General features: G+C 45.0%; 1 protein-coding gene and 1 non-coding gene across 6 annotated transcripts; one reads left to right on the top strand and one right to left on the bottom strand.

Annotated features, from left to right (window-relative positions):
• Positions 1 to 34302: 34302 nt before the first annotated feature.
• Positions 34303 to 104368, top strand: Adarb1 (adenosine deaminase RNA specific B1). Of its 5 annotated transcripts, none has more exons than XM_059281499.1 (10): positions 34303 to 34471; positions 60910 to 60984; positions 64331 to 65265; positions 69834 to 69948; positions 73623 to 73791; positions 74625 to 74803; positions 75733 to 75901; positions 88096 to 88277; positions 99236 to 99414; positions 100275 to 100571. In XM_059281499.1, exons 2-10 carry the CDS (start codon positions 60957 to 60959, stop codon positions 100452 to 100454), a joined length of 2136 nt encoding a protein of 711 aa, XP_059137482.1. In that variant the 5' UTR covers positions 34303 to 34471; positions 60910 to 60956; the 3' UTR covers positions 100455 to 100571. The 5 variants fall into 5 exon arrangements, with proteins under 5 accessions (XP_059137482.1, XP_059137483.1, XP_059137485.1 ...); XM_059281500.1 differs by having other exon boundaries at positions 74625 to 74773; XM_059281502.1 differs by having other exon boundaries at positions 99236 to 99370; positions 100275 to 100424.
• LOC131893990 (small nucleolar RNA U13) lies at positions 76669 to 76774 on the bottom strand. The gene has a single exon (XR_009374785.1). It is a non-coding gene; the product is annotated as a small nucleolar RNA U13 (small nucleolar RNA).
• Positions 104369 to 118323: the final 13955 nt, after the last annotated feature.

A 118323-nucleotide genomic window follows, 5' to 3' on the forward strand; every position in this document is an offset into this window, starting at 1 on the left:
GTTTACCTTTAACTTATAAAAGCTGTTTGGCCTACCCAGATGCCAAAGGTAGCTCCTGAAGGTCATGTGGGAACAGGTTGGAATGGGACCTTCAGGCTCATGTTGAGTATTGGAGCACACATGATCGACCTGCTGACTGATGTAGTGTGGAGCTGATCCAGCTGTCCTTGAGCCAGGTGGTTGGTCAATTTTCGTCCCCAAGTCAAGTCCCCAAAACTCTTTGGTTCTTGAGAGAACTCTACAGCAGTGGCTACAAGGGTGACCTAGGAGGATGCCAGACTGCCCATACTTCTCTGCCAAGACACAGAAGTTCCAATAGCAACCCATTGTTTTGTGACTTCATAAGTTTAAAGAGTGAAAGATAAAAGGTAAGGGCATGTCTTGAGTCCGAGGGTAGAGTTGCAGTCATCTAACTTTCTAAACAGTGCTCTAGCTCACCAGGAAGCTGCCTTTTCTCTTCTCTCTTGGTGTTGGTCCTAGGATCTGGAGACTTCAACCTCTCTAGTGAGATCCTCTTTTCTGATCATTTCTGTAGGTTTTTGTATTGTCAGCTGCTTACCTGCTATCCCTAAGATGGCATGTCTAGGCTATCAGCCCCAGCACAGCAAGCAGTTGAGAGAGCTAGGTACAGGGAGGAAGCTACTGCAAGTATGGAGCCCAATGCTGGGCAGTGATTTCGCAGCCAATCAGGGGCCACTAGGGGTCAGGATGAGGGTAGGCATGGTGGCCTTAGGCTCAGAGCAGGTCTTCTCTAGCAGTATCAGTAGAGTCAGCAGCAGTAATGCCAAGTCAGGCTCAGCCACCATGGTCACATGCTCCACACTGCTCTATGGTGCTGGTATGTGCCGGTGCTGCTTGGAGATTCTAGTCAAGGAATTGGGAGTCTGCTCTGGGTCCTGTCCAGTGAGGACTTGCAGTTGTGCTGTTTATGGTCGGCCTAGACAGGGCATGCAGGGTCTATGTGATGGGAGAGAGCCTAGCCCTACCCCACCCACTTGCCCACTGGACCTCCTAAGCTGTCTTGCCTGTCTACATATTGGCTCCCTTGCTGCTCTATGGCTTGTAACTGCCTATTTATGGTCCCTGCCCAGTCCTCTCTTTTATAGCTCCATGATCTTCAAAGGAATGCTCAGAGGATGCCCAGGACCTAGTCTTTGCAGACTAGGGTGCATTGTTGAAATCTTGCCCTTGGAGCATGTGAAGAACTTTTGTATTAAAGCCTTAACATGATGCAGACTTCCGTAGTATCCCCGTGTTGCAGCTAAAACACTTTCCTAATGCTTTTGAAATGGTATGTTACTTATCCTGTTTGGCGTTTGGAGAATACCTGTTTCCTGCCATCAGCCATCCTTTTGCTTTTGGAAATTTGGTGCATATTTCCATTTTCTCTTCCAGCAGAGCATGTGACTTTCCAGGCATCATTCTGTATCAGAACCACAGTCATTCTTCACATTGAGTACCAGGGATGCAGGCAGGCTTTTTTTTTCCCCCCTCACTGTTCACTGGGAATAGATGCAAGTACAGTGGTGAGCATGTTTTGGCAGATGTGGGCTTATGCTACAGTGAGCTATTTGGACTTTTTTTTTAAATTGCCAATAAGAATTTTAAGTATCATCTTCCTTATTTTGATTAATATCTACTTGTTATCAGTACAGAATTTAAGAATTGAAAAAATTACTGGAAATATTTACTCATGGTTTAAACTTCCTTTTCCCCCCACTCTGTGCAGCCAGCTCTGCTTATAGGCTTATGTGGTCACATCCAGTTGAAAAGCCATTTTCTCAGCATATTTGAGGGCTGTTATCAGAAGAGGTAATGTACCTAAACATGCTCCATACAAAGTACAAATAAGATGTAAGGAACACGAGCTTCCTGGAGAAATTACAGGGTCCAGGAATAGACAGGAGATGCTCAAGGTGAGCCTTTGGCACCTGTTGGAGGCAGAAAGTAAAGAAGCACTCAGATACAGCAACCTCACAGTGATGGGAAGATTGGGGCAACCTGGGAGCACCTGGAGGAGATGCCAGTGACCACTGCTGGAGCAGTTTCAGCAACAAAAGTGGTATTGGGTGATAGTCCACAGTATAAAGTAGACATCCATGAGTCTACGTGAACACAAATCAGTGGTTGGTAAATAAATGAAGAGAAGAGCTCCCTTTCTAGGAGAACCCACAGACTCTGCTGTGATCGTGTCCTGAAAAGGGAAGGGGTACACAGAGGCTCATGGCTGCCTGAGCATGGTGGGGTAGGGCTACTTTCTTCCTAAGGGCACAGGGTTGAAGGGGCAATGAAGGTCTACACAGAGAGAACCTTGGAAAATATACATCCACCTAGTGGTCCACAGTGATGGGTTGGGTTGGCAGTATGTAGTTGGATGATGTCATAAAATAGCCCTTGGTTTGTATGGTCTTCCTTCTGACAACCCAGGCCCTTTTCACCCCCAAGAAAACATAGGGCACATTCTAGTTAAGGGTCAAAAACCAAAAAAATACGTGATTCCTTAGTCTGAGAAACTCACAGTCAGGAGGAGCCTGAAGAGACAGGAGGATAAATGTCAGGTCTTTGGATGGGAGGAGGACCTGAAGGAATGTCTGAGGAAATCTGACTAACTTATGGTTTTCAGCTAATATTAATTAATGTTGATTAATTAGTTGTAAGAATATAATATTATTAGATACATGATAGAAGAATCTGGGTGTGAGCTGTGTGGATACTTCATGTTTTGCTCAATTTAAAATGGTTCTAAATATGAAATATTTCACACAAAATGTGTTTAAGAAAACACTAATAATTATTTAAATGTTGCTCTTGTGTCTGTACTTTTTGCCTCAAATGAAGAGCATCTCATCCTGATTTCTATATTGTTGATTTTTCTTTGTAGGCTTGTTACCCTAAACAGTGTATCTTTAGATCTTGAATACTGAATGGTAGTGGTAAGCACACTCTCAAGGAGCACATGAATACATGCAATGAACTAGAAAATACGACTTATTACATGAAGCCCCAGAGGCTTTGCTTGCAAGGTCCTCCTGGGAGTGATGTGTTTACTGGCTTGTACAGTTTTATGCATTTTCCAAAAGTGAGAACAGTTCCTTCATTTGGAACCATTACTGTTGTCTTCCATGTGAGCTCCCCTTCTCTTTTCTTTTTGAGCTGCTGGCTTTGGATGGCTTTGGACAACCCTCAATAATATTGGATGGTATTGAGTGGCCTTGGTATTTTTATTGGTCTTGGGTACCTTTGGATGTGTAGATTATGAGTCTTATATCATGAGTAGCTTTGGAAAGTCTTGGATATCTATATATATGGCCTTGGGCAGTCTTGGCTATCTTTGGATGGCCTTGGGTGACCTTGGGTATCTTGGATGGTATTGGGCAGTCATAGGTATCCTTAGATAGCATTGGGAAGTCATAGGTATCTTTGGGTGGCCTTGGATGGCCTTGAGTAGCCTTGGAAAGCTCTGAATATCTATGGCTGTCTTTGAGAGGTTGTTGAAGTTTGAATATGAAATATCCCCTGCAGACTTATGTTTTGAACCCTTGGTCCACTGCTAGTGGTGTTATTTTGGGAAATTCTGGAGACTTTGAGAAGTGAGGCCTAAATGGTAGAAGTTGGGTCACTGATGGTGGGCCTTTGTAGGTTATAGTTAGCCCCTGTCCTGGTCTGCTATGTTGTGAACAGCCTCTGCTGCGTGTTTTCACCACAAAGAACTGAGCAGCTTTGCCATGTCTTCCTGAACTCTTCTGAAACTGTGAACCAAACCAAATCTTTCTTTCCTTGTTTATGCCAGGTGCTTTATAGAGCATTGGTACCATTTCTGTCATTGTCAGTGATAACATGGGATGTCATTTCTGTCACTAAACCTGACCATATGGGCCTTAGGTCTTTGGAACTGGTTTATAGAAATCCTAAACAGGAGTAGGACCATCAGAGGAGACGGTTGCCCAAGTACAGTTAACTGACTTCCCATCCTAGGATAGACTTTGACTCCAGGAAAAACACAGGAAATCAGGTCATGAGTAGAGATAGACCTTTCATAGCTTGGAGATCAGTAGTGAGGAATGGGCCTGGGAGAACCAAGAAAACCCACAAGGAGAGGATTCTCAGAGATTTTAGAGCTGCTGCCATTAGTATTGATAGTGACCTTTAGCAAAGTTGATGGGTCTGTTATGGCAGAATGGGACAAAGTGTCCTAGTTTCATTTTCTGTTATTGTGATAAAAATACAGATAAAACTAGTGTAGGAGAGCTCACAGTTCTAGGTTATAGTCCATCAGAACAGGGAAATCAAAGTGGCAGGAACCTAAAGCTGTTGGTCACATCAAAGTCAAAAGCAGAAAGAGAATGAATGCAAGTATGCTTAGTACCCAGCTCACTTTCTCCTCTCTTACACAGCCTAGAACCCCAACCCAGGGAATGGGGTTGCCCACTTTTGATGTGCCTTCCCTCATCAATTAACATAATCATACATAATCAAGACAGTCCCCTCCAGACATGCTCACAGGCCAGCATGATCTAACTTCCTTGAGACTCTTCCAAGGTGACCCTAGATTGTGTTGACATTTAAACTAACCATCACACAAGATATTGCAGGGGCAGTGTGAAGGACTCTAAGCAGGGACGTTTCAGGAGTGGCAAGGGGAACTTCGGGGAATGGGAACTTTGTCTAGCATCTCATGGATAGACACCAGGGCTAAAGATGCTTCCTGTTGTCCTGTTGAGCTTACCTCTAGTCTGTCCAGGGGCCTCACACAAGGTGCTGTCTCCACATGCTCCTGCAGGTCTTTGGGGATGACTTCTGTCTGCCAGGGGATCTAAGCTTCAGTGATATGAATAGAAAGTCTATTTTTCCCAAATGAAGTCCTAACATTCTGAGTGCAACGTTGTAGATTGAGTTGAGGAAGCTTCTTGTAGCAGGGCTAGAAGTGAGTGAAGCTTGCTGGATATTTGGTTTTCCTTCCTAAGTGGCCTTCCTGTTAGTCTTCGATGCATCATTGATCCTTTGCATTTTAATGTTTGGCTGTTTGGCTTATGTCTTAAAAGGACTTGAGTTTCATTTTAGCCTTTTGAGAATGATAAGAGAAATGAAAGACCTGCTTTCTGTTTTCCTCAACTGCTCCTGATTGGCCCCATCTCTTCTGCTCAGTTATGGAGGTTCTCCGATCACAATTAATTAATTGCATTTAAATGAGGCAACCCATAAGAGCTAGTCCCAAGGAAATATTGAGTTATTTTGATCACTGGAAAGATAAAAGCATTCTAAAATTGTATCTTTATGCTCTCTATTAAATTTGTTTCATACAAGTATAGACTGTGTCCTTCCTCACCCACTGGGGATGTGTTCTGAGATCCCATGGGTGCCTGAAACTGTGAATACTACTGAACCTTGTAGGTGCTATGTTTCTCCTAACCATAAACACCTGTGATAACATTTAACTAATAAATCAGGCCCAGTACAAAATTAACAGCATTACACTGAACAGTTATATTATACCATCGAAGCTACCATGCTGTCTCTTAGGACATCTTATTTTACAGCACCTTCTCTCATAGTGGTGGTGTGAGATGAGACAGAGCCTACTTGATGCAAAGAGGTGAGGTGAGTGATATGGCAAGTGATAGAATGTTGGGCTAGTCGGTGTCACTTGAACTGTGGCACTGTAACAGTCTGTCTGATAACCAAGATGGCTACTGAGTGGTTAACAGGAAGGTGGCATCTCTATATATACTAGACATGGGGATGATTCACCTCCTAGGTGGGGTAAAGTCACACAACGTGAGGTTTGTGTTACTCAGAAATGCTCACAATTAACTGGACTTTCTGAATATGGTGGTACTGTGGTTGACATTAGGTAATGAAACCATGCAAAATCGAACTGCAAATAAGGAAGGAGTGAGTGAGGTATTGAGTATATTTCTCTTTGTATGTACCTCTTATCAAGAGCTGGCTTTCTTTATGAAAATGGATTGGAGCTTGTGGGCAGACAGTGGACTGGAAATGTGATTCACTTATCTGCAGAAGTGCCAGGAAACCTTTGAGTTTGAGCTTACTGTGTGCATTTCTTTTTACAGTATGCCCATGCCTAAGAATTTTGGCTGAAATCAGCTCTTTGCTCTTTCCGTCTATTTTGATAGTGATACTGTTGTCTTGTTCTCTGATGTGACTGTAGAGGCCTATCAGCAATCTGGTGGAGAAATTCTTCTGTGAAGTGTCATTTCATGGGTCAGGACTGTTTGTTTCTCGCTTGTCGGAGTTATCAATAGAATTTAAACCTTTCAAAGCTGTTTTCTTTTCCATAGCAGTATTAATTCCTCTCTTTCTCTTTATTGCAATTGTATCCTGGAACAGGCTTATTAAATTCCATGGGGGGGTTTATAGGTTCCTTTCTCTGCTTGCCTGTGTTGCCTGCTGAGTTTAAAGCCTTTTTATGATCCCTAACAAAGCTCTCTGTGTTCCATGTCAGTTGAGGTTGTATTCAACACTGCACCCTACACTAGTGTGTGAGTGTGAGTGCGGTCTGCCACTGACTCTGGTTCTAAGTGCTCATCAGGGATTATTAAAGCAGGTGGGAGGAAGTACACAGACCCAGTGCTGCCATACTTGCACAGATAATGTGCTACTTACAAACCCAAAGGCACTGGGAGTTGTAGGCCTATGCATGCTTGCTTCCCTCTCTAACTGTCCTAATGATGAATGACTTAGAGACTAATCAACAAATTATTAAAAGCAATTTCCCAGCCACTCTGAACAAGTTTAGCCTACTTTACAACCACAAAGCTTTTGTGCTATGTATGACAGACATCAGTCTGTCTGGAGGCATACACAGCTGAAAGGAATTGTGTATTAATGGAGATGATACATAGGGCTAATAGTACGATAGGCCTGTGAGCATCAGAATGCTGAAGTAATGATGGGGGGAAGTGTGTTTTCTTTCTTTATTTTAAATTCTAATGAAGATATCTAGAAGTCCAAGTATCTGTCTTTTTCAGGACTCACAAACACCAGCAATTTAACATGTATCATATGGTAGCGTGTTTGTTTGTTTGTTTTGTTTTTGTGTTTTGAGACAGAGTTTCTCTATTGATGTAGCCCTGGCCATCCTCGAAGTCCTATAGACCAGGCTGGCCTTGAACTCAGAGATCCTCCTGCCTGAGTGCTGGGATTAAAGGTGCGCAGCACCACCACCCAGCTCAGATGGAAGCTTGGGGTTTGTTTGTTTTCTGTGAAGCAGCTGTCGCTAGAGGTGCTTGAATATGCTTGAGAAGCAGAAAGGTAAAGAAGGATTATGAGACAGAAGGTAAGATAGGCTGTGGGTGGGTAATTTGTTTCTTCTTTTGACTTATTCTTCACCACCCCCACTTCCCCAAAAGTAGAGAAGTGGGCAGCACCAAAGAACCTGAGCCAGGAAGGAACAACACCAAGCACATGGACACATTCATTAGTCATGACAAAGAGGTCCTGATGTACCAACCGGCCAGGCAAGATGGGTCAAGGTCAAGAGAAAACAAAGACGTAAATGATGAAGAGAGGAAGGCAGTGTGTCTTTGTTGGCAGACTACCCAGAAACCCTACAGCAGACCTTTCCGCTGGAACCCTGCCCTTCCCCCTGCCCAGCCTGGCTGGTGGCTGCTGTATCAGATGGCTCTAGGGAACCACGATAAAAATAACTCAGCTGATAAAAGGATTTCCCAAGACAAGAGTACAAAATTAATATTCAAACACCAATAATATTTTCATGCCAAAATGAGCCAGCTGTGAGATGTTGTGTAAGAGATAACTGCATCAACAAAGCGAGTAATAAAAGCGAAGCTCGTAGAACAAAAACTGTTTCAAATCTAAGGTGCGAGGGACGATGCAGAAGCCACCCTGTTCCTGGTTAAAGTGTCTCAGCGTCATCAAAATGTCAGTTCTAAGTCCATATTGACTAATTAATTTTTTTGTTTTAAAAATAATTACTTTTGCCAGGTGCTGGTGGCGTATACTTTTAATCCCACTCTGGAGGCAGAGGCAGGAGAATCTCTGAGTTTGGGGCCTGCCTGCTCTGTAGAGTGAGTTCCAGGACAGCCAGAGCTACACAGAGAAACTCTGTGTCAAAAAACAAAACAAAGTAATAATAATAATAATAATAATAACAATAATAATAATAATAATAAATCACTTTTTTATATCAAGAACTTGAAAATAAAAAACATCACACAGAAACTAACCAGACCCAAAGTATGACCATCTTAGTGAAAGTGCTTGTTTTTTTTTGTGATAAGGTCTCACACTGTGTAACCAAGGATGACCTTGAACTCCTGATCTTCTGCCTCCAAAGTGCTGGGATTATAGGCGTTCACCACCATTCTGTAATGCGTGGCCTTCAGTCATGCTAGGGAAGCACTTTTCCAACTGAGTTACCTCCCTAGGCTCTAAGTCAGTTTCTGACTTAATGTAGCACCAGTACAAATATGAAAAGAACAAGAGTCAGTTTATTTTTTTTTTCAGCAGAATGGAGAGGTGGTTCATGCAGTTGATTCCTAAATTGAGTAGAAAGCTAAACAGACACGAATACCTAAAAACCTCAGAGAAAAGGAGCTCAGAATAGATGACAGCCCTACCAGTGTCACCACACACCACATTGCCAAAAATCACTTCAACATTAGGTAGCATATCCAACAGTGGTTCTCTAGAATAGATGGCCTAGTGGTACCATAGCCATCCTATATTGTGTTAGTAAACCCTTAGTGAATGTACCATGGTAAAAACTCTAATGACACATTTATCAAGCCGTATCTCTGTCAAGAGAAGCCTGCCTAAAGTGTGATGTTGGTGCATTCATGGACAGGTGAATTAAACAAGTTCGTTGTAAGCCCAAATGCAGGTGGAAATCTAATAGATAATAAAGGAATACCTCAACTTGCTGGGCCAAGGGTGGCCATTTTAATTAATGCTCTTGATGCAACCACCCACCATAGATTTATTTCTTATACTGCATACCAGCAGAAGCTCAGAATGGTTCAGAGAGTGAAGTATTAAAAAAAAAAGTATTTATAAAAGTTACATGAAAATGTTGGCAAATGGGAAAGAAAGCCTTTTCAAAAGTATAACTCAATTTAGGTTTAACAAAATGAAAGATGGATGAATTTGAGTACATTAAGGATGTTGCATCAGAAACTTTTGTCATGTTTTTTAAATTGAATGGCAGAAGATCAGAATCCTATAGGAAAATAGACAAAAGACATGTAAACATGCTGTTAAGGATCTGTCTTCATTGCCAACTGGGCTGGATATGGAATCACCTAAGAGTTACACCTTTGGGAGCGTCTGGTAATGTATTCCTAGAGAAGTTTAACTGAGAAGACCCACGCTGAATGTGTTTAGCACCATCCCATGGGCTGGGATGTCATATTAAGATGGGAAAAAGAAAGACAACTAAGAACCAGTATGAATCTTTGTGTATTTTCTGACTACAGACAGTGTGACCAGCCACCTCACATTCCTGCTGCCACAGCTAGAGCTATTCTTGCCTTTATGCCTTCTTTGCCTTCACGAATTATGAGCCAAAATAAATGCTTTCTTCCTTAAGTTGCTTATATCAGAACAAAGAGAAAAGTAACTAATACACACATGTGAAAAGGACTCAGGAACTTCACTAGAACACCATCCCTCACATATCTGGGTGACAAGTGTTCTGAAGCATGTATTTTGCTAATTCACCAATGAGGGCATCATCAAATGATGTAGATACTTTACTGAAGTGATTTGTGAATAAAGAGGAGGGGGCAGGTTCTTTTCTGGTTAGAAGAAAGTGTGGATGGTCATGAAGTTTACTTTGGAGTTTTCTGTAAGTATACTTTGAAATGGTCTCTGTAACCAGAGCAATAGTAACTGTCCCTGAATGACTTAGCATGTGGGTACCAATTGTGTGAGTAGTGGACATTTGGGAACCAAATTCTCACCTAGCAGCAGCACATACAAGCTGCCAGATGCTTCCATACCTTCCTTGCTTACTGTTCACTCTACCCTGGATGACTCTGAGTGGTTTCTCCTTTGCCCCGACTCCTATGCCTCATTCTTAAACTTGGAGTTAAGATTCAAAGTTTCTACTCTGTTACTTTTCTTTAGGGTGCCTCTGTCATTATAGGCTTTGTAATGTTTATGGCTTAGGTGTAGAATCATTTTGAAGGGTACTATTGTATCTGGGAAGGCTGGGTGGTTGTGGTCATCGTCAAGTCACCAGAAGTTTGGAGACCTGTACATGTCCTGTAAAGATGGCAGGGAAGTGGGCATTGCTCAGGTTCTGCTCTTGTTTGAATAAGGAGCAAGAAGGCCAAGTCATTTGCCCAAGCTCCTGCTATAAGAGAGCTGGGGCTAGATCATGTGTCTGAGTGCTGGAGTGCATGCAAGAACCTCTTGTCTGCACTGCTGTGTCTTGGTGTGACTATGTCTATGTACACTGTATTTCCTGATCATTGCTAATTTGTCATGAATTCTTTCATTTATGTGTCATAAACAATTTCCTGCTTTGCAGAGTACTTTTTTCTCTGCCTTATCCCTCTGTTCTTTCCTGTTTCAGCTTTCTACTCCTACTAGTCCCCCTTTTCCTTTTATGGCATGTGTATTCTGTTCCCCTTGCCCCACTCCCTTAAAACCTTTTACTGTCTCATAGTCCCCTTTCTAGTTTTGTGATCTATACTCATACTCGCACCTTCATGTATACGTGAGACTAGGATTTACCTATGAGAGGACACGTGCTGCTTTCTTATGTGTATGAGTGTTTTGTCTGTGCATATGTATGTTCACCACATGTGTCCTTGGTGCCCATGGAGGTCAGAAGAATGTGCCAGATCCTCTGGAACTGGAGTTATGGATGGTTGTGAGCCACTGTGTCGGTCCTGGGAATTGAACCTGGGTCCTCTGCAAGGACAGTAAGTGCTCTTAACATCTGATCCATTGCTTCAGCCCCAACACATGTGGTATTTGTCTTTCTAAGCTTGGGTTACTTAATAATACCAAGTCCATTCATTTTCTGTGGGGCGTTTACCCAACCACCCCTCACAGCTCCCCAGAGTTTTCTTGAGTGCGAGCAGCAGGAAATATTAGATAGAAGGATTTATTGCGGAGAATATCGCGGAGATAAACAGATAGAAAATAAAGGATAGCCTCGAGAGGGCCTGGAACCTATTCCAACGGGCCCCGACTGTCTCTGCCCCAGGGTTTTTATAGAGACGCCAAGGGGTGGAACAAAAGACCTCCTCCCCCAGCACAGCCAAGTGCAGACCATCCCAGACACCTGCACTTAGGCCCATGGTCTAATCATCCTGTATGTGGACCTGCTGGGTAAAGCCATGAGGAACCCAAGAACGGGCTCCCACAATTTTCCTGAAAAATTTATTTTTCTTTACAGCTAAAATTCCATTGTGCCTATATACCATTTAAAAAATTTCTCTGTTAATGGACATCTAGGTTGATTTCATGATTTAGCTGTTGTGAATAGTGTTTCAGTAAACACTAAAGTATAAGTATCTCTTGGATATGTTGATTAGAGGCTTTTGGGTAAATACCCAGAAGTGGTATATCTAGGTCATATTATAATTCTATTTTTAGATTTTTTTCTTTTTTGAGAAATCCCCATACTGATTTCCACATTGGCTATATTAGTTTATACTCTCAAAAGCAGTAGATAAAGATTTCTCTTATCCCACATCCTCAACATTTGTTATTTGTAAAGACTGCCTTTTTTGTTCCTGGATTTTAGCAGTATTGTAATATTGTAATATTCACCTTTCCCCCTTCTTTTTTGAGATAGAGTCTCACTCTGTAGCTCAGGATGACCTGGAACTCACTCGTTCAGGCGCCTAAAACTTACAGTGATCCTCCATTCTCTGCCTTCCAAGTGCTGAGGTTACAGGCATGTGCCACCACACCTGTCTGTAGTACTCATCGTTACGTGTCCCCCAGAAGCTTACGTGTCTCCCAGAAGCTGGTCTGTGGCTCGCACACCTAGTACATTGTGGCTCCTTAGATAGAGACTTATTAGGGTGTGACCTACCCTCCTGGCAAGAAGGCAAATTCAATATTTGAGCTGTTAGTTCATTTTGGTTTTCCCAGGTTTGGGATTAGGACCAGTGATTGACGTGCTTCTTAGTTGATTAAGTTGTAGTTAGCAGAAAAGCCACCGCAAGCTGGGCTTAAGCAACAATTTGCTCCTGAAATTTCCCTTTGTAATTCACCATAGACAGTTCTGTTGATGTGTTCAGCCCACTGTGAGGAGGTTGCCTCCCCGCTTCCCTGTCCTCACAGACATTCCGCAGAAAGCTCGATTTCAGTCAGAAGTCTCTGTGAGCATGTGTCTGCAGCCCATGCCCTCTCAGAAAGCTCGGACTTCCTTTATTAGCCTGACTTTCTGCTTCGTGAGCTGATGTGGAAAGAAGAGCTCAGACTAGCTTGTGTTACGTGTGTTTTCACTTCCAAACTTTGAGAAGAACATGTAAGATTCCTTCCTGTGTGCTGTTGACTTCCTGGTTGTGCAGTCTGAACGAGAAGCTGGCGTCAGCCGAACGGCAGCTCGACTGGCCAGTGGCCCCAGGAAACAAGCCTGAAGTCGTTACTGCTTATCCTGTGATGGAATTCTGATTTCCTTGTTTCCAGCTAGTTTGGAAAGCAGCACACACCAAGGCAAAGGATCGTGGTGTTTTCCAGGCCTCAGGCAGGTTCCAGAGAGGGCTAGGTGCGGTGCCTGTGAGGACCTGCTGGTGGCAACCTTGGCAGGATTTGCTGACTTTCTCTCTTGTTTGTTTACTTATTCCTCCTGGCAGCTGAACCAAATAACTGCTACTGACAGAAAATTTTAATTCTCGGGGATTATATTCTTCATGATGGCAGTTTGAGGAAGAATCCTAACTTCTTTAAGCACACACCAGTCCCCTTGGAGGCTCCAGTATTTAAAAAGCTGTTGGTATTTAGTGTTTTTAGTCACTGTTGCTGTCAAGATTAATTTTGTCCTGACTAGGTCATTGTTGTTGTTATTTCTCCTTATTTAAGAGATTAATAGTAAATCAAATCTCACGGGCTGTGTTGTGACAAGAAAGATTCCCATGCTGCTTCCTTAAATCACTTAGACTGCCTCTCCCAGTCCCTATTCTTATAGGTCCATGAGCATCTGCCTCCTCCCTCTCATGTGCACCCCCACTCTGTGTTTGTCTCTTGAGTATATGTGCTCCATGAGTGTGTGTTCTATGAGCGTGTGCCTCGGTCATCAGAATGCTTAGCTCTGCCTCATATTCCTCCCGAGACAATGACCCTGTGTCTGGGGCTCCATCTGTTCTTGCTTTCCCATCTTTACGTTTCCCATCAGCAGTGATTTGAAACAATTGCTGGCTTACCTCCATTGCTGGGAATTGTCACACACATAGGAAAGTGCACAGGCCTTAGCTTGCAGTTTAGTGAAGTGCTGCAAAGCAAACTTCTCTATTTACTTCCACTCAGGCCAAGTCTTGACCCCCAAAACCTCCAACAGGCTGTTGCTGGCCCTGCCAGGGTTCACCAGACCCTGATCTTGCCCTATAGCTTCACCTATCTGGGTTTTGTTTTGGTGGTTGTGCGCACAGGCGTGTGTGTGTGTGTGTGTGTGTGTGTGTGTGTGTGTGTGTGTGTGTCTGCTTGTACAGAGATAGATATCAGCTGTCTTCCTTAATCACTTCCACCTTTTGTTTTGAGGCAGAGTCTCTCCCTGAACGTGAAGCTTGCCTATTCAGCTAGAGTGGACCCAGGGATCCTTCTGTCTCCTCTCTAATGCTGGGATTGCAGGTAGCATTGTGCCTGGTTCTTTATGCATGTTCTTGGTGATCAGACTTAAGTCCCCATGCTTGCACAGGAAGCATTTCAGCATCTGAGTGAGTCATCTTTATAGTCCAGTCCTTGTCTGTTTTTAACTTTTCTATAAAATTTATTTAGAGGTTTAATTTTCACCAAAAAATTAAACAGAATGTCCAGAGAATCCCTGTCTTAGGTTCTTTTCCTGTTGCTGTGACCAAATACCTGACAAGAACCAACTTAAAGAGGGAAAAGTTTATTTTGGTTTATAGTTTAAGAGGATACAGTCCATCTTGATTGATAGGTATAAATGGAGATGGAGTTTTCTGTCCTGACTGCCTCATCCCAAATAAACACACAGAAGCTTATATTAATTACAAAATGCTCAGCTGAATAGCTCAGGCTTATCACTAACTAGCTCTTACATTTAAATTAACCCATTTCTATTAATCTGTGTATTGCCACGTGGTCTGTAGCTTTACCGGTCCTCTGGCAGCTTGCTTCTTGGGCAGCTGGCTTGCATCTCTCTTGACTCCACCCCTCCTCATCTGAGTCCTCAGTTTGATTGTTCCACCTAACCTTATCCTGCCTGGCTCTTGGTCAGTCAGCTTCTTTATTAAACCAATCAGAGCATAATTTACACAGTGTACAGGAGGATCATTCCACAGCAGATAGGAAGGTCACTGGTTACACTGCATCCTCAAAAGGAAGAAGGGACGTAACAGAGTGGGGTTGGGCTATGAAACCTGCTTCCAGTGACTCACTTCCTCCAGTAAGACTTCACTTCCTAAAAGTACCACAAAATCTTCCAAGCAGCGCTTCCAGCTGTGGACCAAGTGTTCAAACACATTAGCCTATAGAAGACATTTCATATTCAAAATATAACTGTCTCTATGTACCCCTGTACCTAACACGTGGAGTCTCCTTCACTGTCTACGTTCCACCAGAAGGTACTAGATGTCATATTATGATATACATTGTAATGTATCATGTATAACAATCATATGTATCATGTTATTATAGTCTGTATCTCTCTATCTATACACACACCCCCACCACCACCCCCACACACTTCCCAGTTCATTACTCCCTCCCCATTGCAGGCCGTAGAAACTAGTTTCCCTTCCCAGACTCATTTTCCCTAGCCTTTAGAGACCATAGATACATTTTATGATGTATTTTCATCCTCTGCAGGTCATGAGGCAGGGGAATCCTAACCTATTCCCTGAAGTAAAGAAGACTGAATCACTGGAGCAGAGGGCCTTGCTGGATTCTTGCTAGGCTACTAGAAGTCATGGCTAGGAAGGCTCCAGAAAACCTCAAGATAGAGTTGGGAATGTATGAAAGATTCTAGTGGTAGTTTCTGGAGGGGGGGGGGGAACCACTAGAGCATCCCTTATTAACTGCATCTCTTCATGTAGCCCCTAATAAGCCAGTCATGTAATTAAGCCTTCCCTGTGTTCTGTGGGCCTTTCAAGCACACAGTCACAACTGAGGATGAAGTCTTGGGAAATTGGGCAAACCAACTTGGAAGCTGAGTCTGGCATCTAAGGGGCTATCTTAGGAACTGAGCCGGTGATCTGTGGTATCTAGTGGTCTGCCCTGTAGATTGTATTAGAACTGAACTAGTAGGCATGACTGATGTAGTTGATTGCTTGCTGGTGAGAACCTCTCTACATTGTGGTGTCAGAAGCATGCTATCTTAATGGGGGAAACTGAAAGAAAGTTGTTTCCACCTGTTTATTGCAGTGGATGAACTTCACTGATACATCATCACCACCTGCATTTACAGCAGTCCTCTCTTGGTATTAGACACTCTGTAGGCTAGACAGTGCATGATGACATGTATCCATCTTTATTGTGTCATGGGGAATAGTTCCACTGCTCTAAAAGTCTCTGTGTTTTGGTTTCTTCTCCTCAGTATTGAGGGATAAGGTACATCTGTGTTCCTGCTTTTGCAGCAGCTCATTCACATTGCTATGTCAGTCTTTCTGTTTGACTGTAGATAGCCTTTATTCACTCATCCTGTTGAGTATGGATATTAAGTTTCTGGTTTGGGCAAGTAGGCCTCACAAAGTAAGTGACAATGAGATATGTTGCTTAAACATGTTTGATTGTGGAAGAGCCTACAATTAATAATTACCCCAGTATGACACGTGTGACCCAAGAGTCCTAGTCAAGTTAGGTCATGATCCCAAGTTAAGGTCCCAAAGGCCAAGAGTATCCTCAGGGGGACAAAGAATGCATTGTGAGTTGTGGACCATGTGTTGGTTGGTAATGCAACCAGGAGGTCAATGTGTAGCCCCTGTGGCTGTGGGAGGAAGGCCACAGTTAGAGGAGGGTGCCTATATGTTTCATTCTTCTTTGGAATCTACCTTCTTTTCTTGGATGTCTTCTCTGGGGTTATTTGAGGATGAAATATGTTAGTAAATTTTAAAATAATTTGTATTTTATTACAAATATCATTTGTAAAATGATAATTTTTATCTTTATCTGTAACTTTGTCTGCTTTTGAAAAGGTGCTGAAGAAGTGTCTGGGAGCTTCTCTGGGAATAACTAGCAAGTTGCCCAACAGTTGAGCCTAACAGAGGCTCTGGACTGTGTCCATGGGGTCCCCCAATATGTGTCCCCATTTGAGGAGCTCTCATGCTGAGTTAGCCCAGCTTTAGCCTTCTGATCCTTTCCCCAGAAAGTGGAAAGCTCAGTTACAGCTTGGTTACTGCCTACATTTCTTAGATTTCGACTTGGAAGTCCCAGTTGGCTTCTACTGTGTAAGTAATCTCCTGTTATGAATGCCACATAGAAAGCTAACACTCAATTGATTTAAAGTATTCTTAGTACTTGCTAAAGCAATTCCTTCCTAAATCAGGGAACACTATGTGATCAGGCATGTCTGTGGCCTAAAGTCTGGGCAACAGCACATGGGCACTGGAGCAGTGGGACAACAGTCTGTCTCCCAGGCAGATTTCGTGTTTGCAGTAGGCACAAGAGCTGAGGCTTGAGCTCAGCGTGTTGTTGTTATTGTTATTTTTAAAAATCTTATGTGTATGGTCATTTTGTCTGTATGCAAGTCTATGTACCACTTGTGTGCCCAAGGAGCCCAGAAGAGGGCATTAGACCCCTTGGGACTGGAGTTATAGATGGTTTTGAGCTACCATGTAGGTGCTGGGAGCTGAACCTGGAACATCATATTGGGGTCCCCTGGAAGACCAGCTAGAGCTCTTAACTGCTGAGCCATCTCTCCAGCCCTAGTATGATTTTTAAGGCTTGGTTGAACTAAAACAAAAGGTAAAACTGTTCAACTTCAACTAACTGGTAGATCAGGAATATATCTAGGCTTTGTACTTGGCAGCCTGTTTTTGTTAGTTGTGTTGAGTTGCCCTCTCCCCAGGGGTAGCTGGCATTTATTCAGCATTTGCTCTTATTAGGGGTTATACACACCTCCACTCAGGTCATCTACCCACACTGTGTAGCTCTTGTGGTAGGCACCGCGGCTACTCTCTCCCACTGGAGGAAGGCTCCAGAGGCTGTGGGTTAAAATATGGGCCCAAGGCCATCAAGCTGGGGAGCTGGGTTCTTAAACAGGCCAGCTTCCAGTTCTGGGCATGAGGGTCATTCCGTCCTGTGCTGAGACCAATGTGCTAGCTGTTGGGGAGAATGAGTCAGTGTACTTCTATTCAGCTCAACAGAGACAAAAAAAAAAAAAAAAAAGCAGTGTGCTGTTCTGGGGGCACATTTCCCAAGCTCACTTATCTCCTCACAAGCTGGCTTTGTGGGCCCCTTGCCTTATAAAGGAAATCTTAGGATGACCAAACGTCTAATGGAAAGCTGTGTTGTGTGACTTTTCCTGTGGAGACGTGAACAAACGTCTACTCACTGCAGATAAGGCACTGATGACACACCAAAAAAAAAAAAAAAAAAAAACGATTTCAACCAAGTCTAGCCTGGTGAACTAGTGCGTTTATTGAGGTTACTCACAGGAGCATGGGTGAGGGGTTACTTGCAGGATTCTGGATGACTCAAAGGCAACTGTATCACCAAAAAGTCCCCCTGAGACCCACTATTCCTAGAGCTCTGTGGGCAACTTGTAGACAACTCCAATAGAAGTCTTCTTTCCCTGGCAATAGTTTACTCTTTGCATAGCCCTGGGAACAGGGCTTGCCACTCTTACAACTCTCTGAGCTTCCTAAATTTCCTTAGGTTCCCGGTCTAATAAGTCCCTCCTCCATCCAGGCAGTGTTTTGATTAGAAATAGCTACACAACACAGTGTTTGAATTAGTCTGCTCCTTCATCTCAGAGACATACAAACAGGGCATTTAGAGTATTTGATCTCATTTCTTGGTGATCAAAAGTAGGTGACTCCACTTCAGCCCTAGTGAAGATCCAAGAGCCTGTCCTTTATTTGTTTAGGTTCCCCACTGCATGGGGCCAGCAAAGTCCTGAACTTCGGTGCATTCATCTTGGCACTGGATGGTCACAGTAATTGGCAGTATTGTGTTGCCTCTAGTTGATTGGTCCACCAAACTCATCCCCTCCAGACAAGCTGGAGTAAGAAGCCCGGTTAGAACTCACCATCTGCTTATAGATATTGTCCTGTGCCCTGTGTTGTGAGCAAACCGGAGTCAAGCTCCTTACCTCCTTTGATGTACATTTCCGTCCTTTTGCACTTTGGCTTTTGAATTTTATATGTCTGCTGTGTAAATTTTGTAATTTAGATGTCTTTTAAATTTTTATTATATGTACCAATAATTTTTCAGTTGTTTTCAGAAGTTGTTTGTTTTTTTGTTTTCATCTGCAACATGCGGTGCATTCATCTGCTGTAAAATCCAGTAGAGTGGTCCTGCATCTCTGTTCCATACTGTGTGTTGTATATAGTTGTGAGCCTAATAGCCTCTGCCCAGTTAAGTATTAGAGATACCTACTTACCGTTTAAAAGAGGTTTGTTATTTTTTCTTTCCAGGCTAGCAGCTGAAAAGATACTCATTTGTGTATTAACGTATTTCATCTTTACCATCCTCTTTACCTAAGGAACTGTTGAAGAGTGTTACCCTTGAGCACAATGGCTGTCGTCTTCCATTAGGTCAGCTGTGCCTTCCCTGCTTGCAAGAGGCCATCTCCATTGTTGCTGGCTGTGGGTGTTCCTTCAGAGATGGAGGAGGTGGAGAGAGTCATTGGGCCTTCACCAGAGGGTCCTGATACTCCTTGTAGCCACTTGTATGCAGTTGCACATAGCCTCAGGAGCTTAAGAGGTGGTAGAATATTTAGTCTGGGGGAGATCAGCAGGAGACTCCATATCTGTGTTTCTGGGAAACCATCATCCGTGCTGGATGGGGACTTTTCAGTAAGGCAGCTTTGGGATCACCCATGCTCTTTGTAAGCAATAAACTCATTGATTCCCCAGGTTGAAATTTGGTAGCATTGTTCTTCATTGGTCATGGGACCTTAAAAGAAGGAGTAAATATTGTTAACATCTTCCAAGGGGAGGTATTCTTGCAGTAGAGCTAAATACTACATTTTTAATAGGAGGAAGTCAAGTTCTTGTATGAGGTTGGGTCATGCAGGACTAAGAATATAAGTGCTTTGGGGAGATGCCAATTAAAATGCCATCAATAACTGGGGTGTTCTTTGGGAGGTGTGACACTTGCCTAGCAGAAATGGGGCTCTATTTTATCCTCAGCACCTCATGAAAGGGGGCAGTGGGAGAAGATATCATGCATTCCCTACATCTGTCACTGTCCCCAGGAGAAAAGTTGTCAGGGTCAGTGATAGGATCATCTATTTATTTGAGCTTGTCTTATCCTATTGAGGCCTCTTTGGGCTCAGTTGCACTTGGCCCAGGGTCTAAGGATGTGAGACACTGAAGAGTCATCAAAGATCAACCTGAAACAGTGGCTGTAAGTTCATTGTCTCTTAGTGAAAATTAAAGACAACTCTCCTGTGCATATGCAAAACAGGAGCAAGCTTTATTAAGATTTTTAGAAAAGTGAGAAACTGAGGGAAAGTAGTAATTTAAAGAAAAATAAAGGAAACTGAGAGTAGGAGGTACTTCTAAGAGAGGAAAAAAAGGCTTAACTTCTTGTCTGTGGTGTTTGTGGGAATATGGCAGAAACCAGACATAGGATCAGGTAACTACTGTGAGATTATTTCACTCTGGGCTATCATGGACCAAGCCAATGGCAGACCCACATAATTTCTGCATGTCCTCCTTGCCCAACCGGGGAGATGATTATGCCCTGTTCATGTGCTGTCTACCCAGTCAGAGATGATTGAAAACCCCTGTCCACTTCTGACTTGTGTTTTTGTTAGTTACTTGCTCATCTTGACTCCTAGCTGTTAGTCAGTGGGCCAGTGTTAACCACCCTCTTACCCTGAAGTGTCTCAAATGCTGTTAATTACACTAAACTTTCTTAGTTCTCACATTTATGTGAACGAACAGCTTGCAGTTCTTTCATGGCATAAGATTTATTCTGTCACAATTACCAAGCTCTAGCTGCAGTCTTTCTTGATTCATATTTAGCTTTTTATCTAAAGGTGGTTTGGGGTGGTCCTCTAGGTGGAAGCTTCATGTTAGAAGACATCCTTCCTTCCAGTCCAGTCTACTACAGTTAGCTACGTTAGAATCAAGGCTGTAAGTAGGGATAGCAATGCCTTACAGCTGTTCCTTTGCCATCATTGGCTCTAAGCCCACCCTGTGTTTAATCTCTCTAGTCTGGTTATCTTATACCTAGCTGCATGGCCTCTTATTCTTCTTACAGTTTCATGATTTGCTTTTAAACCCTCAATCTTCCTTTTAATTCCAGCCCCTGCTGCCACTGGCAGCTAGCCTGTATAAACAACTTGTAGTTGTCACCATAGGCCCTTTCCCTTTACAGCCCACAGAGAGCTGTCTCCTGCATTACTGTGTCAGGATTGTTCCTGAGATTGACTTTGCCCCAGACCTTTGATCTCTATCTGGCCAGCCTGGGAAGGGCCTGCAACCTGTGCTTAGAGTGCTCTGCCCCGCAGGGTGTCTCCCTTTGCCTCCACTACAGAGTCTTTTAGGGAAAACTTCCTGCATTTCTGGTTTCTTTTAAGATATTTTCCCCATCACATCCATTTGCTCTTTACACCATGATGTATTCTGTAGAAAGTTCCCTCTTCTTCATAGAACTGTTACATTTTACCTTTTTCTTGTACAGTGAAAAATCCTTCTTGAAAAGTTCTGATTTCAAATGTAGTCAGGCATAACAACTTCTTGGTCAGAGGCTGACTATATATGTATGATTGCAGAACCTAAGATTATATGAGAGCTGAAAAATCTCTATTGCCTTGTAGTTGTAGTAATGCTGTAATGTACTTGTTACTCAAGTGTGTGGTGGTATGGGTGTCTGCAGACCTATTCTCCTGCTGTTGCCTGAAAGTACAGCACACACAGTTGGACATCATTGACTGTGGTTTTAGTTTATGTATTTGTTTAACTATATCTTGTTGCTATTTCAGAGTGTATTCTGTCATCCAAACAAAGAAAATTTACTAGAAAGCAGTATGCCATGCTGTGCCCAGAACAGCCTCATTCTACTGCGTCTCTTGATTACATCATTTCTTCTTGTGCTTGATGTAGTCTCATTTTGTTCATCACAGCTCTCGGAGCTACTGCCACATGTACACACCATGCAGCTTCAGTGTGTGGTGAGCTGTGCCATCTAGACTTAGATGGAGATGCAGAGTTTGCACCATGATGATACCACCCAACCATTCATTGCTCACAATATGTCCCATCCTTTAAGGATGAGAGCACATTATTCTGTGCTGTGTTGTACAGAGTGTGATAAGTGTCAGGTCCAAAGGAAACGCTACTCTTCAAATTTTGGCACCCCTTCCCGTCTAACAAAGGATCCAGTTCCCTTATCACTGTCAGAAGGGACAAATGGCTATCTGTGGTACTATTAGTATACATGCTGGGACCCAGGCTCCCTCAGTGTGTTAGGCACCTAGATCTTCTCACCTTTTCCCCTACCATAAACTTCCCTAGCTCGTAGGCTTCCCTCCCCCCAGCTTCTCATTGTCCTTATAACCCTGCTATTTCAGCTACACTCTCTCTTTTGCCCCTCTCTCCTGGTCCTCTTCTCTCTTTGTCGTCTTCTCTTTCTCCCCATCCCCTCTTCTGGTGAGGCCCAGTCTGCTGGCCATGTTCAGTATACTACTTTCTCTCTCTGTTCTGGACTCTTCAAGATGCCTCTGGCTGTTCTCTCCCTCATATCTTCAATAAAAACCTTCCACTTAACCATACCTTGCAGCGGCCATGTACTCAGTTTGCACACTAAGCTATTCAACAAGTCCTCTCTGCTAATGAGTCTCTATTTAGTGATTAAAAACCCAAAGTGATACCAGCAAGTAGTAAAATCCACATCTGTTGTATGACCTTTTGGGGAGAGTCTGTTTTTTTGTTTTTTTGTTTTTTTGTTTTTTTTTTTGTTTTTTTTTTACCCCAAATAAGTCAATGATAGACCAAAGAAACCACTCAAGTCTAGCCTGGTGTGTCAGTTAGCTTACTGGGGTCGCTTACAGGAACATGGATGACTAGAGCATCAAAAAATCCCATGCCAGCATGGGTGATGTCTCATGAAAGCTGCCTCTGAGTTCGGGGCCAGCCTGGTCTACAGAGCAAGTTCCAGGACAGCCAGAGCTACATAGAGAGACTCTGTCTCAAAACAAACAAACAAAAACCAAAAACCCAAACAAAAAGCCAGTGTGATGTAGATCTAGACAGATACCCTGGGACTCCCTGTCTAGCCAGCTTAGCCTAATCAATGAGTTCCAGGTCAATGAGAGACCCTGTCTCAAAAAACCAAGATTGATGGTGTCTGAGGAATAACACCCAAGGTTGACCCCTGACCTCCTCATGCATGTGCCCCCACATACATTCACACACAGAAAATGTCCTGCTTCCGTCCTCATCATGCCCCGGTGGTACACAGTGTAGTTTGTGTTTTTTTCTCTGAAGTTTTCCTTATGGTCACTGTGGTTAGTGTTTCTGTGGTTGGATCCTGTGGGCAGTTGTCAGTCTCCAGCTCTCCATTGTTATGAGTTATGGTTTTAGATTTATATTGACAAAGTCTGAAACACTTGTAGGCTGCTTCTCATCTATATTTAGGCTCTCTACGCCTTTTCTACAGATTTTTTTAATCTAAAAATTTTACTATAAGAGAAGCAACATTTACAGCATTTTTATAACGTAAATATGTTTTGCTTTAGAACCAAATAGAATGAAATGTAATTCTGAAGCACAGAGCTCTTGCCAATCAAAGAAGGTTCACATGGAAACTCTGTCTTGTAGGTTTCCATGCTGCTTCTGGCAGCCTCTGTTGCCATGGCTTCTCTATCTTATGATGTCTGTTCCTTGGGTTCTATTTTTGTTTTGCTGGAGCCCCTCCTTAATCGGCTGCTTTGTGGAATCATGACTGACAGGCTTCTTGAGTTCTTACCCAGTGTTCAAACATGTAATTATTGTGTTCTAACAGTTGATTGATCCTCTGACTGGGTCTGGAATTCAGGGTTTGTATCACTTTCCCTCTGAACTTAGTACTCTCTGTTATTTCCAGCGTCTGATGTGGCAGATGAGAAATTGGATATCAAGCTTGTTCTATTGCAGGGGAATCTCTTCCCATCCCTGAACACTGACGTTTTGATTTCTTCTCACCCCCGTCACCCAACTGACTTCTTTTTTTTTAGACCTTGGTATCAATGGTTAGATCTGCCTTGGGAATCCTTTGACTTTCTACTTTCTGCATCCATCTCATGTCTGACTGATTGAGAAGACTCCTTTCCCTCAGTGGTCTCACACCACAATTTGCTCTGTCAGGTCACCCTGCTTCTGTCTGCTCGAGCTTTTAGGACTTTGGCAAGTTTTCTTATTCCTCATCAAGTTCCTTTTGTAATTGTCAGCCCTACCATGGTTCACTTAATGCCATAAAGGACGCTTTCTGACATTGTGACCATCAGGTGGACTGAATGGGAAGGAAATGGAAACTTCATCAACACTTGAATCAAAAGCCTTTTAGATCACTCCTGGAGAATGCAGGGTTCCATACCTCAGTCCCTTCGACAGGGGTTCATCTTGCTCTCTAGTGGAAACAGCTCAGTGTTGTTGAGGGATTAGGAAGAAACTAGATGAAGCTAATCAGTAGCTTGTATGTAAGACACGGTGTGCCTTTACACGTCATTTTTCATTATATAAGTACTTTTCATAAACTGGAAAATGGATGGGTGGTTTTGTTATACTTGTCTGGATCATCACAAGTAGAATTCCCTGTCATCTTTCTTAGTCAGCACAATTCCCAGCAGATAAGATGTCACAACCTTAGCAAGTTGGAGTAATTATAAACATGTTTTATAGGAAAAAAAGATGGAAGTGGCCTTTCAGATGGAGAAGTTATTGAATAATTATGGTTCAAAGGCACTGTAAAACAACTTGTGCAAACCTAATATGGAAATGATTATACAAAAGCAAGTCTGTGATTATAAAAGCTAGGTAGAGCTGGGTGGTGGTGGTGCATGCCTTTAATCCAAGCACTTGGGAGGCAGAGGCAGGCAGATCTCTGTGAGTTCAAGGCCAGCCTGGTCTACAAAGTGAGTTCCAGGTCAGCCAGCACTGTTATACAGAGAAACCCTGCCTCAGAAAACAAAACAAAAGCTAGTTATAGTAGCGGATGTCTAGGTAAATTAAACCTGGTTTTGATTACACAGGGAGCCTGGGTTTGGGATATGTTCAATGCCCTTGGACTCACTTTGCACTACACTGCATGTCAGTGTGCAGGTCTTGAGCTTTGGTAGTATGGAACTTTGGAGTTCATTTTCTTTCTTTCTCATACAGACTGGAGATGATACTCAGAGTCATGTGAATGCTGGAACTGTCACTGAATGCCCTGTCACTGAGCTGTGTTCCCACTCTTTAAGCCGGGTTAAGTGCACCACTCTGTGACTACAGTTTTCACAGCTTCCAGAAGCTTACCGGTGGACTACCTTTTAACCAAGAATACCTGCTCTTGCTAGAATAGAGTAACAGAACTATCTTGAGTCTTCCAGGGACCCAAGTCAGATGTCTCGCTCCTGCCTCCCCTCAGCTCTGTTATAATGACTTAATGTCTCCTAGGACAGCCCCCAGGTACTCTGCTGTGCCTTTCAGCTTTGTTGCCCTCCCCCAGAGGAGGGATATGAGGAGGCTTGTGTATACTTAGCCTTTGTTTTTATTATTGACAAAAGCATTGTCTTTATTATATCAACTTAGTTATTTATCTTCTGTGCTTTTCTCCTTCCTTCTTCCTCCCTCTTTCTTCCTTCCTTTTGAAAACTGTCAGATTTATTGTATGTTAGAAAGTTATGTCAACACCAATTTGAAGGGCTCCCTTGATGAATACTTGAGTAGAAATATCACGCTAACACACCTCCTTAATTTATTTTTGAATGTTAAAGCTAACTGTGTGTTCCTGGCGGGCATGCATCCAGCTTGCTGTGATGTTCTATCTTTTATGTATTGCTGGATTAAAATTTCTGGTGAGTCTGTGTTTATGTTCATAAGAGACACTGGCTACTGATTTGTGGTATCTGGAGGAGGGTTACACTGGCCTCATGAAGACTGGGACATGGTCCTGTTTACTTGCTGGAAGGGCTTATGTGAAACTTTTTTTTCCCCATTTGTTGGTGTCTCCACACATAGCTTCTTTCTTTTTCAGTCTTCTATACTATGCATTCTCACTAGGATCACATTCCTTCTGCAGTGTCTCCCCTAAGACTTTCTTTGGTGGAAAATTGCCCCAGAGCAGTTTGTCTGAAACACCTTTATTTGTCCTCATTGTGAAAAGATTGTGTTGGCTACATATATTTAGAATCTTGTACACCCCCCAATCCCCGATGCATCTTTATGGCTTTTACTGCTTTGTCTCAGTTCTCTGTTCCTGGTCCAGGTTTGTAGTTACTTGTGTTTTCTCTGCCTTCTAGAATTTGAATTGAGAGTGCTCACCACCACCCCCCCGCCTCCCAGGTATCCTGTGCTGGAGTTTTGGTCCCAAGGAAAGTGCTATGAGAAGGTGATAGCACCTTTAGGAAGTGGGGCCTTACAGCCATGTCTTAGGTCACTGGGGAGGGGATTATAGAAGGCTCATTCTTTCCTTGCCCTCTGTTAGCATCCTTGCGGTGAGGTGAGTGATTTTGCTCTGCCATGTACTCCTGTGATAATGATGCCTCATCAGTGCTTCAGGCCAGTCAGTCAGGAACTAGAGCCTCCAAAACAGAGCCTCAGGTGTTTGTTATCATAACAAAAAAGCTGACTAAGATGGTAGGCACATATTCTGTTAGACCTTAGGCCCCCAGTGTCTTGTGTTTTCTGTATACTTCTACAGTGCATTCTAGATCATACCTCCAGTTCTCCTCTGTTTACTTTTTTCTCTTTAGGGCTGGTGCGTTGTTAAAATCTGTTCATCAAAGTTTTAATTATAGTCATTGTATTTTTTATTTCTGGAAGGTTGGGTTTTTTTTTTCCTCCCTCAAGTCCAATTGGTCATTCTGTTTTCATATTTTCACCTGTTTCTATGAACCATTATTTTATGTCTGCTGAGGCTCTGCCTTGAATGTCTTGTTGTGCTGTTCTTCCTCATACCTATTTTCCTAGTACAGTCTGTTCTCCTTTGACAGTGTCTTGTGTGAATCTTGGTGGCTCCCGGTGATGATGAGTTTTTCCAAAGAAGTTGTGCTTTTTCTTCTGCCAAGTGTCAGTGTACTCCTGAAGTTTGGCACTGTAGGTACAGCGGAATCTTCTTGGGTATCTAGTCACATAGTCTATGGCCTCTGATCTGTGGGGTTAGAGTGATTTTGTATACACGGGACACCCGCTTTGCTTTCATCAGCGATGCTTGTTGAAGGCCCCAGCGTAGCTGAGCCTGGCTTACTTTGACCCTGGACCTGACGTCTTGTCTCTGGTATACTTACTCAATCAGGTTTTGACAGGTGGTGTAGGTAGACACAGCTGCAGTACCCTGTTTGCCCTTCCATATCACGGGGTGTTCTTCACATGAGCACATCCCCTCAACAACCCTGGAGGAGTGCTACTGCTACTCTGTTTTATAGTGGAGGAAATCAAGAATTCTTTGGTGTTTGGCTGGGGTTGGACTCTGGAGCTGGGTTAGTGGGAGGGCAGTTTCAGTGCTTGGTTGGCCTCATGCAAACACAGTCCTCACCTGCCTCCTTCTGTGAGCTTTTCTCTGGCCCTCTTTGCCCTGTCTGGTCTGTGATTAAAGACTTCAGTGCATCCTGAAGGAGCAAGATGCAGATATGAGAATTCCTTTCAGTAGTAATGTAATGAATGATAGGGTTTCCTGGGTGGGCAGCTGACCTCCATGTTTAGATGTTAGATACAGTGTTGCACATGTAAAATGATATTTCTTATATTGATTTACCAAATACTTCAAAAGTATAACATTACTTATATAAAAAGATCACATTCTTAGGATTTTAGTCAAGAGAATCAGTTGGTAGGCTTGAGTCTTGTTAAGAGAAGTTGGTGGAACCTCGGGTGTTGGGAGGTTAAGTTGTGAGTATATAGGTAGGAAGTTGTGTTTTGTGGAGGTGAAGTTGTAGTTTGTGGAGTTGAAGTTGTAGTTTGTGGAGGTGAAGTTGTGGTTTGTGGAGGTAAAGTTGTGTGTGGAGGTGAAGTTGCGGTTTGTGGAGGTGAAGTTGTGGTGTGTGGAGGTGAAGTTGTGGTGTGTGGAGGTGAAGTTGTGGTATGTGGAGGTGAAGTTGTGGTGTGTGGAGGTGAAGTTGTAGTTTGTGGAGGTGAAGTTGCGGTGTGTGGAGGTGAAGTTGCGGTGTGTGGAGGTGAAGTTGCGGTGTGTGGAGGTGAAGTTGCGGTGTGTGGAGGTGAAGTTGCGGTGTGTGGAGGTGAAGTTGCGGTGTGTGGAGGTGAAGTTGTGGTTTGTGGAGGTGAAGTTGTGGTTTGTGGAGGTGAAGTTGTGGTTTGTGGAGGTGAAGTTGTGGTTTGTGGTGTGAAGTTGTGGTTTGTGGAGGTGTAGTTGTGGTATGTGGAGGTGAAGTTGTGGTGTATAGAGGTGAAGTTGTGGTTTGAGGAGATGTGGTGAGGGAGTATGGAGATGAAGCTGGTGTGCAGATGAAGTGATGTTTTGGGTATGTGGAGGTGAAGTTGGTGGGAAGGGAAAGTAAAGTTGGTGGGTGTGTGGAGATGGTTATATGGACGTGAAGTTGTAGGTATGTAGAAGTAAAGCTGGTGGCTGTTCTTATTACAGTCCTTACGTTCAGAGATTAAATTTACTGGACCTTAAATTTATTGCTTGTTTTGCTACCCACCTACCCAAAACTGGTTTATTGGCCCTCCTGGCCACCATCAGGATTTCTGACCACCTTTTTTCCTGCTCTACTTGACTAAAAACAGGTCTCAGATTTTGTTTTATTCTTTCTGTTATAGAAAACTTGTGGAATTTACAATTCTACTTGTTTAATTATTCTTTTTCACTACCCTTCTTGTGTACGTCTATTGAGTTTCTTCATAGAAGTTCTTAGCCATATCTTCCTCCTCTTCCTCATTATCATCAGTGTATGATGGGAGGTGTGTGCATGTGCTGTGGCACACATGTGGAGGTCAGAGGACAACTTTGGAGAGTCCCTTCTCTCCAGCCACCTTTCTGTGGGCTGCAGGGATCAAACTCAGGTTTGCCATCTCTCTGGACTTCATTTGTTCTTTTAAACAATCCATTCCAAGTGGTGGTGTGCACGCCTTTAATCCCAGCGCTTGGGAGGCAGAGCCAGGCGGATCTCTGTGAGTTCAAGGCCAGCCTCGTCTATAGAGTGAGTTCCAGGACAGGCACCAAAACTACACAGAGAAACCCTGTCTCGAAAAACCAAAAAAAAAAAAAAAAAAAAAAAAACCAAAAACCAAAAACAAAAACAAAACCCCAATCCATTCCAAGTTTCCTTGGAGTGAGTTGACAGGTCCATTCAACAAAGTTGTGTCTACTGGTATATCACTCAGTGTTGTCTGGAGAAACAGAGCTAGTGGAGTGTATCCTTGCTTCTGTTTTTAATTTTCTTCATCCTTCTGTGTCATGCAACAGAAAGTGAACAAGCCAAAGAGAGAGATTGATAGGTGTAATTAGGGAGGCTGGGAATCCCCTAGCCTGTCTCTGTGAGCTGAATCCCTGAGAAAGCCGTGGTGTAATTCAGTCTGAGGTAGGAAAACTGAGATTGGGGAGCAGTGTTGTGAATCCTAGCTCTAGGCCCAAAGATGACCTAGTCAACCAGGCAGGGAGGTAGAAGGGGGCAGAGTCCTCTTACCTCTGCTTTGGTTCTGCCTAGACTTCCAGTGAGTCAGGTGATGCTTGGCACATAGAGAACAGTCTACTGACGTCCACATGCCAACATCTGTGAAAACCCTCACAGACACATTCAGATGCAGCGTGTCATCTGGGGGCCTGGGGTCCCTCGTGCTAACATGGTATCAGGAGGGTGTGTGACATCCTGTTGGTGCCGTGGGAATCTGTTACTCGGTGTGTCTGCATGTGCTCCACCCTGACTTCAGTCTCTTCCCTTCCCTGGTTTGCCAGCTGTAACTGGGTGAAAGTACCTTCCCTCTCAAGTTATAAAAATAATTCCCTAAAAGCAAGAAAAAACCTACAGGGAATATGATGTAGCTGATCATCCCTTTTAGTGACAAAGAAAACCTCAGCCCCAGTAGCCCTTCATTAATAATGTAGAAAGTCCTCAAGGCCCACCCAGTAAGATGATATTTATTCCTTCCCAGGGCCCAAACAAACCAAGTCTGCCAGGATGTGAGCACCTGACTGTGACAGAGGCCCTCCTCATGGAGCCTGAGCCCCCGCGCCTTTAGTGTGCTTGGATATATCTGGCCCAGGGGTGGACAGTTCTCCCAAGAGGGTGGACCTGAGGAGAGAGTTGTCAGCCAGCGTCTGTCTCACTCACCACCTCCACTCCATGCCTCAGCGTGAGGCCAGCACCCACGCTGGCTTGCTGGCTTGCTCCTCGCTTCTTGGGCTCTGTCTGTCTCTGTGTGTTATTCTGTTTATCTCTTTCCATGTCTTTCTTTCCTCTGGCTCCAGCTCTGGAAATACAGAGCTCATTCATGGTATTAGGATCATTAGATTCCTCTCGAATTGATCATAAAACAGTCAGATGGGGGAAACCCCATTTGTTTAATGAGCCCTTTTTAATATTTGCAACAGGCTTTAATTTCACATGGAGCATTAGATTGCTGGAAGCTTGAAATAGTATTTTCTCTCAGGTCATAAAAGTATTTCCAAAAATGCTCACTAATTCACTTAAGAAATACAAGATGAGGACTGGGCCTGTAGTTCAATTGATAGAGTGCTTAAGCACCCAACATGTATGAAGCTCTGTGATTGACTCCCAGTACCACATAAACCAGGCTTGGTACACACACCTGTAATCTTAGTTCTCAAAATGTGGAGGCAAAAGGATCAGAAATTTAAAGTCATTTGTGGCTGCAGACTAAATTTGAGGCCAGTGTGGGCTGTATGAGATCCTGTCTACGGGGGTTTGGTTGGTGGAGGTGTTGTTAAAAAATGTCATGGAGGCAGAATTGACAAAAGAAACCCTACACATATTTGAAAGTGAACAGTATTATCACGATTGAGATCCTGAGACCCAGGGAAGATGGTGATACCTCCAGATCTGCCCTAGCCTTTGCTGACCCTTGTTTGTCCCTGCTAGGCAGCCAGGCTTAGTGGGCCATGTAGTGCCCCTGCATTTCCCAGGAGACTTGTGTAGGTGGAGCTTTGTATATGCTGTGAGCCCTTTTATTTTCATAGTCTGTTCTCAGGATGTTATAAGGAAAATAGGTCACTACTTATGCTAAGAACATAAAATTTGTTTACTGTAGTCAGTAAAGCAAATGACAAAATACTTTTCCTCTGGTATGTTCAGTAAAATATAGAGAATCAAGGAAAAACCAGCCGATGCTGGGAGTCTGAGTGGCCATGCCAGTGTCATTAAAAGGATGCTGGCTTAATTGGGTCTTCAGAACTGAGATGAATCAGATTTCTTGACTATGATACAAACTTATACTCCAGTTAAAACTTAAGTCTGTGTCAGAGGAAAAAAAAAAGGTTAAATTAAACCCAAACTGGCACGAAATCTTAGAACAGAATGTTTTTTTGTCCTGTTTCAGAACATCCTTCAGTGGAATAGTGAGCTCAGCTGCTAGTGTCCCTCCAGAAAGGATTGTCATTCTTAGGTTTGACCATGTGTATGAACTAGCAGGGCCCTTGTCCTGGGCTGTATGCTGGGTGTGGTGTGGTGTGGTGTCCTTATTGAGATGCAAATGGCCATGGACTATAGTTCACTGGCCTCCTACTTTAAAGCAGTCTATGAAGCTTCTAAAATTTCTCTTTCCTTTTGATTTTCTCACATTGCTTATTGAAAATCCCACCTGTTCCTTTTGAACCATGATCCCAGGAGTGGTTGCCAACTCTGGGCTTCCTTTTCTGCTGGGTGCTGGTCACTGATTCCTCTGACAGAGTCTCCTGGTACTTCCAGCTAGCGCTTCCAGCTTCCAGCTCACACACCCTTCAGGCACATTGTTGTTGCTGACTGGGCTGGGGATCTTCCTGAAAACAAACAGGATCTCTCTCTCCTATACCTGCTTGGGGGCCTTCTCTTACAGCACCCGGACAGTCCCGTGTCAGCTGAGGTGGCATCTGTGTCCCTTCTCTGTCTCCCTGGGTGACAACCCCTCTTCTCTGGACCTGGGGCCCTTCAGTCCTCCTCTGATGGCTGCCCGTTCTCAGGACCATGCTAGCATTCCACATGAAGCTGTTCTCATATACTAGGAGGTTGCTTCTTGGTCACGGTGTCCTTCTAGGGCCTGGTGATTCTGTCTTCGTTGCTTTTCAGCTGAGCTTGTTATGCCTATAGAGTCCTGGGGTAACAGCTATCTGGAAACACAGTGGCTCTGCCCGTGAGCTCGCTGTTTAGCCCCACGCTCATGTAATGGTGTTGGTTTCATGGCTTTGCAAGGTAGAAAATGAGAGTATTTAGTGTTTGGCAGAGCAAAGTCCTTACTTCCATAGTCTGATTAAATTATGATGATAAATATCACTTTAAGAGGAAATGTAATTGTTTCATTTAATCAATATGATTATTACTGGCACAGCAAATCTATCAAGTGCTAGAGTGATAAATTCATGCTAATACAATTTGTACTGTATTGCTGTTGGTATCAGCCTCCCCTGGCATCAGTGTGTAAGTCACCTTCCAGCTCGGTGAGCCTGGAGCTACTTGACAGAAAAAGGCCTTCTGAGACTTCAAAGAGCCACCAAGAAGAGCTCCAGAAGTGGAGGGCACTGGTTCCTGGGAGTGTCCGTCAGTGCATCTGTGTCTTCCTCCACCCTGAGGGCTGCCTGTTCTCAGTCACACATGTACCTGTACGGGCCTAAGAGTCACAACTCTGCCTACTGCGTGTGTGTGCGCTTGTCCGCACCCCAGTCCCTGTCTCCCTCCTCAGTGTCTCTTCTCCCTTCTGAGGAATATGGAGTCTCCAACTGCCTTCATGCTGGCTCACATCCCTCCTCCCTGACCTGCACATGGGGTCCTCTATTCTTTTCTGTGCTATAGGTGGTCATCTGGTGGCAGTATCCAACAAGTGGCCATTAGCTAGCCCTGTAGCAGCTGCAGGTAGTGCTCTGTAAACCAGTTGTTGTTGGAGGCATTTTTCTAATACTTGTTTATTATGTTTTCTGTACTGAGGAACTAGTATAAAAGAATAATTTTAGCTAGCTACATGACCACGTACCCATCACCAGCTTAAACTAGATGGACATTGGCACTCAGTCTGCTCCATGTTGCTTTTTGATGGCCCCCCCCTCACACACTGGTAGATTCCTTCTACACTGCACTTTGAAGTTCTGTCTTGGCTTTTATCCTCTGTTTTCCATGTAAGCATGCACCTGTGAGCTTGTGGACTGGCTTGCCTGGGAGGAAACTAGGCGGTGGCGTCATCGTGTCTCTCTCCTGTTTCTCCTGTGCGGTTAACTTGGTAGATCACCATAACTGACTTTTACACAGACTCACATCTGTGCAGCCACACCTTAACCCACCTTGTTGGGTTGAATTTGCTTACCTCTTATTTAGAGCTTGTACATCTGTTTGCATGGGTCTGACTAGTCCTTTCCCTTTTCATTATCTTGACAGATATGTTAAACTTTCTGGAGTAGTCGTCTAGGAATGAAGAGTTTGTTGTTTTCTGATGATTTCACGTATATAGTTTAGTCAGGTATTCTGTTTCTTCTGAAGTCTTTGTAAGTCTGTAATTTTCTTGGGATTTGTTAATTTTACTTAACTTTTAAAAGTTTTAGAGGTGAAATTTTATGTCTAGTGTTGCCATAATTTGAAGTAATAATTTTATTTTACTAGCACTTGGTGCCTGACAATGTATCTTAAAATATATGGCACATGAAACAGCACCGTGTTTATGGTCATCATGACTGGGATCTTGTGCACAGGCATGGTGAGGTGAAGAAGGAGCAGTTCTGGGCATGTAGCCCAGATGCCTCTGTGCTGGGTTGGATGGCTCTGTGACCCCCAGTCTTGGGTCAGTAAAGCATCTGTGAGGAAGCTGTTGACTTTGGAGGTATGAGTGTGGGGCTGTGGGGGACACAGCAGGGAGACTTGTAGGCAGTCTTTACCTCCCTTTCCCCCCAGGGGACCTACAGCAGTGCCCTGGTGGCAGGCAGCCCTTAGGAGAGTTAGGAACTGTATTGCACAACACACTTCATTTTTGCTCCTAGGGAGGATCTACTTAAAAGCCTAGTCACCTCCAAACATAGCTCCCCAGATATCTAGGAGGAGCTCTATAGGGGGAAGGTCCTGAGTCTATTATGTGGTAAAGTACCCTTAACAGTTTACTAGTTGAAAACACACTGAGGAGAAATAAGCTACAGATACTGTTTCACAGTCAGTCCGCAGAAGCAGGGTGGCTACCAGGGCAGAGGTGAGGGCTGGGCACATGCATTCCTATGTCTGTACTCTCACACACATGTATTTGCATGCATAATGGATGTATGCATTTTATTTTGAAGAGAACAGGTTTTACCTGAGACCTCCTTCCTTTCTCACCCTGGTGTTCTGTTAGGGTATTCTGTTGGGCCAGCAAGATTTACGTGTGGGTGTAACACGTACACTGAGTTGTGGTGGGCAAGTGAACCAAGGCCTGACTGGTGACTGTGGATCCCCTTTAAAAATTCACAAGAACTTATTTCAAATGCCATAAGCTTGCATGTAGGAAGAAGACCTTTAAAATTCAGAGTATCGAGTCAATGACACATGCCTGTACGTAATCTCAGCTCTGGGGAGGTGGATGCAAGATCTCAAGTTCAAGGCCAGCCTACAAACAAGAATATGGTTAGAGTTCATTTCTAAAGTGGTGAAAAGCCTTTAGCCTTGAGTTAAATAAGTACCGAGTAATTGAATCTTTTATTTCAGATTGAAGTTTGTCAAGCTGGACATGGAGGACTCCAGGTGTGACTAAAGGAACACACCAGCCCAGTGCAGCACACTTGCTGTTCTAGTGCCGCCGAGCTGTGATCCCACTTGGCTTGTCCTGAAGGAGTTTTATCTCAGGATTTAAGCCAAAATAAAAACTAAACAAATTTCAAGGTAAGTAAAACTCTTTTAAAATCTCATAAAATCTGACAGAAGATGACTTTTGTGCCAGGTGTGGTGGCAGAGGCCTGAATTCCAAGCCCTCAGGAGGCTGAAGCAGGAAGATTAAGAGTTCAAGGTCAGCCTGGGATACATAGCAGAGCCCTGTCTTAAAAAAAAGAAAGAAACAAAGTTTAATTAAGTCCTTTGGCTTGCCTTTGAAATGCATTTCACTGAATAATTCCCGGCACAGATTGCTACCCTGAGTTCACTCTGGCCTTTCTGTGGCCACAGCCATCTTTGGACCTCATGTCCCTTCAGCTGTCCTTGGGGCTGACTCTGGCTTCATCAATGTTGATAGAGTCAGGGCTTTGTGCCTGGCACTAGGCAAGGTCTTATGAAGGCCTTTTACCATTCCTTACTGTTCCCTTGAATTCTTTCCGTGTTTAGTTTTTATGATTGTCAGTTAAGTTAGCATGTTTCTGTTGGGGGTGCTGAAGCCCTCAAAATACTAGTGTGAAGAGTAATTCAGCGATGGCCACATTCTAGAATGTGAAGGCTAAAACTTTCTTCTTGGTGTGGAGGTAAGGAAAGATGGGAGGACTATGGTCGACAGAGGCTGCTCTGTGCCTGTAGCCCCAGCGTGTTGGTGGCTTCACTGCTTCCTCACTTACAGGCTGGTGTTGAGGAACACCCCTGAGACTCTGCACCTGTGTGGCAGCTCCAGCGTGGGCCATCCGCTGAGCACTCCTGCACTGCCAATGGAGAGCCTTGGGTAGCCGTTCGGGTCAAGGGGGTAGGTGAAGTTCCCGAGGGTGTACATGTGAGCAAAGCAGAACAGCTTGCAGCCCCTGGAGATCAGCCTGTTTGGGGAACAGCAGTGGGCTTGCTTCTGACCACTGGGTTTTGAATTTGTGCAAAGAAATGTCCCATCTGTCATTTCTGTGCCTACAAATGTTCTAGAAAGAAACCAAGAACTTTAAAGGAAACCCTGTTTTTTGTTTTTTGGTTTTTTTTCACATTTGATGCTGATTTGTGTGTTGGGGGCGCATGGGCAGGCAGGAGGTAGGAAGAACAAAATCACAGTTACCTTCACCATTGATGTGCCGGGGGTAGAGTTTTATTTTTGCTGATGATCCATCTTTTAGCTCCATTAGCAATGGGAAGTCAGTTTCTCTGTAACCAGAGTTTTCTGAGAGACACTGAGCATTCCAGAGCTGAAGTGGATCTGAAAAGATCTAAACGTTCATGCTGCCACTTTGAGCTCAACTAATGACCACCTATTTTTAACATGCTGCACAATTAAAGCATTGCATTAATTCTGTCATGTATGTGAAACAGCAAGATTCCTATATAATGTAAGCATGCTCTAGAGAAATGAGTTATTTATATCCCTTGCACAAATAAATTGTTCTTAAAGAGATACAAGAAAATCAGGTCACAAGGAGCTAGGTAAAAGCATGTGCTGAGAAAGCAAAGCGAAAGGCTGGAATAATACAGTATCAGCATTGTGGAGTGTGTCTCCTCCTACTGGTTCTTTGTGACTAAATGCTAGCAGCAGTGTAGAAGCTGTAGATTGCTTTTAATTCAGGTGATGGGAGCTAATTTTGGCAGCAGTTTAGTGTGTTTTTTTTTTTTTTTCATCAGGTTTGATGAAATGTAAATATGTAAGCTTTTGGCTAAAATAGTCCTCTTGCTTACCACATCTACTTCATAACAGGTACCCTTCTCAGATAGGCATGGCACTGTGCTGGGGGCTTTGCATCTACTGCTGGCAGGCAGGCTGTGCTACCTCGGTAAGAAGTGGATTACTTCTGGCAGGGGTGTCAAGTACTGGGATTCCCTGTCAAGGTAGTGCAGTGCAGTCTTGTATTCTTTCTGCAGGGGTTGCATTGCTGGAAAAAAAGAAAACACATGATAAAGATATGCAAACAGCATTGTGCTTGTGTATAAAACACAAATAGGTCTTGAAATATCTCACTGTAGACAGCTTTTAGAGTGTGTATTAGTCAGGCTTCTCTAGAAGAACAGAACTTATAGAATAAACCCCTATATATTAAAGGCATTTCTTAGAGTGGTTTATAGGCTGTAGTCTTGCTTGTCAGACAATTGCTGTCTCCTCTCAGAAATGCCAAGAATCTGGTAGGTGTTCAGTCCAGGAGGCTGGATGTCCAGCAGTCTTAATCTGGTGCTGGAGTCCCAGAGGATTCCTAGAGAGCTCAGTGCTGGTCTTCAGTGTATCCTGAAGAATCCTAAAGAAGTGGGCTCTAATGCTCGCAAAGGAATGCCTCAGCAACAGGAGAGATGGACAGTGAGGGTGAGGACAAGCAGGCAGAAAGCCAAAGTGGCCTCCTTCCATGTCCTTTTATGTGAGCTGCCATCAGAAGGTGTGGCCCAGAATGAGAGTGGGTCTTCCCACCTCAAATGATCCAATGAAGGAAATCCCTCACAGGCATGCTCATTTGCTTGGAATTTAGTTGATTTAGATGTAGTTAAGTTGACAGCCAAGTTGGCCATCACACTACAACACATAGTTCTGTTTGGGGAGGGTCCTTCTCATTTCCTGAAGCCCAGGAAGATCTGCATCACTGATGACCAAACCCCTGTACCGCCATCTGCTGCCCCTACTGGGTTCCACTCCCACTGTCTGCTGTCACTGTTCTAACTGTCTACCTGAGTGGTACATGGTCCACAGTTCTCTTGAGGACCTGGTCCATGCCGAGAACAGGAACATCTTCAGGGAGTGGTGTTTTGAAGGACTCCAGGGACTAATACAGGGGCTGCCAGGGCAGTAATCTGGAAGGTAAATGGAAACTCATCCATGAGCTGGAAGGAGTGTACTCCAGAGCCCTAAGGTACGAAGCTCTTATGCACAGGACCCTTCACATCTTGCCCTAGGAACCTGTTTACAGGCTGCTTGATTATTTCCTTCAAATTATTCCTTATAGGAATTGGAAGGCTGATAACGTGGCTCAGTAGGCAAAAATGCTTGCTGCCAAGCCTGACAATCTGAGTTTGAGCACCGAGAGTCCTCTGACGTGTGTGTGTGTGTGTGTGTGTGTGTGTGTGTGTGTGTGTGTGTGTGTTGTACACGCCTGCACGAGTGCGTGTGTGCATGTGTATGTATGTGTGTGCGCATGTGCATGTACATATATACACAAACACATGTACACAAATAAGTAATTGTAATTCGTTTTAAAGAAACTGGGAGCTGGTTAGATGGCTCAGTAGTAAAGAGCTCTGGCTAATCTTCCAGAGGACTTGAGTTCAATTCCCAGCACTCACATGGTGGCTTATATCTATAAACTCCAGTTCTAGGGCATCCAGTGTCCTCTTTGGCCTTAGTAGGCACCAGGCTCACACATGGTGCATAGACATATACGCAGACAAGATACCCATACATGTAAAAATAAATTAAAAAAGAAACTGTGAATGTGAATAAAGGATTTCTCTGAGTTCTGGGAACCTCTCTGAGTGAGGAGGGGTTGTGAGAACTCTGACTGGGAACTGGCCTGTCAGAAGTTCCAGAGGCCTGGACTTGAGGCCAGGACTGAAATGAGGCTGTCCTGGGGACAGAACCCTCAGCCATTGGAACTGACATACTTCATGTAGACAGTGAGAGGGCCGCACTGGCTGAGAGGGCCGCACTGGCTGCTCAAGAGCTGGTTACTTGCTTACTAGTGGGAAGAAACCATCCTTTGGGGGCACAGGAATAAACTTGGTTGTGAGAGTTCCACAAGAGAATAGTGCATTTTCTTCCAGCCTTATTAATTCACCCTCGTTTGCAGGAGGCCTTCAGGTACCACAGCAGATTGGAAGAGCTGTGAAGGACAGAAAATTCATTGTTGTCTGCACTGCTGCTTTATGGGGAGCTAGGATAGCTTGGTTTCCCAGAAGTCCCTGTCATCCCAGAGTTTTAAAGTCACCTATTTGCCATTCTGTCCGTAACTAGGAGCAAACACAAGCCATATATCCTTACCAGGCTTCCCATGATGTAACCATACTATCTCCTTAGACTTCCTGTGCCCATCAGCCACCCAAGCAAAAACCTGGACCTGTGCCTGTTGCTCCTGGGACCCACTGTGGGACTATGAGTACCATGGGGCACCACCCATTCCAGGCAGAGACAGCAGCAGGTCATCTCACAAGACTCAGGAACTGAATAAAAACAATAGCTACTGCAGGCAGAGAAAAGAATAGGTCATTCTGGGAACCCTGGGATATCAGAGGAAAGAGCACACTGACTAACCTGGAGCAGGTAGTTCCTAACGAGAAAGACTGGAAGACGCAGGCTCCAGACAGTGGGGGGCTCCAGGAAAGGAAGACAGGGAACCAGAAAGGCCTTCTGGACCTAATGAGTTGTTGGCTACAGCTCAGAGTTTATTAGACACACTGGAAAATGTAATAGGTGTGCTAGTCTGATGGAAGCCAGTGGCAGGTGTGGCATGACCCCGGGGGGCCTAAGAGCTCTGTAGGCCTTCATGGTGACCAAATGGAAACTACTGCCCCATGCTGTCGCATGGTACTCGGTGATAGAGTTAGAATGAAGCTGAACACTATGCCAAGGATCCAGGTACCCACAACTCCTCTCCAAACCCCGTTATAGCATAGAATCATGTAGCAAGGGCAGTTGCTGACGCATGGCAAGTTCCACAGAGACTCTTTTATATAGGGCTGGAGCCAGAGGGGTGCAGTCCTCCCACCCTATGTTGAAAAGGAGCTGAGGCTTACCTCCTTGACCTGCCAACAGATAGACTGGTGAACAGCCTTGCCACCTTCTCTATGGAAATGCTGCTGTGGTCCCTGTTGCCAGGCTCTGCTTTCTATCATGCTATATCCCCTGGTGATACATAGACAGGCTCTGTAGTCTATGACGGTGATCTCAAAAATGCACAGGGACCCTCTGTTGGAAATGTGTTGTCCTAAATGCTCTTTCCTTAGAGGGCCTGAGCTGAGAAAAGGGCACACTCCCTGGATTCAGGGAAGAAATATGGAGTTGCTACTTTTGAGTACACCGTTGGCTTTTGGTAGTTGTCACTCTAGGAGTCACAGTTCTAAAAGTTCCTTTCTACACTCCGTGTCCATTCATTCACTTACCATCAAGTGTGCCTGCTCTGTGGATGGGCCTAATTGCAGGGAGAGTTGGGTAGGACCATGAGGCCTACCTGGGAACGGAGAGCCCTGGGCCACCACAGACTGCTGCTCTGCAAGGAGGGATATGACCATGGTGTGGCCTCGGATTGGGGGCCAATGCCACCTAGGAAGAGGCATGTAGGGCACAGGTCACTCTGGATTCTGTCTTTGGGACCTTTTGACAGGTGGCAAGGCTACTCTGTGCTGAAGAGGAAGGGGGTGCAGCCTTATCTGTGGCTGGGTACGGTATTTATAGTTGTGGAATGATTGAGTCAGTGATCTGAGATTATTTTCATTTTAAAAGTTTTTAAGTTGTCTGAGTACAATTTGTTTTTAAAGAACACTAAGTTTCTAAGTGGTTGGATTCACAGTCTGTCCGTTAGAGCTCTTAAGCTTTCAAGATTGTCCATGGAAATGTAGTGAGGATGTCAAGATTCAGCTTCTAGTGTAGTTGGGCAGTAGCTGGCTCTTGGAAGCTGGCTGTCATTTCCTCTTCACTAAATAGCTGCAGTGTCCTTGGGGCTGGAATGTGAAGGGGGTCTACAGATTTAGGAGAGTCTGAACGTACTGATTGGTTCCAGCAGAGTCCATGGGCAGGGGGAGATCATCAGTGTATCTTTACCACATTGCTGTATGACACTGAAAAACTTCCTCCTGAGAAACAGCTGGCAAAACTTGGAACACTTTCTCCTGAGAAACAACCGACAAAACTTGGAATACTGAAGGCCCTGGATGACTCTTTCACCCACAACAGCCATGGCCAGGGAGATGCCCACTGTGACCATTGCACCTCCTTCCTTGGTGTCCAGCCTGAAGCAAACTTTATGTGGTCTTTCTGTGACTCCGTAGAGTTGTCAGGCTTTTGTGGCCAGTGATAGTCAAGGCCCGTTGACCATACAGAGAAAGAGTGACTATACAAAAGACAAGGTCAAGGCCAGGTGCAGAGCAGAGTAGAGACTCTCAAGTATGCGTGCCTTCTGGTGATCTTAAGCAGAGATGTGAGCCGTAGGACAGATTTGGCAAGGCTTTGCCAGCAACATGAAGTGGAACCTAGTGCAGGAGTCTGAGTAGGTACTTAACAGGCAGGTTGCAGGGGGTGGACACCTAGGTAGGAGCAGCATGAGGTAGAAAGGGCACCAGGCAACCTAGAAGCCAGACAACATGGGGCAGGGCAGGGGCTGTGTAAGTACTCCTGGTAGGACACAAGTCTAAGATTTAGAAAGATTTTTGAACTATTCCAAAAAAAAAAAAAAAAAAAAAGTGCAGTTTCTCTCACACTGCCGCCAAGGGAGAGACACCTTCCTCTTGCCCTCTGCAGTCAACCTCTGTCCTGGCCTCAGCATACCCTGTCTGAAGGAAATGTCCATAATATCCAGCATGTGTAGCGCCCAGACCACATCCAAGTTTCAGCTCCAAATAGCACCCACTTGGTGTCATCTGGCCCAGCCTCAGAGCTGCTCTCGTGAGTAGTCTTTTCTGGACAGCAGGTGGTGCTGTAGGATCACTGCTGAGAGAGCAGTGCGCTGAGCAAAGCTGTTGAGTCAATGCCAGGGCCATAGATAGTAGACTGAGTGACACTCCTTCTATTTCAACATGAAAAGTATCAACTTGCTACCCTAAAGAAGGGGGTGTGTGTTGTTGCTGCTTCTTGTTTCAGGAATTGTGGTGTATTAAAGGGTAAAATCAGAGCAAGTGTGTTTTTGCTGTATGTAGTTGGACAGTGTTGTTACATATAGAGCCTGAGTCCCAAGGTTGGCACGCTGCTTGTGACTGCACCTCAGCTAGTGCAGGGCCTCAGCAGCTGCTGGGCCTACATCTGCCAGGACCCTCAGCTAGTGCGGCGTCGGCCCTGACAGCTTGAGAACCACTGAAGCTGAGGCATACCTGCCAGTACTGAGCACTCCCAGGTAAGCCCAGGATTTGTCCCAGGGCTGCCTCCTGTGATTAACAGATGAAGATTCAAGGACGTAAATAAGTGAGCACTTGTGTGTGAGCCTGGCCCATTGGAAGTGGAGGAGCCTTTGGTTGGAGTACTAGCTCTAGCATGCGCTGTAACCATGGTGATGCAATCACTGCTATAGATTGTAGACTGTACAACTCCTTAAACAACCATGGCATGAATGGCTGCAAAGCAATTGATGGATGTATGGTTTCTCTTCTACAGCCATTCCAAAGTCTCCTTACTGAAATCTGGTGATATTTAAATGAGCTGGTACATGTATAGGGACTGATAGTATGGGTGGGGGCCATTAAGGCACTCACAGTTCCTTGAGGAACTCCCTGCTCTACCTCTACCTCACCTCTTCATCCCTCCTCGCATCTAGCCTCCCACAGTGCTTCTTCAGGCCCTGCCTGGCCCTTGCTCATCTAGGCCAGTCTGTGCTTGTAATCCAGTGCACCTTGGTAGGTGAATTCCAACCCCTTATCTCCAGTGTTGACTTTCCTCTTGATTTCCAGACTGAGACCCTGCCTAGCTGTGTCCTCCTGTGGGTCTACAGACACCTACTCCTTTGCCCTGTGGTCTCCCTCTCTATTCTCCTTTGCACTTCTCTTGGGTCCCACACTCCTATCCAGGAAGCCCTTGGCTGTCCTTTTGAACATCATGGGATGCTTGCTTCCTGCATCTTAAACTGCTGTCCCTGAGTCGTGACTTACATCCGTGCATTAAGCCTTACCCCTGACTGCTCCCTCTCAGCCTCCAGCATTCTTAAAACAAGGTCAGAACCAGATGAAAACTCTTGGTAACAGTCCCATGTCAGTCCCCTCTATTGAGTGGCTGCCACTTTGCCTAGGAAGTCCCCATGCTGAGCCCATGGACCCCCTTCCTTCATCTCTGGTTAGCTGCTTGGCAGTTAGGCTGGTGCCTGGTTGCCCCTGGGCACTGCCTGCAGAATATGCATGCTTGATGCTCATGGCCAACTCCCTCACCAGCCTGAGGTTCATTTTCCTACTGTCTTATCAGAGTTGAGAAGCCTTACCCCATGCTGACCACTCCAGGCATCTCTCTACTACCCACAGAGCGTGCTGTGTCATTTGTCTGATGTTCCCTGTGCATCCTTCTTGTCCTTGTTTGAACATAGGTTTCAGGAAAGTAGCCATGTGTTTTTGTCTCGTGTTGTTTCTTGAGCACCGAGGACATCCTGTGCTTAGTGGAATCCAATAAATATGAGTCAGATAAGGGGGGTGTTTCTCTGATTTTCTTATTAGCAAATACTTCTGAGGTATGTTAATATTATATTGGAGAGGGGCTAGAGAAATGGCACTGTGATTACAGAGGACCTGGTGCTGTTCCCAGCACCTATATGGGTGGCTCACAACCATCCAGATCCAGGGTATTTAATATCTCCCTTTGACCCCTAAGGGCACCAGGCATACACATACACCCCAAATTTAAACATTTTTTCAAATATTATATTGAAGAATGTTACATTTTCTCACATGTTGGTTTTATGTAAATATCCAATGAATAATTGACTCAGAGTTTATAACTCAATAAACTCCCCCCCCCACTTTGTTCTTTTGTTTTGTTTTTGTTTTTTTGAGACAGGTTTTCTCTGTGTAGTCCTGGCTATCCTGGAACTTGCTCTGTAGACCAAGCTGGCCTCAGATTCACAGAGATCTGCCTGCTTCTGCCTCCCACGTGCTGGGATTACAGGCGTGTGCCAGCACACCTGGCTTGAAGTGTTTTTTAATTTACACCTGGCCTGTGTGATTGTCAGGGAAGCTACTTCTGGCTCACTAGATTACTACATTCTGCAGCAGTTTTTTTTTTATTTTCATGAATCAGACTACTGTTTTAATGTTCCTCTTAGCTAATCCTAAAGATAGAAGAAATTGGAAGGCAAAAAAAGAAGAAAATGGTATGCACAGAGTTAGGACATATATTCTATCTGGAGACTATGGGATGACTCAGTGTTAATTAACATGTGCTAACCACACCAGTGCCACCAGAGCTCTCAGTCTGTGTGCCTTGTTAAAGTGCTAGAGTCAAAAATCACACAACTCTCAAGAAAGGCCTAAGATACACCAGCTATGGTTGGGGAGATTGCGCACTGGTTTGTACTCTCTGATGAGATCCAAATGGCTGCTGTGAAGATGAGTGCACACAATACCGGTTTTCTCACCATTACCTGGATGTCAAGCCTCTCTTGTTGAATACAACAAGTGACTCCATATAACTGAGTGGGGCCCAAGAGCCTTTCCAGTTCCTTCTTACAGTAACCGAGGGTCGCTTACTCTCCTTTTAAGTGATTGTCTTCTCGGTGGTTTGGTGTTCATCCCTGCAGTTGCTTTTGACTCCATGGTGAGAGCTGTACACCTGATCTTGACTATGGCTTTGGATGTCCAGGGGATATTCAAGCACAGGCAAGGGGCCACAGCTAGGACTTTTGTCCCGGTGACTTGAGACAAGAAACTATAAGGCCTGCCACCTAAGTTGGAGATCTTGTGACCAGATGCTTTCCAAAACAGGTCATCTGCTCCCAAGGTCAAGTATCCTGGAGGCACAGTAAAAAACACAGCAGCAGCAAAAGAGGAGTCCCCCAACCCCAGCTCAGAAACGTTTGAGCTGTGGCCAGCAATCTTCATAGCATCATTCCCACAGGCTCGTTCCTTAGAGCTGTGGGATAGGTCTAGTTCACTCTGGTGCTGGTGTCCACGCCTACCAGACTACCTGGGCCCTCTGTGGTGCTCTAGGCATGTATACTGTCTTATTCCTGGCAGCCCCTCCCACTCATGCCGACTGACTGGCAGGAGGCCTAGTGAGGTGGCAGGCTGGACACACAGCCCTCTTGGACTAACACTGGAGACTTGTCAGTGTTGCTGCCAAAACTAATCCCTGATCTCTGAAGGAATTCCTTTGCTTCCTATACATGGGACAGCCTTAAAGGTGCTTCCCCCATACCTAGTCTTTCCTTAGATATACTATTTGTACCCAGAGGAGGATTGTCTTCTGTTCCCAAGTGTCCAAGGCTCCAACAGCCCCAGGGAGTGTAAACACAGTATAAAAGGCATTAAGGCTGAATAATTGCTTGTAGATATTAGGCTTGGTTCTAACTGCTATTGTCTACTAATAACCCCTCTTTATATCCATGGAGTGTCTACCTCCAGTCATGGATTAAAAATGTTTGGGAAAATTGCATCTGGGCTGAACATGTATAGACTTTTCCTTGCTATTTCTAAACAATAGAGTGTGACAAGTATCCATATAATATTTACGTTATACTGGATATGAAAAGTACTCCTGAGGTGCCGTAAAGTCTGTGGGAAGATAAGTGCACAGGTCATGCAGAAACTGTGCCACTTATATCAGGGACCTGAATATCTACAGATTCTGGTATGGGGCATGTGTCTTGGATCAATCCCCTGAAGATACTGATATACAGTAGCCCTAGAATGATGGGTAAGAGTCCTGAGAGGTGGGAGTTTCATGGGTGGGAAGAGGCTATGCTGAAGCCAGAGCCCAGGTAAGTGGGTTCCAGGCTGGGTTCCCCTGTCACTGACACTAAAACATGTGCTAATGTGGTTTGTGCAGGACCTAATCAGGAAAGGAAAGTGTGACAAGGAGGCTCTCTGCCAACCTACCTAGGCTTGGGAGAATCGGCTCTGTGGCAACCCCTGTGGATCTGATCCCCAGCAGGCCAGGGAGTAGGAACAGTGCAGCTTCTGCCTGCATCAGCTGATTACTACAGCTCCCTCTCAGGAGCTGAGCTCTGTGTCCTCCGGTGTCTGAGCTTCCCCTGGAAGCAGGCTCCTCCCCTCTGCTGCCCATCTCAGGCCTGTCCTGAGAGCCGGCATCCCTTCTTCTCTGCCAGCCTTCCAGCATTCCTTTTCTCTGCTTTACAGCTATGACTGCCACCAGCCATCTCCTTTCATCCTGCCCTCTGCCATCCCACTGTAGGATACAAATGGGGATTCTGTGTGGCTCTCAGGACAAGTTCTAAAGTGTTGCTTCAGCTGGAAGAGCCCTTTCAAATCAGGCCCTGCTTGCCATCCACGATACTAACTCACTGTTGTGCCGCCTCAGGACACCGCAGTTTCAGCCTCCGCTTCCCAAGGGCTCTTGGTTCTTGCCTTTCTTAGCAGATACTTCCAGCCTCCCCTCATCTTATAGGTGTCTTCTGAGGCCTTCCTGCCTGCTATGTTGAGAGCGTGGATCATGCATAAGCTAAGACTTCGCCATGCATGTTTATGAGCTGTTCTCATCTGCCAGCATCAGGGGTATCTCCAAGACAGCTGCTGCCTCCCTGGGCCTATTGTCTGTAGCACCCATCCCTGGCCTGGGCCTGATGTAGCAGGGCGGAGACTTGAGATAAGAGTACAGTGAGACCAACATATCTTGCCTAGATTTTTAAAACACTTCAATGTGCTACTGATACAGTGTTTCTGTTCTCTGACAAATACGCCTTCAGAAAGGAAAGAACATGTGGAAAGATGGATTTTTGTGACGGAAAGTTGGCAAAATAATAGAGATGCCTGAATGGAGCTGTAACCACATGTGTCTGGGTATTCTGTGGTAGGCTCACTCATGTTAGAATGAATAGAGGATCAAGATAGGATGTTTTCTTGATAGTAGTAACCTAAAGAAGTGTTGGCAGCTAGGTCATAGCCTACTTATAGATTTTAAGAAAGTTTTAAAAGATAAAAACAGAACAAAAAAAAAGTGCAGCAGAGACATATAGCCATGAGATCTTACTTCTGGCCCTTTACAGAAGAAGCATGTAGAATCGGATTAAAAAAATAAAATATGGGGGCTGGAGAGATGGCTCAGTGGTTAAGAGCACTGGCTGTTCTTCCAGAGGTCCTGAGTTCAATTCCCAGCAACCACATGGTGGCTCACAACCATCTACAATGAGATCTAGTGCCCTCTTCTGGCGTGCAAGCATGCATGTAGGCAGAACACTGTATCCATAATAAATAAATAAATCTTTTTTAAAAATTTAAAAAAAAAAATAAATAAATAAATAAAATATGTAATTGAAGGTATACAAAATTTGCCCATATTTCTTGCTGACCAGAGTACTGTCCTAGGCTAGGCTGGCCCTGTGTGTTAGTCCGCTAAGCATGATGGGAAACACAAAGGGGCTAGTGTCTAACCCGGTCCTTCAGCACCCATCATCAGTGCTCATGCTCTACACCATTGAAGGAACCAAGTCAGCACTGGTCCTAGACACATGAACGAAGAGGAGAGGGGACACCTGGGAGACTGTGTGTTGAGGTGGTCTTGTCCCAAGGACTTTCTTGGGCCAGCCTCACCACTCACTGTCGTGTTCATGACTTCTCTCACCTCCCTGTTCACCTTGTCTGCATTGTGCTTTGCTGTAGCCCACTTTCCCCCTGCTCTTTTATTTCACAGACTCTCCTTTATTGGTGCTTTTATTCATAATTGTAGGAATTTTTGTTGAAACAGAATTTTGATGTTTGTTACAGGAGACTTTTCCCAGGTCTGTAGCTACTGCACTTCTCTCCTTTCTACCCAGTGCTTTGTGCTGGAATTGGGGGGGGTTAACTGTCACATGTCACTTTCTGGGTGGTGTGTGAGGAAATCATTGTGCGTTTGGGTCCCATTCAGCCCAGTTCTGCCGAATTCTGAGGCTTGATGAATTAGCCTGAGACAGAGGAGCAGTCAGTCACTCGTATCCTGCCGGCAGGGGTGGCTGTCGCCTCACACAGCTCTGCACATTGAAATGATCCTCCGTGTTATTGCTGAGTGACCAAGGGACGCAGAATGAGCTTGGGACTAGCAGGGACTGGCAGCCACTCATCAGTCCATATGGCATCGCCGGGCTTGGGGACTTTGACCACAGGCGCCTTCTTCAGCATCGTGGGGCGTCGGTATAAAAGGAGGCGCAAGAAGCGCTCTGAGAGGAAAGGTAATTACTCGGACATATAGGTGGAGTTTGCATGCCACACAGGAGCGTCTTCTGGGGTGGGCTGCCTTGTGGCTCAACCTTGCTGCTGCCGCTGCGTCTCTGCTTCACTGTTGATTTTAATGCTTCTCTTTGGCTGATACTTCATGGAATTTGGTAGGGCATGCTGACAAAGGAAGCTTTGAAAATGTGTTTGTAAGTGTGAGCAGAGGTCCTTTTAGCTTCTGTCTGCAGGGTGCTTTTGAAAAGATGTTTGTGAAGCTGTGGAAGTTCGAAGCTTTAGCATTACAAGACTTTTCTCTAGAGATGATTCATAATGACTGCCTTTTGCTGCCGCTCTTCATTAGTGCCTTTTTTGCCCTAAATTTGCTTATTTTACCGGGAGGGCAAGACTGTAGCTGTCACTGTGGAAATATTTTCCTTCTGCAGAAGCAGAGAATAAATCCCCCACAATCAGCATCTGGCTTATTTCCGTACCTAATTCCACTCAGTGTTTTAAGAAATTAAAATCCATAGTTTTTTGGTTTTTTTAAGATTCAAAAGTTGTCTATTACTATAAAAATTACAATCCATTGGCTTTTGGAGGGAAAAGCTTCCACAAAAGCTATCAACAGTTACTGTCTTTCGTGTAATTGGAAATATAGGAAATGTCCCAGTGAAACAATGCTTCTAGTCTGAAACAGCTGGCTGTGCTGTGAGGCTCACTGCCCCTGCCCCTGCTTTCCTAGACACTGCCTCAGTGCTACCACCCCACAGGACTAGGGCATGGTGGTAGTTCCTCAGGAAATCAAATGAGCTCTAGTTTTTAAAGGATGAAGAAATTAACTTCAGAGCCAGCAGTCTTTGTAGTTTGCCCAGTGTAGTGAAGACTGGCGTACTTAATAGAATGTTGGGGGTAGGAACACATCATGGTCCCTACATGCTTGTAGGCACTGTACCTGTGCCCTTGAGGGCACGTGATGTTTTTACTATTATGTGTATAGAACCAAGAGAGGCTCAAAAAAGCCCATTTAATTACCCACTCACTCTCATCTTGGAAGAGTCCAATCCTGCTAGCCTTTGTATCTTCAGTTAAGTTTTTTTTTTTTTGGTTTTTCGAGTCAGTTAAGTTTTAAAAGGTTGGAAGTCATAGTGCCAGTCAGAAACACAAAAGCAAAACTGTGGAGGCGTTGATCCAATAGCCCATTTTAGAAATGCCACTTGTTCTGCAGACCCTCAGCACAAGCCACCTAGCTGGGAGAATGTTGGGACATCCAAGCCTTATTCTGACCTCATTCTTTGGACTCACTGCAGTCCCAGCTCAGGGCACCTCCTTAAGTCTTCTGGAGCTGTGTCCGCTGCAGGAAAAGCTCTGCTGTGAGGCTGCCTTCTTCAGGCTAGCATCTTAAAGAGCAGAGTATCACATGGTAGCAGCAAGGCCTGCACAGTATGGGACTTTGCTCCTGGCCATGCTTCTAAATAAGCTCATTGTCAGTTACTGAACAACGTGACTGTGTGTGGTGGCACTTACCCTTGGTGGTTTATAATATGTCTTTGAAACTAACAGAAACCCCTCTAAAACAATGGAGGCTGTTAAGATGGTATATCCAATTACACCAAAGTTATTTAAGATGGAAAGTGTGAGCTTTTGAAATACTTTACAGAGCATGTGTAAAGTATTCTGCTTTTTCTAAGACTGGGATAATGCATACCTTTTAAAATTTAGTTCTGTGTTGAAACTGTAGTGGTAAGCTGCTTGTTGAACTGTGACAACAATACAATTTCAGTGACTTTTCCCTCTCTCCTGCATTTCCCAAGTGGCTGTTGTGCCTGCCCCCACCCCCCACAAGACAAACATTGGTTAGCTTGTGTGCAGCTTTGGGGGATCCACCAACACAGCAGAAAGTCCTGTGGGAAGGAAAGCTGTTTAGTCTTGGTGCTGACCAGGCAAATGATGCTGGCTAAGGCCTGAGAGGAGTCTTTGGCGTAGTCAGACTGTGAGGCACATTAAAGCCTATTCAGGGGTCAGTCCCCAGCTGCCATGTAAGGTGACTGGTGGGGTGAGCTGAAATTCAGAAGTGCTCCTTAGCTGTGTTTACCACCACCACCACCACCACCACATTGTATGAGTAAGGTCCCATGTCTGTGCCCAGTCCTTCTGCTTTCCCATTGAGTCTTTTGTTTGTCCCAAATGTGAGAGCATCTTTAGTCTGTTCCCACTTCTTCTGCACATGTATGAAGAATGTTGTCAGGTGCTTTGATCATAGGCTACCCTCCTCTGCTTTGTTTCTGGGGTGGAAAGGCAAATGGGGTTAGGCATGTTGTGGAAATGAGGCTCTAGCTCTGTAGAGACATGAATTCTGAGTACTGTTGGAAAATAACCCTGAGACTCAGAGCAATCTTCCCTGCTCGGTGTGAAGAGGACAGCTGGTCATGGTGATCCGAAGCTTCTGTCATGAAGTTAGTCTCAGCTCTAGTCTGTGCACAGGGCTCTTTGAGAGATGAAGAAAGAACAAGGCAAGTGTTGGGATGTAGGATGGAGTGGCACTGACCCATCTGCACATCTACCCACCTGTCTAACAAGTGCTCCTCAGGAACTTCTGCATGCTGGCGTCAGAGGTTTGGACATTCACAGCACAGATGTAGAAACAGGACTTCAATAGTATGAGTGCTGGTCCTGACTCTCAGGCATGGGGTTTGCTCTGGAATGGACCATGTGAACTTGTGTGACTAGGGAGGTGGTTTCTGTGATTTGTAGCTGCTACGCTGTTTGTACAGGTGGGAAGGACATTCCCTAGGCTCTAGTGACAGTAGAAGACACGTAATCTGTGATATCAGCTATGAGAGGGCCTCAAGTGTAGAAAGTCGCCACTGACCCCCTTCAAACAGCACCACTTGTGGGTAGATAGCTCAGGTTTTCTAGCATGTGCTGTGGTAGATATGGAGTATGTCTCATTGCATTTATGCTGATGGCCCAAGTGAGGACCTTGATGCCCGGGCAAGAGGTCCTCTCAGAGAGGATGCATTCCATGGCAGCAGCACATTCCAGCTGAAGTCCTGAATCACACTTGGAATGTTAGAGAAATTGGATCCAAGATAAATCTCAGCAATGCCAGTTCCCAGTGTAAACGTTAATATTGAAAATACAGTTTTAGAAATATTTTCAGTGGCTTTGCTCCATTTAGTTGTCCCAGTGGGAAGGAAAACTAATTAAATATAAGCAGAATATTCTAGATTTTATATATCCAATATTCATACTTGCTAAGATTTTTCTGGAGACAGCTTTAACTTATTATGGGGTTTTAAACTATATATTAAGTATTTTATACTCTATTTCATCATTTGGTTATAGTAAATGTTCTTCCTAGAAAGAATGGGCTGGATTTGATTTCCTCAATTAATTCATAGATGGAACTCTGGCTTACTACCCCATTTTGGTCATTATGTTCTTAAATAGAAGCTCCATGTTACATATTTGCCTGGAAGATAGCCAAAAACAAGTTGAGCTGTGACTTGAATGTATTTATTTATGGATTGTTTTACTTTTCCTGAGATAAACAGGCAGACTTTAGGGATCTTCAGGTCATATGGCAGGCATAGCCAGGCTGTGTCTGCTAACCATGGCTAGCACTCTCACCAAGAACAGTCACAGACCAAGGACATGAGGAAGAATGATGGTAGGCTCTGTGTTGGCCTGGCTTCTTGCTGGAATTTGTTTAGAATTGACAGGAACACGCATTGTATACAAGCCATACCACTGCTAAATAACAGGGACCCACCCACTCAGTGTGGCCTTCACTGCCCCTATGAGGAAGGTATGTCACTGCTCAAGCTAGGTCAGAGGGCCCGCGGGCCTTAGCAAGACTCAGCCCAACTGTTCTCCAGCATCGCCACCAACTGCCATCCTGTATAACTCAGGCTGTTATTGGTATCTGGTGGAGAGGGACCTGAGCAGAGAATTTATGTCCCTCAGCAAAGGAGAGTAAAAGTAAAAGTGGAACACACTGCTTAATCTTGACTGTGTCAAGCAACTGCCTTTCCCATTGATCCTTTCACCTTATAAACCCTTCCAGATCAAGGACCTCAGTTTGCAGCCATACATTGTCAAGTATAGACTCAGTGCAAAGGAAGCAGACATGGCTGATGTGGTCCTCTAAGGCACCTTGGTTCTGTGAGCATAGATGTAATCAGGAATGAGGGCACTCTGATTAGATACCCACCTTTGTGTACCTTGGGAAATACTTTGCTATGTGCTGCAGAACCAGAGACCAAAAGCTCTGAGCACTTCGTGGGGTTTATAGGCTCTTGTCAGGGCAGGTGCTACAGAGAAGGCCAGCTATCTGGGAAGATCTGGGTCACCCAGAGGAAATGCTGGCTCTGGGCTTTTGAGGCCATCAGTACCTACAGTTCCATCTTGACAACAAGCCTGTGTGGCACTTCCTGGGGAGGGAAGTCATGCGTATAGATGATTTGCTGAATAAAGAGGAACTGGTGGAACATGGGGACTCTAGTCCTCACCATGGTTACCCATACTTGCCCTGTCTGTATGGGGCCATTGACTCTGCTGCTACCTGACAGTCTTGGTAAACTCAGCCGGTGCTCAGCCACACAGCCCCAGTTATGTGTATCTCAGCACAGTAGATGTGTGTTTACTTAGCCACAGTGGCTAGTCCACAAGTGAACAAATTGCTGTCCAGTTGGCACATTTCAGCAAAAATTTCAAAATAGAAATAATCGGTGGAAGTGCATGTTTTTCTCTTTTGGTAAAGAATGGTGTGTGGCTGTTTTAATGACTAGCCAATACTAGAAACAGCAAGCACCATCTAATATGCAGGTAAGCATCCCAGGAGTTCCTTGGCCCTCCTGGCACTCTATGGGTTACTTTGAGGAAATAACTGGAGCAGTCACATGACAGTGTGAAGAGTTGGGGATCATGACTGTGGCTGTGTGTGCAGGCTAGAAGTGTACCTCCATATCTAGCACAGCTATTGCAAGGAGGTGGACAGAGCTGTGAAGGGCAGAGCTCAGCCCCCACTCAGCCCATCTTCACTGGGCTATGCTTCTTATGGGCTGACAGGCATGGATGGGTGCTGGAAGAGAGTTAAGGAGACAAAGCTGCTTCAGCCATGTGGGCTTCAGCTGTGGAATGAGGGAGACAGTCTACAAGTGATAGACCCACTGTGCCAGGAATGGGAGTAGCACCTGGATGGGTTAATGATTGAAGTCTCTCTGAGCAAGTGTTTGACCTGGCCTTGTTCAGAGAGGAGGCAGGAACTCTGCAGTAATCTGGAAGAGAGCGCTGCAGATCATGTTGGGAGAAATCACATCTAGGCTTCTAAGGGAACCTAGTATTTCAGAAAAACCCAGTGAAAAGAGCCAGAAGCCATTGGTGGGAGGTGCTTAAAGACCAGGTAGACAGATCCAGGATGTCAGGTGATGTAGTTGATTAGAGACTGGCAGGTGGAAGCATGGTCGGGGGAGCAGGAAGAATGGTGTATTCCCACTTCTTGGGGCAGAAAGAGGGTACTTATTGAGTGTTCATCAAAACAGCTTTCATCCTTGCTGGAATGAACCTAGTTTGTATCCAGCTAAAACACAAGGTGCCAGCACATTCCTGGCACTGATTGTGAGTAGGGAATGATACAGCAAAATAGGTCAGGGTTGCTCAGAGTCTTCATGGCAATTGTGACTCAAGATGAATGCATTAAGTCTAGCTGAGTGCCTCTAGCCTGGGACAAGAGCACAGTTAACAGAGCCCAGGAGGAGAAACTCAGGCGGGCCATGGTGGGGCATGCAGGGATGTGTACGCCTGGGGGCTGTGCCTCTGGTTTACAAAGAGACCACCCGGACTACTGTGAGGACAGAGGCAGGTGGCTGAAAAAAATCTAAGCTCAACTTTGAGAAAACTGGTTGTGCAAGATATGGCATGAGAAGGAAAACACCTGGGTGGGCTATAGATGTTCTGCCTTAAGCATGTGCTACATGTAAGAGGTGGGACCCATAGGATAACACAGGTCTATATACATTTGTGTTGGTACAATTTCTACCCAAGTGAGCACTTTACTCAAGGTCCCTTGGAGAGCCCAGCCCTTGCCAGGTCACTCCTTTCTCAGCATCCTCCCCTGCACTTGCCTCTGCCAGGCTTTACCCACTAGTACCTGAGCACTGTATGTGTAGTTGGCATGTGACTGACCCACCAGTGACTCTCTTGCTCCCTGTGTGTAAGTATTGCATGATACTTTGTTTTTAGTGAAGTAGAGGGAACTAGACCCGCACCCTGCAGTGTTGTTACTTCTCTTCCTATGTTCTCTATTATCTTCACTGTTTGTCTCTATCCTTACCAGATGTCTGTAACCTGCGCTGGATCCTCCTGAGCTGATGCTCTGGTGGTGCTCTCTGTTGCTGCTCTTAGGCTTTCTTTCCTGCTCCGTGGGCTACTTTTACTAACACTCTACCTAGCGTGATGAATGCTGTGCCTGGTTATCCCAAGTATAATTTCCCCACTTGCATTATACTGTAAAAACATACTTGCTTAAATGCTATGTCCCGTTCTTATTTGCTTACACAACCTGACTTCTCCTCCTTAGTATGTACAGACTCTGCAGGAGTTAAACAAGCATCAGGATATGTGGGTGGTTTTCTAGAAAGAAAAGTACTTCCTTGAAAATAGTATCAGTTGAATATTTTTGGAAACCTTAGCGGTGTTATTTTGCTAGGTAGTATTAAAAGCAAAATCCCAGTCATGAAGTGCTTTGCATTTTCTGACACACTTGATTAGCGTGGTGAATTTCAGTTTCCTCTAAGTGGTATAAGACGTTTTTTATTTCAGGAGCCACTTTAAATAATCAACTCATCATGTATATGTTTTGTTTTGTTTTGTTGCAGTGGCTATAAAATTATCCTAGAGCTTACTGCTTGCCTGTGTAAAGACTAAACACAAATATTTCAGAACTCTGGCTTTAAATGTTTGTTTCATAGCTATTTAAGATAAAACCAATAATAGTCATAAAGAACATGTAAAGGTATTCTTAAAATCTGTATTTTCTTGAGGGAAAATAGAAATTGATTAAATCCATAATAATTATTAGTGAGTTTATGTTTGCCATTTACCTTTTGTATGTGGTACATACATGTGTATATGTGCACACGCATGTAGAGGCAAGATCCATGGAGAGTGTCTTCCTCTATTACTTTCCACTGTATTTTTTCGGGACAGGGTCATCCACTGAACCTGGAACTCATCAGTTTGGCTTGGCTAGCTTGCCGGGGAGCTCCAGGGATCTACCTGTCTCCACTCTGCCGGCACTCAAGTTAGGACACTGTCTGCTGCACCCAGATTTTTATGTGATTGCTGGGGATCTAAACTTGAGACCTCATGCTTGCCCAGCAGAGTGTGTTCTTTACCAACAGAAGTGTTCCCTAGCTCACCTGTTTGCCAGTTATCTTCATCTATAAATGTTTTAGTATACTTAGATAACGTTTTTACCAGCTCAGTAGAAAAGAGTCAGGTTCTGGTATGTCTTTGATATAAGCAAGTCATATAGTCATGTTCTTTCTCTTTTAGTCTAGAATAGCTCTGTTACAGGGAGAGAAGGAGGAAGGCCTGCAGCCTCATCACCATGGGGAGATGAAGGCTGCCTCGGAGGTTAATGGGGATGTTAATAGAAGTCTGTGCTTTTGTTTTGCAGCATAAGAGTCTATAAAAAGATACATAACAAGAACCATTTACCCCCACCTAATTTAAAAATAAAATAGTGCCAATTTCATCACAGTCTTGTTTGGTAAGTGAGAAAGGACAGTGCAGATGAAGGGCTCATGTGTCAAGGGAAAGCTCATTTACGTGTTCCTGGTTAAAGCATCATCTTTGCCAAGCATCGTGTCTGCATGTGCTGTGTTTTAATGCTTGGCTTTTCATTCCACCACTCGGTCTGTGAGCTGAGGCCCTTCAGATGCAGGGGCTCTTGTATCCAGCCTGGAATGCTCCCCACGGGTTACTGCTTTAGTTCAGAGTGGCATGGTTATTCTAAACTTCTCTTTTTCTGCACTGCCATAAGAATCACTTTGACTAGTGCTGCTAAAGAAGCAAAGTCAGATTGGTAGCCGGGGCCCCATTAATGAGTTAAATGCGGGTCTCTGCTCTTCTGATGTGGAGTCAAAAGGTCTTCACACTTGCTGCCTCCCAGTGTTAGCTTACCTCTTCCTGCCCTTGGAGGCATCTTGAAAAATGAAGCAATTATTTTGAATGTTGCTATCAAATAAAGCCCATTCCTGGAATTCTCTTCCTTTGGGATTTTTGATGGGGTTTTAATTCTTGTTCATAGTTCAGACCACAAGAGCTTCTTTTTAGGCTGTAAGAAAGAGCCACATGAAATGCTGTAAAGCACTTTGGCATCTCACTCTGCTTTGTTTTGTAACCTTTGGTGCAAGGGTTGGCATTTGTAGGTGCTGGCTTCTGCTCGGCGGGGATTTCTAGCTCTTGTTCTTACCACACCGGTCCCCCACCTGCCACCAGGCATAGCACAATTATTTTCTACTGTGAGACATTTTCCATGTCCTTTACAGAATTTCAGCGAGAGCAGGACGACCAGGCAGACTGTGCCAGCCGGGTGGTCCTCACCAGGCTGGGCTCTCCTGTGCCTTAGGACCTGGTACTGCAGCAGACATCTGAGTAAAGCCAGCTCCCACCCGCACGACTGTTGGTTAGTTATGTAAAGACTAATTGTGTTCGTTCTGCCTATCTTCAAATTAAACTGTCCTCTGAGATAATGTAGATCCCTGTGCAGTGTGAGAACCAGTACTTAGAGCATGACGGCCTTTGTTTCTCTGGGATGAAGGCCCACAGTGCCATTGCCAGGTCATGTTTAGTTACTGCACTCCTGGTTCCTTTACACTCCCTGCCACCTCGTCCTTTCCCATCCCTGCGCTTGCCAGCAGGCACAGGTATAGTTTCTCTAGTCCGCGGAGCACCTGAGCTGAGACGTTCTCTTCATTGTGCAACAGTGCTTAGTTCCCTTAAGCTACATTGTCCTCGTGGCCAGGCATGGTGGACATGTTTTCATGTGCTTGATTCCCGCCCATGTGTCCTTTGTGGCAAATGGCTTCTTTCTGACTTTTGCCCACTTTCTTATTGGATATTTGTTTTACTGTTGACCCTCTTATCTACCCTCCTTGCTGGGTACGTGGTTTTCAGTCTGTTTCTCCTAATGTGTACTTACGCAGGGCCTATAAGAGCAGTTTATTTCTAAAGTTCAGTTTATCAACTTTCCCTTTCCTGGTTTGCATTTGTACTGTCAGGTGTGACAGTTCTGCCTGGCCCTAGATTCCAAGCAGTTTCTCTTAAGGTTTTCCCACAAGTCTTGTGGTTCTGTGTTTTGCATTTAAGTCCCTGACCCATTTTGAGATCATGTTTGGATGCAGTATGGGGCTGTGCCAAGGTCCTGTTTAGCCTCCACCTCTCCTGGCACCCCTTTGTGTTAAAGACTGTTCTTCCGCTGGCCGCTCTTGCACCCTTGTCCAGGCTGCTAGGCTTATCTGTGAAGGTCTGTTCTGAGCTCTGTTCTGTCCTGTGCTCTGCTGTCTGTCCCTTGCTGACTCTGCCCTAGCTTATCTGGCTGTGCCTCTACCCAAAGGGCTGAGATTGTTATGCCTTCTTCGAATCCTCTTTTCCCAGGGGTGAAGTCTGGGTTAATTTCATTTCCTGACCACTCTGCACGGCTGTCATCCCTGTGTTGGCATCTGTGGACTGTCTATTCTCACTATTAGTGTCCTCCTCATTCTCTGGGTGAAAGGTGTTTTGTATGGTGTTTTAATTGGAACCTACCTGTTCATGTGATGTCACGAGACTCAGGATCTTGCCTGGTTCTGCTTAAGCTGACTCTTCCAAACTCTGTAAGAGGAAGGCGACAGTGCCTTACTACAAGTGGGAGGCAAGTCCAGCACCCTGCTAGGCCTCACTGCTTCCCACCTAAGAAAGTGTCTTAGTAACAATAGGGTTATGGTTGTTGTGATAAAACACCAGGACCAAAAGCAACACGGGAGAAAAGGATTTATTTCACTCACAGTTCCATATAACAGTTCATCATCAAAAGCAGAGAGGTGAGGACCTCAAACTGGGCAGGAACTTGGAGGCAGGAGCTGATGCAGAAACCATGGAGAGGTGCTGCTTACTGGCTTGTTCCTCATGGCTTGCTCAGCTTGCTTTCTTACAGAACCCAGGACCACCAGTCCAGGGGTAGACCCACCCACAATGGGTTGGGCCCTCCCCCATCAATCACTATTTAAGAAAATGCCCTACAGGCTTGCTTACAGCCCAAACTTATGGAGGCATTTCTATATTGAAGCTCCCTCCTCTCTGACAACTCTAGCTTGTGTCAAGTTGACATAAAAACAGCCAGCACAGAAGGCCTCTTGCTGCCCCTTCTAGGGGTTCCAGTGGCAGCCTTAGGTGGCCTTTTGCTGGCAGGTAGCTAACAGAGTTGTCTCAGCCTAGTGGGAGTGAACTGTGACTCTCCTCTTGGGCTTGTCTCATTACACCCCTGCCTGGAACTCCAAGCTCCTTCTTAGAGCCCTACATGGATGGGGTCAGGCTGGGCTCTTTTTATGAGCTTTGTTGAGTAGACAGTGTTGTTTTTTAGTTTTCCTTCTCACCAGAGATAGCTACTTTTATCAGGGTTTTGTTTTCTTGTTTGATTGGTTGATTTTGTTTGCTTTGTTTTGATCTCTGCCCTTTGGTTTAGGCAATTTCCAACTTCTTCCACTCCAAGTCAGGTTAATGAGGCTTAAGGAAATTTCAGAGCTTCTGGGTAACACCTTGGCTTCTAGGGCACAGCATGTATAACCTGATCTGGTTGTCTTACTTCTTTTATTCTGAAATCTGGGGCTCTCAACTGTACATCACAGAACAGGAAGAAAAGGTAAAGTATATTTTCTGCATCTTGTACACACTGTATTTTGAGCATATTCCTATTATCTTTTCTCGTCTCCTCCCATTCCCATTGATGATCATCCTCTTCCAAACTAGCTGTTTCTACTTTTTTGGGGTATGTGTGTGTATGTGAACCAAAGAGTTTCATTAGGATTGTTTACAGGAACATGACTTCCTTACCAGTGGCTATACCACTGAAGAAAATGTCTCTCCCTCAACCACCAACTGTTAACTGCCTATGAATCCTTAGGGGAGGGGGAGACCCCCTCATGAACCCCCCATCCTGTCTTGTGCATGTAATCACAGCTGCTGTGAGTTCAAGAGTATAACAACCATATCATGCCTAAAGCTAGCTTTCCACTCTATTCCCTACCTGACTCCAGCTCTTACTCCTTTTTCAGAAATGTTCCCTGAGCTGTGTGTGTGTGTGTGTGTGTGTGTGTGTGTGTGTGTGTGCGCGCGCGCATATGTTAGGGGTTTTGTAGATGTTCCACCCATGACTAAGCAGTCAACAGTCATTTATTCTTCGTACTTTGAACAGTTATAAATCTCTGCAGTTCCACTGATCGTTGCAAAAAGAAGCCTCTGTGCCCTCTGCCTGCCTTATGCCTCCTCTAAGCAAACAAGAGCTTTCTGTCCAGTTTCCATTTTACCACATAGTCTGGGTTTCTCAGAGGTGTCTGTTCCCTGTCCTGTTATTTTCTCTCTTTGCAGTAGTATAGTCCAACCTCTGGCCAAAACTTGTCTGAATGAACAACTACATCCCTGTTTCCTGAGCTTACCCCTTCCTTCCTAAAGGTGCCTGCCCCCCTGCAGTGTTCCCTCACTTGATACTTCACCAAACCCCCTCTTTCTCTTCAAACTTTCCACAGTGGTTTAGGCTGGTGAGATAGCTCGGTAGGTAAAGGTGCTTGCTGCACAAGCCTGAGTTCATTTCTGGATCCGCATAAAGGTGGAAGGAGAGGACCTACAAAGTTGCCCTCTGACCTCCACAGACACATAAAACTTTATGTAGTGAGGACACTGAGTCATACAATGCAGAGCTGTATAAAATATACACCATTGCATAGTCCACCCCTGCAGAGTCACCAGCCCAGGACTATAGTCTCTCTCTGCTTCTTTTCAAATGACACTGAACTACTTTGAATTAAGTCCTAGGCATCATTTCATCTGTAAATACTTCAGTATGTACCTCTAACAGATAACTACTGTTTTCACGCCCATGACTGTCAGCAAATGTTCCTTAGCATAATCAGCTGTCTGGACAGTACTAACATTTGCATTCCTCAGTTGTAAAATCTATCTGATTCATTTTAGGTTCTTATGGTACCCAGCGCTGCTTTAAGCATAATAGATACTCAAACTATATCTTAAAATAATGAATTAATATAAAGTGATAATGCTTTATAGCTCCCTGGAAAACTTTCTTTTTAAGATTTATTATATTTTTATTTTATATGTGAGGGTATTTTGCCTGTTGTGTATGTATGTCTGTGTACCATGTGCATGTAGTGCCATGGAGACCACAGAGGATATGTATCATATCCCCTGGGACTGGAGTTACAGTCAGTTTGGAGCTTCCATGTGGGTACAGGGAATCAAACCTAGACCCTCTGAATATCATTCAGTGCCTATAACCATTGAGCCATCTCTCAACCCCTTGAAAACCTTGAACAAATGATTCTGTGTAGAAACTCTATCCTGCAAGTGCTATATGAGATAATATGTCCTACCTAGTATATTTAATCACCATTTTTCTAAAAGCAAGGAATTTACTTTATTGATATTGGTAAAACAAATTTGTTTACAAAGGAATATTGGTTTCAAAATTTGCAAATCTTTTTTCTCTTATTTCCAATTTATCAGAAATATTTGGGAAGATGAAAACATTGAATTTTTCGAAAATTTTCTTTAGATCTTTTCTTGGTTTCTCCTGCTAATGAAATAGCAGTTGTGTGTGGTGAAGGAATTGTGTTAGATTAAATTGCATTAGATTTAAGCTACTACACATTTTGCTTTCCTGTGATGTGCTGTTGGGGTGCGTGGAAGTGTGGGTAAAATACTTAGGATGTCTTATTATGTGACATCACTTTATCACCATTCATAGACCTACTAGGGCGGAGAGAGGCTAGATGACGAACAGCTGGAGCTTGTTGTCTGTGATCAGCCATGATACAGCTGTTGACAGCAGGCTCTTTCTTATGGGGTAGAATTACCACCTTGTCGCTGGTCCAGAACCCTTAGTGGCCCTTTGCTCCCTGGAGTAGACCATGAAGTTCCTGGATACTAGCCCTAGGCTTCCTTTTTGGTGACCCCTTTCTCATTTCCACTGTCTCTCCACATAAGGCAGCTAAGTCAGGTGTCCTGGAGTATGCTGAAGGAGATGAAAGAGATTGAAAATATTCCTTCCCAAATGACAAGCCCGATACTTTTTATGATTTTTGTTTTTTTTTTTTTAAATTGCAGTGAGGTGCTGATCAGCACACAAAGAGGCCATACCTCATTTTGCTAGGATCACACACTAAACATTGTTTCTTGCTGTCTTTCAGACAGAAGTGGTCTCCGCCAGTCAAGAAACCCTCAAAAGCATTTTACCATGGATATAGAAGATGAAGAGAATATGAGTAAGATCTAGGCCTATTACATAGTGCCCAAGTAGTTCATGCCCCATTAAAATATTAGTGCTTTTGTAAATTTGATTAATAAGACCAGTTTGATGTTTCCTAAGATGTGGGCTATCAATATTTACTGTGGACATTTTCCTTACAGCCACCTATCTAGAGTTTTCATTCCTCATTACCATCATGGGACCATCCTTTTTATTCCAGAAATATGCCTCTAGGTGCCTGTCTTATAATGCTGTGTGGCTTCATGTGAAGTTGTGGTTCTTGTAATAAAGCTCTGAACTTTCACCAGTATAAACTCAAGAAAACCTTTTTGATTGACTCAGATACCTGGTCACTGGGATAAGAGTTCATAAAGGTCCCTTCAGACACAGTCGCTGCTCCTGCATTGGAGGGAAGGGAGTCCACATGATCTTAGTCTCTGAAGACTGGAACGCGATTGGTGCTAGTGTGAACCATACCCTCACTGGGGTTCTTTCTGCTCTCCACACCGTCTTCCACAGGGCTGCGGGGATGGGGCCTCAGGCACACCGACGTTTCCTCCCTTGCCGTTCTCTGTGGGCCACCAGTCACTTCTTCCCACCTCAGTCCCAGAGAGGAGCAGGTCTAAAGGGGAAGTTGCCTGGAAGAAGGCACTTGTCCATCTAAGGTGCTCTGTCTGTCTAAAGGAAGAACAAGCAGCTGCACAGCACAACCGCATTTTCCTGGGGGTGGTATGATGGTGAGAACCAGACTCGGCACGCTCTCTATGGCTCAGCCCAGTGGCAGGGACTGTTGCTCTGCAGTTCTTGGACACCCAGAGCCTAACAGCACTGTGTGAGGCGAGTCTGTACCCCACTGCTGGGCTGGATCTGGGGTGGGCTGTGCAGCAGACGACCTCTACCCTGAGAATGACCACTGGCTGGCGTGAAGCAGCTGCCCAGTGCCATTTTGAGTAGTGTAGCTGGCATGCTTTGCCTCTGCCGATGCCAGCTGCTTACAGCTCACTGGTCGCTTCTCCTCAGTTCTGCTCTTGAGCTGTTTTAAGCTGGGGTTTGCTGGCAGATCCACCCGTCACTCTCAGTGTTGTCAGGTTTTAAACCCTACATTTCAGACCGGATTGCCAGTGCCAACCCAGGAACCCTACCCCAGGGAATATGTGAAGGTGTCCCCAGAACTACCTGCTGGCTAAAAAAAAAAAAAAAAAAAAAAAAAAAAAAAAAAAAAAAAACAACTTTCGGGTCTAGTGCAAACTTAAATGTCAGGCCTATATCTCTTGTGATTTTAAAAGCAGCTAAAGTTCTACTGTGATGCACTTCATGTTCTAAATGCAGCAGTGTGGTATGCAGAGAGTGCCTGCTTCAGCAGAGAGTAGGCGCTGTCTCTAATTGGAGTGTTTTATTTTTGTTTGCTCAGGAGCATTTTTTGATAACATGTGATTGGTACCTTTTCTTCTGAAGTGAGTACGAGTTGAGAATGATTTCAACTGTCACAGAAAGTGTATTTTCTTTTTCTTATAATCTTAACTGTTAACTTAGCTCTGAGGGTGTTTGGCTGTTCGTCATCATTAATGTTTGGCTAACTGTGTGCCAGAGTGCCTTGTTGATGATGTTTGTTTCTGTGCTGGTAATGCTATTGACTGCTGAACTTGAACTGTGAGCAGAATATAGTATGTGACTTTCTCCCTTTATTAACTCTCTATCCGTCTTTGCTCTGCCTTTTCACCTTTTGTTCCCTGAGTACCGAAAGGAGTAACCTACCGGTCTTTTGCTGGAGGATGTTATAAATGAAAATTTAGTGCCCATTCCATTAGCTTTGTCAGCTGGGAGAAGTGGTGTGTGTGTCAGGAGTCTTCTGGGAAGAGGTGTCTGTTGAGAGACCCCTCCCCCCACCGCACACATGAGATTTTTTTCCATGGACTGAGTTTATTTTGGTAGTCTTTGCTGCCTCAGCTTAATAATGATGACCCTGGGCATCTGTGATCCTTAACTCCAGAAACAGGCAGCAACAACCAAGACGTTTATCACATTAACCCTGCCTGCAGGCTCACTGAGGAACATTTTCAGTGTGTTCAGAAAATCTGTAGGTGTATTGCATAGTGGAAACAGACCCCTGAAGCTGCCATATTGAGGAAATTTTCATCAATTAAGATTTACTTTGGATTTTAGGAGCTAGTGGCTGGAGATCTAAGTAAACACTGCGCAGGCGTACTGCACAGGACTGCAAACCCAAATGATAAAAGAGGAATTAGTTTTTCTGGTTTTGGAAAGCTTAATAAACCTAAAGGGAGGACTGAACACTCCCCACTTTGAAAAAGTAATTTTTCTTTTTGCTTGGTGGGAGGTTGAGACAAGGTCATGGCTGTGTGTAGCCTCATTTGTCCTCTAACTCTCCGCTCCCTTCTGAGTCATAGAAGAACAGGTATGCACCCCCATGCCTGACATTTATTTCCCATTTAAATATCAAAATCATCTTTTATTTTGTCATGTAAAGTAGATTTAAAAGGAACGATCACCAAGTTATCCTGGAAGCCTGCCAGCTGTCTTTAGAAAGTCGGGTTTGCTGGCATGTTTTGAAATTAGGGAACACAGCTTGCCTGCCGCTCCAGGTCTCTATCTCACGCTTACGTACTTTTCTAGCATAAAATGTATTAAAGATTCTGAAGCAGATAGCGCTGAAATATAGTAAGAAATCGTAAATTTATGCATTATTCTTCAAAAATAAATTCTATAAAGTCATAATACTTTACCTTATTATGTAAGCAGTTTTCTATGATCGATTCATGAACTAAACCAAATAATCATGTGTTGATTAGATGTTTGGAACCTCAAGAGCCAAAGAAGTTGTGAAGAGACATTTCTAAATGGCACCTTCTCTCCGGAGAAGTGCTGCAGTTTAAAAACTGTGTCAGTTAAGGTCAGTGTCTTTGCAGAGGAAGAGCATGTGGAGATCAATGCCTGTGTGCTGGTGGACTTAGAGGCCACTTCATTAGCCTTAGTGTGAGTCTTTATGGATTAACTTAACATCTAACATCTTGGTAAGCTAGAAAGATTTAGGATGTCTTTGGTAGAGAAAATAAGTTAAAAAAATTTATCTTCTAATGCAGAAGAAAAAGATAAACTAACTAGAAGAGGCAATAGGTATTAGTTTAAAACAAACAAACAAACAAAAAAATCTCAAAGTGCATTCCAGCCCTGAACAGTTACGTCTTTGGTCAAGGTGTAGTTCCTCATATTTGCGTTGAGGAAGAAAATATACACACACACATCACTTACCCAGCTACAAAGAGATAAAGGAATCTATAAATTTTGCATTTACAAGATCCTGCAACGAAGGCGTTGTAAGTTACTCTTTCTGGGCACCACAGGTTCCAGCAGCACTGATGTTAAGGAAAACCGCAATCTGGACAACATGCCCCCCAAGGACAGCAGCACACCTGGGCCTGGCGAGGGTCTTCCACTCTCCAACGGGGGTGGTGGTAGCACCAGCAGGAAGCGGCCCCTGGAGGAGGGCAGCAATGGCCACTCCAAGTACCGCCTGAAGAAGCGAAGGAAAACACCGGGGCCTGTTCTGCCCAAGAACGCCCTGATGCAGCTGAATGAGATCAAACCTGGCTTACAGTACATGCTGCTATCCCAGACAGGACCTGTGCATGCGCCTCTGTTTGTCATGTCTGTGGAGGTGAACGGGCAGATCTTTGAGGGCTCTGGCCCTACAAAGAAAAAGGCAAAACTCCATGCTGCTGAGAAGGCCTTGAGGTCTTTTGTCCAGTTTCCCAACGCCTCTGAGGCACACCTGGCCATGGGAAGGACTCTCTCTGTGAACACAGACTTCACATCTGACCAGGCCGACTTCCCCGACACACTCTTCAATGGCTTCGAGACTCCAGACAAGTCAGAGCCACCCTTCTACGTAGGCTCCAATGGGGATGACTCCTTCAGCTCAAGTGGAGACGTTAGCCTGTCCGCCTCCCCAGTGCCTGCCAGCCTCACCCAGCCTCCTCTGCCCATCCCACCGCCATTCCCACCCCCGAGTGGGAAGAATCCTGTGATGATCTTGAATGAGCTGCGCCCAGGGCTGAAGTATGACTTCCTCTCTGAGAGCGGGGAGAGCCACGCCAAGAGCTTTGTCATGTCGGTGGTGGTAGATGGCCAGTTCTTTGAGGGCTCAGGGAGAAACAAGAAACTTGCCAAGGCCCGGGCTGCACAGTCTGCCTTGGCTACTGTCTTCAATTTGCACTTGGACCAAACACCATCTCGCCAGCCTGTCCTCAGTGAGGGTCTTCAATTGCACTTGCCACAGGTGAGGAAGAATGGGTGCTTGCACGTGAGTGGCCGTTTCCCCTGCTGACGTTTTAAGCAGCCTTTAGTCTTCAGTATCACTCCTTATGTTACTGAGCCCTTAGCAGGAGCAGTTGCTGGTCAATCTGACTATGGAGTGACTTTGCCTCAGTTCCCATGGTTACTTGGTCACTGGGAATCTGGATTTAATCTCCTCTGATTTATGCTTACTAGGGTCATGACAGTGCAGAGCAGGGATACCTCAGGGCCCTCACCAGCACAGCTACAATTGCCTTTCCATTTAATTTTGCCCCAAAGGGACCCTCACCCCGCAGCAATCCTTTACTAGGAATGGGGCAGGGAGCCCAAATGATGGAATTTTGTCCTTTGTTCAGTGGGGCATCCCTTGAAACACTGCACAGAGAAAGCATGCCCAGAATAAGGGCTGCTGGTCAGGCTACAGCTGAAGGCCCCTGTTGAAGATAGGGTGATGGGGCACTAGCCCTAAGCGGTAAGGAACATATGTGGCAGAGAAGGGGGTGTGGCAAGAAGGAGCTCTTTCATAAACACTCTAGAAAGTGCCAGTTGCTGGGAATCTCTATATACCAAATTTCCTCTGTGGCATTTGTGTGGGCTTCTTTCTGCTCTAGTTGAATGTGGACAGCAACTCAAGTTTGTGCTCCTCACAGAAAACTCACAGTAAAGAAAGGAAATGTTAGGGTAGCTCAGGATGGGCCTCTGAAAGAGAAAAAAGGAGAAGGGACCTTCAGTCCTCATCAAATCCCAGATCGTTGACTGCGTCTGGGTTCTTGGAATCCCAGATTTCACTGATCTGTTTCTTCAGTCTTCTATCTTAATTCCTTTTTGTCAAAACGCTCTTTAGTGTGGAAGCAATTGGCCAGAATTAGTGAATTAAAAGTTAGCAAATGTGGTGATAGGAAGGCTTGCATTCTCCTGGGACTCAGATGTGGCTTGTGATGCAGCTAGAGTTGGGGTGATCATAGTTCTTGGTTTTAATTTACTTTTTTTTTTTTAATGGAAAGGTCTCACTGTATAGCCCTGTCTGGCCTGGAACTTGCTATGTAGACCAGGCTGGTCTCGAACTCACCAAGATCCATCTGCCTCTGCCTCCCAAGTGCTGGGATTAAACCCAAATGTTGGTTTTAAAAGAAGACTTGTTCTACTTTGCCTAAAGCAACCAAGTATAGCTCAATCTAGAGGAACAGACTTGGTATTTTACTGACTTTCTGTGACATGTGCTTGTTTCTCAATTAGTCCCTTGTTAACATCCCTCCAAGAATAACCAACTAGTCTATTGGTTATTTACAAACTAATGGTACTAGATCCCAAGTGACTTTTATTTCCAGGCTTAGATTTACTAAAACCTTTTGGCCTAATTTTAACGTACCATCTGATGTGGTTTGTCTTCCCTTAATGTTAGCAGTGGTAGCCAGACCACTGAAACTATATCAGATGCCATGGATCCCATAGAGGGAGAGCAGATAGATAGTCTGAGAACAGGTGGCCTCAGCCCTGTTTCTTTTTGTTGTTGTTGTTTTGTTTGTTTGTTTTAAGTCAGGGTCTCTCTATGTTGCCCTGGTGCTCCTGGAACTCTCTATGTAGAGTAGGCTGGCCTCAAACTTACAGAGATCTGCCTGCCTCTGGGAGTGCTGAGATTAAAGGCATGTGCCCCATCACGCCTGGCTAGCCCCTGCCTTCTTGGGTGGCTGCCTCAATGGCTTTGTATAGAAAGGACTGAGCTCCTGACCTGGGGAGGCAAGTGGCATTTGTCAGGATCTAGTCATGTTGAGTTAGCTGGGCCCCTCCTTGCCCCTCTATGTTGTTTCCCTCTGGGTCCTGAGATGTCAAACACCAGTTTCTAGACCTCTAGTTTAGAACCACTTAGAGTCCAGGAACAACAGAGCTGTATCCTCACATCTCTGATCAGTGGCACAGCTAGCACTACCCCCTTTGAAGTCCCAGGGTAGCTCAGAAATTTATGAACCACAGAGGATAAAGACAGTAAGGTCTTTTCAGAGTGGACTTCTAGGACCAGTCTCAGTGGTTATATGCAGGAGTCTAGAGTGGGAACACTCAGGACCTGCATTCCAGGATAGATATAAATTTTTGCTTTTTTCCTGAAATATCTCTTAATGGGCTTGGGTTAAGCATCCCTGGCCTGAGGACTATCTGCCTTCTTGATATTTGAGGGTGGGGTAGGGGCTTGACAGTCTGGTGTTACCAAACTGTAAAGCAGGTCCTCACCCTTGTGTGTGTCATTGAAGGTGAGTAGTTGGACTGTAGGATCTTTTTTTTTTTTTCCTGAGGCACGGTCTCCCTGTGTAGCTCTGGCTGTCCTGGAACTCACTATAGAGACAAGGCTGGGTGTTAACTCATAAAGATCTGTCTTTCTTTGCCTCCCAAATGCTGGGATTAAAGGAATAGGCCATTACTCCTAGCTGCATTTAGAATCTTAATACTTTTGTTGTATTCAGCCCCAGCCACACAGGGAAAGGTCCATAAGTTCTTTTCAGAGATTCGGAGCTACTTGTGTTCTTCAGTTGCCTGTGTCTCATGGTATACATTCCATAGGCACCGGCTCAGGTGTCAGGGACTCACACTTCTACAGGGAAGTCACTTGGAGCTGTGCCTGCCCTTTATGAAATTAAAACTTTTAAAATGTACATTTGAAAAATTCATTCTTTCACAATGTCATATATATTTCTCTGATCATTTCCTCCCTCCCAGTATCCTCTCTTATCCCTCCCCACCACGACTGAACTCCTTCCCAACAAGCCCTCTGTCTTAGTCAGGGTTTCTATTGCTATGAAGAGACACCATGACCATGACAACAACTCTTACAAAGGAAAACATTTAATTGAGGTGGCAGCTTACAGTTTCAGAGGTTTAGTGCATTATCCTCATGGCAGGGAGCATGGCGATGTGCAGGCAGACATGGTGCTGGCTACATCTTGCTATGCAGGCAACAGGAAATGGTCTCTCACTGGATATAGCTTGAGCAAAGGAGACCTCAAAGCCCAACCCCACAGTGACACACTTTCTCTGACAAGGCCACACCTACTCCAACAAGGCCACACCTCCTAATAATGCCAACTCCCTTTGGGGGCCATTTTCTTTCAAACCACCGCACCCCCCTCCTACTTACCTGTTTTTTTTTTTTTTTTCTTTTTGTGTGTGACCCACTGTATCTAATTAGGGTTGCTTGCATGAGCATGGGTGAGGGCTTATTTACTTGCACAAGCGCAATTTACCAGTAACTACACCACTTAGGAAAATGATTCCCTCTTCCCCAGATACCATTAACTTCCTATAGTTCTTTAGGGAGGGCTGGAGCCTCAGAACCTCTCCCTCCCTCAATATTATAGCTTTAATCTAGAGTCACCTGGGAAGGCAGTCTTAATGAAGGATTGTCTATATTAGGATAACCTGGGGCACTGGGGGTGGAGAGTATCCTGATTATATTAATTAATGGGGGGAGAAGACCCACCTGATGTGGGTGGCATCCTTCCCCCAGCAGGGATCCCTAGATTATCTAAGAACAGAAAAAGCAAACTGAGCACTCAAATGCATGCATTAATTCATTGCTCTCTGCTCTTGGCTGTGGATCTAAGATGACTGGTTCTCTGAAGCTCCTGCTGCTATAACTTCCCTTTCATAATGGACTGTAACCTGTGAACTAAATAAACCTTTCTCCTTTAAGCTGCATTATGCTAGGGTATTTTATCACAGCAACAAGAAAAGAAATTAATGCATTCATCCATCCATAATAGAATGTTGATAGAACCCAGCCTTACTCAGGCCTTGTGCAGGTAACCACTAATGCTCTTCCTGAGGCAAGGGAGTGGTTGCAGAAGCCATATCATGTCTAGAAGACAGTGTTTCTCGGCACTTCTTCACATCCTCCATCTCCTACATTTTTTTTCTATCCCTTTTCCACAATGTTCCCTTAGCCTTACAGGGGATAATATAGATGTCCTGTTTAGGACTGTACATTCAACATTCATTTTTACCTGTTATCAGTCTCTACACTCACCGATGCAGGCTGCACAAAGACATGCTTCCCTAAGACTAAGAGCAGCACTGGTCTTTGAGTATAAACATAAGTATTTACAGGGCAGTTTGACAGCATGTCCATTTAGCAAAACACCAATGGTGGCTTCCTCTCTAAGTCCATGAGCTCCCCAGCTATGGGCTTTGGAACAAGTTTACAGTGAGTGCCAGGCATGAATTTCCTTCTGTAGAGTGGCCTCCAATTCAATTGTAAAGTGGTTGGTTACCCCCCATAACAGTCATGCCACAGTTGCAGTAGTTCACCCATGTTGCCAGGCAGTTAGTATTATAGCACATAGGATCCATGGCTAGGTAAAAGCACTGATGACTTTTCTCCCTGCCACACACCCCCATGCTCACACACATTTGTTTGCTGGGTGTGCCTGTATGGGTTTTCGAGAGTAGAAGTGAGACTGTAAGGTTCACCTTTGTAGTAGACAGCAAGTGCTGACACCGAGAGAGACTGGTTCCACCACGGGTGTCCTCTGGCCCTAAACGTGGTCTCTGCTCTTCACCCAGGTATTGGCGGATGCTGTCTCACGCCTGGTCCTGGGTAAGTTCAGTGACCTGACAGACAACTTTTCCTCCCCCCACGCACGAAGAAAAGTGCTTTCTGGAGTAGTGATGACCACAGGTAAGCATCTGGCACTCTGTTCAGCCTGTCTGCTTTCTGGTTGAAAAGGACAAATGCTCTCAATCTTGTGACACCAACAGAGAATTTCCTCTTCTTCTTTCTGTCTTTATGCATCTGCCATATACAAGTATAAGAATTGTCCTCAGAAGCCTTTTTCCTCCTTAGGGCTGAAAACATAGCTTAGTAGGTAGAACACATGTTTAGCAGTCAGGATTCCTGAGTGGGGATCCCCAGCTATCTTCCACCCCCAAAGAAAACTTACATAAAACAAAACTCTTTTCCTCCAAAATATTCAACTTTTTTTTTTTGTTTGTTTGTTTTTTTTCAAGACAAGGTTTCTCTGTATAACAGCTCTGGCTGTCCTAGAACTTGCTTTGTAAACTAGACTGGCCTTGAACTCACAGAGATCCATCTGCTTCTGCCTCCCAAAATATTCAACTTTTAAAAAAGGATTTATTGTGTCTGTGTGTTTTGCTTATACGTATGTAAGTGTACCACATATATACAGTGCCCTCGGGGGCCTGAAGAGGGCATCAGATTTTCTTGGAACTGGAGTTACAGATGTTTTTAGTTGCCGTGTGGGTGCTGGGAACTAAACCTGGATCCTTCGTAAGAGCAGCAAGTGCTCTTAACTGCCGAGCCATCTCTCTAGCCCCAAAATGTTTTACTTTTGAACCTGTCTTGTGTTTTGGAGAGAGCATACTATATTACCATGTGACATCACTGTGGCCCGGCATGCTCTGGGAACAGCATATCACCGATTCTGGCTTCTGTGGAAGCTGAGACCCTTTCTGCTACTGCCACATCAGAGTGTGGGGGAACGCTTGTGAAATCAGAAAATCCTTGGGAAGTTGGTCAAGTACACTGGTGTACTTGTACAAGTTGGTGTCTATGACGGTATTTTCAGAGAGTAACAAGGACAGAAGACCTGCCTGGATGTGTCTGGCAGCATCCCATTGGCCAGTGGTTCAGAAAGAGTTTTGAAATAGGGATTGGGAAAGCCCATTAATCTAAGCATATTCATTTTCATTTCCCCCCCACCTCTCTCTCCTCCCTCTCCCTCATACCCACACCACACACACATAATCACACTCATAAACACACCCCTTTCCTGGTCACCATCACATATGAACTGCTCTGCTACATTCTCCCCACCACAATGGACTGAAACCACAGAAACTCAGCAAAAAAAAAAAAAAAAAAAAAAAAAAAAATCCCCTCCTTTAGTTCTCTCAGGATGACAAATGAAAATTGGTGCCATCTGTGATACCAAGTGGGATTGTTGCTGTGACTGACAGACTATATTGTTCAGAAAAGCCTTTTGGAAGTGACTTATGGGAGGAATTTTAGAAAAGTTTGGAGAGGTGAGCCAAAGAAGCCCTAGAATGAGTAAGCTCAGCTTAATGGGTGATTCCGTGGAGCTCAGAAGACCCAGAGTGACTAAGAATGAGGGCAGATACAGGGTTCCAGATGGGAACCCAGAGTGTGCTGGAAACTGGACTGTGGGCCGTTTGTGTTACATTGTGGCAAAGAGCTCATCTATGGTTTGCTGGTTGCCCCCGTTCTTCCCATTTGCAACTTCCCATTTCCAATGCGAAGTTTATTGCCATTGTGTGTTGGGAATATGTAAAATGTGCTTTAATTTTCACAGGGACTCACAGCTAAGATTTTGCCTTGAGCCTCAATAGACTTTGGATTTGAATAGTGTTGGGACTTTAAGATTATGACATTCTTAGAGGTACACTAAATGCATTTTTCAGTAACATCCTTTTAGAGACCAAGGATGAAATGTTTTAAGAGGTTTGTTTGATTGTCAGGTTGACAAGGGGTGGACTTAGGATGGCTAATTGTGATTGTCAACCTGATTGATTTGAGAAATGCTTAGGTGTGTCTGTGAGGGCATTTCCGGAGGGGACTAAGCCTGAATGTGGATGGCACTGTCCTTTAGGGGAGAGGCCCAGGTGAATAGAAAGGGAAAGAGGAGAAGGCCCATGAGTGCAGGCATTCTCTCTGCTTTTTGCTACCATGAGTTAAGCTACTCTGTTCCACTTTGCCATGATGGACTAAAACCTCTAATTGTGAGTCAAAATTAATATTCCTTGTTTAAATTGTTCTCTCAAGAATTCTGTTACAGAAAACAGAAAAGACTAACGACGCCAATCACCTCAAGGACTAACTTTTGTATCTTTTTTTTTTTTTTTTGACAGGGTTTCTTTGTAGCCCTGGCTGTCCTGGAACTCAATCTGTAGACCAGGCTGTCCTTGAACTCACAGAGATCCACCTACCTCTGCCTCCCAAGTGCTGAGATTAAAGGCATATGCCACCACCACCTGGCAGCCTTTTGTATCTTTTTCTGACCATTTGCTCATAGCCAAAATGTGTGTCTGAAACCAGTGAGCTGGGCACATAGGTTTTGTGCTCTCACTGGTGAAATGGCCTCAGGCAGGTTATTAATCCCTGTGAGCTGCAGTTCTTTCCTTCAAAATGGAAACAAAGCTCCTCAGAGGACACCATGAGGACAAGCCGTGAGGATGAGTGGCTCACACTCCTGGCACAGTGCCTCCCCCATAGCCTGTGTTTTAGTTCCTTTTCCTGGTGCTATGAGCAAATACCCTGATAAAAGCAACTTAGGTAGAGTTATTTCAGCTCATAGCTGGAGAAGTCCATCATGGTGGGGAAGTCACTTGGCAGGAGCTTGAGGCAGCTGATCACATTGCATCTGCAGTCAAGAAATAGAGATGAATCATTTGTTCAGCTCCCTTTTCTCCTTTTTATACAGTCTGGGACCCCAGCTTAGGGAATGGTGCTGCCCATGGTGGATGGGTCTTCCCATCTCAATCTAATCAAGAAAATCTGTCATAGGTATGCCCAAAGGCCAACCTTGTCTAGGTAAGCCCTTACAGATGTGCCCAGAGACATATTTCCTGGGTGATTTCTAGAATCTGTCAAATTGACAGTTAACACTCACCCTCACAACAGGTAGCATATATCTATTTCAGTCACTGAGTCTGCTCTAAGGCCATACTCTGGATTGGTTTGTTGATGCTGTTGGATTTTTTGTTTGTTGGTTTTCTATTGTCATTCTAGGGATGTATCTCAAGGCCTCACCCATGCTAGGTGTATGTTCTACCACTGAGACATATCCCCCCTCCATATTCAGGTCTTTGTAGCGTGTCTGGGTCAGTGATCTATTTCACAGGATTTAATCATGATTTCCCCTCGCTGGAAGGTCACATTATGTGGTTAAGTGTGAAAATTACTAATGAAGATGTGGAAGCTGATTCCATTTTCTTTCTTGGTACTCTTCAGCCTATAAGTTACTCCTCCTAGCCTCTTTAATATTTTACTTTAGAGGCTAATTCCAGGCACTATGTATAATACTTCTTACCTATAGTCAAGGGGAATGTTCAAATACTCATGCATGCCAGGGGAAGTGACCACATGAAGTTTAGGGTGTAGACTTCAGGGTGAGGAAAGAAGCCTTCTGGAATGGTACAGAACAAAGCCTCAGGCAGAGGCTATTTCAAGTTCAGGTTTCTCAGGTAGGAATCAGAAGACACGAAGGCATGTGAAAACAAGCTCAAGTGTTCATCTGACCCTGAGTGGTCCAGTTGCTGAGAGACATGTCAAACAGGCCAGTGTCATTCGTTGCCAGTCACTCTCCTGTCTTTCAGGTACAGACGTCAAAGATGCCAAGGTGATAAGTGTTTCGACAGGGACGAAATGCATCAATGGTGAATATATGAGTGACCGTGGCCTCGCACTAAATGACTGCCATGCAGAGATAATCTCCCGAAGGTCCCTGCTCAGGTTTCTTTATGCACAGCTTGAGCTTTATTTAAAGTAAGTCTAGGAGTAAACAAGTGAAGGAGCTATTTTTAAAATACTTTCTGTCAGAAAGCATTGTATAGCCTTTACTTGTTTGTGTAAGCACTGAGGAATCCTCAGGACTATAACCGTGTGAGGAATACAAAGGCCAAGCCTTGCTGTCCTGTGATGCTGTCTGAGTGGGTCCCACTCTCCCATGATTCTCAATATGAACTAGAGTGAACTAACTCATAAGCGTGCACGCACACACGCACACATACACACACACACATTCACACATGCAAGCATACTTACATAAAACACATACTGAGAATCATAACATACTCATAAATTTCAAGTCCATATTTAAGATGGTGGTTTTTGGCTCATGCATTGTGAAAATAAACATGCCTTCATAAACTGCCTGGTAAAGAAGGTCATTTTCACTTTAGTAACTGGGCATGGTCAGAACTGACCTTGTACTGGACTGCTCTTCTTGACAATGCCATTTCTTCCATGTGGTCTTTTTGCCTTGCAATCTCACCGGAGAAGAAGTGGTCACTCACAGTTGATGACATATTGATCACTGAATGGACCTGGACTATGGATTACTATAAACATGTATAACAGTGGTTCTAGTTCAGGCTAGACATAGTGGTGCACAACCATAAATCCTAGCAGTGGGGGAGCTGAGGCAGCAGAATCCCAGGGTTGAGGCCAACCTGGGATACATAGCAAGATACTGTCTCCAGAAAACTCACCTCTTTCCTAACTGAAAGCACTGGCTTCTGACGTCCTTCTGAACCGCTGTCGACCTCTGTTGGTCACACACACCTTTAATTGTCACTCTTATAACTTTTCCCTTGCAGTAACAAAGAAGACCAGAAAAAGTCCATCTTTCAGAAGTCAGAACGGGGTGGGTTTCGGCTAAAGGATACTGTACAGTTCCACCTGTACATCAGCACCTCACCCTGTGGAGACGCCAGAATATTCTCCCCCCATGAGCCAGTGCTAGAGGGTATGACGCCAGAATCTCACCAGCTGACAGGTTTTTAAGAAACATAATATAATGTAGTGTTAGAACACATCCACATCAATGTTCTTATTTTTCTTTTCTCTTTTTTTTTAAAAAAATTTCAGCCTTAGGCATGGATTTGATAAGAGTACAGATTTTTTCTTCCAAATTAATCATTTACTTAGTAAATTTTAATGAATGAAAAATGCTAATTCTAAAAAAAGGTGCTAGTTTTGGTTAAGTAGACAATCTCTAAGCGACCCCTGTATTTCCAGTGAGTGCTGACTGATGAGCGTCTGACTGAAGCTTGAGGCTGTGCTAGAGAAGCAGGTGGACAAAGGCAACCGAGGCCCCTAGTGTTGCCTGTGCCGTCTTTTGGAGGCCAGCCTAGGACTGCTTTTAAACTAGTCTGGATGTACATTCCTACTCTCATGCCTAAGCACCATGAATTGCAAATGGATTTTCCTTGGTTATAAAAACAGTAATACTCACTGTAAAAAATTACTACTTTTCAAAAATAATAAAAAATTGAAGTCATTCATATTCATATAACTCACTGTTAATCATTGGGAATATCTTCATATACTCCCATGGATTGATTTCTGTGTTTGTCTGTTTTTGAAATGATAAAAATACAAAGGTTAATATATAACAAGCACCTAAGTATCTATTACTGAGAATTAGCAAAACTTAGCATTTTTCTCCATTTGTTTCCACTTGTTAATAATAGAAATCATCTCAGCCAAAATGTAAATCACCTTTTTCCATGTTCATAAATTTGGTCTGTATTGTCTTTTCAGTTCAATTTTACGTATTTACTGGAATGCATATTTTGTATGGAATGAATACACGTTTGCATAAATACCTATAAATTATACTTTAAATTTTAGTACATTAGATGTGCTTTTCTGTAAGTTAGCTGTTTTATTATCTGTGGGTTTTGAACCCTCTCTTTCTTTTAGAACCTGCTGATAGACATCCAAATCGGAAAGCAAGGGGACAGCTACGGACAAAAATAGAGTCTGGTGAAGGGACAATCCCTGTGCGCTCCAACGCCAGCATCCAGACCTGGGACGGGGTGCTACAGGGGGAACGGCTGCTCACCATGTCCTGCAGTGACAAGATAGCACGGTAAGGCCACAGGGGCCTGCCCCTCACCATGCACACGCGATTCTTATAAGCCTTTCCTGACTCCCTGTTTTCAAAATCATTCCCTGGTCAGGTGCTCTAAGAGTTCTCTAAAGACTAAGGTTCCTCCCGGGTGCTTCTAGGGTTACCTGAAGGGGACAAGGGAGACCATGACACAGGGCACTCCAGTTTTCCCACACCACTTGCTTCAGAACATTCATCTTGCCTTTTAGTATGTCTTTTTCCACATAGGTATCAGGGTTAAGCTGATTATGTTGGGCATTCCAAAGGCTATGCTATTTTACACAATCTGCTCCCAGAGGAAAACATATAAGCATTTCCTTGTCAGCAAGGAACACATTGTCCATAGTCATTGTGCCAATCAGTTAACCCTGTGGTAATTGACCTTTACCAACTAGAACAATGTGAGCCATCCCAGGCCAAGGCTAGTGTTCCATGAACACACTGCTCTAGTTACCTGCCACGTGCCTGGGAAGCAGCTTCTCTTGGGAGCTTAGATCCAGGTCAGATTTTAGAAATCCGTTTCTTCAGATGCCAGTACAAGTTCCAGTGGCTATTCTGTTTTCATGTTTCAGCTAATGTATTTCAGCAGATGATGGAAAGCATTCAAAAGTACAGATGCATATAAAATTAAACCTCTTTCTACAGACACACCCCTGTGGCACCAGGGTAAGCAGTTCTGGACTGGCCCACCAGAAGGTTTGGAATTGACATAGGCATAGTGCATGTGTATCTTTTTCTCCCCTTCACATCAGATGGGTCATGTGCCCAATCATATGTCCTGACGAGGCTTAGGGAGGCACATATCACAGTGTGGCATGAAACCTAGTCATCGCTCATGAGCCACTTATCTTTTCAACTGCTGTGAGCTCTTTGTATTGATTTTCTCTAAAGTGGGTTTCATAGGGGAGCTATAAGACTCAGAGCTGGATTAATCATACATATGCCTTAGACCATTCTCCCCAAGCACTGGTGGAGGTTGAGTTACTCATAGCCAAAGGAAAAAAAAAAAAGAAAAGAAAAAATCCAGAGGACTGGGAGTGTTTAAGATTTTGGAGGCTTTGAATTTTGAAATATTTCTGTAGACTCTACCAATTGAGCATATCTAACTGAAAACCCAAAACCCACAGTCTCTAAATTCTGCAAGGCTCTAGTGGTAGGCTACCTGTGCCTGCCTGCTGTAGCATGTTTGCTCTGTATGTGTTTTTCCAGCGCGCCCGCGCTTACACTTTGAGACCTACTCAGTGCTGTATGTGTCAGCAATTTTTGTTTTGTTTTGTTTTGGTTTTTGGTTTTTCGAGACAGGGTTTCTCTGTGTAGTTTTGGTACCTGTCCTGGAGCTCACTCTGTAGACCAGGCTGGCCTTGAACTCACAGAGATCTGCCTGGCTCTGCCTCCCGAGTGCTGAGATTAAAGGCGTGTGCCACTACTGCCTGGCAGTTACTTTTACTTTTATACCATTTTGAAATCAGACAATAGGACCCTTCAATCTTATTCTTTTTTTTTTTTTTTTTCTAAATTGTTTTGGCTTTCTAGGATTCCTGGAGATGTCATAGGAACTTGCTGAATCCCATTGCTTTTGTATGTTTTGTTTTTATTTTCATGCATGTAAGTTCCTTTGCAACTTTGGTTTGTTGATGACTGCAGACCATGCATGACATTTGGTTTCTCTATGTTTAATTTTTCAATTTCCATTTTTTTATATTGATTCATAGTTTTACTCTATTGTGAGTGGAAAGATATTTGTATGATTTAATTTTCCTGAATTTTGTAAAATTTGTTTTGAGGCTGATGCATGCTCTGCCCTGGAGAATGTTCTAGATGCACTTGGGAAGCATGTGTAGTCTACTGTTCTTACAACGGAGTGTTCTGTGTTTGTGTTAGATCCAAGGGTCTACAGTGTTCTGAGTCTATTGCTTCCATTTTGCTCTTCCATCTGATATGTGCATAGTTGAGTGGAGTGTTGACATTTCCTAACATTATTGTGTTGCTGTCTTTTTCTTCCTTCAGATCTGTCATGGTTTAATTTATATATTCAGAAGTTCTGTGGCTTGCTGTCTAATATTCATAGGTTGTTGCTGTTGTTGTTGTACATATTTGTGTGTCTTTTTAGCAGGTGGGGTATGTGGAAGCCAGAGGACTACCTGGCAGAAGTTGGTTTTCTCCTTCCACTATGTGGGTCCCAGGGATCAAACTCAGTTCACTAGTCCCCTTACCCACTGAGCCACTTTGCTGGCCCCATAGATGTGTTTTCTTGCTGGTAAATTGAGTCCTTTATCATCATATACTATCTTTTGTCTCTTCTGGGTTTTTTCTTAATCTACGTTGTCTAATTATTCCTACTCATTTGGTTCTCTTTTGCATGAAATACCTCTTTTCATCTTTTCACTTTCAGCATACCTGTGTCCTTAGATCTGAAGTAAATTTTCTAATATACAATCCACCCTATTATGTTATTAATCCATTTGTCAATCTTGTCCTTTGGCTGGGAGATTAGTCTGCTAATATTTGAAGTTTTCTTGGTAGGGAAGGCTTACCTTGTTATTTCTGTGTGGCATATAGTTTTATTTCTCCCTGATTTACTCTCTTACCATCTTTCTTTCTTTTTTTTTTTTTTCATGGCTTCTAGTCCCATCTTTCTTGACCTTTATTTTTTCATTTTTTTTTTTATTTTGGAATACAATTCAGTTTTTCATATCAGCCACAGATTCCCTTGTTCTCCCCCCTCCCGCCCCCCCCATCTTTCTTTTAAAATGTCCTCATAGGAGTCTCATTTCTTTTTGTATATTTTCTACAGATCTTCCTTTGTGGCTATAATTCGGGTTTTTAGATTTTTTTTTAAAAAATTGTGTACGTGTGTGTGGTGGGAGGCTGTGCAGGTGTGTGTGAAGGCCAGAGGTGTTGAATACCACTGAAGTTGGAGTTACAGGCAATTGTGAGCCTCCTGATGTGGATGCTAGGAACCACACTCAAGTTCTCTTGAAGAACCTCCTCTTAAATGCTGAGTCATCTCTCCATCCTTGCAGTTACAATTCTGATTGCATAAAACATCTTAAAATTATAGCATTCTATTTTAAACTGATAATGATGTAACTTCAAATACATATGAAAACTCTTCTTTCTAGCTCCACTCCCTCATACTTGGTCAATATCACAGATTATGTCTTTGTATATTTTATACCCACTGACATAGATCTAAATTCATAATGTATTTAAATTCAGTTAATCAAAATTATAAGCCAGGTATGGTAGTGCATATCCAATCCCAGCACTCAGAAGGCTGAAGCAGGAGAATCTGTGTTCAAGCCAGCTGAACTATTGAGTCTGTTGATTCTATTCTATTGATATCTACTGTTCTGATGCTTCAGGTTGAAGGACTCTGGTCTGTGTTTCTGTTTCTTCTAAGGTCTAGTAGTGATGGACTCTGCCCACTGGTATCAGGGTGATCCCTGAGAAAGTCATAAATTCTCCTTCATTTATGAAGGACACTTAGAGATACATCTTCCCACCCCTTTCTGGTTCATAACATTTTTACTGAGAAACTCTAAATGAGCACTGACTTTTCACTGCTGTTTCTTAAGATTGTTTGTCTTAACTTCGTTTGATTGAAGTGGACTCACTGTCATTTTCCTTGTATTTATGATCAGTTCAGTTCTTTGCCCTTGAATCTGTGTGGTCTTTTTCTTTCCTTGGGGATGCAGGCAGCGTTTCTACAAATAAACTCATTGTCTTTCTCTTTCTCTCCCAGAATTCCCAGGACTTTCATGTTGTTCTGCTCACTGATATTCATAAGTCCCATAGCCTATATTCTTTTATACTCTTTGTATTTTTCTACTCTCCTCTACTGATGATTTTGATGGCCTGTCTTTAAGTTTATTGGCTCTTTATCCCATTGATCCCTCAGCTACGGTTTTCAGTTCAGTTGTTTCTTCAGGATGTCTCATGTATTGATGTAGATCTCTCTGTGTTGATAATCTCATTTTGTTTGTGCAGTCTTTTCATAGTGTGAGTGCCTGTGTTCTCTTTTAGCTTATTAGGCATCCATATGTCAGTTACTTTAAATTATTTTCCAGGACACGCATAGATCTGTATTTCTTTAAGATTGGGTTCTGGAAATGTATTATTAGTCTTTTGGTCCATGCTTCTGTTTTTATTTTGCTACCTTTTGTTTATTTACTTAGCTGGGATTGAGCATTTAGAATAAGAAGCACCTCTCCCAGCCTCTGTATATTGGCTTTGTGCAAGGAAGTTCTTCCTAATAAGTTCTTGCTTTTCTGAATTCTTAGTCCACTGGTGTTGCCAGCAGAATTGGGTCCTAACTTGGTGCTTGTCTGTTTTTAGTAGCTTTTAAACTCTAGTCCCACCCATCACTGCCTTTCTTAGTTAGGGTTTCTATTGCTGTGAAGAAAAACCGTGACCATGCAAGTCTTATAAGGAAAACATTTAATTTGGGTGACTCACTTACTTATAGTTTAAGAGGTTTAGTCCATTGTCATCATGGCAGGACATAGCAGCATTCAGGCAGACATGGTGCTGGAGATGGAGCTGAAAGTTCTACATGTTGATCCACAGGCAACAAGAAATGAACTGAGTGTCACACTGTGTGTAGCTTGAGCATAAGAGACCTCAACGCCCACCCCACAGTGACACACACCAATAAGGCCACACCTACTCAAGCAAGGCCGCACTTAATTCAACAAGGCCACACATCCTAATAGTGTCACTCCCTTTATGGGCCATTGGTTTTCAAACCATCACATTCTAGTCCCTGGCTCCCAAAGGTGTGTAGCCATATAATACAAAAATCCATTCAGTCCAACTTCAAAAGTTCCCATAGTCTATAATAGTCATAAACATATTTTAAAATCTAAAGATCAAAATCAACAAGCAGATCACATACTTCCAACATATAATGGCACAGGATAAATATTAGTGTTCTAAAATGTAGGGAAGGAAGCATAGTGAGGAAATACTGTACCAAAGAAACACTGAAAACCAGCTGGGCAAATTTCAAACTCTGCATCTCCATCTCTGATATCAAAACGCTTTTCAAATCTCCAACTCCTTTCAGTTTTGTTGACTACAACACACTTTTATCTCTTGGCTGGTTCCAGTCCCTGTTAGCAGCTTTCTTTGACAAGTATGTCATGGCTCTGGCATCTCCAACATCTTGTGGTCTCCAAGGAAATCCAAGGTTTAACTTCACAGCTTCATGTGATGGCCTCTCTAGGCCTCCATTCAGGGACACCCCTGACACATGCCTGGCCTCAGCAGCTTTCCTTAGTTGTGGAGGAATATTCCATAACCCCTTTCTTCTATCTTTGAAGCTAGAGCCATGTAGCTGAAGCTGCCAAGTTCTGCTGCTTACTGGAACTGAAACATGGACCCCTTGTTCAGTTACATCTTCACCAGCTTTTTTTTTCCAATGGTTTCCTTCACTGCCTAAACTTAGCTGTTCTAGAACTTGCTCCATAGACCAGGCTGGCCTCAGACTCAGAGATCCGCCTGCCTCTGCCTCTGGAATGCTGGGATTAAAGGTGTGCATCACTAAACCTGGCTTTAAGATTTTCTTTAATTCCTTTTCACAAGTTGGAAACTTAGCTGTGTAGGATCTTACCCTAAGGACACCATTCCCTTTATTCCATTTCTTAATCTGTTCATCTCCTTCAACACATGACTTAGCTCTGTTCCACTTCCTGGTGCCCCTTTTCTCCTCAAATTGTACATTTTGTATTTTTCCTTCCTCAGCTTGTTCCTTTTTATTATAGATTTTCATTAGAGTTAACACTAATAACCAAAAGACTGAGTCTGTACTAGGCTGTTTTGAAATTTCCTCTGCCAACAGAATTAATCCAGATCTCTTCACTTTAGCCTCAAGCAGACTTTTCAGACAAGAGCAAAATGCAGCCACTCTCTTCACTAAAATATCACAAGAATGATTCCTAGGCAACATACTAAAATTCTCCTCTGAAACCTCTTGAGCCAGGCCCCCACAGTTCAGATCTTCCATGCTCCTACTAGTATGGCCCATCAAGCAGTTCTTAAAGCATCCCACTGCTTTCCTAAACCCAAAGTAACAAAGTCCAAATTCCTCAAACAAAAGCATAGTCAGACCTTTCACGGTGATACCCAACTCCTGGTACCAACTTCTGTCCTAGGTTTTCTATTGCTGTGAAGAGATACCATGACCATGGCAACTCTTATAAAGGAAAACATTTAATTGGGGTGGCTTACATTTTCAGAGATTTAGTCCATTATCATCATGGTGCAGCATGGTGGCATGCAGGCAGACATGGTGCTGGAGAAGGAGCTGAGAGTTCTACATCTTGACCTGTAGACAACAAGTGAACTCTGACATTGGGCGTAGCTTGAGCATTGGGGACCTCAATGCCTACCCCAACAGTGACACACTTACTCCAACAAGGCCACATATCCTAATAGTAATACTCCCTTTGGGGGCCATTTTCTTTCAAACCACCATACTGATTAATCAGCCAATATGGATACCAGTCCTCCAGGCATACTTCAGATAGGCAAAATGCTGGTTCATGACCTGCCTTGTTTCCATTCCAAGGTATAAGTATTTTCCCAGCACTCTACACTTTCCTTGTAGGCAGAGGCCACGAACAGGTATGTCGACTTTCCTGTCCCTTCACTACTGTCTCTGCTCAGTTTTATAGTGGTATGGATTATGTAGATTCTTAGTTAAATACAATTTCTAACTTTCCCACACCAGTAAAAATGAAAGCCATATAGTAAGAAAAGAGTTCTGAAGAAAGAAAAAGAAGGGTTCTGACTGTCTACCAACATCAAGTTAGAGTCTGGATTAGGAGTGACCTTGATGCTTTGCAGAACAAAGGCACTGGTTTGAAGGGTTTGTTGAGTGAGAGGAATCCACCACTGTGGAGATCTGGATGGATAGGTGCTGGGCAGAGGCCACTAGCACTATAACATTCCAAAAGAGGTGGAGAACTGGCATCTGGCATAGGCTCAGGATAGGGAGGAGGCACTAGAGGTCACCATAGTGTCCAGCTAGCCCAACAGTGAGGGCAGCCCCAGAAGGGTTGCCCTTAGAACAGTGAGACGCCCTGTGAAGAGCCCTGAGCATCTTCCTGGGACTGCTATGTCTTTGGCCTCTGCTGCCTGAGGATGCAAGAAAAGACAGATCTAAGTACAGAGAGGAGGCTTTTTTTGGCACATTCACTTGCTCAGAACAAGTGGTAGGTAAGCAAGGGCTGCTTTATGGATGGGGAAGGGGGCTTCTGCAGAGGCATCGGAAGCTCCTGGAAGAGCCACACTGTGAGCAAGGTTGTTTTGAAGGGCACAGGTGGCTTTCTCTGAAGGTTAATTGTAACATGGAAGCAGAGACGAAGGGGACCCACTGAGCAAACTGCTGTCCTGAACAGGCTGCTTGTGTGAGCAAGGGCTGTGGAAAGAGGCCATGGTTGGATCAATGTAGTGCTCTTTGTGTGTCTTCTGGTCTCTGTCCTTGGTGTGCTCAGGCTGTGCAGTAGATTCAGGTGGGAGAGATCAGGTGACAGCACTGTTTAGCCCATTCTCAAACAATAACCTAAAGAAAACAAAAACAAGCCACAGACCAGGCCAAGAGGCAGGAGTACTTATTGTCTTCTGGTGACAAATGGGTCCACTTCCAGGGGCCTGTGCAGGGAGACTCCTCATCTAGTGCTCTGGCCCAGGTGGACGTGGAAACTGGGCAGGCATCTGAAGGTGTGTGGTTATAGTGTGCGTGACGATTACTTGGTGAATGCTTTGCCATGTGGAATCTTGCTATATCTGGGATGTCCTTGCATGGTGGTCTGTGGTCCAAGAAAGTGGGCATGGCTATTTTCTGTAAGACTGATTGACAGGAGCTTGTCTTTGAGTAGAGCTGGCTGAGGAGCTGTTTTCTGCCCAGTGCCTTGGAGCTCTAGAAGCTCCTGGGATCTCCTAGGAAGTGTGTGCTTAGAATTAATGAGTCCTAACAAATGCTGGTTTCTGCAAGATCACAGCATTACTGCCCAGGGGACTGAGTTCTGCTTAAGTCGTCTAAATCAGCAGGCTTCTCATCTGCATCAGAAAGGAGCCCTTGGGCCTCCAGAGCTGAATCATTTCAGATGTTCTCTAAGGATGGGGAAAGCTGTTTCAATTTCCTTTTTAGAGGATAGAAAGAATACATCCTAGGAATGACTAGTTGTCCGTTCAGCTTGTTGACCTTCTTTGTGGGGGCTGAGGGAGGTCACAGAGACTAGAAGGGCTGCTGAGGGAGCTCAGTGGGTGGTGCAGCAGGAAGCCAGGAGCCTCAGGGGCTCCTGGGGAGCTGGTAAGAGAGAGCTGGCCTGTTTGACATGTGCTCTTTTCTGGGGACCTGTTTGGGGGTTCCTGGGAGGGAGTGGATGAGACCAATCAATGTCTTCCCAGGACTGTGCCAGCTGCTACAGGGAGAGCCTGAGGGCCAAACCTCTTGTTCCTTCCAGAGAGGGTACAATCACAAGGCAAAGGTGGCATCACTTGACCCTGGTCTAGCTATAGTGTTAGATGGAAGTCAGAGACTAGATCTATTCTTTTTATTTTTTTAATGTATTTTTTATTTATTTATCCTGCCTCCCAATCCCACCTATCTCCCTCCCCACCTCAAAATCAAACAAAATAAAAATTAAGAGAAAACAAGGGGAAAAAAAGAGAAAACAAAAAAAAAAAAGGAAGAAGGGGAAAATCTCATCATGGAAGCTGCAGTGTGACACAGTGAGTCACAGAGTAAACCCTTTTATCCATATATTTTATATGTAGGTATTTCTCAAAAAGAACAGTCAGTCTGTTTCAAAGGCCTGTGGTCTCTGCTGCACCATCGATGCTGGGCCCTCCCTGGGACTCTTCCTAGACATCCCATTGCCCCTGTGTCATGGAGATCCTGCAGCTCTTGGTCCACAGAACTGTGCCCCCACTCCGTGCTCCAGCAGATCACAGATGGGGTGGATGCTGTGGTGGGCCAACACTAACCTTGATTCTGGGCCTCAGTAGTTGCAGAGTTGGCCAGCCAGTCCTCCTGTCTTTGACACCAGGATGGGCTCTCCAGCATTGCCCTGGCTAGTTCACCCTTTGCAGCGATGAGCAAGGGGTGGGGCCAGTTATCTGGCTTTCACATCCTCAGGGGCAGTTCTCCTACTCCTACACCTTTAGGGCCAGCTCTACTGTGTTGCCCAGGCAAGGTGTAGGGGCCACTCTCCAGCTGCAGCTCTAATGACCTCAGGACCAGCTCTCCCACCTGCCTCAGGCATTGATGAATGGGCAGGAAGGGCATCACCCCTACGTGCTGCCACTAGACAGATAAATAGTGAGGACAGCTCTCTCATGCTCACAACCTGGGCCTGGCTTACCCACACCTCTGCCAACAGGGTTGAGAGCCTAAATCTATTTTTAAAGCTGTGACAGGAAGAGAGAGATAAAGGTAATGCTAGGTGGGGCCTTAAGTTAAAAAAAAAAAAAAAAAAAAAAAAGGACATGACTGCTCCTAGGTATGGTGGAGGTTTATTGTAGATATGAGGGAGAGTGCAGCCAGAAGCATCTGGAAGGGTCCAAACTGAACATAGCCAGCCGACTGAATGGAGCCACCTTGAGGAGAGGGGTGAGGGAAGAGTAGAAAGGGAGAGGGGAACGAGGAACAGCGGCCAAGAGGGCAAGAAGCCAAAGAAGAAGGCCAAAAATGGACCACGTAGCCAAAATGGCTGGGCGATATAGGAAAGAGAAGATGGGAGAAGGACAGCCCAGCCCAGTCTCTGGGCTGGAGTTTAAGGTAGTAGGCAAGGTATGTTAGCCAGGGGACTCTAACAAGTAGGGACTGAGGGATGCTGGGAGAACCTGGCAGCCAGTGTCTGCTCTGATATGTTAATAGGCATCTCAGCCCTTTGAGATGCCAGGGTTGGAGACCCAGGTTGGAGAGCTAACAGCCCTGAGCAGCTGGAGGCAGGTAGCTAAAGCTTGACATGAGAGCAGGTCTACACAAGCGAGGCTCAGCCCCTGCTTGTGTGGAGCCCTCCACACAGCTTACTGGCTGTGACCACAGAGTACGCATCTGCCTTCTACTCCCTTGCAGGTCAGAGGCCGAAGTACAGCAGGTGTCACCTGGGTATGCGGTGCCCATCCAGTGACAGTAGCTCTAGGGTACGTTCAAGGTTGGGCCTTAGCTCTCTTACAATCAGGAGTTCTCCTCTTCCCACATCTGCTGAGGTTTGTAGCATCTGGCCCATTTCCCTGACTCACGGCCACTCACTTGGACTCTTTCTTTTGACACATGTGCCTCAGGAGACTTCTCTCCGTGAGTCCCTTCCCTGTACTGATGACTTTCCTTTCTAAAATGCAGTGCTAGTCAGTCTGTCTCTGTAGACACCTGTGTCAAATGGGATTCAGTTACTTCCATGCCTCCAGTCCTCCAGAACCTGCTTAGGGTCTCACTCTTTCCCTTAGTGGCTCCTGGCCCCTTGGATCAACCCCACCCTCTGGCCTGGTGTGTCCCTCCATGGTTACCTCCACCTGTCCCAAATCCCTTGTCCCAGAGGCTGGAGTATGCCATCCTCCTGCATCCCCTCTCTTTCGGGCTGAGCTTCAGGATCAGCTCCAGGAGCCTTCAGTTGGTACCTCCTCTTAAGTGGGTAGCTTCTCTTACTCCTTTTCTCGGAGAAGCCTGTACTCGGCCTCACATTGGTTGTACCTCAGTTCGTGGGCCTTCATTTATTGTTTGCCTTTTTGCTGCTGCGTGGTTCGGCACCTAGGCTGTGTCTTCTCCTGTCCTCTCCCATCTGCTTAGTGCCAGCCACATGTGACACGCACAAAAGTTGCTTGGTATGCAGTGGCTTCCGGGTTGCTCACCTGTTCTTGTCTGTGAGGTGAAGAGAACAACAGGCACATAGTAAGCCAGTGGTGTGTCAGACTGTTGCTGCTGTAGACGTCAATCAGTGGTGTGCTGACTGCCCGCTCATTGTACTGTCTCTGTCTCCAGTGCATGCACCACAATGGTCACACCTCCACTCCCACCCTGGGGCACCATCCTCTGGGGAGCTCCACATGAGACTGTAGCCCTGGATCAGGGCACCTTGTTTTCTGATTGAACAGCCATTTTATTAGAAGAAGGAAAAGTACATGTATTTGCCCTTGTGAAATTTCCCTCAGGTTTTTCACAAGAAACATGTGGCTTCTTAATACCTTCTAAGAGATAACCTCCAGAAAGTATATTGTAATGGGAAAACATAATAGCTATGCTAGTTAGTTTTTATCAACTTGAAACAAACCTAGACATAGCTGCAAAGAGGGAATCTTAATTGAGAAAATACCACCATAAAATTGACCTGTAGGCAACTCATAGGGCATTGTTTTGATTAATGATTGATGTGGGAGGGTCCAGCCCAAAGGGGATGGTGCCATTCCTGGGCAGGTGGTCCTAGATGGTGTAAGAAAGCAGGCTGAGCAGGGCCCAGTGGTGCACACCTTTAATCCCAGCACTCAGGAGGCAGAGATAGGTGATCTCTGTGAGGTCGAGACCAGGCTGGTCTACAGAGCGAGTTCCAGGACAGCCAGGGCTATTACACAGAGAAACCCTGTTTCAAAAAAACAAGAAAGAAAGAAAGAAAGAAAGAAAGAAAGAAAGAAAGAAAGAAAGAAAGAAAGAAAGAAAGAAAGAAAGAAAGAAAGAAAGAAAAGGAAGGAAGGAAGAAAGAAAGAAAGGAAAGAAAGAAGGAAGGAAGGAAGGAAGGAAGGAAGGAAGGAAGGAAGGAAGGAAGGAAGAAGCAGACTGAGCAAGCTCTGAGGAGCAAGCCAGTAAGCAGCATTTCTCCATGACTAATGCTTCAGTTCCTGCCTCCAGGTTCCTGCCTTGAGTTCCTGTCCTGACTTCCCTCAGTGATGGAGTGTGACTGACCTGAGAGTTTTGGAATGAAATAAACCTTTTCCTTTCTAAGGTGCTTTTAGTTGTGGTATTTTATCATAGCAATAGAAACCCTAAAACTATGACCCGAAGTTATTTCACTGTGTAAGATAATTTTTATTTGAGCTGCTGAGTCAGTGATTTTCACTGCCACGGTCTTCACCCTTTACAGTCCCAACAGCGTTAGCCATGTGTCTCTCTGCTATATCTGTATGTGGTGCCATACCTGTATCTACCGAGATGTGCTTCCTTCTCCTTGCAGCTGGAACGTGGTGGGCATCCAGGGGTCCCTGCTCAGCATTTTCGTAGAGCCCATCTACTTCTCCAGCATCATCTTGGGCAGCCTGTACCATGGGGACCACCTCTCCAGGGCCATGTACCAGCGGATCTCCAACATAGAGGACCTGCCGCCACTCTACACCCTCAACAAGCCCCTGCTCAGCGGCAAGTACCCTTGCATCACCTCCTCCCTCAGTGCCCTGAGCTCACGGTGTCTGGGTCCTACACATCACCCCACCTGGAGCCAGTATGTGGCTGCCAGGAAGCAGCAAAGCCATTAAAAGGGGAACAAGACCTTGTCTCTGAGCCTCTTGACCTGGTCTCCAGGGCCTTTTAAGGCAATCTTTCTATGAGATAAATGCCTTTCCACAATTGTGAACCTTGGTATTCACTACAGAAGTTGCGGGAGCCTGACACCTCTGTGTTTTCTCGTGTATTTCATATTCATTCCTGCCCCAGTGGCAAAGACTTAGGCAGTCTTCCCACGACCAACCAGGGTGGGCCTTGGCAACCATCCATCCTCACCCAGATGCTGTCCAAGTGCTGCTGACACCCTCCCACCTAGCTCTCTCTGAACTGTGGTAGGTGTGGCAGCTATGCTGACCACACACGCCTCTCCTTCACTGGTGCCTTCTCCTGCCCTTTACACCTTTATTACTGGTTTCTTTTCTTTTTTAGAGTGTCAGTGGCTAACAGTAGAGTGAACAGGAGCTTTTGAATTCAAAGGTCCTAACTTCTAAGCCCACCCTTATTTAAAAGGACACAGTTAAGGTATTTTTACTCTTTTAAAAAAATAACATTTTACTTACTTCTGTAAGCTCAAAACTAAAACCATATCCTAAACTTTTTAAAAAAAATGCTTCTTTTTGGAGTGCATGTGTTCTCTGCCTCAGTGCCTGGCTGCTAGCATGTCTTTAACTGCAAGAAAGCAGCGTGGACTTTTATTTGTTACCATGTCTGTCGGAGCAAATGAAGTAAGCAGAGAGGGAAAAGATGACAGTTATCTGGGATCAAATATTGCAGCTCCCTAGCCATTTTTTCCTTATTCTTTTTTTTTTTTAACTCATGAAACCTGAAGTTAAGTTGAACTTGGAATAGTAAGACCCTTTTAGTATTGTTAGTGCATGAATTTCTCATGAGTCAGGAAGTTTTCAGTGCGATACATTTGGAGGAAGGTTACTTTCTTAGCTGTTGCTGTAACAAGGAATTTGAGCATAGATGGTTGATAAAGAGATACTTGTTTAGCTCACAGTTTTGGAGACTGAAAGGCCAAGATCAGGGGGGCCTCATTTGTTCAGTGTCTAGCTCACGTGGGACAGGAAGGCGTCACAACAGAGAGAGTATGCATGCAGAGCCCATGGTGGGGCTGGAAAGATGGCTCAGCAGAACACTCAGTTCAGTTCCCAGCATTCACATGGTAACTCACTACCTCCTATAACTCCAGCTCCAGCAGGCCTGAGGTCTCTTCTGTGCCTCCACAGGCACACACACAACCAGAGCACAGTCTCCTCTCTCCTCCCTGTCTCCCCCCCCCCCTCTCTCTCTCTCACACACACACACACACACACACAAAAAAAAAAAAAAAAAAAAAAAAAGAGGGACAGAGAACAAAGAAATGAACCCATGACAAGAAAGCAAGGTAAGGGTCAGGATCCCTGTTTATAAAAACTTGCTCTCCAGGAACTACTGACCAGGGTCCTTCCTGTGAGAACATTAATCCCTTATGAGGGTATGTGCCCAGTGGCCTAACCTCTTTGGCCTCAGCACACTAAGTACAAGCTTCTGTACAAGTACAAGAGAATACAGTCCAACCAGATTCAAAAGGTGGTGAGTGCTCATTCCTAGTTGCCACTGTCTTGTATTCATTCATAGAATGTGAATGTGAGATACAGGGAGCACAGATGCCCCAAAATAGCTGAATAGACTGTCTAAGCAACATTCCATCAAACTGAAATCTGAAATGGACCTCATTTATAAAAGTCAGATGTGCTTTATGTATATGAAATATCTGCCAGATAGAATATAAAGTTATTATTGTAGTCCATATTTTTGAGAGTACAGAATATGTAAAAGAAAATGTTGTTCACCTTCTCCTCTCTGTATCGTCTCTACTTTCCAAGGCCTCTCCTAACCCTTCATTTTTGCAGTCCCTGCCCCTGGCCTCCCTACCTTCCCAGAGACCACACCTGCAATTCAGCTGAGCGAGGCTGACTCTGCAGGTGGCAAAAGGGAGCCTGGGTCACAACCCTCGGTTGACTTTGCCTTGTTGGTAGCCTGTGTGCCTCAGTTTCTTCTTCTGCCCAGTGATTGGGATGGACCAGGTACCTTTTCTGGTCCTTCTGGATGAGAAGTACAGGGGTGCTGCCCAGTCTCGGGAAGCTAAGTGTGACTCATGGTGGAGCCACTGGACAACACCAGAGTCATTGCAAGGTGGGAGCCGCTTGAGATGTTTCACTTTGGAAACAGCAGTGCAGTGTACTGCTTCCGCTTTGCTTTGGTAAGGACACCTTCAGATTAGGGGGCCTGAAGTAAGGTGACCCAGGACCCGAGTAGAGGCTCCCATAGTCCATAGCAAAGTCAGATCCCTGAAGAGTTAAAGATGGAAACAGATACCACAGTGGGTGTCACCAGAAACAAAAGCAATCAGAAGTTGATAGCGTCTTTACTTTGTGAGGTCACGCTCTTAGGAAATCCCCATCATAGCAGAGCCTGTGCAGTTCTCTAGGATGTTATCTTACATCTAACAAGTGGCCTGAACAAAGGGACAGTTGGGACATCAGGTGATTTCTGTCAGCCCCTTTCTGAGCTGAGCGGATGTGGTGTAAAGTACATGTGTTTGTTATAGTTGGTGTTGTGTTTGGAGACCTTGCCTCCTCCAGTTTCATATATGAGAATGAAGGCCATTGTACCAGTGAATTGTCATGTCTTTACGGAGGGAGAGAAATCAATATACACACAACACAGGATGATTAAACTCACCAAGACAAGGTGACCTAAAAATTCACAAATCAAGTTTAAAAAGTCTGGCACCAGGCAGCTTCTTTTTTGGTTTTATTTTGCTTGTTTTTAATGCTGTCACATTAGAAATAAGAATTAAGTTTTATTTCTCCATGAAAGTATATCACTGAGAACTCCCTGGTGCACTGTGGGCATTGGTTTTGGCATGAAGCCCTACATACTATTAGTGATGCTTTGTATTGCAGGCATGTGCTGCCACACTCAGCTTTTTACGTGACTTCTGGGAATCTGAACTCAGGTCCTTATCCTCATGCTTGTGGGACAAGCACTTTACCTGCTGAGCCATCCCCAGGCTCCTTTCACAGTGACTGGACACAGAAGCCTCTCTAGCTTTCTCAGCAGCTCTTTCCTGTTAGCTGCATATCCAGCACTTCATGTTTCAGGGCAGCCTGGTGTCAGCTCCTGTCCAATAGGCTTTGATCCTTCATTGACCAAGACCGTTGTCCAAGGCTCATGGAGACGCAAGAGGGAAGTCCAGCGGTAATAACTGTCCCTATGTGATGGCTCTGGGGCTGGGTGACAGACTGCTTGGATGGTGTGGGGTGAACTGGGCCCCCTCAATGCTGGTTTTCAGGGCAGTATTGCCACAAGAATGAACAAACAAGGGGGCTAGGCAGATGATTTCTAGGAGTGGAGTCTGTATGTGAGGAGCTCTGGGAGACAGTAGGACGGCCATGCCTTGGGGAAGCTATACTCCTCCCTGCAGGAGAGCAGGGGCTGTTCATTCTAGTGGATTCACAAGCAGCAACCAAGCCACTTTCTGTAAAGAAAGTAAGAGTGACAGTCCACAGCTACACTGCTTCCAGCTTAAGGAATTGGTTGGTGGTGGACACAGTGATAGAGCATCCTAGCAATCTGTCACCCAGCCCCAGAGCCCTCACATAGGGATAGTTACCGCAGGACTTTCCTCTTGTGTCTCCATGAGCCTTGGACAATGGTCTTGGCCAGTGGAGGATCAAAGTCAGGGAAGCTATTGGACAGGAGCTGACACCAGGCTGCCCTGAAACATGCAGAGGCTCCCTTCTTCCCATGACTAGTGGCTCTCTGGGCCATCATGGGCAGGTACCATGTACATAACTTCTCTTAAAGTTCATGCCTTGGGCTAAGGAAGTAGCTCAGTGATAGAGCATTTGTCTTCTACACAAAGTCCCTTGTTTCAGTTCCCCTGGAAGGAAGGGGTGGGATATTCAGTTATTTACAGAATAAAGACTAGGGCTGTCCTAGTTAGGGTTTCTATTGCTGTGAAGAGACGCCATGACCATGACAACTCTTACAAAGGAAAACATTTAGTCAAGTGGCTTACAGTTTCAGAGGTTTCGTGGTGTGCACACAGACATGGTGCTGGAGAAGTAGCTGAATGTCCTACATCTTGACTTGCAGGCAACAGGAAGTGGTCTGAGATACTGGGTGTGGTTTGGACACATATGAGACCTTAAAACTCACCTCCACAGTAACACACTTCCTCCAATACCACCGTACCCACTTCAACAAAGCCACACCTCCTAATAGTGCTACTCCCTTTGGGGGCCATTTTCTTTCAAACCACTGTAAGTGCATTTCCCTTAATCTACTAATAAGGACTAATAATAATTTCTAAAACATGAACCCATAGAAGTCATTAATATCTGTATTGATCATTATGTGAAGAATTCATTTCTTATCACCCTATTTTGTGAAGAACCTATTAGAATGTGCCTTTGAAGTGAAAATAAGAAAAACTGTCAGTGCCAGCTCTCCTGATTCTTAAGTTGAATCTCTTATTAGGCCAATTCACAGTTTCTCTGCAGTTTTGTGTTAAAAGTTCTTATTTAGCACACTTAATTTACAACAACGGGGGACTCTCATTACCAGCCAAGTCATTCCTGTTTTTATTGGTTTCTGTGCGGTGGCCTATGATCAACTCATTACCCTAGTTCTCACTTTGCAGCCCCAGAGAGGTAAGTTGCTCATGGGTGTCCGTCCTCATGATGTGTCAGCCCTGGGGACTTGAAATGTACTCGTGTGACCGTTTTGAGTCTTCTGCTCAGATAAAGCCTGTGGTTACATTGGAACCTTGGGCTGGCTATTTTCTTTTTGCCTTACTTGCTCTGTTTTGGTTCAAGATGGCAATTTACTTAGGTTAAAATATAAGGGGGGGGGCTTGCACTTTCAGAGTTCTACTTCTTAGTTAATTGACCATTTAACTTTAATGTAGAATGTTCCAGCTCTAGTGCATAGGATTCACTCAGCACTGGTCCTTCGCTGTGGCTTTGTCACATAGAAGCAGTGCAGCAGAAAAGGATGATGACACAATCCAATTTCCTTATGGTCAGAGATCCCCACAAATTGCCGCTAAGTAGACATTCATTCTCCTCCCTTCAGAAAAGGGACTGTCGTGATACTTTCCCTTCAGCGGTTGGCTAGCTCAGCAGCAAACCCAGGAAGAAGTAGTTGCAGATCCCAAGATGAATCAGAAGCAAGGATCCACGGAGACACTGAAGAGGGAGCTGTTCTCAGGGGAAGTGATGTGACTCAGTAAATAGCCCAAGATGCTGAGTTGTCTACAAGGCTGCAGCCTTGAACAAGATTGTTTTCCTTCACACACATCAGGAAGCTGTCTTAGCTGTTATGGTGCGGTAGGCTCAGCACGCACCCTTCCTGGCAGGAACCCTGCCCACACCTCCTTCACTCACAGCAGTGCTGACGGTGCGGGGTAGCACTGAGCCAGCTGACCATGGTAGCACCTGTGATGCTTTCCCTCTGAGCAGTGCCCATTCTTGTGATGTCTAACCACCCCTTTTTGTGGGTGGTCAAGTATGGGACCAAACTCTATGTTCTGAAAAGTTGTAGAGAGCGGTAAGGGCACCTCTCCTTTGCTTTTCTGTTTCACCCTTACTTTGTTGACAGGTCTGACTATGTTAAGCTCAGCCTGACCTAGAACTCTTGATCCTCCTGCCTCAGGCTCCTGAGTGCTGGGATTACATCACCACATTGGGATACATTACCATATTGAGCTGCAAGGCTGCTGTAGTTTTCTTTTTTCTTTCTTTCTTTTTCTTTGTTTTGAGACAGGGTTTCTTTGTGTAACAGCTCTGGCTGTCCTGGATCTCGCTCTGTAGACCAGGCTGGCCTCAAACTCACAGAGATCCGCCTGCCTCTGCCTCTGCCTCCCGAGTGCTGGGATTAAAGGTGTGCGCCACCACCACCCAGCCACAGTTTTCTTTTAATACCTTTCTCAGTCATAAGATGAGTTGAGATGCAGCTCTGTCCCAATTTTTTTCTGGAAGAGTTTGTTTAGGGTTCATATTAATGTTTCCTTAAATGTTTGGTTGAATTCAAAGTAAAGCCATTTTGTGGAGGTTTCTTTATGAGGAAATTACAAATTAATAATTTATTTATTTTTATTTTGTGTGCATTGGTGTTTTGCCTGCATGTATATCTGTGTGAGGGTGTTGGATTCCCATGGACTGAAGTTACAGAGAGTTGTGAACTGCCATGTAGGTGCTGGGAATTGAACCCAGATCCTTTGGAAGAGCAGCCAGTGCTCCCAACCACTGAGCCATTTCTCGAGCCACAGGAAATTACAAATTAAATGTCTGTTACTGCTTCACTCTTTGTCTTTGAGTAAGCTTGGTGGTTTATATCTTCAAGAAATTTGTGCATTTCACCTTATTTGTGAATTGTGGGTATAAATGTATCCCTGATATTCTTACCATTTTAATCTCTGTGGCGTCTCTAGTAGCACTGTGTTGGTGATTATACTGGCCAGTTTTTGTCAATTTGACACAAGCTAGAGTCATCAGGGAGGAGGGAGCCTCAAGAAAATACCTCCATAAAATAGGGTTGTAGGCAAGCCTGTAAGGTGTTTTCTTAATTAGTGATTAGTGGGGGAGGGTCCAGCCCATTGTGGGTGAGTCATCCCTGGGCTAGTGGTCCTGGGTTCTATCAGAATGCAGACTGAACAAGCCATGATGAGCTAGCCAGTAAGCAGCACTCCACCATGGCCTCTGCATCAGCTCCTGCCTCCAGGTTCCTGCCCTGCTTGAGTTCCTGTCCTGACTTCCTTCAGTGATGAACAGTGATATAGAAGAAAGAGTGAGCCAGATAAAGCTTCGCCTCCCCGACTTGCTTTCATCATGGTGTTCCATCACAGAAGTAGAAACCCTGAGACAGTGGTTTGCGTTGGCTTTTTCCGGTCAGCCTAACTGACAGTATCAATTCTTTTGATCATCTCTAAAAAACAACTTCTGCTTTTATTGATTTTCTCCTATTATTTTCTGTTTTGTATTTTAATTGCTTCTGTTTCTTCGTTATTTTCATTTTTCTGTGCACACAGTGTGTTACTTGCTCTTTCTCTAGTTCTTCAAGATGCTAGCAGAGATCGTTCTTTTACTGCTTTTATAGCATTTGTAAGTATCATTATGTTGTGTTTTCATTTTCACCTATTTCAAAACTCCTTGTCTATAGGTTATTTGCAAGTGTGCTGTTTACTTTCAGAATATTAGAGGGGTTTAGAAAAATGTTTTTGTGTTACCAATTTCAAATGGACCTCCATTTTATAATCTAGGTCCTTTTAAATTTCTTAAGACTTCTTTTGCAGTGCAGCAATGTTCTTTCTGTATTGGGCTGGTGAGGTGGCCGAGTGGTTAAAGACACTCGCTGTCCAGCCTGATAACCTGTGTTAGGTCCCCTGGGTGCACACAGTAGAAGGAGAGGGATCGTTTACCACAGGCTATCCTCTGACCACCACAGCCTGTTCTGTTACGTACATGTGTATACAAAATAAATATGTACATTGGTTTTTCAGACAGGGTTTCTCTGCCTGTCCTGGAGCTTGGCTCTGTAGACCAGGCTGGCTTCGAACTCAGAGATCAGAATGCCTCTGCTTCCTGAGTGCAGGGATTAAATGCAACACCACCACCCTACATAATTATATTTTAAAAATCTGTCTTTATAAATGTTCTGTGAGAACCAGAAAAGAATGCATCTCCGTTGTTTTTAGGTAGAGTCATCTATAAATGTCAGCTTGACCAAACTGACTGACTTGGTCATATCTTTCATGTCCTTACTGATCACTTGACCTGTCAATTCATTAGAAGATATTGACTCTCTTTTCACTAGAATTGTAGATTGTCTATTTCTCCTAATTTAAGTGTTTACTTCATATATTTTTCAGCCCTGTGATAAATGCATAGAACTTTAGGACTGTTGACTTCTTTTAATAAATCAATCTTCTTTACCATTGTAAGATAACCTTTATTCTCTGGAAATGTCCTTTGTTCTGTAATCTGCTTTGTGACCTCAGCTTTCCTCTGATTGGTGATAGTATGTATATCTTTTTTTGTTTGGTTGGTTTTCGTTTTGTTTTCTTGAGACAGGGTTTCTCTTATGTTGTTTTGGTGCCTGTTCTGGATCTCACTCTGTAGACCAGGCTGGCCTCAAACTCACAGAGATTTGCCTGGCTCTGCCTCCTGAGTGCTGGGATTAAAGGCGTGCACCACCACTGCCTGGCTTAGTATGTATACCTTTTTTTAAAAAATGTCTTTTTATTTTAAACACAGTAATCTCTTCCTTTTAGCTGAGATGTTTAAACCATTTACTTTTATTATGATTATTATTAACTGTCATTTTTGCTATTTATTTTCTATTTGATCCTAATGTTCTTGGTTGCCCCTTTCCACTTTTTCTTACCATAATATTGATTGTGTTTGATGATTATATTTTAGCTCCCTTTTACTTTTTTAGCTGTTACTTTTTGTTTTGTAGATTTAATAATTTTAAAAGGTTTATAATATACATCCTTAATGTACTACAATCTGCCTTCAAGTCATACTATCCCACTTCACACACAGTGACATCCCCCTGACTCTTACAATAGATGCTCCCGTTTCTCTTCCCTTAGCCTTTGTGGTATTATCACAATTTAATTTTTTTGTGTGCTAAAAATCCCACATTATTACTTTGATTTCAAAATTCTATTATCTTTTAAAGGTATTTAAATGAAGGACTCCCTCCCTCCCTCCCCCTACCTCTCTCCCTGTTTTCCTTTGTGTGGGTCTGGATTCCCATTTGCTGTCATCTTCCCCCTTGACTTAAAGAACTCTCTTACCTTCCTTTTAAGAGTCTCCTGAAGATGAATTAACTATTCAGCGTCAGTATGTCTGAAAGTGTATTTTGCTTTCATCTTTAGAAATAGATTTTGCTGAGCTAGTGTATCTCTCTGGGATGGTAGGGCTTTATGCTTCTTTAGAACTCAAAGGCCATTGCCCTGTCTTCTTATCTGCACGGTCCAGCCCATCTTGGCTCCTCTGTTTGTCTTCTCTTACTGTGCTTAAGATTTTTCACTCTGTGCTGATGTTGAGCAGTTTATTGTGACATGCTTTGATGTAGTTTCTTCATATTTCTTATGCATGGGGTTTGCTGAATGTCTTAGTTCTGTAGTTGGCTGGTTTCATAGAATGTGGAAAGATTTTATTCGTATTTCTTTGCCATCTCTTTCAGGAATTCCAGTTACACATAGATTTGGTTCTTTCATGCCCTCTCTCTCTCTCTCTCTCTCTCTCTCTCTCTGTGTGTGTGTGTGTGTGCGTGTGTGTGTATTTGTGCATGCATGTGTGTGTGTGTGTGTGTGCATGTGTGTGCGTGCGTGTATGTGTGTGTGTGCGTGTGTGTGTGCGTGTGTATGTGCGTGTATCTGCGTGTGTGTGTGTGTGTGTGTGCATGTGTGTGCGTGCGTGTATGTGTGTGTGTGCGTGTGTGTGTGCGTGTGTATGTGCGTGTATCTGCGTGTGTGTGTGTGTGTGTGTGTGTGTGTGTGTGTGTGTGTGCGCGTTTCATTCTGAGTAGCTCTGTCATCATGTCTGATGGTTCACTGGTATTTTCTTCTGCACTTTGTGATTAAGTTTGTCATGGATACTTTTTTCTCAGACATTGGTTCCTCTCTAGAAGTTTGGTCCAGGGCTTTGTCTCTGTCTTGTATGTACTTGCTAGGAACCTTTCCCTCCAGTCTTCTCAGAAGCTTTTAGTCTTGAAGAACAAGCATGCTGTGGTGAGTTTTCCTGCTCAGGGATACTCTGCAGTCTTTAGATTACCTCTGCATTTCTGTCCCTGTGCCACTCTGTCCTGGGAAGTCCGGCTGTAAAAGGGTCATAGCATCTGCATGTCTTGTATCTTAAGGCACAGCATAAAACTTAAATGTGTGTGTTCAGTTTCCTTAGCCAGATCTCTCTCTGTGTCTCTGTATCTCTGTCTCTGTCTCTCTCTCTCTCTCTCTCTAACTCTCTCCTTCCCTCCCTCCTTCCCTCTCCCTTTCTCCCTTTCTCTCTTTCTTTGTTTCTTTTTTTCTGTCTTTCTTTTTTTCTTTCTTTCTTTCTTTCTTTCTTTTTCTTGGTTTTTCAAGACAGGTTTCTCCTTGTAGCCCTGGCTGTCCTGGAACTCACTCTGTGGGCCAGGCTATCCCTGTACTCACAGAGATTCTCCCGCCTTTGTCTCCTGAGTGCTGGGAACGAAGGCCTGTGCCACCACCACCCTACCAGATATCTTCCTAGAACCTTTCCCTCTTCGAAGCAAGCCTGTGGTTGGTTACAGTGAAATCATTTAAGTGTGAGAGTGTACCTGTGCTTACTTGCTAAGTACTAGGTTTCTGTGTGTGCCTGGAGTGCTGTGCTAGGAAACTGAGTAGCCTGGTACATGGCATTTCAGTGGCAAGGCTATATACTGTCTTTGAGAAGCCCTGCTAGTTCTACTTTGTAGAACCTGAGGCCGCTTGCCCATCTGTCCCTTGCTAGGTTTCTAGCTCTGTTGGTCCCCAGGGAGAGATGAGGCATGCTTGGTAGGAAATCCTGTGGATTCGGGGATCTGTCAGACTCTGTAGTCTTGCCCCTCACAGACAAGTATATATTTATGTATCAATTCTGACTTCTTAGCCCTGTTTTTCCTGGGCCACCAAGAGACAGCTGTACACTGGGAGGCTTGGCCTCCTCCTTGTGGCCGTCATATGCCTTGTCCTGGTAAGATATGCATCCTCAGCTCTGAACCGTGTGCTGTGCCGGCGCTGTGCCGGCGACCTCCTCCTTCCTGGTGGGAAACGAGGGCTCCACGTCACTTCTGCGTCTGCTCTGTTGCAGGCATCAGCAATGCAGAGGCACGGCAGCCAGGGAAGGCACCCAACTTCAGTGTCAACTGGACAGTGGGCGACTCCGCCATAGAGGTCATCAACGCCACCACAGGGAAGGACGAGCTAGGCCGCCCATCCCGCCTGTGTAAGCACGCGTTGTACTGTCGCTGGATGCGTGTACACGGCAAGGTACTGAGGCGCCCTCGCCGGGTGTCGGCCCACCTCCCCCAGCGTGTCCGTCTCCATCCCTCCCATCCTTCCTGGTTCTCATCGTCATGTCATCCTTGCAACTTCCCAACAAGATCATTTGAAAACTCTGATTTCTTCAGATTGTTGTTAGCTTAAAAGTATGGCCCTGGCCCCACAAGCCTGAGAGCTGCCTCAAAGACAGCTTCCCCCCTCACTCCTGCAGAGTCTTAGCTGCTGTCCTGGCCCTGGGGGAGGAGACTGCTGGCGCCACTGTGCTGAGAACCATGAAAAGGAAGGGCAGTCGCTGAGCACTGCCATGCTGGCTTCTGTCCCCTTCAAGGGTCAGAAACTTAATTTAGCTGCAGAGCCCTTTTCCCCAAGTAGAACTTCATAATAACGCCGGATAACATTCGTTCTTGTCTAAGTCAGGGATATGTCTTCTTATTATGAGGGACCTCATGTGGGGCTCCAACTCTCCCACCCTCATGGGGAAAGACATGTTATCATGGTAACCCAAGGGCTTTGCAGGACACCTCCAGTCTCTGCCATGTGGCAAGGCATGCATCACCTAGGTGTTCTTTTTAATAGTTACAGGGGACAGGTAGAACTTGTGCCCTGGGATTTGCCAGAAGCACAGGTCCTGCAGCCATCTGTCGACCTGCAGGCCACTGTTTAGAGATGAAACTGAGCTTTAGGCTGGCCTCTTATGGGTACTCTTCCTTCTAGGAGAGCACCTTCTTCTGTTTGTTTTTTCACGGACCAGCACGGTCCTGAGCATCGTTTTTTAACATTACCTAGGTTTCTCTCTCTTCCGTTACTGCTCCAGTAGTGGCTTTACATGTGCACGTATCCTTCTACAGGTTCCCCCCCACCTGCTGCGCACCAAGATCACTAAGCCCACTACATACCACGAGTCCAAGCTGGCAGCGAAGGAGTACCAGGCTGCCAAGGCACGTCTGTTCACTGCCTTCATCAAGGCGGGGCTGGGCGCCTGGGTGGAGAAGCCCACAGAGCAGGACCAGTTCTCCTTCACTCCCTGAGCCAGGCGGGTGTCGAGCACAGAGTGCGAGGCTGCGGGGTCGTCCTCCAGAGCCTTGCATCCGAACTGGGACAGGTGTGCACCTTGGGGAGGGCATGGGGAGTCTGGGGGAGCCACTGGACATCGAGCACCATCCCCAGCAGCTCTCACCCCAACAGGGCAGCATGGGGATGTAGGGTGCCAGGCACCTCACATGTGAATGGGGATCAGGTGCACAGTGGGGGTGCATGGGGGGCATAGGGGCCCATCACCACCCCTTGCCACACATTTCCCCTCTTGAGCTACCCAGTGACCGCTTTATATCTCAGTTTACATTAGACATTGAGTTCTACTGAGTAGGGCTTCCTAAGTATAGGAAAATAGAAATTACTTTGTGTGAGATTCTTGAATAAATAATTTATTCAGAGCTAGGAATGAGATTTATAAAATAAGAAGTAATTATGTCAGGTCACTTTTATGCCACATTATTTTAATTGCAAAAAAAAAAAAAAAGCGTTTCTCTGTGGAAGAGCACGAGAATAGAGAGGTAGGAAGAGAACCACCACACTCACATCTATGCGTGGCCGCTCCTCTCCGGTCCTTCACAGTTAGGTCCTCACAGTAGGTGTTAACAGCTCTCCTGGGGTGACCCAGCATGATATGGTGTGACCCTGGCACACACTGGCCCTGCAGCAGGGATGCTGTGTCCTACAGAGTCATGACTTAGGATCTGCTGCCTCTAGAAACTTCCATGCCCCTGGTTAGGCTCAGATCATGGAGAACTCGATTTGCTTCTGAAGATCAAATACGTCCATAACGTATTGGCTGGTCATCATTTGGGGGTTTTAACCGTGTAGGTTTTGTGACCTAGAAGAACTCAGTAGGGCTGCTATGCACACAGAGTACACAGCCTGCCTTCTGCTCCTTCCATGGGATCTGGTGGGTCAGAGCCGTGACTACTCAGAAAGCTTCACAGGATGGAGAGTGTTATTTAAGCAGGTACCATTCTTGGAGCATGCCTGGTAAGGCGTATTATTAAGTTATTCCTTCCAGCTTTATCAGACACGTGTCTGAAAAACAAAGCATTCAGGTTGAAGCTGGTGAGGCAGTATGAGGCTGGAATGCTGCAGACCAGACGTTGGTATCTGGACAGGCAGGCCTGGGTGCTATTGGCATCTTGGGGCTCAGCCCCAAGATGCTTCTCAGCACCCTTTAGGCACAGGGTGGCCCCCAGGGGCCCTGGAGTGGACCACCTGGACCTCCTGTGCTCAGACTTGCCCCAGGTGCCTTGTTGCTTCCACTCAGGATTAGGGAGGAGGAGAGGGAGGAGGGCCTGTGGCTGTCGGCTCTGTGCCAGCCGGGTCCAGCAGGTTGCTCTGAAGAGCCTCAGGGCCATGAGCGGAGAAGGTGCAGACTCATCCCACAGCACCCATCCACTACAGCTGGGTGGCGCTGTGCTGTTCCCCCAGGTGTTTGTGTCCTTGACACACTGAGAAAAACCAGGACAAAAGCATAGCCGCTGTCGGTTCCACCAGATCCCCAGCAGACCTCAAGAGGCTGTGTGTTGTCACTTACAAGAGACCTACTGTGTCCCCGTGTCAGGAGCCCTGTCTGTGTCCTTGTGGGTATCTCACATGGTTCTCATCCTGTGGGGCTTGATCCTCATGGCATGAAGGTCCTACCAGAACTCCCTAGTGACATGTGTCATTACAGACATCTCCAGCTCACCACCTGCCCTCCTGACAAAGGTGAGCTCTCCCAGTCAGGATCACAGAGCCCTGTGGGCCATGGCAGGGCCTTGTTTGAATATAATGCATTGGGGTTCCTTAGAGAAAGGGTCTCATGTTGTCATAGTATCAGCACCTTCCCACAGACTCCTGCACTTTCCGGAAAGATAAACACCATGTTGGTGTGTTCTTACTCTTGTTTTTAAATGTATTTTTCTAGTGGAGATGGGGAGATGGACTTAGTTGGGTTTGTGTTTGTTTTTAAGTACATTTTCATTATAAAGTATAGCAAAAGTATATCTCATATACACTGAGAACCATGCATTACATCTGGCTTTCCATGTCACATAACAAGAGGGCCCAACTGGGAAGTGAATGGTACAATTTATAGCACACCTAAAACCACAGGGGCCTGGCCTGCCTAGACTTGACCCGGAAGGAGGGAGGAAGACAGCCTGGAGGGCTTCCTGCAGTGAGAAGGAGGCGGCAGCGTGGGGCATGCATCACCTTCCCCTGCGCCCAGGTTGTGGCAGCTCAGACAGCCCATCTGTGACCAGAGAGAAAGGAAACGGAAATGTTAACTTAAGATACTAAGCTCTTTGAGCCCCTTCCGGAAGGTCATAGACACCATGATGGTAGTCCATGTCCAGGACCTAGACATTGCACACTCAGCAGAAAGCTTGACACACCAAGAACATGATGGAAATTGTTTGGATACTTCAGCAGGTAAAGGTTAGGAGGTTCTCCGTTCTGTGTACTTTGCTATGCCTGAAGTAGTAATTCCACAAAGCATATCCCTCAGGACTATTCAGGCCCAGCTTTGACAGGGCTGTAGCTACTCACTAGGAGGTCATTGTCACAAGGGAGTCTCAGATGGGCTAGCATGTTTGTGTAGGGCCAGGGCTCTCCACTTAGATCTACGCAGGGTGGGTGTGGTGGCCATACCGTTAACCCTGATCCATTAATCGATCAGGAGGAAGCACCTCTCCCAGCGAGGGACACCAAAGAACTACAACTTTGAATCGGAATCTGAGTCTTTGACCATTCTTCCTATTTTGAATTTTTTTTTAATAATTAGAAATCAATTTAAGTGTGCAAACCATCATCTCATAAGGCATTGCTGTCTGTTTATTCTATGCCCAGCTCATCTTACCTCCAGGCTGTAGTTGCTGCTTGTTTTTTCAGCCTACGTCTCCCCTTTAGTTTCAGACAGGTGCACCAAGGGTGGGCAACCACCAGAGGGTCAGGAATGTGGGGTGAGCTGCATCACCCCATGCCAAGAGTAAGTACACACAACGCAGGAGCAGCTTGTCACTTCCAAAATACTTTACTCCAGAAATGTCAGCTCTGTCCAGTCATAACTTTGATCCAGAAAGAGAAAGAAAATGAGCTGAAATTCGCAGCTCTAAATTCTCGAGATTAGGGACCCTCTCCGAAGATTTCCTCCATGTTGTCAGCCCCAGACTACATCATGAGAAGGCAGAGTGTATGTGTTCAGTGTGTACAGCTTGTATGTGTCCTTGTCTCTCGGCATATCTATCATGTGACAGTCCCCAAGGCTGAAGAGGTGGTTACACCCGATCTGCAGCTGTGAACTGCTCCACACTGGGGCCGCTGAGTTCATGTGACATTAGGGGATGGGGATTGGGAAGCCTCTGACCTGCCAGGGACCATGAGCAACTTAGTCACATAGGTCTGACCAGTCATGACTGGCTCTCAGTGCACTTTTCTCAGTTCCTGGGGAAATGTTCACGTCTCTGTGGTAGTGCCTGTACTTTCTGTTTGCTGTTTGAATGACAAGTGCCCAGCCTCAGAAGCACTTAACTGTAGCCACAGCAGGAGCTGATGGTACATAGGAACTGATGGGCCATTCTTCTGAATGGAACACAGTAGGTTAAAAGCACAGTTTGCAGAATGTTAATGGGAGAAGCCCCTAAAAGCTGTTTGCTTTTCCAGGCTTTGAGTTATATACTTTTAATTTGATTTTTAGAATTTGGACACTTTACATGAATGTAATTCAGCCAAGAAACGTGTTGCTAAGCTACAATCCTCAGTGTTCTCTGTATGTATATTTATGTATAGACCACATGTTACAGCCTGCATGAGCTTCCTCTCACACCGAGCCCAGCCGGAACGGAGCATGAGACGTTGTCACATGTAGACAAAGGACTGAGATGTTCTTAATAAAGACTAAGACGTTTCACTATGACTTCTTGTGGAGAGTTTCCTTGTCACTTTCGTCCTTGCCTCCACCGGTGGGTCTGGAGTCGAAACCTCTCAATCGTAATTTGAAAAGTATGGATAGCTGCCACCTGAGAGCTGTGGGTCTTGAGTGTGCCTGGTCATGTTACCTCCTGTACATCGCACCAAGCGCTCAGTGCATTTATCCACCTGGAGACTCCCTCGGTCCCTTGCTCCTAGCTTCTCTGCCTTCCTGGAGAGATTTTGGCTGTGCTCCAGTGTACAGGGTCCTGTGGAAAGAAGGGCATTCAGATTCAGGGAGAGTTGCCTACAAGACTGTAGAAAGGGTGGTCTTGAGGGAATGTGCATGTTAGTAAGGGAGCACATGGCTAAGTCTATAAGGAAGGGACTATGGCTGTGGAGTTTGGAATGACTTTGATTTTAGTTTCCTGTTGAAAACACCTATTTGGTTGATATTTCTACAATCAAATATAAAATTAATGTAAAGATGTTTTAAAGAGTCATATGCACCATGTATCTTTTAAAAGCAGCACAGTTAGAGCCATGACCCCCTTCTCTGCTTTGGAACTGATCAGGTAGTAAAACCAATTCAGGTGAGAGTTTGACTTACCCTGCTTTGTTAAACACGTTTGCCTTGATTGTTTATCTCAGGCTGAAAACAGGGAAGCCAAAATGGAGGCAAAAACAACTAACTGTTAACCTGTGTGACCTAGAAAATGTCAGCTACCTTTATATGGCCTCCTCTCCAGGGTCAGAGGGCCGCTTGGCTGGGTCTCAGGCAGTTTGCTTCTCTGCTCCTGTCTTTTTATTTTCTGGGAGTGAACTGAATGTTCTTTAAAGTATTGCAGATATCGATTCTGATGTGACAGCTACCTGACTTAGCTTTTTAGCAACCTGTTTACCGCTTTAGTTGGCGGTTGAACCTGGGAGAATGGATCCTAAAAATGAGGTGGACTAAAGTCTCATGCAATAGCCACCTTTACTCAGATCATCAGTTTATACTCTGAGGGTTAAGAATGGTCACATAAGCAAAGTTCTCGTGAGTTCAAGCTGTCTGTTATCACAAGGACAAACTGCATGTGGCAAATACAGGTTTTTTCTATAGAGGCAGTTAAACAAATAACAAGAGCCAGCTGTGATGAATAATCTGAAGTAAACTCACTTCTATCCTCTATACCTGGGAGGAGCAGGAAAACACATTCCAAGAACAATTCCATGTTTTTGAAGAAACAGGTCTCAAGACGGTCTTGTTTTCTTAGAATTTTACAAGTACTCAGAATTCCCCTCACACAACTTGAACTGTGTTCCAACAGCAGCCTGTACCTTTCTTTTTTGTAAGTATGAAGGAGCATTTGACGGTGATACTAGCAAATAAGAGAAGGGCTGCGATACAGTTAGTCAGAGCACTTCCTCACTCACATCCCCGGTGCCATGGAAACTCTGGAGGGAAGAGAGAGCACGTCTGTGCAGACAAACAAGCTAGGAGCCATAGGAACAAGAACGCAGGTCTTTTCTCACCTCGGTGCGTAACCCGAACACTCACCTGCATGTTTTGTGAGGGTGTTTCCAATTAAGGCTCATTTTCTTTCAGTATAAAAAGAGCCCCATGTTTAAAGTCCTGACTTCATTGTCTCCAGTAACTTCTCTTCCAGGCTGTCTACTATAATTCATTTCTCATGGTTTTCTTTTTCAATATCCCTGGAAAAGCTTGCTAACACTTTTGTTTCTATCGGAAAAGTAGGTCAGTTTGTTGGGGTTTTTTTGGACAGAAAATAGGTCTCACTTGGTTCACTGCTGTGAAAAGGAGGATTAGGGTACATGGAGGACATTGGCCATAAATAGAACTCGCTAACTCTGCACACTTGCGCTGAAAGTACATGTAAAATGTTGATGCAGAGAAAGCGTTTTATCAATATGAAGTTGGGGGGAAGCACTGAATTTGCATCACCGTGTCCCAGACCCCTTCTGAATATCTTGGGCTTAACAAGGTGACAAAGCATCACGGATAAATGGCAGCCTTTGATAATTGGTGTCATAAACACCATGACTCAGGACGACAGAGTGACAGATTCTCCTGCAAGCCAAGTGGTTTCTAACCCTTTGCTTTAAAACACTTGAATAGAAACCTCATTGACTTGACAGCTGATGAAGTATTAAACCGTTCTCACAACTTTTAAATTTTAAACCACTGGATTTGGGGGATATTACTTAGAAATTCAGAATACAGTCAAGATTGTTGCTGTGATTTTTTTTTAATTCATTCAGTTTTCTAACATACCCACAATGACAGAACTAGAATATCACTGAGGCTAAACCCTGCCCCAGTGGGACAGCAGCCTCCTGATCCTTGGATGTCGATGGGAAAGCCCTGATTAACCCATTAGGAGGTACTGGGTAAATGAGATTAAGTTACCACCTCACTACATGTGTTTTTTAATATCTGTGATGTGTGAAAATCACATAACTCCAGGGTATCATCAACAAAACCTTTGGCCAGAGTAAATCTAAGTTTTCATTCATAAGAAGTTGTTTTGTAGAAGGGAAATTAGTATGATCACCGCTTTGGGGAGAAAAAGAACATTATATGGGGTCAAATTCTCTGTCAAGATGAGAAATCCATTCAAGACAGCTTTCTGAAGGGCCAAGAGCTTGTTCTGCTAGGTGGAGGCAGAAGTAGAGGGTGCAGTGGGGTGACATGCATTCTAAATCGGATCTCAGCAGACCTCAGTCACTCATACCTCACAGATGTCTGGAGCTGTTTCCTAAGTCAGAGGCAGATGCAGGGAGAGCCAGAGCAGTGGTCCAAAGGCTGGTAACCTGTGGGGAGGTGTCAGGAAGTGAGAGGGGTTCAAGGAGAGGTGTGTGTGTGCTAGAGCAGGGCTGTACAGGAAGCGAGGGCTGGGACAATGTGGAGTAGCTGTAACGGTGGACACTTAAAAGAGAAATGTAAGGGTTGAGGGAGGATGAACAAGAACAAAGTCCCTGCCTGTGAGCCAGTCCTGAGCCTGCCCAGGACCTCCCCAGTGTGGGTGGGGGACATAAGATTTGTAACCAGGTTGTCTGCAAAGTGGTCCCCCCACAGGTAGACTTCCAGCGAATCCTACTGCTCTAAAGACCCCAAAGCGCACTCTGAACCAGCAGGTCATTGCTGAGTGTCTGCTGAGCTGCAGCCCGTGTCTTCTGAAGCCAGAGACCCTCTGCTGTGAATACATTCTGTCGTCCCTCCACGTCCATCTCCCTGAAGTGCAGGACATGAGATTCTCCTCAGCAAAAACAAAATGGAAAAGTTGTGTGAGAGAATGAGGATGCAGGAGCTTACGTGGAGATGGGATGTTTTTAAGCCAAGTCAGATGAGGGCAGCCTTCAAACTTGTTTTTGTTTGTTTGTTTTCACTGGAACGAATCAGCTTAATGTGGGTGCCTGGGTAGTCCAGTGAGGTAGGGAATCCATTCCAGACATGGATTTGCCTTTTGCAAGAGGGAAAACATTTCTTATAGTGCATTATTGCACATTCTAGAACTTTTCCTCTAAACACCACTTCAAACTAATCCTGGGCAGTAATTTTTTTTCAGGAAACCATTAAAATGATATAGTTGAAAGCTGTCTTTTTCTTGCACATGTCAGATTTCCTGGTATTTAGCTGTTAGAGAGCTAAAATGCTGTCAGCTGAGTATTGTCACCTGCCAGGCAGGGCACAGACATCAGCCCTGTCACTTAGCCCTTCATCTTTCTCTGAGTAGATGGGCAGCCTATTTGAGCCTATGCTGCACATGCCTAGCAGCTCCCATCACCTGCCTCCTGTGAATGGAAGGGAAGGTAATTTCTTTGGAACTTCCACTGAAGTTGTGGACATAGCTGGTGTCTAGTAACAAGGAGGGTGACCCAGATACTCATGATGACCAGAGCCCTGTATTAGAACTTTGCTGTTGTGATTTTTGTTTTCAGCTTTGCACTTACTGTCTCAGGGAGCCACCATGAGAGACCACAGTGTGCTCCCAGCCCCATGGCAGGCTCTCTCACCTGGCCATCCTGATGGCCTGGGTGCCCATGTCAGGCTTTTGCCCAGGAATGTAGCTGTAGGACTCATTGCATCACTGGAAGATTATGAGGCTCCTGAAGAGCAGAACTTCAGAGCACTGGAACAGTTTGGTGAGAAAGGACCCGGTACTATGTCTGTCTCTCAGAGGGAAGGTGGACCATAGAAGGGCCTTGGTCAAAGAATCAAGGGAATTAGGTGGAAATCTTTGCTCCTCAGTCTTAGTCAACTCTCTGCAAGACAGAATAAAGACCAGGCAGCTAACTCTTACTTATCTGGGGTCAGGGTGGAACTTGTACTCATGGCTGAGTGGGATCTGGACTGGAAAGAGGTTGATAGCACACAGTGGGACCTTGTGACATGGAAACTATAGAAATGAGACCAAGCCACATAATGAACAAGACAGGCAGTATTAATAATGGTGGGGTGGGGTGGAGCTTCAGATTGAGAGCAGAGGGCTATGATCTAAGACATGATCAGGTCATTCCATTCAGAACGGAGGGAACAGCTGGCAGTTTTGATCATCTGGAGTGGACTAGGGTTTTTGGCAATCATCCATGGGCATGGTTTCAAAAGATGTTTTCCTTGTTGTACGCAGTCACTTTTGCTTGGGAACTGGAGCTACAGCTGGCTTTATCATCTTCAGAACTGTTCTGGTTTCATTTTTTTGTCTGGGTCTTAAGAGAAGGGTGAGGGACTGTGGGCGCTAGAGTTGCAAAGGAAGTGTGTGGCCGGACAAAAGAAACATTCACTTTAACCGGCAGCCCGCCAAGCTCATGGTGTGTTAGTCTTCATCAGAACACTCCAGTGACAAGTTTACATGCAAAACTGAATAGAGACTGGCCTGAATCCAAACAGCAGAGGACAGACACAGTGTGCCCTTTTTTCTATTGTAGTCACCCATCAGATAGCCTTAAGTAGTTGTGTGTGTGTGTGTGTGTGTTGTTGTTGTTGTTGTTGTTTTTTGTTTTTGCAAAAGCAGCCTTCAACATCCCACCAAGAACTTAAGCAACTGTTACTCTAAACCCCTGTCAAGGTGTTATGGGAGCTGGTGGGAAGCACATCGTGCATGGTTCAGCCATGTGACCTCCAAAAATCTTAGGTCCGCTATGAGCAGGTGAAGCCGGGGGGCTCAGTGACTTTCATTCTACAGGAACAACTCTGTTGACTTTGCCCTCTCTGTGGTCGTCTTGAACCCCACTGATTATAGGTAGTTTTGGTCCTAAGGGACTGGACTGTGGACATTCCGGCCTTGGAGCCTGATCTGGTGTTTGATGACAAGGCTGTCCAACGTATGCTTTTAGCTGGATAACAGGTTAAAGGGCCAGAGGTGACTTGTGGTGGTCCCTTCCTGTCTCAGTGAAAGAAACAGCAGCAGTCAGAAAGATGGACAGGCAGCATCTGAAGAGCAGAGGGACATGCTGAGCGGCTGTGTGCCTGGAGGAACAGTGTACTGTGTGTGCCTTCACTGCCAGCCGCTCACATCCAGGGCCTCTCCACCCTGGAAACACCGGAGAATCCGAGGAGGGGGGTCCTCCAAGGAAAACAACCACATAGATAGGAGGAGAGCTGGAGGGTGGTGATACTTTATTTGTGCTGAAATGTGATATTTTATTTTTATGTTAATAAATAAAGTTGCCTAGAGACCAGAGGTCAGCGAGCCAGAAACAGAAGTCAGGCAGTGGTAGCCCACGCCCTTAATCCGATCACATGGTAGGCAGAGTCTCTGTGTGGTCAAGGACACAGCCAAGTGTGGTGACACATGCCTTTAATCCCAGTACCAACCATAGAGACCTGGAGGTCTGTATAGACAGGCAGTGACAAGGAAGTCATGTGGCTGGGCTTAGAGCCAATGAGAAAACAGAACAGAAAGGCAATAAAACAGGTTAGACGGGAAGAATCTCTGGAGAAGCGATGGCGGCGAGGTGGTAAGAAAAGGTAGTCGTGGCTCTTCGCTAGTTCTCCGATCTCTTTGGCTATTACCTCTGTATTTGACTCTGGGTTTTCTTATTTAATAAGGCTGTTTAGAAATTCGTCCACACTGGAGTGACCTGGTAAAGCAAGTAAACAGGTGCTCTGCTGTGATATACGTGGAAGGAGAAGTACATCCGGGGAAGGGAAAGAGCCCTGTTGATAACTGGTAATCGTCAGCTGATCCCTGACAAAGGCACAAAGACAGCTCTACAGAGCAAAGATGGACTTTTGGACAAACGGTGCTGAAGCAACTGGACACCCACATATAGAACGGGACCTAGACATACCATCAACCCATCACGGAAGTTACTAAGTGTAAAATGGGAAACTATCAGACTCCTAGGAGAAAACCCTAGACCCTGATTTAGGGATGACTTCAGACCCGAGTTTGATCCTTGGAACCCACAGGGTGGAAGGAGAGACCTGGGCACTGCCCCTCAGGTGGAGACTTGAAAGGGAAAGTCCATTTTCCTCATGTCCTCTCACTGGCCTCGAATTGACTTCCTCTCGTTAGTTACTGTCTCCCTGGCTTTGGGTAGCAGTATAAATGGTAGATCCTGGTAACAATAGCAGCTTTTTGTTTGTTTTGTTTTGTTTTTCGAGATAGGGTTTCTCTGTGTAGCTTTGTGCCTTTCCTGGAACTCACTCTGTAGCCCAGGCTGGCCTCGAACTCACAGAGATCCGCCTGGCTCTGCCTCCCCAGTGCTGGGACTAAAGGCGTGCGCCACCGCCACCCAGCCCAGCAGCTTTATTTATAATTGCCCCAAACTGAAGGGGCCAACAAGCCCTTCAGTAGGCAAATGGGTGGTGACTAAACCAGCACATCCAGGAAAGGACATGAATTAGTGCTGAAGAGACACATGCTTTCCAGCCCTGAGAAGGCGAGGGAGGAAAAGCCGTGACAGGCAGATCTTAAAGGCTGCACGCTGCATAACTATGATATTTCGGGAGAGGCGAAGCTATAGAAACAGCGAAAAGATCTGTGGGAGCCCAGACGTGGAGAGAGGGCGGGATGGCGAGGCAAAGCACACAATAGGGCATGAAACTGTCACTTTAACCCCTGGCCATGGCATGGTAGTGCTGGCCAGAGCAAGCGAAAGCAACATTATATATATGTATATATGTATGGAAAGGTGAATTTATTTAGTTTTGCAACAAAACTCAGGGATGGAATTCCCAGTTTGTTTCTGCCTTGCCCACAGCAATGTTAGAACTTCAGAAAAAATGAAACAAAAGCCAGAAAGCTTGCATGTGAACAGTCATGAGACAATATTGCCAAACCTGGAGTCAAGTCTCCAGGGGCCAGGGCTGCCCTCTTCTTTCCCAAGGTGCTGTCTCCTATTGAGATTCTAAACCCTGGGCCCCCATCAGTCTCCCTTCTTGTCCAGTGCTTTGGGACACTGTCTTCTAGTTGTCTATCACTTGATTGATGTGTGGAGTCTAAGAGCATGAGTTTAAAAAAGGAACCACATTCCTGGGCCTACTAAGACCAAGAGCAGAACACAAATGCAGATCCAGGGAGAAAGGTGAGCAATGGCTCCACCTAGTGGAGAGATAGTAACATGCACAAGAACCTCCATAATCCTTGGGGCTCTCGTTCTTGGTTTTGATAGGGTGTTCAGATCTTGCACTTTTCCCCTGACAGCATTACTGATAACTTACTCTGTGGCGAGGGGATGACATGACCTGTGCTGGTCTGATGCTACATAGGAAGAAAGGTTGTGTAAAAAATAATCTCTCTGCCAAATTTGAGCAACAAAAAGAAGGGTAGCTAGGCTGGAGAGATGGCTCAGCAGTTGGGGGCACTTGTGCTCCTGCAGAGGACCCGGGTTCAGTTCCCAGCACCCACACAGTGGCTCACAATTGTCTGTAACTCTGGTTCCAGGGGAATCAGACGCCGTCTTCTAGCCTATGTAGATAACAGGTTCATATGGTGCACATACACACCTGTAGCCAAAACGCTCCTACACATTTATATGAAGGGAAGACTTGTGCACTGAATTTTGATCTTAGAAAATCCTATAGGTAACTTTTTTGTTATAACCAGCTTAAAACATATGTATCTTTTGTCCAGTGATTTATAAGTAGGTGATGGTTTAGAACATGTAACTTGTTTATGTCTTTAGTTATAACAAAAGTGTAATCCTTAGGCTGATAAAGAGTGATAGCCTAGGAACCATAAGCTATGCTATTAGCACTTTTTAAAATCAATTGCTACTTCTTTTTTTTTATTCTCTCTCTTTTCTTTTTTTTAAAGACTTATTTATTATGTATACAATGTTCTGTCTGGAGGCCAGAAGAGGGCACCAGATCTCATTACAGATGGTTGTGAGCCACCATGTGGTTGCTGGGAATTGAACTCAGAACCTCAGGAAGAGCAGCCAGTGCTCTTAACCACTGAGCCATCTCTCCAGCCTTCAATTATTACTTCTTTTTACCTATTTAAGGCCTATTTAAGATACAGGAAAGAAAAATTAAATTAGTTTTTTTTTTTTTTTAATTTCAAGATTCTAACAATGTCTCAATACTTAATTATAAACTCTTTGGAGTTCAGCATGTATGTGTACTTGACACAGAGTCTCATTTGTAAATCTTTTAATAGACATCAACTGTACACCAGATAGAATGGATACCATCCCAGGTGACAGGCACCACAGCCGGACACGAAAAACATCTCTAGGGTATGAGTAGCCTAAATTCTGTCTCTAAATCTTGTTTTTTTACAAAATCATTTTTCTAATTTTCAAATTGTATTACGTGTGTATGTGTGTGTGTGTGTGTGTGTGTGTGTGTGAGAGAGAGAGAGAGAGAGAGAGAGAGAGAGAGAGAGAGAGAGAGAGAGAGATCGAGATCAGGACACACACCACAGCATGTACATGTCGGGGTCAGAAGACAACTTTGTGGAGTTGTTTTTTCCCTGCTTTAATGTAGGTTTGGGGATCAAGCTTGCGTCATCATAGCTCAATAAGTATTTTACCTATATATAGTTCATGTAGTGACCCTCATTCCTAGGGCCTCACTGCAAAGCTGTTTTGTATGATACTTAGAGCAGTTTTCCCTGCAGTGCGATGCCATTATTGTCCCTTCTCAGAAGACCTTAGTACCAGTGGCTTTAGCAGGACTGTCCTCAGCTATCCTTCCACCTGTCCTCTCTGGACAGGCTGTAAGGAGAAATGGCTTTCTGAGGAGTGGAAGAGAGGGAGACAGGAGGGAGCCTGGGTACTTCACACTGGTCAAGTTTGCCCTTCAGGGAGTCAGCTGCCCCAGCTGCAGCCCTGACTCTTTGTTTGTTTGTTTCGAGAAAGGGTTTCTCTGTGTAGCTTTGGTGCCTGTCCTAGATCTTGCTCTGTAGACCAGGCTGGCCTCAAACTCACAGAGATCCGCCTGGCTCTACCTCCCGAGTGCTGGGAATAAAGGCGTGCAACACCACTGCCTGGCAGCCCTGGCTCTTCAACAGCACTCTGGGCTAGACATCCAGGAGGGGTGCCTGACCTCCCAGACCAAGTGGTCCATAGCACAGCCAAGCTAGGGAACCATGGAGGTAGGCAAGCTTTGTGCAGATGTGGATTGTTGGGGAATATTATTTTAAGGTGTGTTACTTTTGTTTATGTTGCATTTGTTTAACTCTGTGAAGCTGTGTTACTGTGCCTGTCTAAAACACCTGATGGTCTAATAGCAAGGCAGGAGAAAGGATAGGCAGGGCTGGAAGGCAGAAAGAATTAATAGAAGAAGAAATCTGGGAGAGGAGGACATCAGGGACCAGCCACCCAGCTACACAACCAGCAACAAAGAAAGAAAGGTATGCAAAAATAGAGAAAGGTAAAAGCCCAGAGGCAAAAGGTAGACAGGTTAATTCAAGTTAAGAAAAGCTGGCAAGAAGCAAGCCAAGCTAAGGCCAGGCATTCATAATTAAGAGTAAGCCTCCGTGTGTGATTTATTTGGGAGCTGGGTGGCGGACCCCTAAAGAGACAAAAAGTAAGAAAACAATCAACAACAGTGGATGGAAGGTGGCCAGTGGCCAGAGGGTGCTGTGGCCTCTGCTGCTATGTAGGGGTGTCCGTGTTGGTATATACCTGGATGACAGTTAAGGTGTTAGGTATGGATGAGTGTGAACCGCTCTATTCACATCCTCTGTAACTCTTGCCCACACCATCCTCTACCCCCAGCCCCAGCCCCAGCCCCAGCCCCAGCCCTCGACAACCCAGGACAAAGCCATCTGATACAGGGGTGCAGAGCTTTAGTTTCAGGGAGGACTGAGTTCCTGAGTGGGGCCTTGGGACCCACACTTCAGTCTGTGTTGGATGGTGAGTGCATCCTAGGGGCAGCAGGCCCAGGTCTGTCCCCAAACCAGTGTCACCACCCCTTCACTTCACCTCTGACTCTCCCCTGCGTGGGTCGATGCCCAGGTCCTACCTCAGCCTCCACAAGAGGCTCCCAGATACCTCTCACCTGTGTCTTCGAAGTCCTCCTTCCCTGTTGTGAAAATTCATGTAGGTCTTTCAAAGTACTTCAGGCAGGGACTCCTCAGTGTGTGGCTGTTGCTGATTCTGTAAGGAGCAGGAACCTGAGCTTGGGGTGGGGGTGGGAGCAGACTATGATTAGCACATTGTGTCCTTTCATAATGCCTAAGGCTCTGAGAAGTCCCTTACAAGGGCTTGTCTCATCCGGTGTTACACTGGGCTGTGACATCAGTTTGTCCCTTTCCCTGGCACTAGGAAGCTCTGCCCCAGTGGGGCCAGGTGACCTCCTGATGTGACTGTAAGACCCTGAAGCTTGCCGGGTGGTGGCGGCGGCGCATGCCTTTAATCCCAGCACTTGGGAGGGAGAGGCAGGCGGATCTCTGTGAGTTCGAGGCCAGCCTGGTCTACAGAGTGAGATCCAGGACAAGCACCAAAACTACACGGAGAAACCCTGTCTCAAAACAACAACAACAACAAAAAAAAACCCTGACGCTTCTCAAACCACTAACCTGTCACCAGCTGACCCCTGACTTCTGGGCACAGGCATTTTTGAGGATGGCAGGACAGGAGGCAGAAGTGAACTTGAACACCCAGCCCTCGGCAGCAGCAGCAGCAGCAGCAGCAGAGCTCAGTGCTGACGGGGAGAGTCCGTGACCGCAGCATGCTGCCAGCCCTCCGTGGGTTCATGGCAGGGGAGTGCTGAGAGAGAGCAGACACGTGTTATTTACAGAAACCTGAATGTGCAGCCGAGCCCCGCTTCTCCTCACTAATGGCCAGTGAGGGTAATGGGGTGCACAAGCCGGCCTGCAGCAGCTGTGCTGTCTCTTCCCTGAGGTGCTTTAAGGAATGGTGTCGCCGGCAGCAGTTCACCTTTCTGCTCTGCTTAGAGGAGACTTAGCCCCTCCTCACCTGTCCGGAACCCCCTTCTGTTCTCCTGTTGGGTCTAACCTCCGTGCCCACCTGTGCATGATGATCTTGTCAATGACCCTGTGGGGGGTCAATGTCCTCTGACTGCATGGGGAAGGTGGCCAGTCCAGGGATGGGTTCATTCAGTTTACCTGCGTCCCGGCACACCCAGTGCCTTCACCAGAAAGCAGCAAGGTTCTTAAAATAAGCCAGAAATGCTAAAGGCAAGCTTGAGCATCCACAGCTCCCAGCAGAAACTCTGCAGATCTCCTGGCTGTTCTTTTGGCTTGGGGTTTACTGAGATGGGGCTATAGGGCTTCTCGTAGCCAAGCTGGCCTTGAAGCTGCTGTGTAGCCTAGGGTAACCTGGAACTCCTGATCCTCCTGTCTCCACTCACTGAGGTTACAGGCATAAGGCTAACACTGTCCTCTTTCTACCTACCTTATATTGAATCATAGTTCTATGACTCCCCTTCAAGCCAAATACCTTTCCACGTGCCTCATGATGATGCCAAGCAAGGCCACTGCCTGGCACATGTGGAAACCAGTACCTGGACCCCAGGTTTGGTTAAAGCAAAGGGTTTTATTGTAGACTGGTCAACAAGGAGATAGTAGACAACTCAAGGCTATCTCCCAGTGAGGCGAGAGTGAAGGCTTTTGAAGGCCCAGGGTACTGAGAAATAGAGCGCTGGTTGCTTGTAGCCCCATGCCTTGTCTGCCCCACCCAGGGGACCAGGTGAAAACCGTTGGAACCCACAGAGGTTTCCTAGTGAGATCTGAGCTTGCTTTACCAGCAGGGCTGCATAAGACGATGATTGGACCACAGCCCTGGCTACCAGGTGTTTGGAAGGGTCTACACCTGGATGTATCTAGCAAGGGGGAGGTCTTTTGTCTCACTCCTTGGCATTGTTATAAAAAGCCCTTTCGAATAAAGTTCTGGGCTGGTGGGTTTTGACCCAGGCCCTCCCGAGGCTATCCTGTGTTTCTGTCTTTTCTCTTGTCATCTAGGTATCTCTTTCTATCTAAATATTTCCTACTTCTCCCTGCTCAAGAGTACCCTGGTCATAAAAGTGGGGTCTGGTCCCCCACAGGAAACTGTGAACCCTTTGGAAACAATGGAGAGTTTCCCTTCTCTTTATTCTGGTCTATTCTGCCACTGTCAATTATACCCCTTGCTTCAAATCTGAGTCCTGAGACACTGTCCTCTTTTTCAGGTTTTCTCCTTCATTGAAGACTTTTTGGTTCCATCCAGACCCCAAGGTCATTGGGCGGGGGGACAAGTGTTAAAAAAATGGCTTGAGTTATTCAACAAGGACCCTTGTGGCTGCAACAGTCTTAAAAATAGGAAGCAAGGGCTGGAGATGCTCTTGCAAAAACCCTAGTCCCAGCGCTCGCTCTCTCTCTCTCTCTCTCTCTCTCCCTCCCTCCCTCCCTCCCTCCCTCCCCCTCCCCTCTCTCTCTCTCTCTCTCCCCCCTCCCTCCCCCCTACACACACACTAATAAAGTATCTTTTAAAAATAAGGGGCTGCTGTTTTATAACCCAAGTTCAGTCTTTTAGTCATGCTTTCCAATACTGCTTATTGTCTTATGACGAGAAGCACAGTAATCTGAGCTAGATGTGGTGTTGCGCACCCGTAACTCCAGCACTTGGGAGGCTACCTTGGGAGGATCACCACAAATTCAAGGCTAACTTGGAGTATATAGAATGAGTCTGTCTGAAAAAGAAAAAAGAACAAGTCCAGTAACTTGCCAAAACACCTTTCCATAATTGCCCCTGTGGTCAGTTTTTAAATATCACATGTTAATAGCTTCTTTGTGGTGATTTCCTTCTAGTTGAGTTTTTCAATGATACTTTATTCCTTGAGAATTTCATACAATGCATTTTGATCATATCCATCCACCATGACCTTCCTACAACTCCTCCTCCCAGTGCCCTTCATGTCATCCCCCCAACTTCAGGTCCCCATTTTGTTGTTGTTGTTGTTGGTAACCCCGAGTCCAGTTAGTGCTGTCCCCAGGTGCATGGCTGAGTTCAGCCACTGGGCCATGGGAAACGTCTCAGCAGCCACATTCCCATAGGAGAGATGCTCTCCATCCCTCCCTCTGCAACCATCAACTGCTAAAGGCCCCGCCCCCGTTTGTGTTGTAAGTTTGACTGGCTCGATCTTATGCAAGGAGCCATGGCAGCTGTGAGCTGATGTGTGCAGCAGCCGATCATGTCCAGAAGTCTTTATTTCACTTGCCTCTTCAGCTGTCCGCATTTACGCTCCGCCCACTCTTCAGCCGTGCTCTCTCAGCCTTGGACGGGCTAGTTTAATACAGAGGCGTCATGCACAGATGGGCATTCACAGCTTCTCATACTCGTCACCTGGACCAGATAGAAGTCTCTGCATTAGCTACTTCTTTTTAGAAACCTTTCTGACCAAAGCTGGAAGCAACCCAAATCTATGGGCATAAGCATAAATATTCAGAAAGCAGTTTGACAGCATGGCCATTTAACAGAGCAATAACAGTGATTAACGTAGCAATAAGAGATTTTCCTCCAGAACATAGGATCTCTGTAGTCATGGGCTTTTGACCCAGAACC

The sequence above is a fragment of the Peromyscus eremicus genome, chromosome 16_21 (genome assembly GCF_949786415.1).
Source record: "Peromyscus eremicus chromosome 16_21, PerEre_H2_v1, whole genome shotgun sequence".
In the NCBI taxonomy this organism is placed as follows: domain Eukaryota; kingdom Metazoa; phylum Chordata; class Mammalia; order Rodentia; family Cricetidae; genus Peromyscus; species Peromyscus eremicus.

Bases quoted from the DNA above. Each gene is read 5' to 3' on its own strand.
- Adarb1 (XM_059281499.1), top strand. From the start codon at position 60,957: ATGGATATAGAAGATGAAGAGAATATGA. The intron at 73,792-74,624 runs GTAAGTCTAGGA...TTTCCCTTGCAG, and splicing joins CAGCTTGAGCTTTATTTAAA to TAACAAAGAAGACCAGAAAA. The intron at 74,804-75,732 runs GTTTTTAAGAAA...TCTTTCTTTTAG, and splicing joins AGAATCTCACCAGCTGACAG to AACCTGCTGATAGACATCCA.